Raw genomic sequence first — 142,445 nt, 5'->3', positions numbered from 1 at the left:
TTGGATGCAGCAGAAAGTGCCAGTGAGAAAAACACCTGGTGACCCCGCGGACTTGGTGCTGAACATCTTATTCATAAACAGTGTCTAGCAGGAAACTCAGGGAACATTCCAACTGAGTAAGTTGGAGAGAGTTTAATGAAGGTGTGGGCAAGGTGCAAAGGTGTGGGGAGGGTGCAGGGAAACCAACAGTGGGTCGTGAGGCTCCAGGGCTGGTGACTGGAAGCCGGGCCCAGAAGGCCTGGAGGGGGAGCCACATGGAGGGGCCACTGGACGGGAGCTGCAGCTGAGGTGGCTGGACACAGCCAGCCCCCTGCAGCTCCACAGGGAGCAAGTCAGGAGGTTAAATACCTCCTGCCCCACTCTCTCCCTCCCTACATCTCCTGTGAGTCTCCCTATTGCTGAGGCCCAACCTGAAGCCAGAGGGTAGGAAGCCTGGGCCATGCAACCCACAGAGGTCAGCCCCGGGGCACACACTAGCCATCAGGCTTCATGAGCTTGGTAAGCAAGCCGTCCCTGACCCACGTGACTCATGAGATGGGTGGCACTGAATCTGGGACCCTCTTGTTTCTTGCTTCCAGCTCTGCTTCTTCTGCCTTACCCCCTCCCATCCCCTCCCATCATTCTTCCACGGCAAGGGTAGCCCCACATCTAACCTCACCCCAAAGTGAAATGACACTCTTCCCTGCTAGTTCCAGCAGCAAAATCCCAGATGAGGTGTCTGAGTGCTTTGGCCCAGGTCATGTGCCCATCCCAGAACCTGCCACTTTATGCAGGTGGGGAAGAGGAAATTGAGCTGGGCAGTAGCCACCCCAGGAGCACTCAGACAGGGAAGAGGGGCAGCTGCTGGGAGGAGGAGACTTGTGGATAAAGGCGGGAATGTGACCAGGAAGCAAGCTGGGACCAAGATATGGCCCTTCGTGTACCTAAACGAAACAGGAGGTGAGAAGGCAGCAAAGAGAAGCTTCCTTCTTTGCTGGGTGCATACCAAAAATGCAGAGATTTGTCCTAATGCACACCCATAAACACACATGATTGCATGCATAACACTGTAAATGTATAGGCACATACACAAGCCTATACAAACATGCCTGCTCACTCAGTCAGGTATAGACTTATACACAGTCACCGACACATGCACTGCATCGGTCAGTCAGGGCAGGCTAAGTTATGCCTCATTAACAAACAGCTCCAAAATCTCAGTGGTTCAAAAATGCAAAGGCTTCTTGTTCGCACTGCATGTCCATCACAGCCTCTGCTCGTCCCAGTCTCTCCAGGACCCTGGCTGATGGAGAAGCCTTTGGCTCAGAACTTGCTGGTCACTGTGCCAGATGGAAAGATGACCTCTGAAAGGTCTCACACTGCCGATTAAATCCTCCTGCCCAGAAGTGACATTTTCTCTTCTGTTCATAGGCCAGCACTGGTCATACAGCCGCACCCAAGGAGGCCAGAGAGACCCTGAACTTTTCAGCAAGTGGTGATTATCGCAACTAATGCAAGTGTGTGCTCACACACTCACCACTCTTCCCATGGCTTTCTCATTTTATTCTTTTATATCTCAGACAGCTAACAGCTCCCTGCTTCTAGCAATTAGGGTCAAAATTTCCCTGCCAGGAGAGAGAGGTCATTATAACTTCCTTCCCCATTTATTCCAGGCTCCTTCTGCTGCCCCAGCTCTCCCACCTGGGCCCAGCCATCCCCCTTCCCTCCACCCTCACTCTCCCTCGCCCCCCCTGCCCCGTGTTTCTTCCCTCCTGCCAAGGGGAGAAAAGGGACAGCTGCAAGCTTATTCAGTGCTACTTCATGCTGACACCCGCCACTTGCTTCCAGTTCCCTGCTCCCTCCCTTTCTTCTTTCTGCAATTGCCTTGAAAGCTGACTAAGAGTGAGCTAGTGGCACATGGAGAGGCTAGGCGGCTGCTACTACGGAGCTGGAGAGACAGGGAGGTGAGGCCCCGGGGGTTTCTAGAGATGAAGGAGAGCAGGCAGGCACAGACAACGGCCCGACAGGACCCGCGATGTGGAGAAACAGGCAACAGACAGAGGCAGAAGAGAGGCGTGCAGTGTGGCAGAAAGAGAAGCAGAGGCACAGCCCATGACAGGGGCAGATGGAAAGAGATACAGACTGACAGAGACAAAAACAGAGACAGAAGTAGGTGGGAACAGAGACACAGAGACGGGGCCAGAAAGATGAACGCAGAAAGGAGCAAAGAGACAAAAAAGACTGTTGAGCTCTGGGGGTAGAGGCAGGGGTGTGCCAAGGTTGTGTGTGTGTGTGTGTGTGTGTGTGTGAGAGAGAGAGAGAGAGTTACCATATAGCTCTGGTTCCTGAGCCTCATTATCTTTCACTGAAAGCAGGCGCTGAGCTATCTTTAAAGACAGAGAGAAGACATGGCCTTTTCAAGCCAGTGGCTGGGGTTTGAGGCCAGGCCAGGCGTAAGCTCAGGGGACTGGCAGGGGTCTCCCTGGAGATTTCTAGTGCTTGAGCTTTGGGCTAAATGGCAGCGGCACTGTCACCTGGAGGAGCCTGCAGGGACTGAACTGTGAATATATTCACAAGTGCCACCACCCCACCTCTCCCTCCTGCTCCCACTGTGGCAACATGAGACCACCCCAGAGGGAGGACAGAGCTGGGTGGGGGAGGGGCGTGGTGGAGGGGGCTCAGGCTGAAAAGAGAGGCAGACCCCTGCCTTCGGGGAGCCCTGGGTCTGAGCAGAGGTTCACGCTGCACTCGCCCACCAAATGAGTCTGGGACCTGTGCCCGGCTGCGGGCCAGGCCTCGGAGACCCAGCGGAACACAAAAACCACTCCAGGTCGTCTAGTAGAGCAGACAGACTCCAAATAAATGGCAAATACAATATGATAAACTGGGTCAAATGATACAGAGGAAAAGAGCTTCTTCATAAATGGGGGAATGACGGCGATGGGGTGTCTTTAAACTGGGTGCTCAGGGGAAGCCTCCCCAAGGGGGTGATATTGTGACCAAGACCTTCCTGATGAGGAAGAGCCAACTGAGAGAAAATGGGTAAGGCACGGGTGGGAGGGGAGGGCACGGGTGGATGGCGGAGCAGGGACACCACGCTGGGTCACTAACACCAAGCCCCAAGGAGAGCCAGCACGGCAGGAGCTGTGAGCAGGGCACATGGGGACTGAGAGGGGCTGGGTGGGCAGGAGCCTGCAGGGCAAGCCCTCCGTGGAGGGTGGGCTCTCCTCTAAGGACGATGGGGGAGACATGAGTGGTACCCATCTGTTCACGTGCTGGCACCTGCCACGCGCCGGGGCTGCAGTGGGGCTGGAACCCACTAAGGTGTGGGGATAGACGTACGGGGCTTGTGGAGCAGAGGAAACCAGCACACCTGATCGTGTCACTCCTGTGCTTAAGTCCCTTTGGTGGCTCCCACACCCCAGATAAAAGTCTAGACTCTGTAGCAGAGCTGGCAAGGCCCTCCCATCCGTCCCTACTTCCTCCCCATCCCCTGGGCCCCTGCCAGTCCTCTGCCTCAGACTCACTGCGCCCCGCCTGCCCATTGCTCGTGCTGTGCCTTCTGCCTGGAACGCCCTCCCGCTGCTCTCTCCCTCTACCTGCTGAGTCCTGGCCCTCCTCCAAGGCTCAGCTCCAGGCGCCTTCTTCTCGGTGAAGCTTTGGTGAGCCCAGCCCCTGCCCCAGTGCAACTGACCCTTCCTCCTCTGGGCCTCACAGCACCAGGTACCCAGGAACATTCCATTGCCCTAGTGTGTCTCCCAGATGGAGTTCAGGGAGAGCAGCGTTCTGCCCGTCAGGATCCCTAGGTGAGTTACCCACCTGTGGTCAGGTAGACGATTAGAGGCCGGGCCCTTGGTCCAAAGGGATTGTTCCAATTTCCACTCCCCAGCACCCCCTCAGAATAATCAGAGGCAAACCCCCGTTTGTAGGGAGAAGGGACTGGGGACCAGCGACCAGGAGATTGGTCTGAGAAGTCTTCTAGACTGCGGCCTCACTGTGTCCTTGAAAACAAGCTTGGGGGCTCTACTGCGGCCACCCAGGGGAACCTGGCCCGGGATCTGGCTCTTGGCTCTCGCCCTGCTCAGACAGGAGGTCTGATCTGGACATACGGCCCCCACACGAGCCGCCGAGGTTGCCCTCGGTACTCGAAGGTTACAGGCTTCATTAGGTTGGAGCACGTGATCTCCCTTCGGTGGGTCATGAAAGACATCTACCTGACTGCAGAAACAGTGCTAACTTCTTGTATACAAAAAATTTTTAACTTTGCCCTGGCTGGCATAGCTCAGTGGATTGAGCTCAGGCTGCGAACCAAAGTGTTGCAGGTTTGATTCCCAGCCAGGGCACATGCTTGGGTTGCAGGCCATAACCCCCAGCAACCGCACATTGATGTTTCTCTCTCCCTCTCTCCCTCTCTCCCTCTCTCTCTCTCTCTCAAGTGAATAAATTTTAAAAAAATCTTTAAAAAAATTTTTTTAACTTTTTTTAAAAAGGACTTTTTTGAGGAAATGAATGCAGGTCAGAGATCAGAAGAAAGGGCAGGGTCCTGATTCGGCAGTAGGAGGTGAGGGGCTCCGGCTGCGGAGGCCGGGGTAAGGGGCAGGGGTGTGCTGAGGGCTCTGGGCGATGCAGGCGGGGACGTGGGAGAAGGGTGGGCAGGGGAGACGCCTCCACTCGCTGTCAGGTACGAGTGATTTGGGGCAGTCAGGGACAGCAGCATCAAAGTCTGCCTACTCCCGGGAAAGTGACTCTGCCACAGAGAGATTTTATCCAATATGCCACTGCTCCTCTGGGGACTGCCTGTGCTGCCAGGACAGACACAAAGAGAAAGCCTGTCCCTCAGGAGGTGACTCCCCGAGACTCCTGCTGTGCTTCAGTTTCAAGGAGGACGCAGACGTCTGAGCAGGACTGTGGGCTTAGGAGGACGGGGGACAAGCCGTGGGGGGGCAGGCTGGGTGGGGGTGGGGGACGGAGCCGAGAAGTCCGGGAGAGGTGGGGAGAGGTTGGAAGAAGTGAGGCAGGGGCGAGGGGAGCCTGGGAGGAGGAAATGTCACAGAAAATGGTGGCAATTCTCAAGGTCACCAGCCTGTGGGGGCAGCAGGGGGAGGGCAGGGGGAGGGCAGGAGGAGAGGAAAGCTAGGAGACAGAGGATTCGGAGGCCAAGGCGGACTGACCCCAGGACTGTTGGCTCCGCTCTCCCTGAGCACTCCAGGGGGCAGAGGGGGCATTCTGAAGTCCAGTGTGGTTTGGGGTCCCCACAGACCAGGCTCCAGAGGACTGTGCAACTAAGTCAGATCCCTGGACAGCTGGACCGTGCTGCCAGCGTCTCCCGGGACTGGGATAGTACTTGGCCTCACCGCGCCCTCAGCCTGGCAGCCAAGACAGGTTGGTTCACCCCCACTGGCCAGCAGGACCAGCAGGCCCGAAGTGGGGGAAGCCCTGGGTCGGAGGGCAGCACAAATGCCCCAGACCACGAGGCCAGGACTAAAGGATGGGCAGGGGCAGACACAGGGGCCGGGGTGGGGTGGGGGATTTAAGGAAAAGAAAGGGACCTTACTAGCTGCCCTGACAGGCAACTCCCCTCGTGTCGCTGGCCTGGCCTGTGAAAGTGCACTTCTTCCTCAGTCCGGTCAGATGCGGGAGGCACCGTTGGGGAGCCTGCTGCGTGGCACTGGGGGCCCAGGCTCCCTCCTCCTTGTGGCTCTGCTGCCTTTAAGATCTCTGACTCCTCCTTGCTCAGCCAGCAGACAGGGACGGTCACCCAGGAAGGTGCTCCCAGCTCTTGGTCTTCCCGCCTGGGGGTGGCATGCCACACCCCACACACGTTCCACTGGCGAGAACTGGAAGTGAGGCCCCACCTGGGTGCAAAGGGGTCTGAAAAACGAGGCTCCTGGCTGGGCAGCTGCTTCCCAGCCCAAAACTCTGCAGTGTGGCAACGGGGCCCTGAGTGTGTGGGGAGGGCCGGCCAGACGTTGCCTCCGCGGCCAGCGCTGACTGGACATCTGCTCTGGGCCACGCCTTCTGCAAAGTGTGATTTGTTCTGTTCTTCACAATAACCCTTTAAACATAAAAACTGTGAGACCCATTTTATACCGGGAAGTGGAGGCTCAGAGAGGCTAAGGGGCTGAGTCCGAGACGGTGAAGCCGCGTGTGAGCGCAGGAGAGGATGGACACGAGGCGTCTGGAGGCTGCCGTGTTCCCAGCTGCCCTGTCAGAGGCGGTGTCCCTGACAGGGAGGGTGGCTGGGGAAATGAAAAGTGAATGCGTTGCTAAACTGTTTTACTTTCCCAGCTGTCTGCCTGGGGGCTTTAATGAGGAACCATGTGTCCCTTGACCTGCTCACCCTAAAGGATATTAGAGGGCGATGCTCCCCCCTTGCAGGCCCTCAAACAATCCACTGCTGCAGGGCTTGTAAATTTTATGGCTCAATGAAGAGTTCGCCCGTAAATGTTACTTACTTACCCAGGAACCAAGGTGAAGACGGGCAGAGGGAGCTGCCCCTGGCACAGCCCGAGGGAGGGGCTGACAGAGCGGAGGTTAGCCTCCTTGGGAAGGGGAAGGGGGAGGGGAGGTACTAGGTCTGGGGTTCATGAAAAGTGCCCCTTGTCCCCCGAGGTGATCACTATTTTTAATAACGATCTCTGTTTCCATCAGGGCGTAGGGGGCAGAGACAGACTTGAAAAGCTGTCATTAAACTGGACTGGCTAGGAATAGAGAGAGAACAGGCACCCTGGGGTCCCCATCCATACCCGCCTCCTCTCTCTGTCTCTCCCCCATTTCCTCTCCCCGCTCTCTTCCCTTCCAGTGTCTCCTTCACCACGTCCCTTCTCCCTCACTCCTTCCTTTCCATCTTGCTCTCTCACCCCAGCGGTCTTGCACGGTTCATGGATTTGTCTTTGCCTCAGTGGACCCTGAGGGCAGAATTGAGGAGGAATCTTAATGAATCTGACCCAGGACAGGGCCAGGGACACCTCGCCAGAGGGACGGGCCAGCTTTGCTTTCTAGCTTCCCTTTCTACCTTTTGGAGGCAAGGAGAGGTCAGTTTCCAACTGTTCCCTGCAGGCCCTTCTTTGCAAGAAGGTAGACCCTCTCTGGCTCGCCTTTTTTTTTTCATTGAAAAATGAATCTCATGTTCAGAAAAGGGCATGAAACGAATGTTCCATTTAGCAAATTATTTTAAAGCAAACGCCAGGGTAACCACCGCCTCCGCCAACAGCCGGAACATCACCAGCACCCAGCAACCCCAGGACGGCCTCCCAAGCCACCTGCCCCTCCCCCGGAGTGCCCAGGCAGTCACCTCCTGCTTCTCCGTACAGCTGTGAGCTCCCTCAACCCAAGGAGCTGCTGCTCCCTCAACCCAAGGAGCTGCCGTTGGGCCTGTTTTTGAACTTTGCATGAATAGAACCATAGGCCACGTAGTCTTTTGTGTCTGGCTCCTTTTGGCCAACCGAGTGGTGTCGTGTGACTCCTCCACGTGGTCAGCGTAGTCGCAGTTCATTCATTCTCACTGTTGCGGACAGGGGTGTCCAACCTGTGGCCCTCGGACCCTGCATGCAGTTCAGGATGGCTTTGGGTGAGGCCCAACTCAAAATCATAAACTTACTTAAAACTTTATGAGACTTTTTTGTGATTATGTGTCATAATGTGTTTATTGTGTGGCCCAGACAATGCTTCTTCCAGTAGGCTGGACGCCCTATGAGAGGTGTGGTTGTCTATGTGCCCGGCCCCACCACCCGTCATCGCAGCCCGGGTCTTGCCAGCCCGGCACCTCAGGGCTCCGAGCCACCTGTGTGCTGGGGATGTGGCAGGTCCTCACCGCAGCCTGGCCTGGCTGAGCAGGATTCTCTGCGGACAGTGGCATGATGAGGAGTGCTGGGGGCGAACAGACCCCAAGCTCTCTACACTCCTGGGTGCCTAAGTGTTGCCTGGTAGATATTTGCTGAGAGAATGAATGACCACCCTCCCAAGATCCCTTAAACCAGGTGTCTAGGTGGCCTTCTTCCCTTCCTCCCAGCTGCCAAGCGCACCAGCTGCTGGCACATGTGTCTCTTTCTGAGACTGCAGACCACCTCCCAGACTCCTGACCTCCCTCCTGCCTTCCCTCTGGATGGATGAATTGCTCTCCCCTTACTAACCACCTGCCCTGGGGTCCAGGAAGGAAGCTTCAACACTGCTGCTACCTGTCACCTGTTGCAGGTGTTCCACCACCTCCTTCCTGGACACTCCCCTGTCTAACCTCCACCCTCCCACCGGACTTTGCTGCTTTGCTGGCTCTGATAAGGTTGGGGGAGAGGGGAAAGATGGCAAAAATACACATCAACGCCTTTGCAAGGCATTTTTCAATGCAAGAAGCACTTCCTAATATACTTATTGAATGTGGATGGTTATTATCATCTTGTTCTAAATATTTTACACTTTTAACCCATTTAACCCTCAAAACCACCTCTACAGTAGGTACTATTATTATCCCCACTTTATAAAGAAGGAAGCTGGGAAGTTAAGGGGCTTGTCCAAAGTAGACTTGCCAGATAAAATACAGAATGAGCAGTTAAATTTGAATTTCAGATAAACAACGAATTTTTTAAAGTATGTCCCAAATGTTGCATCTGAAATTCAAATGGGCATCCTGTATTTTTGATTTGCTAAATCTGGCAACCCTAGTTCAGGTCACCAAGCAAGTAATGGTGGAGTCAGGATTCAAACCCCCATTTGCCACTGTCCTACACTGCATCCGATCTGCACCAAGGCCCTGGCAGCCAGCCGACAGGAGAAGCAGATGGATTTGAGACTATTTAGTAAATCAAACCAGCAGGGCTAGGAAACAGATTTGATATGGAGGCTAAAAGAAGCCTAGTTTCTGGCTCTGGTAGATAAGATTTAGAGAGGAGGCCTCAGCTGGAAGGAGGCAGAGACTCCAGAGGCCGAGGTCAGGTCCCAGGGCATGTGCAGGGCCCCTGGGGGCCAGTGTCCACGTCCTCTAATCCCTATTCTCCACCAAGCCACCCAGGGGCACGGCTCAGCCCTGCCTCAACTCCAGTCACCTCAGTCCTTCCAGCTGCCCAGCAGCCCCCACCTCCAGCCTTAAAACCCACAAACCACCTCCCGACTGCGGGGAGCCTGGCAGGGCCTGCCCTCCGCCCCCACCCTGTAGCCCCACCCCCCGCCCCACCCGGAGGGCTAATCGTCTTATTTAGATTCGATGTAGCTCAAGACTTCCCAACTGTAAAAATTTCAAAAAGAATATGATGGTGTCTGAGGCAGCAACTGCAGATAGATGCTTTTATTTTGCACCAAATAACACATTTAATTACTTCTTCTTGGAGGGGAAGCCTGTTTGGCAGATAGCAGTGCTAATAATAGCACTTCGCACCCAGGGCCCCACTCAGAGGAGGGGCCATGAAAGGGTCCCGTTTCTGTCCCCCACAACTTGAAAGCTCCCCAAACACGTGGGCCTCCTTCCTCGAGAGCACAGGGAGTTGGGAAGAAAATGCTGTGGCTTTTTGCTTTTAACTCACTGTTTTGATCTTTTCCAGCCATCAGAGTGGAGGACCCTGGGAGACACTGGGGTGGGGGTGGCTGTCACCCCGTCTCCCCCTCTCCCCCTCTCCCCCCTCTCCCAAGGGCAGGGCCAGAAGGAGCCCCCCTAGATCATGCCTGCACGGGCTGAGATGCTGGTTTGTTGTGTTTTTTTAATCTTAGTTTTCAATCACAGATTACACCCCACACTGTTTTGTATTAGTTTCAGATGTGCAAAGAGCACAGAACAGCAAATCAAGAGAATCTGTTTTGCCAGTTTGGGCAAATTATACTCCGCGACTGGGCCTCAGTCTGGCTCTGGGGGTCCGGCCTCGTGTTCCTGGTCCGTAAAACAGGCCCAGGGTACTCACAGCGCTGGGGTGTGGTGAAGGTTCAGTGAGTCCGCTCGCACGAAGGGGCTCGGCACAGACACCCCCAGTAAATTCAGCCACAACCACAATAACAACAGTTAATGCTATTTTCTGAACCGTGAGGGGTTTCGGCTGGCTCACGGGCTGGAGAGGACCGTGTGAGGGGAGACTCAGGGCGAGACCACAGCCTGTTTTGAGACAGCATACCGGGCAAACAAGCTCAAGTGTAAATTTATAAAACACTCCGCAAGCTGAGCAAAATGGGCCTGTGGGCCACACACAGCTCTGCGGCCACCTGTTTCAACGTGGCTGAGCTTTAGGGTCCCTCTGCCATCACAATCCCTGGGATTTAACCCAGCCTCAACCACTCCGGTGTGGAACAGGAAGGTGCCGGCCGCACAGTCTATCGCGTGCGGCCCACTCCCTCACCCATTTTACAGATGAAGAAACCGAGGCCCCAAGAGGGGAAGTGCCTTGCAAGTTGTATCTGCTCTGGGACTCTAAATCCAGCTGCCACCTGTGCAGGGCACCTGCCCACACATCTCCTGGCCTGCTGCTGTGTGTGCTTGGGGAAGTCAAGGCACCTCTCCAGGCTCCATATGGCTTGGATTGCCTGGCAGAACAGTGTGGGGGAACAAGCCAGAGAGGCCTGGATCTAAATTCTGGTTATATGACCTGGGCCAGTCCTGTCGGGCCCCTGAGCCCCAATCATCGGCACCCTGCCCACCGCCATCATCACAGCTGATGTTCTCCAGGGCTTGCTTATGGAGACCCTGTTTGTTTTAAGTAGCCTTCTTGGACCAACTCATTTGGTCCTAACAACAACCCTGGAAGGTGAGTCTCCAATTTCAGATGAGGCAACAGAGGCCCAGGGAGGCCAAGTAGCTTGCCCAAGGCCATTTACCCCTTAGGGCTGTCACTGGGAAGGATTTGAGGCCCATTGTGTACCCCAGGGCCCGCCGTGTAGTGGGCTGGGCGCTCAGTGAGCATCTGTGCTCACCCTCCCCCCACAATTTAGTACCTTCCAGGAGTCTCCACCACAGCCAAGACTCCTAGGAAGCAGGAGACCTTTTACACACCATATGGCTCTAGAATTAATAAAGTGCTGTAACCAAAGATTGGAAAAGAGATTAGGGGACTCAGTTCCTGAAGTAGAACTATTAAAAAGAGAAGGAAGCCACTCAGCTCTGCAGAGGAGGAGTGGGAATGAGGCCCAGGCCTCCTCTTAGCTGCTGGGCAAACACCAGGCGAGGGAGCGTCCCTAACCAGCTCAATGTGTCTGCTGTCGGCCATAAAGACACAGCTTATTGGCGCTATGGCGACGGGAGAACGGAGGAGTAACAAAACAACCTCTCTGGAGGGGGATAAGAAGGCAGGTTTATTTCCTCAGCAAAGAGGGATGCTCACGCAGGAATGCCAATCCCGACGACAGGAGACAAAGCCCACCCCACTGGGCCTCGGGGCTGCGACCCTCTGCCAATTTCCGGTCAAGTTGGGGTGATGAATCAGACTCAGCACGGCTTTTGCTCTTCACTCTTGGCCTTCTGGAGACATGTCTAGCCCCTGCCCCAACAGCACAGGCCTGAACAGGCTTCCTGACCTTTGCTGTCCTCCGTCCCCACTGATCCAGGTGGAACTGTCCCTGCCTTCCTTTGTCTCTCCTGATGTTGGGGTTGACTACCTGGGTTCAAATTTCAGCTCAGCCAGTGCTGGCTGTGTGACCTTGGGCAAGTCACTTCACCTCTCTGGGCTTCAGTGTCATCACCTGTGAAATGGGTATAATAACAGAAGCCCCCTCATGGGATAGGTGTGGGGATTCAACGAGACTTATTAAGTGCTTAGCCCAGTGTGTGACACTGAACTAGCCTTCAATAAATGTTGGTTGTTATTATTATCAAGAACAGTTCATCCCTTACCACATTGTATTATGATCTCATGATCTTGTCTTTCCAACTAGACCATGGTCTCTAGACTCCTTGTGTCCTCATAACAGCCTCATGATGTAGTTATTATTGTCCGATTTTAAAGATGACGACACTGAAGCTCAGAGCAATTAATCAACTGCTTGCCCCAAAGCCACACAGTTGGGACCAGATGGGGCAGAGGTCAAAGTGGACATTGCAGCCCTTTCACTTTGCTCCCAGGACCCCAGCCCGAACGACCTCCAGGGCCCCCCGATATGCTGGCCTATTAGGCAGTAAATAAAGATGCCACTCCAGAGCCCAGGCAGGAAAGCATTAGGGAAAAGGAGTCTCAGCAACAGGGGCACAGGTGCCAGAAGTGGGTCTGCAGGCCCCTGAATGTGGGTGTCTGAGGCTCAGGTGATCTGAGCTGCAGAGGTGAGAGGTCAGAGAACCCTAAGGTTAGCAGGTCTGGTTCATCCAAGCAGGTCGATGACCCTCCCCGAACCCCCCTGCCCAGATGCTTCAGATTCCAGTGGACATCCGATACAACTGGGAAGCTAATTTTAAAATTCAGATCCCTGGGCCATCACATCAGAGTTCATCATTCTGTTTGTAGGTGTGAAAACTAAGGCCCAGAGGCCAGGTGGTTCACCCAGGGCCACCTAGTGGAGCCAGAATGTGACTCCAGGGCCCAAGCTCTGAACCTCTGGGCTAGGCCCTGCCTCAGGCATCTGCAGGTGCAGGGGCAGGCATCTGGAGAGGCCACAACCAAGCCCTTGGTGGGGCAAGAATGGGAGCAGGTGGCTGAGCTGGGCCAGAAGGGGGAGGACAGCAGGCGCAGAGCCAGGGGGTCCAGGCAGGGCCCTGTTTCCGCTGGGACCTGGAGACTCAGAAGCCAGGGAGGCAGACCCAACTGTGTGGGCTGGCCGGACCAAGCTGCAAGACAAGTGCCCAGCAGCCAAGGACACTGGCTCTGGGGTTAGGAAGACTGTGACGCCGCCTCTCTGATCCTACATTAAAGCCAGATGCGAACCCTCCCTATCACACAGTTTTGTTGCAAGGGTTGAGCCAGCAAATGCACATGTCCTAGCATCAGGGAAGGCCTGGCTGCGTGGTGGCCTAGCCTTCCGTAGACCAGCGTGGGGAGGCCAGGGCCCTTCTGGTGGGGGCTGGATGCACAGCCCAGACACCTGGCAGTCCACTCCTCCTGCCCCACCCTGGGCCACCTGGAAGCCAGCGTGACTCACCTTCCTCTCCAGGAACAGAGCAGAAAGGAGGCCGATCCTGCCTCCAGTTTTCAGTCCCAGCCCTGGACAGCCATCTGCTCAGGGCTGGATGGACCTGCCAGCCTCAGGGGGCAGGTAATTTATAACCAGCCCTGCTGTGGGTCTATACAAAGCCAGAGGGGCCTCATCCCCCAAAGCCTCAGCCTCTCAGCAGCAGCAGGACTGGGGATCACAAATGGAAATGAGTTCCAGCTGAATTCTTTCCTTCCCAATGGACAGTTAACCAAAGGGATGCGTGGGTGAGGCCTGCTTCTTTCACCTCCATCTGTCAAAGACGGAGTCTTACATCCACACCCTGTTAATCTGCACACTGTACTGACCAGCAGAAGGGCTCTGCAGCCTGGGCCCAAACTCTGGTGCTCAGCAGCTCTGTAAGCTTGGACAATTTGCTTACCCTCTCTGTGTCTGTCTCCTCATCTATGAACTGGAGATAGTAGTAGAAGCCACCTCCTGGTGCTGTTGTAAGGATTACAGAATAATACACATAAAGATTCCAGACAATCCCAGGCACACGTTAAATGCTCAACTGTCATTGTCAGCTTCTCCTAACGGGCCCATCTGGCATCACTGTGGGCACTGGGGGGCCTGGATACAAAATCTGAGGCAGACGGGCCTCAAGGCCTCCCTGGGGGTTGGGGAGGCATTTGCTGAGTAACAGGCCAGGACAATGGGAGAAGGCCTCAAGTGGCAAGGGGGAGGAGCAGAGGGTGTCCCCAAGGAGCAGCAGCAGAAGTCAGGAGGTCCTCTGGGCGAGGGGTGGAGTCTGGGCTGAGGCTGCTTGGACTGACTCCCGCCTTTCCCCCTTCATTCTTCACCTTCTTCCCTCCCTGCTCCACTCCTGAAGGAGAGACAAAGCGGGGAGACCTCAGCTGTTGCTGGGCGTCCCCTATTATGGGGCTGGCCTCAGGATACCAGCCATTCATTTAGGGTCTCTGCCCCTGGATGGGTTGGTCCGGGGGCTCCGCCAGGAGAGCATGGTCACTGCTGCAGGGGAAGGCGACTGCTGAGCAGGACAGGAAGCTCTATTGACCAGGTGTAACCCAGCTGGGGCCACAGCAGGAAGACGTCTTGTCCTAATGGAACGTAAAGCTGAGGTTCCCACACACACGTGGCATCTCCCGGCACAGACGTCCAGCTCTCAGAAGAAATGGTCACCGTTCTGCCCCCTCAGTCTGGAGCTCCCTGAGGACAGGGTGTGTCTCCCTACGACTGGGGCTCCTGGAGGGCAGGGCCGTGTCTTCGTTCTGGGTATCACTTCCTTAATCTTTTGTAACAAGACTTTGGCCTCACGGGTGCTCTAGGGATGGAATGATGAAGGTTACATTTACAGTAGTCCCCCCTTATCTGTGGGGGTATGTTCCAGGCCCCCTAGTGGATGTTTTAAACTAAGGATAGTACCCAACTTTATACAGATGCTCCTCGACTTATAATGGGGTTACGTCCCGACAAATCTGTCATTGAGTTGAAAATGCATTTAATACACCTACCCTACCAACCATCACAGATTAGCCTAGCCTACCTCAAACATGCGCAGGGCAGAACTGCCTCAGAACGCTGCCGACACAGTGCACCACGGGGTGCCACAGGGCTGTCCCGGGGCTGGCGCTGCCCAGCACCGAGAGACAGTGTCCCACAGCAGGCTGCTGGCCTGGAACAAGGTCAAAGTTTAGAATTTGAAGTGTGCTTTCTGCTGAATGCATGTTGCTTTTGCACAGTCATAAAGCTGTAAAATTGTTGAGGTAAACCATCATAATTTGGGGACAGTCTCTCTTTCTCCATAGTAATTTTTTCCCTATATATTTATGTATCTATGATGAAGTTTCATTTATAAATTAGGCACAGTAAGAGATTAACAATAAATCTTAATGCAACAGAACAATAAAATAATTAAACGAAGTTGTGTGAACATGATCTCTCTCTCTGTCTCTGTGATAACCCAGAAGGCTGCTAAGTGACCAGAGAGGCAGTGTCGGGTACACAGTGGATACATGGGACAAAAGGATGGTCCATGTCCCCAGCATGAAATTTCACCCTGCTACTCTGAATGTCACCCAATTTAAAACTTACGGATTGTTTACTTCTGGAATTTCACGTTGACTATTTTCAGACCGTAATGACCGAGGGTAACTGAAACCGCAGAAGACAAAACTGCCGATGAGCGGGAACTGCTGCACTCAGAAATGCCTTTCACGCCCCTGGGTACACGGGCATCGGGCTTGAGAACTGAAGGTCCTGGCAGGAAGCGGGAAGACCCGGTGAGAGACACAGAGTCCATGTACTAATGGTGGGGGCTGACGCAGGTCGGGTTCTGCCCCCAGCACCAGATGGCGGCTTTTACAGACCTGTCCCTGGCCTCAGGGGTGGGGAGGTATGTGGAAGGCTCCTGGCGCCCAGCCCTCTTCGGAGCCCCAGAGGGAAGCTTCTGTGCTGTGGGAGCCAGAAGGACCATCTCTGCTTGAGTCTGAGTTGCTGCCCAACTGGTGTTTGTTGGAACAATCACAGACATGCCAGCCAGTTATCCGCCCAACCTAGACGGCTCACCCCCACCAGCCCCCATCCTTCCAAATCCTCCCAAATCCTCCAAGGTCAGCCCATGTTTCCAACCAGCTCAGCTGCAGATTCTCTCAACCTTCTCTGACCCTCTGTTGCACTCAAATGTGGCCCTGACTCCAGTCCTCAACCTTGGCATTGACTGGACTCACCAGGGGAGTTTCCAAAAACACAAAAGCCCAGGCTCCACTAGCTGGGGTTCTGATTTGATTGGTAGGGCGGCAGCACATTGATTCCGTGTAATTCCCCAGGCCATGCTAACACGCCGCCAAGGTTAGGAATGGAGGGACCAAGGGACCAGGCCGTGGTCTCCTCCAGGAGGAGGAGCTATTGTTTTTATTGCTACATCCCAGTGCCTACCACCACATCTGCCTCATAGTAGGTGCTCCATAAATGTTTGCTAACACTTGCACATTCAGTGATTACATGACAGGTGGGCCAATCCTGAAGGTGCTTAAAGGTGAACAGGACCAGAGTCACTCTTTCTCTCCAGCAGGTGAGGCAATGATTAAGAGCTTATCTTTTGCTCAGTTGGGTGTGGTCCTGCAAAAAGAAAGGTTACTGGTTCGATTCCCAGTCAGGGCATGTGCCTGGGCTATGAGTCCAGACCTGGTCAGGGCATGTGCAAGAGGCAACTGGTTGATGATCCTTTCTCACATCGATGTTTCCCTCTCTATCTTTCATCCTCTCTCTCCCCCTTCCTCTCTCTCTAAAATAAATTAAAAACAAAAACAAAAACAAGAGATGGTGTAGGACCCTGGGGCTGGCAACGCTGGGGCACTGTTAGCACCCCAGGCCTGGAGGGGGATGGGGGGAGACGCAGTCACGGGAGCCCAGAGGCAGAGCTGTGCTGTAGGAGAGAGGCCGAGACAGGCCCCGTGAGCACTGGGCAAGTGGCCGCTGCATCCCGAAAGACCTGCCTCACCTCCCTCTCCCCTGTCTGTCACCTAGCGGTGCCTTTCCCTGGGCAATGCCAGCCAGGGGAGGTCACGGGAGCCTCCCCGGGGCAGAAGAGGATGGCAGTGGATTTGGAGGAGCAGATGGAAGATATGCAGCACCCTAACACATGGTCAACACTGATGAGCTACTATTACAGTCAGCCCTCCGTATCCTCCGGTTCGACATCTTCAGATTCTACTAACCATGGATTAGTTAATCCCTGAACAGTACAGTATAACTATTTACATAACATTTACATTGTATTAGGCATTATAAGTAATCTAGAGATGATTCAAGTGTAGGGGAGGATGTGTGTAGGTTATATGCAGTACTGTGCCATTGCATATGAGGGACTTGAGCTTCCGTGGGGGGCCTGGGTGACTGTGCTATTATCGCTGTTCACGAGTCTCCGGTAAACTACCTGGTGACATCTGACCCTGATACTTCAGTACTATGAGCACACGTCGTCGGGTCTCCCTAGTATAGCAGACGGCCAGGGGACAGGACAGGTCCCCGGCTGCCCCATCCGCACACGGCGTGTGCCCCGCAAATGACAGCACATTACCATGTTTAGCCACGGGCTGCAGCATGTTAGACAAGCCATCAAAACGGCCTTGTGATAGCAAGCTTCATTAAAATGGAAGTGCAGTGCTCTAGCACGCAGATGGGGCCACTTTATTACTTTTTAATTTGTTTACAGAAAGCCCATGTTTGGCACACACCATCTTCGCAAATAGTAACGAACGGGTCTGCTTGCTGCCTCGGAGGCTGTGGTGTCCCTGGACGAACAGGCCAGAGTGGTGTTTGAACACTGCGCTTCGCTACTCTTCATAGACTCCAACGCACTCCTCAAAATGTGCAAGGGGCTGGAGGGAGGGGGACCCGAAGTGTGGTGTGTGCATGTGTGATGTGTGTGCACGCGCGCACCTTTGGGCGACTCACACCCTCTCTGGACTGGCTGTCTATGTCTGCACAGCAAGTGACCTGAGCCCAGTGGTCCTCACCGCCTTCGTAACTTTCCTACCCCTTGGCTTCGTGATTCCCCTGCCGCCCTGGAAGCCCAAACCTCCCTGAACCACCAGCTCCCCAACTCCCAAGGGAAGCCCTGTTTGCTAAAATGAAACAAAACTTAAAATTACCAAATGCCTTTGGAAAATGGGTCAAATTGAATGAAGTCTGCTTGATAGACTGTAACTATTCAAGTGGCTGTTCAAATACTTACCTGGTAGTCCCCAAAGTAACAGTGTTCACAAGTCTGTCAGGACCCTCAAATGCTACTTCCACTCATTATTAGTTGTGTGATGTTGAGGAAACTTCTGTAACCTCTCTGTGCTCAGTTTTCTCACCTGTAAAGTGGGGGTAATAATACAATCGCCATGGGGATGTTGGGGAGATGAGAGGAATCAATTCCTGCAAACATACCAGCAAGTGCTCAGCAATTGTTAGCTGCTGCCATTATTATGTGTGATGGTGGTGTTTCCATTAAAGAGAAAGGACTTAGGACAACCTGTTACACAAAGTGCTCATTTAGCAGAATCTATCCTGTCCTGACCACGCCCGAGGCGGTGCCCTGGCCCCCGAGCCACCCCACGCCGGGCGGCGCAGCATGTCCTCGCAGCGCTCATCCAGACCCGGACCCCTGTGTTTGTCTCTCCGCTCATCGCCGGTCTCTCCCCGCTCTGTGCGGGCTCCACGGGCACACAGTCGTTCTCTTCACAGCTCTCTCCCCGGCCCCTAGAATGGCATCGGGCTGTTTTCCATAACTTCCTGTCCAGTGAATGCACATCTGCATCCAAAGAGCATGCGGTGTTGACTGTCCGTGAGGATGAACTCTGGGAACCCTAGGTCAAGGCCGGGCCTGCATGGACGCCACGTGCACGCACTGCACGTTTTATGTGCACATCTAGCCTCTGAAGTCTCAGCTCGCATTGACTGTCTGTTACAGTGTTTTGACTTCAGGATAAAGCAAGATCAGACAAGAACATAAAAAAGGAATAAAACGACATCCCATTCCTGGAGGTGACGTCCCAGACTCAGCACCCTTAGGCCAGCTGTCTCCTGGGCCTCCCCTCCAGTGGCCTGGAATGAGCGACTCCTTGTCCTGGAAACGCACTTCCTGGGGCTCCCTGAGGGCGGTGCATGCTTTTGGGTGCCCAGGGCTTTCCAGTTTACAAGGTTCACTTGGAGCCCTCATCTCGCCTTGTGAGGGAGAAAACCCCCGGTCCCTTCCGGTATCATGACCCTATTTATAGATGCAGCAGCCAGGGGCAGAGGCAGTTGCAGGCGGCTCACAGCCTAGCCTGCCTCTTTCCAATAATACCTTGAGGCCTTCGCAGAAAGGAATATTAATTACCCTGCTGACTAAAGCAAGGAAAGGGGTTTGTGCATTTCAAATACACTTTCAACTACAAAGGGAATGAAACTAAAAGCAATGGATTAACCAGAATATTCTATCAACCAGGAACACACATACACACACATCCCACCCCCAACACTAGCTGGAAGCATACCTTAAACACCATCTTTTGTTAAGTATAATTTATTGTTATGCTATTACAGATGTCCCATTTTCCCCCTTGGTCCCCCTATGACCAGTACCCCAGTTCCCTCCAGCAATCCACCCCCCTTAGTCCATGTCTATGGGTCATGCATATAAGTTCTTTGGCTTCTCCATTTCCCATACTATTCTTAACCTCCCCCTGACTATTTTGTACCTGCCATTTATGCTTCTTATTCCCTGTATCTCTTCTCCCATTCTCCCCACCTCTACTCCCCACTAATAACCCTCCATGTGATCTCCATTTCTGTGATACTGCTAGTGTTCTAGTTATTTGCTTAGTTTGTTTTTGTTTCTTTAGGTTCAGTTATTGATAGCTGTGTGTTTGTTGTCATTTTACTGTTCATATTTTTATCACCTTTTTTAAAAAGATCTTATTTATTTATGTTTAGAAAGAGGGGAAAGGAGGAAGAAGAGGAAAGAAACATCAATGTGTGGTTGCCTCTTGTGTGCCCCTTTATGGGGACCTAGCCCAAAACCTAGGCATGTGCCCTGACTAGGAATCAAACGGGTGACCCTTTGGTTCCCAGGCTGGTACTCAATTCACTGAGCCACACCAGTCAGGGCTGATTATCTTCTTTTTCTTAGATAAATCCCATATAATAAGGGCTTGGTGATGATGAACTCCTTTAACTTTATCTTATCCAGGAAGCACTTTATCTACCCTTCCATTCTAAATGATAGCTTTACTAGATAGAGTAATCTTAGATGTTAAGTCCTTGCCTTTCAAGACTTGGAATACTTCTTTCCAGTCCCTTCTTGCCTGTAAGGTCTCTTTTGAGAAATCAGCTGATGGTTTAATGGGAACCATTGTAGATAACTGTCTCCTTTTCTCTTGCTGCGTTTTTTTTTAAGATTTTATTTATTTATTTTTAGAGAGGGAAGAGGGGGAAAGAGAGAGAGAGAGAGAAACATCAATGTGCAGGTGCTGGGGGCCGTGGCCTGCAACGCAGGCATGTGCCCTGACTAGGAATCGAACCTGCAATGCTTTGGTTCACAGCCCGAGCTCAATCCACTGAGCTACGCCAGCCAGGACCCTCTTGCTGCTTTTAAGATTCTCTCCTTCTCTTTAATCTTGGGTAATGTGATTATGATGTGTCTTGGTGTGTGCTTCCTTGGGTCCAAATTCTTTGGGATTGTCTGAGCTTCCTGGACTTCCTGGAAGTCTATTTCCTTTGCCAGATTGGGGAAATTTTCCTTCATTATTTTTTCAAATAAGTTTTTAGTTTATTGTTCTTCCTCTTCTCCTTGTAGCACCCCTATGATTTGGATGTTGGAACATTTAAAGTTGTCCTGGAGGTTCCTAAATATCTCCTCTTTTTTTTTTTTTTTTGATTCTTGTTTCTTCATTCTCTTCTGGTTGACTGTTTATTTCTTCCTTCTGCTCCAAACCATTGATTTGAGTCTTGATTTCCTTCCCTTCACTGTCAGTTTCCTGTATATTTTTCTTTATTTTACTTTGCATAGCCTTTACTTCTTCTTCTATTTTGCATCCATACTCAACCATCTCTGTGAGCATCCTCATTATCAGTGTTTTGAACTGTGCACCTGAAAGGTTGGCTATCTCTTCATCGTTTAGTTCTATTTTTGGAGTTTTGATCTGTTTTTTTCACTTGGGCCATATTTCTTTGTCTTGTTGCATCTGTTACACTGTAAGGGGCAGAGTCTTAGGAATTTGCCAGGGCAGGGCAACCCACTTCTCTGCATTGTGGCGCTGTCTATGGGGAAGGGGTCAGAAAGGAAACAATGCTACTTGCTCACCTCTCTGCTGGCTTTCAGTCACTTCCCCTGCTACCCACAAGCAAATTGAGCCCTTCTGGTGCTGATTCCCGGGGTAGTGGGTTTGTGTGCATTCTAGGACCCTGTGGGACTTTACATCACACTCTTCTATGAGCCTGGAAGTTTCTTCCACTGCCTCAACCCCCACAGATTTTTACAGCCAGAGGTTTTGAGGTTTTCTTTTCCCTGAGCTGGAGTCCTGGGTTGAGAGGTCTGTTTTGCTCCCCGGTTGTTCCTCCCGGTTTATCTGCTTACAAATGTGGGACCACCCGCTCCACCAGCCACCGCCTTGCTGCATGTCCTCTCAGCCCCAGCTTCCTGTCTCTGTCTCTCCTCCCAGTCTGGATGAATATTTCTTCTTTAACTCCTTGGTTGTCGAACTTCCATACAGTTCGATTCTTTGGCGGTTCTGGTTATTTTTTGGTTTTAAATTTGTTGTTGTCCTTCTTTTGGTTGTGTGAAGAGGCAAAGTGTATCTACCTATGCCTCCATCATGGCCCGAAGTTGAAAAAAGTGTTCTCAAACATCATCTTGTGGGTGCTCCTCCAGGTTTCAGGTGGTGTATGTTTCTAACTGTTCACTAGCAAGGATTCAGGACCCAGCATGATAGAAAGAAAGAGCTCACCTTCCCTGAGAAGGTGATACAGGCATTCTGTGGTTACAGTAATAACACCCAACACTTACCGGGTATGCATTTACTATATCCCAGCCCTTCAGGTCACAACCTTGTGACATATCACTTTCCCCACTTTAGATGAGGAAACTGAAGCACAGAGAGGTTAAGGTACATGCTCAAGGTCACACAGGCGGTAAGTGGCTGAGCCAGGACTCACTTCCGAGGAGTCAGGTTCCTGCGTTCAAGTTCTCCACCACCACATCCCACTGTCTCTCCAAGGGGCAGAGAAACTTAGTGAATTTTAAAGAAGTAAAAAGATGTATTGGTAGGAATCCATTTCACTGGGAAGGTTTTAAATCACAAAGATAACAGTTGTGAAAAATTATGATTATTCCTTTGGATGTAAAACTTTCCTTGTAATAACATTATTAGTGAATGAGGCTTCAGCAGACAGTACATCCCTTTGGCTGGTGGACATGGTGGAGAGTGTGTTTGGGTCACTGTTGTAAAACACTCCTGCCTCCCAGGAGTGCCACACTCATCTCAATGTTCAACTTTTTTAAAAAAGATTTTATTTATTTATTTTTAGAGAGGGAAGGGAGGGAGAAAGAGAGAGAGAGAGAGAGAGAGAAACATCAATGTGTGGTTGCTGGTTGCTGTGGCCTGCAACGCAGGCATGTGCCCTGACTGGGAATGGAACCAGCAATGCTTTGGTTCGCAGCCCGTGCTCAATCCACTGAGCTACGCCAGCCAGGGCCCAATGTTCAACTTTTATATACAGAAAACCTGAAGCCCAGAGAGGTTAGGTGACTTGTCAGAGATCACACAGCAAGTTAGCAGGAGAATCTAACCCACTCAGTTCAATGAACATCATATCACATCTGCCACATGACTCGAGTTATAGTCTTTCCACTAGAAGCCAGAGAGGTAGCTGGAGGCCAGATGGTGGTAGACCAGCTTGTTAGCTAGTCGGGGGCAGGTAGAGGAGGATTAAAACCAGCTTCTTCTATCACCCCAGCCACAGCCCGGGTCTATTTTCTGCCTAAGTGCAGCTGCTGCTGTGGGGTAGTCACTTAAGGGTTTTAGCCCTTGGTTCTCCTCAGGAGAGGAAAAGGAAAGGACGGACACCTACTGATCCTTTTATTTGAAGGCCAATGATTCACTTTCACCTCTCTGAAACTTCCAAATAAGCCTCTCTCTTCCAGTAATTCTAGGAGAATGAAAATTGACTCCCACCTACCTGCTTCTCCTACCACTGCTTCTCCTACCATTCAAGCTAAATTGATTAGGGAGAGGCCAGAAACAGCTTCTTTGTGTGCCTGTGGCCTCCTCCTCCTCCTTCTCTTTTCCCAGGTCTGGGGGATATTGATAATCCCCATCAGTGATGTCACAGGACCAGGTGGGAAGGAGGCCACTGTCCTGCAGGGGGACATGAAGACAGGTCTGCCATGAGGTGGCCAGGAAGGGGGAGAGCAGAGGAAGGGGTCCAGGAGCCCCTCTGAGGGTCTGCATTGGAGGCTTTCAGGTGAGGCGACAGCAGCTTATTACGGCTAATTTCCTTCCCTTCCCAGAACTGCAAATCCACAGGGCTTTCACACAGTGTATTTGTGTATCTGGCGCTCTCAACTCACCTCCCCTTGGGGACTATAAGAGACGCTGAGGGAAGCAACAACATGGTCCTCCATAATTTCAAAGACAGTTCCAGAGTTAATAATAAATTAAGAGCTGGGGGCAGGCGGAGGAGGACTCTGCCAGTCAAGACAGACCCCTCCAGGAACATCTGGGTGTCAGGAGAAATCGTGGGAGTGCTGGGGTCTGACATGCTGAGGTAGCTTCACCAATGTCACATGCCCATTGGACCCCGTATACACTTGTGCTACGGAAGCCAGTGGGTCCCTGTCCCCCAGGATGGCTGTGTGGTGGAGGGGAGGCTTGAACAGTATTCTGTCCCACTTGTCCCTCTCTCCCTCCTGGTGGAGGGTGGGGGCAAGCCCCCCTTGGAGGCTCCAGCCCCCTTTGGAGCACCTGATGACCCCACACCCTCAGAGAAAGGACAGGACAGCTGTTGCTGAGGGAACTGGGAAATCCCTCTTCCTGGTTGACTTGACTAAACCCACTCACCTCTGGAAATGTGTCTAGACCCACAGCCTAGAAACTGACCATTGCCAGCTGGAAACCCAATAGCCCCAAATGCCTGTGTAAGGTATTCAGTGCTCTCGGTCCTAGGAAGACTGTGTCCCAGACTGGGAGCTCCCTGAAGGTTGGGGGCTCTGCCACGAGACTAGCAGCTCAAGCAGTTCTCGTCCGAGCTAAGATCACGAGGCAATTTGGAAGCAGCCGTGTGAGGACACTGGACGGGGCTCACCCCAGGATGACAGTGTGGGGTATGCAAAATGGCTGCCCCAAATACCAGAAGGGCTGTCCTGTGACTCCTATAGAACTCACTCCTTCTGTGTGATGCCCCAAGAAGAAGAGCTAGAATGAAGAGGAGATAATACGGGGGGCGAGACCTTTGTTCTAGAAAATGTTCTAAAAGAGTGAACTTTCTAAAAGAGTGAATTAGGTGGGGAGCCTCCCACTATGAGGTTGAGCTACTGAGGAAGAGCCAGAAGCACCAGGTGACAGCTGGGCCCGGTGGCCCTTATGATCCTGTCCAAACCCAAGAGCCAGGAATGATGGTGGATGTTCTTGTCTCATCTGTCCCCACTCCTAGGGCGGTTAACCGGAGGGAGAGGCAGAGGCAAAGGGCAGGAGGACGAAGGGGCGCAGCCAGAGCCAGGGAGGCCACTAAATAAATGAGTCAGGCGAACAGCTACAGCAGAGAAGGATGAGCGCAGCGGAGGCTGCTGCAGGCCTGGAAGGTGTCCCCACCGTCTGCAGCTGAACAAACAAGTAAATAGGGAAATAAATCTTCCTTGCTGACCGGGTAGTGTTCCATCCCAGCGCCTCGGGGGAGCGAGGCTGCAGCCCACTCAGTGAGCTGCAGGGGACCCACTCGTTCCTCGCCAGAGAGCCTGAGCCGAGCGGGGAGTGACTTGCCCACAGTCACACAGGTGGTGAGGGCAGGGGTGGGGCAAGGCCACGGGGCTCCCCACTTGCAAGCTGGTGCCCTTTCCCTGCCCTTGGCTGCCCCCGCAGCACCATCTGCTCCTGCAGCAGCTGGGGTTCCTTTAAAAAAATGTGTGCATCTCAGACAAGTCCCAAAGTGGACACAAATGATATATATGTTCTTTGCTGACCCAGGAGGAGCAGGCAGAATGAGCTCCTGACCTTTCTGGAATAGCAGAAATGTGTTACCCTCTGGTCTCCATGTTTCTGCCCCTTACAACATCCTCTCCCGTGCCCTCTGAGCAGCTGGGAAGTGAGGGCATCTGCCATTCTTTGCTTCCTCCCAGGAGCCCCTCACACCTAGTCTCGCCAGCTGCCTGATGGGCTGATAGAAGGTAGTGGAGATTCACCCCACCCCCACCCCCAGGTGAATTTGCAATTTAAGTCAGGTTCCCCCAGAGGGGAAGGCTCAGTCTAGACTCCAGAGCCTTGACAATAAGGACTTTCAGGATGATACGGAGAGATTTGGGGTGGGAGGAGGGGAAAGGAGGGCGGGGCTGGAGAACCGGGCACTATCCTGGAGGGCGGGCAGATAACCAGGAACCTGGGCACACTCCGGAATGTTGGGGACAGGCCCTTGCCAAGCACCAACAGCAGGACCGTCCTCGGCCAGGCATGTTCTTCGGGAACCAATGACCTTTCCCAGTTCGTTGGTAAACCCCGGAGAACAGGAAGAGAAATGTCCCCCATAAGCCACTGCAGGCCATCTTCCTTCACCCCCATCTCACAGACTTGGGTTTCCTCCTGGGGTCCATTAACCACACCCTGTCTGGTTGCCAGAGACTGGAAGCAGACCTCTGGAGGTCCCTGCAGAAGGTTTTGGGCTCCATGGGTCCCCAGGGGCTGGAAGGGCACAGCAGAGTTTCTGCCAAGAATCCGAGCATACCAGCCAATACCAACCCAGCAGAGCAGGGTCTGGGACTCTTATCCCCGCCGCCCCGCACCCCTTCTCCCCAACCCAGGGCAATTTCCCCAGAAGTGTGCTCGTGCTGCGCCCTTCCAGCCTCGATACCAATTAACTGGATTTCAGTCAGAAATCCATCTCCCTTAAGGACGGCTTTGGATAAAAGCAGAAGAAACCTGCAATCTAGATGCTGACGCCAAGCCATAATGGAGGAGCCTGGGGGAGGTCGGCTGCCCAGCTCCGCCCCGGTCCTCAGCTGTGGCGGACTCGGCTTCCAGGGGCCCAGGGAAGGGGGAGCCTGATCTCCCTGCATCTTTGCCCCTGGCCGGGACAGGCTGAATCGACGAGCCAGGCCGAGGAGTTAATGGGCTGCCTGCAGTCGGCCGGGGTCCGGGAGCCAGCTGGGCGACCTGGGCGCGCTCTCCCGCTGGTTCCCAGGACGCACGCGACAGGAGCTCCTATAGACCAGCTAAAGGGGACCCGGGGTGTTCTTAAGAGCAGAAGGAGCCGCGGGCTCCGCACTTCTCCCCCACACCACCCCCCCAACCTCATCGCCAGCTGCCACTTCTGTCCCGCCTTCCTCTCCTGGCCTCTGTTGCAGTCAAGGAAGAATCACTCAGAGAGGGCGGCTGCGGGCGGGGGCGGGGCTGCGGGGACCGGAGGGACCCCCGGCGGAGCGCTGGCGGCCGTGGTGCGAAGCGCAGGCAGCCTCCCTGGTAAATAATGTACGCCTCCCAGTCTCGGCTGCAGCAGGTAGTGTATCAAAGTAATATCGCGCCGCGAATTGCAGTGTAATCGCAGTAATTTAGGGCCCCATGGGTGAGCCGGTTTCCGAAAGTCTGCGCGCCCGGACGCGCAAGGTGACTGGAGCGTCTGCGCCGACTTTGACCGCTGGATTTCCTCCAAGCTAAGTGAGGCCATAAAAAATTCAGAAACCCAGGCTGTCTGCTAGCAAAGGGGGTGTGGGCAGAGAGACTGTATTATCTATCTAGATCCTGCGAGACGGATGCCCCGCCGAGAGTAAAGCGCTGTCGCTGGGCGCGCACCGCCAGACAGCTGGGCGTCCGCGCTCTGCGCCCCTCCTCTCCCAGGTACCCGCGAGAGGCCCTGGCAGGGTGTCGGGGAGCCCTTCCAACAGCGAGGTGATGTTTTCATTAGGACTTGGGCCGACCCTGCAGCGAGCGGATGATCTACCCTCCCGGGGACTGCTCCGCAACCCTCTTCCAGACAGACCCTCCCAGGACCGAGATGGACTGAGGCCACTCTCCGCCCTGCGCTAGAAAGTCGTCGGGACATTTAATATTCCTGCCCGGGTTCTCCTGAGGGGCAGGCTGCCCGCCTCCGCTCCTCCGGCCCCGCGGACAGATGATAACAGGAAATGTATTTGCAGGCTCCCTTCTAACTTCTTGATGGGAGCCAGCTGGAAGCGCAAGAGCTGTGTGCTGTCCCTCTGGGGCTCCGCTCCTCGTGACCTAGAAGGTGATAATCATGAGCTTCTCTCAGGAAAGAAAGAAATGGAAAAACTTATCGGGCCCTGCAGCCCCGTCACATTGTATTAGCAGAAGGCTTTGTGTCTGTGGCCCCGCCTCGGGGGCCACAGGGCTGTTTTGTGTATGTTCGGAAGCCCCCAACCCCATGTCTGATTGTAGGACCAGGAGCTCCCATTCCTCTGCACCCCGCTCCAAGTCCTTTTCATCACTCAGTGAAGAGGTGCCCCGTACACCAGCCTTTTCTGGACAATCTGCTGATATTCCCCAGCCCCATGCCACCCTCTGGGTGTTCATCTTTAGCTGGCCAGCACAGGAGCTTGAGAACCAGAAGGGCCCTCAGAAACCAGCGGTTCTGGCTAAACAAGCCATAGTGCATTCTATTTTAAAAAATTATATTTTATTGACTATGCTATTATACTTGTTGTGATTTCCCCCCTTTGTGCCCTCTCCACCCCATACCCCCCACTCCCTCAGGAAATCCCCCCACACTGCTCATGTCCACGGGTCATGCATATAAGTTCTTTGGCTACTCCATCTCCTATGCTGTACTTTATATCCCCCTGGCTATTCTGTGACTACCTATTTGTACTGCTTAGTCCCCTCACCTCTTGACCCATTCTCCCCACCCTCTTCCCATCTGGCAACCATCAAAACATTCTGTATCCATGATTCTGTCTCTGTTCTTGTTTGCTTAGTATGTTTTTTTAGATTGTTGATAGATATGCATTTTTTGCCATTTTATTGTTCATAGTTTTGATCTTTTCCTTAAAGAAGTCCCTTTAACATTTCATATAGTAATGATTTGGTGCTGATGAACTTCTTTAGTTTTTTCTTGTCTGGGAAGCTCTTTATCTGCTCTTTGATTCTAAATGATACCTTTGCTGGGTAGCACAATCTTGGCGGTAGGTCCCTGGTTTTCATAACTTTGAATATTTCTTGCCAATCCCTTCTAGCTTGCAAAGTTTCTTTTGAGAAATCAGATGACAGTATTATGGGAACTCCCCCATAGGTAACTAACTGCTTTTCTCTTGCTGCTTTTAGGATTCTCTCTTTATCTTTAGCCTTTGGCATTTTAGTTATGTGCCTTGGGGTGGGCCTCTTTGTATCCATCTTGTTTGGGACTCTCTGTGCTTCCTGGACTTGCATGTCTGTTTCCTTCACTGAATTAGGGAAGTTTTCTTTCACTATTTTTTCAAATAAATGTCCAACTTCTTGCTCTTTCTCTTCTTTTTCTGGCACCCCTATGGATGCAAATGTTAGGTCTCTGAAAGTTGTCTCAGAGGCTGCTTATAGTATCTGGATTTTTTTGGATTCTTGTTTCTTCTTGTTGTTTGTTTCCTTATGTTCCATATCATTGATTTGATTCTCAGCTTTATCCACTCTACTGTTGTTTCCATGTAAATTGTTCTTTATTTCAGTTAGTGTATCCTTCATTTCTGACTGAATCTTTTTTATGCCACTGAGGTCCTCACTAAGTTCCTTGAGCATCCTTATAACCAGTGTTTTGAATGCTGCATCTGATAGATTGCTTATCTCTATTTTGTTTAACTCTTTTTCTGGAGCTTTGATTGCTCTTTCATTTGGGCCTTGTTTCTTTGCCTCCTCATTTTGGCAGCCTCCTTGTGTTTGTTTCTGTGTATTAGGTAGAGTTGCTATGTCTCCCTGTCTTGGTAGCATGGCCTAATGTAGTAGGTGTCGTGTAGGGCCCAGTGACACAGCCTCCCCCATCACCCAAGGTAGGTACTCGAGGTATGCCCTCTGTGTGGGCTGAGTACACCCTCCTCTTGTACTTAACCCTTGGTTGCTGTTGGCTGATCAATGGGAGGGATTTACCCAGGCTAGTCAGCTGCCAGGACTGGCCGTGACCACTGACCATTAACCTCAACCCTTCATGGAGGATCAGCTGTGCAGGGGTAGGGTGATGGTGCTCCAAAGTGGTCTGTAGCTGTCCACTGGGTGGCCCTAGGGTTTCCTTGGTGGTACAGGCCAAGGTCAGCCCCCACCTGTGTTTTGTCTTGGAGGAGGGGGAGCTAACCTGCCTGAGCTATAAAGCAATCTGAGATGGCTGCTGCTTGTGCTGGGTTTGAAGATTTGCAGGTGAAGCCAAATTGTGAATCTAGGCTAGCTGCTGCTAGTGCTGGGCCTAGGGCTCACTGAGACCAGCTGTTGCTTGTTTGAGAGGATTTAGGAAATTGTGAAACATCAGCCAAGACCAGCTATTCATATGGAAAAGCAGCTTGGGTGGGCCTGTAAGTTGGGTGGGGTGGAGTCTCTGGGGATCTGCAAGGTGGGTCACACAGTGTTAGCCGGGTTGATGGAGCTTCAATATGGCACCAGCTTGCCTGCTCAGTCTGGATGGATGTGGTTTCTTTAATTCTGTAGTTGTCAAACTTCCATTCTGACAGTTCTGAGTGATGGTTGTGCTATATTTTAGTTGTAACTTTGATGTGGCTGTGTGACGAGGTGGACCATGTCTGCCCATGCTGCCATCTTGACCGGAGGTTTCAGTGCGTTCTTGCAGCAGAATACTCTGCAGCCGGCAAGGATGAGGAAGATTCACACATGTTTGGAAAGGTGTCCGGGATATATTGTTCAACAGAAAAAGCAAGATACAAAATAACATATAGATAATAATCTTATTGTGTTACCTTTTAAATAAAGGCTACATATACTCACGTGCATATGCATAGAAAATGTCTGGGAAGATAAAAAACTGTTAACAGTGGTTGTCCCATGGGATCAGGGGGAGAAAGGGACATTAACCTCTCATGCTTACAGTTTTTAATATATTTTATTGATTATGCTGTTACAGTTATCCCATTTTCCCCCTTCACTGCCCTCCACCCTGCACACCCTCTCCCACTCACATTCCCCCTCCTTTAGTTCATGTCTATGTGTCATAATTTCTTTAGCTTCTACATTTCCCATACTAGTCTTACCCTCCCCCTGTCTATTTTCTACCTACCATCTATGCTACTTATTCTCTGTACCTTTTCCCCCTCTCTCCTCCTCCCACTCCCCTGTTGCTAACCCTCCATGTGATCTCCATTTCTGTGGTTCTGTTCCTGTTCTAGTTGATTCCTTAGTTTGTTTTTGTTTTTGTTTTAGGTGTGGTTGTTCCTAATTGTGAGTTTGCTGTCATTTTACTATATATGTTTTTCATCTTCTTTTTCTTAGATAAGTCCCTTTAACATTTCATAAAATAAGGGCTTGGTGATGATGAACTCCTTTAATTTGACTTTATCTGAGAAGCACTTTATCTGCCCTTCCATTCTAAATGAAAGCTTTGCTGGATAGAGCAATCTGGGATGTAGGTCCTTGCCTTTCATGACTTGGAATACTTCTTTCCAGCCCCTTCTTGCCTGTAAGGTCTCTTTGGAGAAATCAGCTGACAGTCTGATGGGAACTGCTTTGTAGGTAACTTTCTCCTTATCTCTTGCTGCTTTTAGGATTCTCTCCTTCATTGTAATCTTGGGTATTGTAATTCTGATGTGCCTTGGTGCGTTCCTCCTTGGGTCCAACTTCTTTGGGACTCTCTGAGCTTCCTGGAGTTCCTGGAAGTCTATTTCCTTTGCCAGATTGGGGAAGTTCTTTATTACTTTTTCAAATAAGTTTTCCACTTGTTGCTTTTCCTCTTCCCCTTCTGGTACCCCTATAATTCGGATGTTGGAACATTTAAAGATGTCCTGGAGGTTCCTAAGCCTCTCCTCACTTTTTTTGAATTCTTATTTCTTCATTCTTTTCTGTTTGATTGTTTCTTTCTTCCTTCTGGTCCACTCTATTGTTTTGAGTCCCAGTGTTCTTCCCATCACTATTGGTTCCCTATGCATTTTCCTTCATTTCTCTTATCATAGCCTTCATTTTTTTATCTAATTTGCAACCAAATTCAACCAATTCTGTGAGCATCCTGATCACCAGTGCTTTGAACTGTGCATCTGATAGGTTGGCAATCTCTTGGTCGCTTAAAATTATTGGCTCCGGGGCTTTGATTTGTACTTCTGTTTGAGCCTTTTTTTTGGGGGGGGGGGGGGGTCCTGGTCGCACCTGTTACGTATGAGGGGTAGAGCCTTAGGTGTTCACCAGGGCAAGGCAACCCAGTTGCTGGGTTGTGACGTTGTATGTGGGGGTGGGGTCCAAGAGGAAACAATGGCATTTGCTCCTCTCTCCATCGGATTTTAGTCCCTTCCACCACTTCCCCCAAGCTAACTGGACCTTTCTGGTGCTAAGTCCCATGTGAGTGGGTGTGTGTACATTCTAGAACCCCATGGATCTCTCCAGTGAATTCTCCTGTGAGGCTGGGAGTCTCTCCCTGCGCCTCAACCCCCCCACAGGTGTTTTCAATCAGTGTCCCAAGGTTCTATTTCCCGGAGCTGGGGCCCTGGGTTGTGTGGTCTGTCTCACTGCCCTATTTCACCTGCTTTATCTGCACACAAATGTGGCCCAGACAGCCAGGTGCCTTATGCACAGTGCCTCGCTTCACAGTCACTGCCTCACTGGGTCTGCCAGCCTCCTGTGTGCTCGGGATGGCTTATACACCCAGGGTGCCTTACACGCCTGGTCCCACCACTCTTTGTGCCAACTCCTCACCCCCTGGCTGCCCAACTCCACCCCTCCTACCGGAGGGTCTGAATGAATGTGTCTATTTTAACTCCTTGGTTGTCCGACTTCCATACAGTTCAATTTCTGTCAGATCTGGTTGTTATCTTGTTTCTAAATAGTCACTGACCTTATTTTGGTTGTGTGAGGAGGTACAGTGTATCTACCTATGCCTCCATCTTGGCCAGAAGTCCCTCATGCTTACATTTTTATACTGTTAAATTTTTTCAACAAATCATTGCATTACTTTCATAATTTAAAAATAAATCTTCCCTCTTCTCCCAAAAAAGAAAAGAAAAAAAGAAATCTTCCAGTCCAACCTCTCATCTGAAACTGGGCCCAGAGATGGAAAGGGACTGCCCCAGGTTGCACATGCTCACAGCCTGTGTCCAGTCCCTGTCCTACGCTGTCCGCACATGGGCCCCTTCCCTGCTGGCCAGGCTCCACAGGCCCACAAGGGAATCACAGAACCCCTTCTATTAGTGAAAAGGGCTCCTGACAGAGGGTGACCTGACTTGAGGGAACAATCGGATAAAGGCGGGGGAACCAAAGACAAGAATTGGAGATGAATTTGGACAGCCAGCTGGGTGGCCTGCACTTGCCCATGACCCTGCCCTCATCCATCCCAGACAGACCTAGTCTTCTGATACAGCGGGCTTCTCTTGGTCCAGCTTTAAGCAGGGGTGAGGACTGTAGGGTCATGCTTACGGTGTCCAACCATTTTGATTTGTCCAGAACTGAGAAGGTTCCAAGGATGCAGGACTTTCAGCACTAAAGTTGGGGCAATCTTAGGCAAAGTGGGACATGGTCACTCTTGCCATGCCACCCATGTCTGCGGTACCCCACTGACAGTCTGGCAGGGACACCCCTTGGCAACTCAAGGGTAAAAATTCCAGAGGCTTATCTCTGGACAAGGACAGCCAGCCCCTGCTCTGGTTTTTCTGAGAAGTAAAAAGCTGCAAGAGTTAATTTATGTCTTGTCAGTTGTGATTTCCCCTGGATCCAAGCAAGCACGCATGTGCACACACACCACCGCCCCCACCTCCCTTGGTCTATCTAGAGGCACGTCAGCCAGGGCTCAGCTACACCACGCAGAGCTCCCTGTGTCTCTTTGAGCAACATAATCCTCAAAAAATTCTAGAGCCTTTAATTACACATGGGGTACATCACAATTTCTCATCTCTCCCTCCCCACCTCAGGAGACAAAAGGGAAATTTCACACCCTAGTGAGCCCAGCTCCTCTTCTCCTCTTTGTTGCCAGCCCGGGGTTAAAAAGCAGGGACAGCCAACACGCGTCTCCTCCGGGTCCTGATGCCTTTGCTGATTTTGAGATTCAGAGCATGCATCTTAAAGATCATAATCTGACTTTGCCGTGCCCGCCTTCCCGGCCGATTAATGGCCCCCTGGCTTCCGCACTGCAGCACCCAGTGCGCTGCAGAATGCCGCCTCCCATACACCCCCACCCAAGGCCGGTAACTCAGAGAAGAAAGGAAGAAAGGCTCGGGTGGGGGGAGGGTGTCAGTGAAGGAGTGGGAGATCCAAGTTCAAGTTCTGGTTCTGTCACTAGCTAACTATGTGATTTTGGACAAATTGCTTCCCCTCTCTGAACTTCGGTTTTCTCACCACAAAATGGAGGGATTGGCCTAGGTTGTCTCTAAGGTTCCTTTAAACCTAACAAACCAGACTTCCTTGGCTTAAATCCTGGGTTCCCCTTCTAGCTGGGTGAACTTGGCCTAGTTACTTAACCTTTCTGTGCCTCAGCATCTTCATCTACCTTATTGGGTTGTAGTAAGGATTAAGTGAGTTAATATTTGTAAAGTGCTTAAACAATGCCAAGCATATGCTAAAGCCGTTAGGACAGAGACATTGGTGGCCCTGACATATGCCCTCGGCACTCAACAGTCCCACTCGTGGCTCTTGGACTTCCTCCAGTTTCGAGCACCTGTGTTTCTCTGCCTGACAGTGCATTTGATGCCCCACGCCCCACCCCCACCCCAGCCTGCTTGCCCTGAGCCCCAGGCAGGCTGCAAGCGCAAGGAGTTTAACTGCCCAGAACCGCCCTCAACCAGTGAAGTTTAGGCATTGACAACAAACACCCAACACCCTCGCTGAGATACATCTGAGGCTTGTCCCGTGGTCTCCCAGAGGTCCAGCAGGAGAGAGCCCAGGACTCAGGGCGGTAACTGCTCTTCAACATACCCTTTATTGGCTTCCCTCCCTCCCTGTCTCCCTCGCCCAGGGCTTCCCAAGTTCACCCTCCAAGTAAACTCCTCGCACTCACATCCTCGCCTCACTACCCTCTGCCAATGCACTTCACAGACACTCCCTTCACTTGTGAAGTGAGTGTAATTGCTCCATGTTACAGGCACGGAAACTGAGGCCCACAGAGGTTAAGTGCCCTGCCCAAGATCACATAGTAGGAAAGTGGCCCGGCTGTAAACTGAACCCAAATGTGTCTGCCTCCCTCTGCTCCCTCTGAGAGGCCGAATCCTGCTTCAGGCACAGGCACCTCGTTCCTTCAGAGCCTCAGCGGCAGCTCCTTCACTCCAAGCAAGGAAAAGGGGCGCACGGCCAGGGCCATCTGTGAAACTTCCTCTGTGGCAGCTGCCCCAAGGATTGAGAGGCCCCCCACCCCAGGGACTCCTTTTCCAATCACACAGACACCCACAGAGCCCTTAGGTGGTGTAGTCTCGGCAGAACAATCAGGCTCCTGATATTATAGCACCATGTAAGTGCTAACACGTGGGGACCCTTAGGGGAAGTGGTCTCCCAAGGTGCCAGGGATGGACCCGGCTGCTGCCTGCTCTGAGGGGGCACCGTGTTTCCTGGCCCCCAGCTGAGCCCCCCTCTCTGCCTCTGGAAGTGTGCACTGACATCAGAGCAACGAATGGGCTATTGCCTGAGACCAGAGGAGCCTCACCATCTTCCCCCCAGAGGGGACCTCACTTCAGACCTAGGCTCATTATAGTTCCTGGAGTTTTAAGTCAGGCATTAAATTTATCCATAGCTTTTATATGCACATGGTTACAAATTCACAAAAGCTTTCCTACCGCTCCTGCACCCCACTTTCCCCCACTGAACACAACAGCCGCCATTGCTGATTTCCTGGGAGTCCTTCCGGAGAGGTTCTCCAGTGGATGAGCACACAAAGGAGGCGTTACAGCACGCTGCCTTTTCTTTCCTCTCCAGAACAACAGGTCTTGGAGATCTTTCTGTATGAGTTCTTTCTTTCATAAAGAACTTCCTTGTTCCTTTTTATAGCTGTCTAGTATTCCAGTGCATTTTTGTCCCATAACTGATGTAACCAGTCCCCCATGGATGGATATTTGAGTTATTGCCAAACTTTCACCAATACCAAGCTTGTACATGTGTTTTTCTGCACACTTGGAAGTATATCTATAGGAAAAATAGCCAGAGATGGAATTGCTGGCACAAGAGTCATGTGCCTTTGAAATCTGAAAGATGCTGCCAAACCGACCTCCAAAAACGGCAAATCATTTACACTTTCACCAGTCGCGTGCCCTGCTGAGAACCAACTGTGTATGTATGTGCTTTGCTGACTTGGGACTCACAACAGCCCCAGGAGGGCGGCATATTATTATCCTTGTTTGACGAGAAAATTGAGAGAGATTCCAATTTGCCCAAGATGAGCCCATAAAACTTTCATTGGGCATGTGAACAACATGCCAGTCTCTGTGCCAAGTGCTTCACATTCATTACCTTACTTAACCCTTCCAAGTAATACTCTGGGGTGGCCACTCTTACCATCACCCTTCCTTTTACAAATGAACCAAGTGTTAGAGCTCAGAGAGGTTAAGCAGCTTTCCCAGATCACACAGCCGGTAACTGGCAGAACCAGACTTGAAATTTCTCAGTGTGGCTCCTGGGCTGTGGCTTCTCCCAGGAGGCTCTCACTGACTGCGTGTTTGCTGCTTTGCTGTGTGCCCCTCAGTCCTCTAGTCACCGTGGGGGCTGCACAGGCAGACTCCCCTCAGAGCTTTAGACATGTAATCAAGGAGCCAGAGGCTGAGAGAAGGTAGGAGCTGGAAAGAACCTCACAAATGCTTTTCAGAGGGGGGTCTGTGACTGGAGCAGGGAGGGAGGAGTTGGAAAAGTGAGGAGATGGTTCTGGTTGCTTCAATGCCTTGCAGCTCACTGGGGTGCTAAACTGTCCCACGCTGCATGGGAGGGCCTCACAAAGAATCATTTCCCTGAAAATGTCCATAGCTCCCCTACCGAGAAATCTGGGACCTCCTATTCTGCAGAAGAGGAAGTAAAGGGAGGGTCCACGTGGGGCAGGGGCAGGAATACAGCCAGGCTCACTGAGAGGCAAAGCCAAGACTAGAAATTGCTCTGCTGACCCCCAGGCCATGGCTCAGGGCTCCGAAAGCAGACGGTGCTGCCTCCTGCACACACGTCAACCAAGAGAACATGGCCAAGCTGCTTAGTGTATCAGTGTATGGGGGTGGGGGGGGGGGGAGACTCCATTATTAAGCACCTACTGCTTACACACAATCACTTACGTTCCGTGCTATACCAGCTGAAGAAGGGGATTTCTGAGAGGTGGACAGCACAATCGTATGTAAGTGGGGAAGGTCTGGGGAGAAGCCTGCAGTGCAAGCAGGGGGCTGTCTGTTGACTATGACAGGGACCCCAGCGAGCTAACCAGGTGGTTGTAGATTCCTGAGCCAGGACAGGACTTAATCAAATGTGTGTTTGAAGACAGCCCCCTCCGGGGGGGGCAGTAACTCTGGTGGCAGTGCTTTTCCCATGCTCCTCCCCTGCCTGGAATGCCTCGCCTTTCCTGGATTTGTATTCTGGGAAAACTATAGCTGAAAGCTCTCTGTGAAGCATTCCCTGACCCCTGGGAGTTTGAGCTGGTGCATCCACACCCCTTTGTTAGATGAGAAACCTCCAAAGGCAGTGGGTGGGTCTTATCTTTGCATCCCAGTGTCAGGCAAAGAATGGAAGCTCCATAAATGCTCATGGAATGGATGAATGAATGAATGAATGAATGAAGTGTGAAGACCTGACAGACAGTGGCAGTAGGAAGGAAAAAGGAAAGGCGAAACCAAGGTGAAGGAAGATGGACATGGCCTCTTGACTGGAGAGATACAAAATAACAGCTTGCACTTATACAACCCTCACTGTATACCAGACCCCATAAGCGAGATACTATTATCATCCCCACTTAACAGATGAGAAAACTAAAGCTCCGAGAGATTACACATGCTACACAGCAATCTCACACAGCTAGTAAGTGGTACAGCGACCTTTGAACCAAGACATTCTGTCCTAAGGTCTGTGCTCTTAACCTGTTGTCTATTTCATACAACTTACAAGGGCTGAAAATGGGATAATGACACTTAGAGACTCAGGTCTTCTGACCCCTGATCTGGTGCATTATTCTTGCCCCTCTCCCTTTCTCCCGTTCCTCACCTCCTTGAACATTCTTACCAGACCCAAGCTTCAGTCCCCACAAGATGTAAAGCCTGGACAGAAGGGACGGAGGCCTCCCTTTTCAAGGCCCAGGAGAGGGCCCAGGAGAGGGGCCTTGAAAAGGGAGGCTGGGGGCTGGGGGCTGGGGAGCAGGCGAGGGTGCTGACTGGAGTCAGAGCCCCGCCCCGCGGCGCTGGGCCTGCCCCAGCAGGCTCTGGGCGAACAGCCAGTGCAGCCGGTGCTGCCCTGCCTCTGCCAAGCCTCCTCCCTCCCCCAAGTCACACGCCACGCGCTCAGGTTCCTTTGTGGTGGGTGTTTTGATTAATTTTATTCTAATTAATTCAGTAATCTCAAGCTGTTTGCAAAATCTGCACCGAGCACTGCTCCGTGATGGATCTGCAGAAAGGGGCTGCAGACAAACACACGATTCATTTCTCCGTTGATGCTATATATATCTTACGGCTGGGAGAGGGTGGGCTGGGGAGAGGAGCGGAACGCTGCCTGCCTGCTGGCTCTCAATGTCATTTCTCAAATGCCCTCTGCTTGCCCAGACCAGGGCTTTCTGACTGGATGGAGGACAGGCGTCCCGGAAGCTTTCTTGCAGACAGGTGGCCAGGTCTGGTGGCAAGGATGTGAGTCCCGCTCCTGCCTCTCCTTTTTTGTGGAGCCTCAGGTGGTTTGCTTAACCTCACCGACTTCAGCACCCTCACCCAGGAAATGGAGATGAGACACCTGCCCTGGCTGCTTCCTGGGCACTCAGAACCCGCCGGGGCGCGAGGCAGGCTTGGGAAACGGCACAGAAGCTCAAGAGAACTGCTGGTGTCGTTGTTGGAGAGGCAGTGCAGTGTGACGGTTGAGATTCAGACCGGGTTTCCTCCCCTAACGTCTTACTCTCTGGGTACCTTGGAGAGGTCACTTCATGTCTCTGAAGCTCAGTTTCCACATCTGTCAAATGGGGGTGAAAACAGCAACCACCTCATAGGGTTCTTGTAAGAATTCAATGAACATAATTTTTAGAACAGTGCTTGGCATGGGTCAAATACTAAATAGAATAACTATTTTTACAGTTACCTTAGTCATCTTTGTCTCTTTAAGATCCCCCCAATGCAGCACAAACCCCCAGTTACGCAGGAGGCCTTCTCTGACCGTCCGTCATGAAACCGGTGCCCCTGGCCCACAGCACCCATGCTTCCCTCGTTGCTCTGGGTGTGCTGAGGTCTTCATCCACCGTCTCTACATCCTCCTGCATGGCCCATATTTCTTCCTGCAAAACAAAACACCCCAGATTACAGGGCCCATCCTGCCCTAAGCCTGTAGCTGCCAGCAGGTGGGGTTACAGGGGCTCAGTCCGTGGCTGTTCCAGAAGGTCCATCCAAAGGGACTTGAAGGCAGTGGGCAGACCAGAAGGGAGCTCATGCTGCAGCTGGGTTCACTGAGCACACTCAGTGATTGAACCGAAAATCAAAATAAATATAAGAAAAGTCTTTTAATTGATGAAATGTCTATTGTCCATATGAATGATGATTTTCTTTTATATGGGAGACATTTGGAGGAACACAGGTATGGAAATGGTGGAGGATAATCCCTCCCAACACACCCTGGGAATCTGAATAGTGCCGTGAAGAGGAAAACCGACCAACCAATCAACCAAGAAGGTAATGGGATGGGAGGGAGGTGATGCTTTCTTTCTTTTTTTAAAAAGATTTTATTTACTTTTAGAGAGAGGAGAAATGAGGGAGAAAGAGAAGGAGAAAAGCATCGGTCAGAGCCTGGACCTCAATGTGGGAGTGGACCTGACCAGGAGTCGAACTGGCAACCCTACAGTTTGCTGGACAGTGCTGAGACCACCGAACTGCACCAGCCAGGGAGGGAGGCAGTGCTGTAGATGCGTACTCAGGGGAGGCCTCTGTGAGAAGGTGCCATGAGAGCCACGCCCTGATAGGTGAGAGGAAGCCCGTCTGTGACGGCCTGGGCGATGCACACTCCAGAAAGAGGGCACAGCCCTGCGAAGGCCATGAGATGGGAGTGAACGTGGGGTGTTTGGAAGGCTGGCTGAGGGGGACAGCAGGATAAATCAGGGTGGTGAGGGCACAGGTCTGGGTTGCTTTAGCTGCCTCTCTAGAATTCACCCATGTGCCCTTCAATCCATTCATAACAAGATGTACTGCACACCTACTTTCTCCAGCTGTGCCAAGGACTGGTGGCTCAGGTTGGAGTAGAACACCAGCCTCCCCTCATGGAGCTCAGTACTGATGAGAAAAGAACATTATGAGCCTTTAAAGGCAGGGTGGCGACTGCCATAGTAGACTGTGCACAGGGTTTGAGTGTGGCGGAAAAGAGCAGGGCTGGGGTTGGGGACAGGAACAGCTATTGGTTAGAGCGGTGGTCTTCCAAGTTGAAGGGCATCAGAAACAATTCACTGCTGTGCATACCCAACGCCCTGCCCCAATTCTGATTCATTAAATTGGGTGGCCTGGGAATTTGCATTTCTACTTAGCTTCCCGGTGGTGCTAACACTGCCAGTCTAGGACTGCACTTTGAGAAGCCCTGGGTAGGAAGTTCTCAGCGTCTATGGGCCAAACCCCTCGCAGCCCTTTGGGCCCTGCACAGCTCCCATGTCTCCCGCTGCTGTGACTCTTCCAACCAGGCCCGAGGCAGGGACATCCTGAGGGTGGCCATTTCCCTACCCTCTCCCTCCAGCGGCTGCCCCTTGGGCTCCACTCACAGCCCTCTTCCCCACTCCCTCTGCGGGAGGCACATCTCCAAACTCTGTCCTGCAACTGAAGGAGCAGTTTCACTCTCAGCCACCTTCACTGATTCCTTTCAAGATGTAGAAGACCCCAGGTGCCCCTGGACCCAGCTCCCAGCCGGCAGGCCGAGAGCCCTCCTCCCCCTCCTTCCCAAAACCGTGCCCTGGGCTGAGGGATCCCAAGTCCCCTAGTCTTCATCTGCATGTTGCACGTTTTATTTTATTTTTATTGAATTTATTGGGGTGACATTGGTTAATAAAATTATATAGGTTTCAGGTATACGAGTATAATTCTATAATACATTATCTGTATATTGTATTGTGTGTTCACTACCCAAGTCAAGCATGTGTTAGTGATTTCATGCCCTAATGCTCAGCCATCTCTGCATCCCTTCCTCTCCCCCCCTTCCTTCCTCTGTGCCCTGAATGTCCCCCTTTCCCCTCCCCTATTCTTCCCTTTGCCCATCCCCTTTGTGCTAGATTGGGCAAGCTATCCCATAAAGACCTCAGTTACCAAGGTTCCTGGTCACCTTGGCCCTTAGTTGCTGAAAGAGACAGGACTGAGATTTCCAACATCAATCAGAGCCCAAATTTCAAAATTTATAAAAATTCTCCCACTTGGGGTTTTCCCAACTACCCTTCCAGAGCAGAACTCTCCAAGGATTTTCAGCGGGCAGCTCATCTGCTCCCCTATCTTCCACCAGATGTAAACTGGCCAAAAACGAGGAGCTGCACTACTCACCTTTGAGATAATATGCTCAGCACAGCACCCAGCACCTAGTCAAGGCTCAGGGCTGGTACTGTTACCGTGATTGCATTGCTGTTGTTACTGTTCGTTACCCCCTCTCCTTGCGCCTTGCCCAGTGCGAGGCACAGAAACTCTCCACAAAGTTTCCCAGGTGAGCACACACCGGAGTGCGGCGGCGTCACTTGCACCCTCATGGTCTCCCCTCCCACTGCCTCATTCGCCTGTGACAGCTGCTCTCTCATTTGCCTTTTCTCTTTCTTTCTTAACTACTGCTGTGTTCCAAGCCAAAGCATTTGAACGATTTTTGTGCAATAACTCCCCGCCCCCAATGCCCAGATTTTGGAGGCCGGGGAGATTTGTGTCGGGAGATTTGGTGGGTAATGGGTTCTGGGCGATGGCAAACGGCCCCTTTCCAGGATACAATTATGCGGGTTACACTTGCCTGGCTTCAGACACAGCCACAGACCTCGGGGAACCCGCCACGTCACAGAGAGCGTTCTCCACTTGCTGTAAAGCTGTGGACAAACATAAGAAAAAAAGATGGTTTTCTTTTCCTTTTTTAAATCATTTATTTATTTATTTTTAGCCAAACACTGCGGGCCCTAGTGAGCCACAAAAGTTTGAGGTATTACTCGGCTATATAGAAGGAAAACCCCATATTTCACCCTGTCAGTGGTTTGGTTTTCTTATTTATTTGCTGGCGGGCCACTGGGTAAATAGAACCCTGAACAACACTAAAGGGAAATAAACACGCCCCTCAGCCGCTCCTGGACCCAGGCGCTCATGCCCAGCGCTGGGCAGAGAGCTGGGTTATCAACCGGCCTCTGCTGCTGGGGGTAAACTTGCAGCCTGCGAGTGGGGTGGGGCCCAGGGGCCCATGCGGGGAACCTGCAGCCCCCACACCAGCTCTGCCGGAGTTCCTCCCCACCGCCAGCCTCCAAGGCCCACGACAGGCGGACGCCACGCTCAGCATCCATAGCAGCTCTGGGCAGATGGGATAATTTCATTTTTATTTCCACCTTTCTGGTCCCTGTGCTTCTCACAGCCCACCACACACACACACACACACACACACACACACACACACACACTCCAGCAATGACAAGCGGGCCAGAACCACAGGAGGAATGTCATCTCAGAGTCACATCTGCATGGTTGAAATCAGAGGCTGGGACGCCCGAGAGCATCCTTATGGCCTGTTTATCGTCACAGGGAATCGATACTCACGTTTGGGAAAGAAAACACACACACACACACACACCTGGGGTGGATGGATGGATTTCTCCCACCCTGAAAACCATGACAGATGAGTTTTGCTCAGACCTGTATGCATTTTAAAGGTGCATTTCAACTCACTAAATTAGAATCTGGGTCGGAGTTGGCGCCCACCCAGCCCTGACCTGGCCTCCTCTCCCCCTCCGCAGGTAGGCAGTCAACCAGGGCCTCGTTCAGAATTCAATCTCACTTAAATGGTGTGACTGCCTCTCTCTCGGCTCAGTTCCCGTGATGAGATAAGATGGGCCCTTCCGCAGAGGGCAGGCCTGGACGAGGTGGGTTTACAGGGATGAAGATAGACACTCTATTGCCCTGTGGTCTCCAGAGGCCTTGACCCCACCACAGTTGTGACTCAAAGCTCATTGGGATGATGGCAAGCAGTCCACACGGGCTCCAGGGATACAATAGCCATCCTAAAACTCTTCTGCTTGGGAACCTGCAGTGGCTCCCAGTTATTACCCACAGCAACTAAGTTTCCTCTTAATTGCAAGTGGTAGGCAGGAGCAGCCTGGAGCTGTGGGTTAACAAGGACCCTAAGGCCCCACATGGCTCAGCAGGGAGAGTGTGGTGTTGATTAGTGGTGTCTCCCCAGAACATGAGAGGTGATGGGGGCACCATTGCTGAACAGCTGTCTTCTCTGGATCTCAGAAATAAGTACAAATACCTTGGCTGTTCCTTCCAACCCCTCGGGGGCCTGGCCCCTCCCCAGCATTATTGCCCACTGCTCTCCCACAAGACCACCCCGCTCACGTCATAACTGGCACGTGCCACCTCAGGGCAGCCTCTGTGCCTTTACTCAAAGTGGCACCACTTGCCCTCCTGCCAGTCCTCCATCCTTTGTGTGTGAGTTTAGTTCCTACTACTTCTTAAGGTCCAGCTCAAATCCTCCTCGCCCATCAAGCTTTCTTCATTGCTTCGGTCCACACTGGCCCTCAAAGTGGGCACGCAGGGGCATTGCCATGCCCTGAAATGATGGGGTCGGATGCGTGTCCTATCTCTAAGAGCCCATCTCCCCAACCCACTGGCACCCCCTCCCCGTTACCTCCAAATAAGAATCACAACTTCATTCCTTTTGCATCCCCACAGTATTTCGCCCAGTTCTTGCCAGGATCAGCTCGGCCACAGACACTTGCTGGTTACCAGGCCTTCCACAGGTCTAACCAGGGGTGTGGAGATCTCTGGGGTCTTAGAAACCAAACTTATGGGGCCAAAGGTGGCATTTGATGGGCCTGCCCCGGACCAGGAGTTCCCAAGTCCCAAGTTCCACCCCCGACTCACTGTGTAGCCCGAGGCCTCGGTACAGCTTAACCAAATTTCTGGGCCTTGATGCCCACCTGCAGAACAGATGACCACTTTCTGCCACCTCCCTCCCCCAGTGTAAGCGGCAGAGCTTCAGTCTCCATCCTGCCACTGACCGGCCAGCTACCCAGGGCCACGGAACAGGCCTCCTTAATCCCATTGTCCTTGCAGTAAAATAAAATGCAGCGTTCTCTCGCGGACTAAGTGTCGGGGACATTCGCTCCCTCCTCTTTGGTCCCACGCCCTGTAGCACAGTGAGGACGGCTGGGGCGAGGTGAAGTGGGGAGGTGGAGAGATGTGAGTGCCAGCACCTTACCGTGGGCACTGCTTGCCTTCCTCCAGAGCCCTCTTACTTTCTCACCCCACCCCCGGGCTAGGGAAGGGTTTGGGAAGACAGATGTGCTCAGAGGAATAAAAAGCAAAGGGGCCCGAGCCAGCAGGCCCCTCCCTGTCAGATGCACACAGATCCTTCCTGCCCCCACACAGGGACCACAGCCCCTGCTGTCCCCTCATCCGTGGAGATCAGCCGCTCCGCCCCGTCCACCAGCATGTGGCCACCACAAATGGTGATTACAAAATCAGAAGGAAGTGTCTGGGGCACAGTTAAACGCAGAGAACAGGACAAAGCACAGTGTGCAGCAGAAGTAACATGGTGTCAGAAGGCTGAGCGGTGGGGTCTGGAGGAGGCTAGGAGGGCAGGCGCTGGAGCCAGCCACCTGGGTTTAGAACGCAGCTCGCTCTCTCCTACCCTGTGTGGCCCTGGTACGTCACCTGATCTTCCTGTTCTCAGCTTCCTCATCTGTAAAGCAGAGATGCCGACCATGGGTGTCCATCCCGAGCGAGTTAATCTTCAGAAAGAACTCAGGACAGTGCTTGCTATCACTGTAGAAGCTATGGGGAATACAAGCTCAGAAAGGTGCAGACTTTGGCTCTTTTATTTATTTTTTTAATTAATTTTTTCAGAGGGAGAGAAACATTGATGGTTTGCCTCCCACATGTCCCCGACTGGGGACCGACTCTGCAATGTAGGCACGTGCCCTGACTGGGAGTCAAACCAGCGATATTTTGTTTGCGGACGACACCCACCCCACTGAGCCACACTGGTCATTGTGACCTGTCTTTCTTAGTCACTGCTTTATCCCTGTATCTAGAGTAACACCGGCAGGAGGCATCAACAAATATTTCTGAACAAGTGGAAGAGGTGAACACACAGATCCATCACAAGCTGCCACACACCTGTCCCGCCGGCAAGGTGGGACTGACACTCCTTGTGACTGTCTGTAGGAGCCGGTCTCTGTGCCCGAAATGTGCTTTAGTGTGGTCGGGGCACAGCACAGGGACGCCAGACGGTTCACTGCCAATGGTCTCCAGTCTACTCTCCTTTTCTTCCCTAGTCCCGGAAATTTTGGTGGGTCACATGGCCAAACAAAGTAAAGACGACATTTCCCAGCCTCCCTTGCAGCTGGACATAGCCATGTGACTAAATTCTAATCAATAAAATGTAATGGGAAGTGTCAAATGATAGCTTGTGGAACTCTCCTTAAGAGAGAGCTGGCACTCTCCCCTCAGTTGACAGGAAAGTGGGTGCAATGGCTGGACTCAGGGCAGCTATGTAGGACAGTGAGGGGACCTTGGTCAGGGACGTCCCCCATCACAGAGCAACAAGATAGTAGTAGCCTTGGTAGACTCCAGACTTTCGAGAGAGAAATAAATAAAACTTGTAAATGGAATAAACCAATATTTGGGTGTTTGCTATGACCTGTAGCTTGTTTCAGTCCCAACTGGTGCAGACCCTGCTCCTGACAGCCTCAAGTCAGCTGAGGGAGGGGCACGCAGGAAAGCAGGCCGACTCTCCGAGCCTGGCAGTAACGGGTATGCATGGGGCACTGTGGGCAAAGGCACAGAGCGGGAAGAATCACAGCCCAACGGCAGTTGGGGGTGGGAGTGGGGAGAGGGATCCAAGAAGGCTTCCTGGAGGGAGTGCCACCCATTCCTCACGAATCCCAAAGGATGGGAAGGAGTTTTCAAGGTGATGGATGTGAGGCGAGGGCGGGTGAACGTGCTGTGACTGAGACACACGAGGATGCTGGGAGTTTGAGAGGGAGACAGGAATAGGAGGAGGGACAGAGAGGAACTTGGTCCTGAGAGATCAAGGACAGTTTTCCACAATGATGGAGCCAGACTCCGCTGAGGACTTCCACAGGCCAAGGCTGAGGGGAAGGGCATTTCTGGCTAAGGAACAAGTGCAAAGGCGAAGAAGCCAAGGCCAACCGAGGGGCAGGGTTTGAGCGCAGTGTGCACAGGAGTGCCGTAGGAATGCCGGGAGATGAGTTATGAGTGTTTAGAGCCCCTTGTGGAGTAAGACTGGGAAGCCGGGTACCAGGTGCCTCGTGTTTTAAGGGTATAAACTGTGTCAGGTTCACAACAACCCTCGGAGGCAAGCACTTTGCTGATCTCATTTTGCCGATGCGGAACCCGGTCAGCGGGGTGAAACCCCTTGCTCCAGGCAGCGCAGCATCGAGTGGCTGGGCTGGGCTGGGCTGGGAGGTTGGGCAGTGGGACTACTCAGCCTGCGTGCTCCCGGAGACCCTGTACACCCTCACAGTGCCATGGGCTTCTCAGAGGGGGCTTCTCAGCACCCTTCTCAGCCAGAGTAAGGGATGCCTGAAAAGGGGGCTCCCATTTTAGGGGTGAGATTTCCACTAGGAAACACCACCTCTCTAACCTCGTGGATATGATGGGGAGATAACAGCGATCTATGTGTTAGAGCATTTCTTACATGACCCCATTTATGCCCTGACATCAGTTCTATGAGGCTGACGCACTCACCCTCACTTCAGAAATGAGATAAGGCACAGACGTGGTGAGTGACTTGGCCAAGGTTGCCCAGTTCATAAACGGTGGAGCCAGGGCCTGCCTCAGGTCTGAGCGACCCCAGGCCCAGACTCACAGTCATCTTGCTCTTACCAGTTCTCTGTCAGAGATCTTTATATCCATGACAGAATTTTATTCAGATGCTACTGCCTCCTCCCTCACGGCCCTCCCTGCCCTTCCCTCCCTCTCCCATCCTGCTACCACAATCTGTAGCCAACATCCTCCCAGAAGCCACAGACATCCTCAGAAGTTTTCTGAAATGTAGTATTATTATGCAAGAGCTGAGAAAACCATTGCCAGAAACACCCTCTGCCCTACTCAGTCCTGGCACGTTCGGAAGAGCCATCCTGAGACTTGACTGTGAGCACCTTCAGCCACCAAGACCTCGGACAGTTCTCCATCTCCTGCCTCTGGGAGGGAGGCCCCCATAGTACCTCGGAGCAGAAGAACTGCTCCTGAGATGGACTTGTGCGCTTCTCTTGCTCCAGCTGTGGGTCTGTAATAAGCTCTCCACAGGGAGAGGCTCGCAATAGGAGTGCCACATGGCACAACTCCAGGGGGTGCCATTTCCACAGCCCAGGGTGCCTTGGTCCCTGGAGCTGCCACCGCCAGCTCACTTCCTCACTGACTGGCCACAGGCCCTCAGTGCTCCACTGCCCTGCCCAGCAGCCCCTCTGGGGCTTGCTCTGACTGGAGGCCTGCCCACTCCAGGCCTTGTGGCATCTGAAGTCCAAACTTGAGTCTGACTGATGGCTGGATCCCGGGCAGCCTGCATGTCTGGAATTCTTCCCAGGAAAAGCCCCACGTACAGCCCAGTAAATCAATAAGCAAATTAATAAGCAAATACTGTTGTCTGCCGATCCGAACTGGGACTCCCGGGCAAACAGCTTTCAAATCCAAACCAACAGCAGACGGCCACAGGGCGTGCCGGGAACCGGTGCGTCTCTCTGGGTGGAATTTTCAAAGCCTGTTTCTCCCACGACTAGAAACAAGATCAGGGGTCGGGCCAGCAGGGAGCAGTGGGGGGACCAGGCTGCCGCAGAGGAACAGGCCTTTCCACCAAGTGTCGTCTGTCGTCCTCATCAGCTCCAGCCATCTGTTCCCTGCCGAGAGCAGGGCTCGGTGCACCGCCAGAGGAGCTTTGTTCTGGGTACCACGGGTGACGATGGGGGTGACAAAGCAGCCCCGAATCACCAGAAGCACCAATTAAGGGAGTTGGCCCTTTATTGCTGACTTGCAGTTCCATGCAGCTGCTTCTGCGCACTTCTCCGTGGGGCCTGCAAAGAGTGAGGCCAGGTGGATGCAGGTGACCGTGGCAGGGGGCTGACCCCTGTGGATGTCACTGCCATCACCCCATTTGTGAGAAAATAGGCAAGGAGGGTGTCTGGGCCTGGGGAAGACCGTAACTCCAGCTCTGGGCAGCCGACGCCCAGTCCTCCAGTCCAGGAGGCTCTGGCAGGAATCTCGAGCCAGCTCCCCCCACCCCACCCCACCCCCCACCACCCACCGGCAAGCAAAGCCCACCCTTCAGTGCCCAGCTGCCAGGGTCAGGATGCAAACAGAAATGCCTGGATGGCTGAAAATAAACCTGAGCTAGACCTCGGGAGACTTCAGCCAGGGGGTCTGCGGAGCCCTTTTCTGAAAGGGCCTCCTGAATGCCTGCATCTTCTTTTGTGCTCACAAATGCCACCCAATCGCAGAAGCCGCCACCACCGAGGCTGAATTACAAGGCAGAGAGTGTCTGCCTGGGGCGCTGGCCTCTGGGCTGTCTGCCAGGGCTGTCAGGCTGCCCAGACTTCAATACCAACAGAGTTAAGGAGCAGGAAAACAGCTCCAGTAAAGGCTCGGAAGCTGGGGAGGGAAATGACCTGTCTTGTGAGGCGACAGAGGTCAGCCTTCCCAGGGCACTCTGACACGAGGCCGCCTGCAGGCCCGTTCTCTCCCTCCCGGGTGGGCACTGACGGGGCCAGCAGTCGGAGAAGCCGCCTTGTAAGCGCTGCCCTGTCTGGTTGCCCATGGCTCGTGCTGCTAATGAGCCTGGACCCACTCTTTCTTTTGCAGCCTCTGGGAAGGGTCTTGTCAAGCTGCCGTACCTCTCGGCAAACACTCCTCAGAAGGGGGGGAAGACGTCAGCCCCAAACACCCTGGGTACTTAGAGCATTCTGATCATGAAATGCACATGCTGGAAAACCGCCGACGACTCTCTGGGAGCCCACAGAACAATGTCAACGCTTTTGAAAGTACCAACATTTGAGAATAGGCCCAAGTCTGCTTCCTGAGGCCAAGGGAGGCCGCACGCTGTGGGTCAGAGCCAGACCCCCAGTCAGATTCTAGTTCCGCCCCTAGTTCTAGCTGTGCGGGCCTGGGTGAGTCTCTTCCTTCTCCGTCCTCAGTTTCCTCCTGTGCAACATGAAAGTAAAAATAGCGCCAGAGTTGTTGTGGGGATCAGATGAGTTAACCATAGCAAGTGCCCAGAGTGGCTCCCAGCGTGCACGGAGTGTCACTCATTATTCTGAGAGAACTAGGTGGCTGGGCCTCCCCTGGCAGCAGGGTGCCCTGGGCCTCAGGGACAGCAGAGCAGAGTGAGAAGGGGGGAAGGGAGTGAAGCAGCCCTGACACCACAGGCGGCTCCAGCCTCCTGGGTTGATGACGGAAGAAAAGTGGGAACCCTCTGGGCCCAGGCACGCAGTGATTTACCTACACACAGGTGTTCTAATCCTAAGGGTACAGCTTGATCAGATTTTAAATATGTGTAAACTTTATAATCACCGTGCAGTTCAAGATAACATTTCTATCCCCCAAAATGTTCCTTCAGGGACAGTGGCCTTTGATACAGTCTTCATCAGAGCAGAGAGCCCACACCCCAAGAGGGGATGAAATAATCTATTGGGGTACCACTTATATCCATTTTATCTCTTTCAGTTTTTCTTTTTGTGCGTACTTTATAATATACATATTAGGGCCTCGCTGCTGTGGCTTAGTGCATTGAGTGCCAGGCTACAAATCAAAGGGTCACCAGTTCTATTCCCAGTCAGGGCACATGCCTGGGTTGCAGGCCAGGTCCCCAGTAGGGGGTGCTCAAGAGGCAACCACACCTTCATGTTTCTCTCGCTCTCTCCCTCCCTTCTCCCCTCTAAAAATAAATAAATAAAATCTTAAATAATAATAATAAGCACCAACATTAGCACATTTGTGCCTGCTTGATAACCAGTGCCTGCCCAGGCCCCTGAGTGAGGAAGGGGTCACAGGAAACACCTGAGGCAACGAGCCCAGAAGGAGGCCGTGCAGGAAGCATGCACCGCAAGGCAGGTGAGGATCCCTCCTCCTCCCTTCCATAACGCAGTGGCAAGGGGAGGTGCTGACCTGCCAAATCTAGCCTGGGAAAAGGACAGGATTGGCTGGGGAGCTGAACTTTTCCAGAGAGTGAGGAATTTTGGATTGGTAGATTTAAATGGAGGGAAGGGAGAAACACATGCCCTTTTCTTTCCCTTGCCTGCCCTGTTGGGGTGGGGACACTCACAGACCAGTGAGTCCTACAGGCTGCACAGCCAGGGGGCAGGCCCTGGACCCCCTGCTCTGGAAGGGGCGGCGATGGCCAGCTGCACAGGTTGCACTCGTACAGACTCCAGGAAGGAAACTGAACCAGACTGCTACCAGAAGCAAGCTGAGCCGCCTGGGTGATTGTGGAGTGGCTGCCTGCGGTTCACAGTGGATGGCAGTTTTGTGTGGGAGAAGGAACTCTGGACGCAGCCCTGGACTGGTCTGGCAGAGGGTGGCGGGGTTTTTCTCTGGCTGTTCTAGAGGGATGGGCTCCGGGGCCGAAGCCTGCCATTCTTCCAAAATTGTGTAGCTTCTGAATAAAAGACCCTTTTCCTTTTTCACCAAATCTCTGCCTCCAGAATTGCCTATGGGCTGTGGGCAGCAGAACCCCATTCCCGTTCAGTAACATGTTTAGGATTTATTAAAAACTAAACATACTTTTGCTGGAGACAGAAGCTGAATACCTTCTGTTTATCCCCTGGGCCCTTTGCCCGCCTCCCTCACCTGCCCTGGGGGTTCAGGCAGGAACAGGCTAATGGAAGGGCTGCATGGAGGAGGAAGGTGCAACCAGGGACTTTACTCCAGTGGCTCCCTCAGGTGGCTGGGGCCCTCACTGGGAAGCTCCCCACAGTTTGGCTCTCTCCCTCCAGATTCTGATGACCACTCCATTCCCACCCTGTGGACTGCGGGCTGGTCACAGCTCTGCTTGCTGCACGGTTCCTTGTGGCTCCTCTATACCCATCCCTTTATAAGGAGTCCTTTGTAAATAAGCCTCCTTGGCTTCATTTAAATGTGGCATCTGTTTCCTGCTGGGACCCTGACTGATACAAAGGTGCATCCTCAAAAATGTTTTATCCACTGGGGTGTGTGATCAAAATATTTGGGGATCATAGTTCACTGCACAGTATGTCCATTTGCGCTGTCCATTTGCGGTTCGGTTGGTGCCCTGGAACCTGGGCCCATCAGGGCGGTCTTTCTCTTCCCGGGAGAAGCGAAGGCAGCAATTGTCAGTGTTTGCTCTCCCCTCCCAGCCTGGAAGCAGCAGGCGTTTAGAATGTCTGCTTTATGAGGAGGCGAAGTTGACTACATTCCCATCGGTGGCCCACCAGGGGTCCCGCCGGTCCAGGGACCCTTGGCCAGGGAGTGGTGTCAGGTCATCCTGCTCACAAAGGCAGCCCCCTCTATCCCTGTTTCCTGTTGGTGATTCAGCTGTTTCTCAAGCGGCCAGTACTCCATTTGTTCAGGGACCTGGGAGCAATGAGATGACAGCCTCACCCTGGATAATGCAAGGAGAGTTTAGCAGTTTGTTTACTGAGGTGTAGGCAGGGTTAGGGCAGCCGACAGGGCCCTTGCAGCACTCTGGGGCTAGCGAGAGCGGGGAGCCTGCAGAGAGAGCAGCAGTGTGGACAGGGCTGCCTGCCCGAGGGTAACTGTGGGTGGAGGGAACAGCCAAGCCCTGGTGACCTGGCAAGGAGGGAGCTAAGGTAATAAATTCCCTGTCCTCACTCCTCTCCTTTCCCCCCAAACCAGAGCCCTCAGAGATAGCAGCCGTCTGGGCCAGGGCTCAGGGTGTTGACAGGCTGGGTCTGGGTCTGGACAGAGGCACACACGGGGAATGACCTGACCGACTGTTTTGGAAAGGCCTTCCTGTCCCTGGGCCCTCAGAGACAACCTCAGCTCAGCTTCACAAAATCCGAGGTGAGTGGTGAGAAGTTAGCAAGGCTGGAGGAGGGAGCTGGGGAGGGGAGGGATCCAGGCACTCGTGAAATGTCAGAGAAAGAAGTCTGAGCTTTCCCCCAGGCAGACCTGGGTAGGCAGCTCTAGCAGTGATCCAGCTAACTGTAGGCCCGAGCCACCGCCACAGAGGGGAATCCGGGAAGGAGCTGGGAAGGGGGCGTGCTGGCTCTCTGATCCCTCGCAAACTCAAAGAGACGTGAGGGAGACTGAGGCCATAGATGAAAACGCTGGTGCCTCCAGCAAGCCTGTGAGGAAGAGCTCCAGTGTCTTTGCTCACTGCAAAGTACACACGTCAGGTTCTGGCTTTCTCTCCAGAGCTGGGGGTTCTGGCGTTTATGACTCTGAATAAGAGAAGGGAAGCCAGCCAGCAGAGCAGGGGGGAGGGAGGTTTCTCTCTCTCCTCCCTGGGAAAGCTCAGACGCCCCAGGCCCGTCTCTGCATCTGTCTGTGTAGCTCCAGGCAGCTCCCCACATTTCTCTGGGCCCCAGTGTCCTCATCTGGAAGGTGGTAATAACAGCACCCGCCCAGTGAGGTTCAGGGCCGAGTGACTGTGACAGCGCCTGTGACAGCATATGTTCCTCCCCAGAAGAAATGGGGGATGGTGGGCAAGTGCCATGTTATGGCATACCCAAAAGGAATACTTGTCTCCAAAAGTGTCTCCTTGATAAAACAGGACCTTCTCCTAAGGGTTTACTGTGTGTCTCCTCAGGCCCAGCCTTGGGGACTGCCCTGGAGCAGGGATGGGATGGAGACCAAACACACAGGAAACGGCTGAGAACTCTGGGAGGGAAACACTATCAGTGTACAGGAATTCCGAGGAGGGGGAATTGGGCTGGAGGAGACAGGGTGTGTGGCCAAGCAGCGCTGTTCAATCAGAATTCCAGGAGAGATGAGTCACGGAGGCAGAAGGCAGAGCCTGGAACAGAGCATCGCCCAGGAGGAAGGCGGGGCGGGGGATCTCTGCGTGCCGGGTGAGCCGGCAGGAAGGGCCAGACACAGGGCCTGGAGTCCGCCCTCTCACACCCCACACCCTGGGTCTCGACAACAACAGACACGGAAGACCCTACCCTGGAGAAGCACTTCCAAGCCCCACCTCTCTTGCTGTCTTTCCAAAACCTGCCCTGAGCAAAGCCCCACCCCTGAATCAGTCCAGAAGTTTGCTTTGATTCTTTAAAAAATTTTTATTTTGTCCTCATCCAAGGCCATTTTTTTATTGTTTTGGGGGGCAGGGAGAGAAACACTCGTGTGAGAGAGAAATATCAATCAGTTGCCTCTCGTACACACCCCAACCAGGAGCTGAACCCGCAACTTAGGCATGTGCTCTGGCTGGGAATCGAACCTGTGACCATTTGGTGTACAGGATGATACTCCAACCCATGCCAGCCAGGGCTACTTTTATTCTTTAGGCTGCCAAAGTCAGCAGGAGAAAACGACACCTCCTGTCAGTCCTGGAGTCCCTACAAATTCATTCATTCAACAAATATTTATTGAACGTCTATATTCATTATTGTAGGCCCTGAGGGATACATCAGTGAATAAAATGGAGCCACATTCTAGTGGAGAGAGACCATAAACAAAATAAATTTAAAAATATATATGGTAAATGCTATGCAGAAAAAAAGGAGAATAAGGAAGACTTAGGAGGGACTTCAATCTTAGGAGAAGACTTCAATCTGAAGACAGTAACCAGAGAAGATCTCATTTAGAAGGCGACTTCTGAGTAAAGGCCTGAAGGAGGTGAGAGAGGACACCATTTGGGCACCTGGAGGGAGAGCACTCCAGGCAAGGCAACAGCAGGCACAAAAACCCTGAGGTGGGAAGGTGCCTGGCACGTCTGACCAACAGCAAAAGGCCAGTGTAGTGGGGGTAGGGTGAGGAAGTCAGAGTAAAAGAAGGTGACAGCAGAGAATGAGTGGGGGATCCAGTGTGGAGGACCTTTTAGGCCATTATAAGAGCTTCATTCTCTACTGGACCCTCCACACTGTGCTTAGTTTCCCTCTTTCTAAACACACTAATTATTTCAAAATTTCAAATCCCGTGTGCCAGTTGGGATGCATTTGGATGCAAGTAACAGAAAAACCAAATGGCAGTGGCTCAAATCATAAGTATATACATTGGTTCCAGACAAGTGTCTGAAGGCAGTGGACTCCGAAGCTAGTTTAGCAGTTCACAGATGTCATGAAGAGCCAAGACTCTCCCTGTTCTTTCATTCTCCACCCTCAGTGTGTCTCCTCATGGTGACAAGATTGCTTCTGGAGCTCCGAGCCTCACACTCCCTCCCAACAGCTTCCCAAGTAGAAACAAAGGTGTCAGGCAGACAAAAATATATGTGTAGAGTGAGAGGACAGGGAGAATTTCTCCTCACACATCTCTTATCATGGAGGAAAACAGTTTTCTAGAAGAACTAACAGACTCTCCCTTGTGTCTCATTGGCCATTGGAGTCACATGTTTACTCTTATGCTAATCAGTGGCAGAGGGGTACAGACAGTCATAACTGATTTGTACTGATTATGACGTCTTGGGGCTGAGCACATTGACTCCTGGAGGAAACTGGGGCTCTTCTAGCAAGGGAGGGGAAGGGCTGTGGGTTACGTGATAGGCCATGCCCACCCCAATCCCCACTGCACCCCTTTTGTAACACAAAGAAAACAAAGACCTTCAGGCTCCCTCAAGCAGCCGCCTGCCCTCCCACCTCATCTGTAGTCCCCCCAGGGCTACTGCTCCACTGAACTCACCATTGTTCTTCCCAAATCAGCAAATCTGCCTGGCGTTCCTGTCCCAGCAGAGGGCAAACCATCCATTGGTCCAAAGCAGAAAGGTGGGTGGCTTCTTGGATTCTCCCCCTCACTTACTCTCCACATTCCTTTATAAATCACCTTCTTCATAGCTCTTCAGAATGTGACCTCCTTTTCACCTCTCTGTGACTGCTTTGGCTCAGCCCTGGGCCACTACCACAGCCTCTCACCCTGGTTCCTGCGTGCAGTTTCAACTCTATTCCAGACCAGGCCTGGGAGTAGAGTGAGGTGAGTGAGGCTCCGGGCAGGCAAAATGTAAGGAGGTGCTGGGGCACAGGGCCGTGTTGCGGCTCTGCTCCTCGCCATCTGCAACCAGGCCGATGCTCCTAAAACACAAGTGTGATCACGATGCCACTCAAGCTCAGAACTGCCCAAGAGTTCCTCCTCTCTGTCTTGGTAAGAAATCAAACTTTTTAGAATAATCTGGAGACTCCATCTGTCCCGCCAGCCTCTTCTCCCTGCTTCCCCTTTCCCCGTGCATTTCATGCCTCATTCATTCTAGTCTCCCTGTGCTGCCAGCTTTGCATCCTGGGGCCTGGGCCTGGAACACTCTCCACCCATTCCCTGTGTTGCCTTAACTCATTTTTTTTTCTATTATGAAATATTTAGGACCTAATAAAAGCTACAAATAGTAATGCAATTAATATCCTTGTACTGCCACCATCATTCAACTTGAGAAATAAAATATTACCAAACAGTAGAAGGCCCCTGGCACCCATCCCCATGCACACGCATCTCCCCATTTACTGGGACGATCACCATCCTTCTTATGACGTGTACAATTTACACAGCATTGGTTTCAAGAGTTAAACAATGTATTGTATTGTTCTGAATATTATGAATGTTTTTTAAGCTTTAAGGAGTCCTGTCTGAGTAGCACAGTTGGTTAGAGTATCATCCCAATAGGCCACAGTGCAAGCTCGATCTCTGGTCAGGGCATATACTAGCAACCAATGAAAGCATACATAAGTGGAACAATAAATCGATGTCTCTCTCTATCTTTCTCCTCTCTTCTCTCCCTCTCTCCCCCTTGCTCTCTCTCAAAAATCAATAAATAGAGATTTTTAAAATTAAATAAAATTAGGTAAATAGTGTCATATGAGTTGCATTCTTCTGCAACTTGCTTTTTCATACATTATATTTGTGAGATTTATTCATGTTGATGTATGTAGCTCTAGATCACAGGTCAGCAAACTGTCCTGGAATGGACAAATAATAAATATTTTAAACTTTATGGGCACAACAGTCTGTTGTAACTACTCAACCTTGCCATTACAGTGTGAAAGCAGCCACAGATGATACGTAAATGAGTAAACGTGACCGTGTTCCAATACCATTTTAATTACAGAAACAGGCAGCAAGCTGGAGAACATATCCCTGCCCCATTAACTTTGGGTCTGGCCTAACAGAATTTGACCAGCAGAATGCTAGAGAATGTGATGCATGCAGAGAGAGGTTTGAAATGTACCTGAATGGTTTAGTTTAGCCTGTCGCAGTCCTGCCATTTGCCATAAGAAGAGCATGCACCCAGCAAGTTGTTGTCTCTTTGGCCTGAGTCCCCAAATGAGAGTCACATGGAGCAGAGTGGATCTAAGCAGAATCACCCCAAATAACCTAAAATCCTGTGAGCAAAAGTAAATGTTGTTTCATGTCACTGAGATTTTTTTATGATTATTTGTTACACAGAGTTATTATAGCAGTAGCTAACTAATACAATGAACATTTCAGTTGTTTCTAATTCTTTGGTATTGTAACAACGTGTATGCTTGCAGTATTTCAACTGGTGCATCAGTGCATCTACAAATTTTCTAGTTAATGCTGATATGTTTTCTGAAGTTTTGTACCAGTCTACACTCCACCAGCAGTGTCTCAGTTTCCATGGTTGCACATCCTTGTCAACACTTGGTTTTGTCAGATGTCTGCTGATCTGATGGGTGTGAAATTGCATTGCCTGTCTAACTCGTGCACATCTTTCCCTTTCTCTGAACCTCCTTCCCTCACTCCCCAGTCTGAACTAGCTCTACATTTTCAGTGTAAGCAGAGCTCCTTATGCTTGCTTCTCTCACAGTGCTGGTAACCTGGTTTTGTATCTGCCTTTCAGTCCATCACCAAACAGAGAGTCCCTGTCCTCCAGCCCTAGTATAGAGCTCAGCACATAGCGGGGACTTAGTAAATAATTGTTGAACAAAGGTTGGATGAGAAACCTTAATCACACTGGTCGCCTCCTGCCATAGGGGAATGTACAAGCTAAGACAACTAACTCATCACAGGGATGATACACACACACCAAGGTGGGTGAAAGGTCAGAGACTCATTGCTTTTCACACAGGCATCTGACTTGGGCTTTGAAATGGTACTTGTTTTTATGCTAAAATGAGATCAGACCCAGGTGGGTCTCAGGAGACTAGCAGGAGCTAGAGAAGTGAATGAAAACTAAACCCTAAGGATCTGGGGATGTTTGGTGGGCAAATGCAATCTAAAAAAAGCAGGCAGTAGCAAATAGCCAGCATTTGTTGCACACTGTTCTAAGCACTTTACACATATTTAGAGCCTGCCAACAACCCTATGGGGGTAAATATCAGAGGAGGAAAATGAGAAAAGCAACTTGCCTAAGATACACAGCCCGTGAGTGTAGGGCGGGGACTGGTTTGAACTCAGGCAGTCTGGCTGCAGGGCCCGAACTTTTTAATCACCATTCTCTGCTGCTGCTCTGAAAATCATCACACACCTCAAGGCAATTACTTCAGAGATCAAGGAGCTTGGCACCTCCCAGAGATGTCTTCCCTGAGGCGCCGAGAACCTCTCTGGATGCTGTGGTTTTGTTTGGTATATCCAAGGTCAGATCCAAAGGTCAGAGTTCTGAGAGATCCTTGAGAAGGGCATCTCTGCTGCCAGCAGCGCGATTGAAAGAAAACAGGTCTGGAGCCAGGAGACTTTGGTTTTAACCCAAGCTCAGCCACAGTCTTAGTTTAGGTTATTTTTGTTGAGAGAAAAAAAATTGTTTTATAACTTCAAAACCCCTCAAATGAAGAGAAAAGCTGCACTATAGGGGATGGGCGGTATCGGTGGGACACCAAAGGACTGAACCAAGATTCGAACCACCTTCAAAATTTGATAGGACCTTGCATTCATTCTGTGCCTTTCTCTCTAAGACCAGCATCTCACTCCAGGGTCAAATTCTTAGAAGATGAAATCTGATTGGCCTAGCTGCAGTTAGGTGTTTTTCCTCCAGCCCAATCAGCTGTGATGAGGGAGGTGCGATCAAACACCTCAGGAAAGTGGGGGCCATGGTGAGCCAGGCGGATATCCCCAGAAGGTATCTAACAACATTACTAATTCACTGTTGACCTTAGCAAAGCCATCTTCCTTCCTGGGATTCAGTTTTCTCCTTCATAAAATGAGAGATTGATCTTTGTCTTGTTCCCCTTTACATCCACTATGCCTAGCATATTAGATGTTTAACTTATGTTTGTTGAATTAATGAATGGACTAGAACAATCACTATATCACATTCTGATAGTCTATCTTTGAGAATTCTCATACGTGAGCAGTGTGGGTGCTGGGAGCTGACAGTGAGGAAGAGGAGGGAGAGAAGGGCAGACAGACACTGGTGCCCCAGGAAGCCAATTTAAGCAGTCATTTCTCTGGGCATCTTTCTAGTGCCGATCCTCTGTCCTCACCAAGCAGCCTTCTGTATGGAATTTGGCTTCTCTAATCTAATGGACTCTGTCCTTAGAGAGACAGTGACCTTTATCAGCTGTTAAGTTGGCTTCCTGAAAATAGCCAGCACAGTGTTAACGTGGTCCAAAGGAGAGGATTTGAATCCAATGTCTAGAATCCAGACTCTTTCACATATTATGTGACCTGGGTGGGTCACTTACCCCTCCGGACATCAGAGTCTTCACTGACCAAACAGATGTGAGCATATTTGTTCGGCCTCATTCGTGGTGGTGCTTGAGGGATATTGATTGCTAAATAAATTGAACTACATTTATGGTGTGCTAAGATTTTTATTTTGTATAATCCATGCAAGAATTTCATCCCCATTTTACAGATGACAAAAAAATGAGGCTCAGATGTTAAGTACTTGCCTAAGGGCACATAGTTGATGAGCAACAGAGTCAGGTGGCACACTCTAAACCCCAAGCCCTACTGCCTTTGGTGACAGCCCAGCCATGAAAAGACGCTTGACGATGAGGCAGTAGTTGTTATTGTTGCTCCCAGCACGTAGGCCCCCTTGGATAAGCTAAACATTAAGGTTCCAGACCCATGGACCTATGAGACCCAAATAGATTCCAGAGAAGCAGAATTTGGGGGTTTATTTCCTCTAGGGAAAAAAATCAGTCTAAAAACTACATGAATTAAGAAATCTTTGGGCTATCAGTGAAAAAAAAACAGCTCAAACTAGCTTACTCAAAAAAAGGGGATTTACTGGCCTTCATCCTGGGAAGGGCAAATGTTAGGCACCTGCCAACTGAGCTCCAAACACCCGCAGGCACTCTCTCTCTCAGGGGCTCTCAGAACTGCTGCCCACGCATGCCGCCTGCCTTCTCACACATCTCACAGGGGCTTCTCATGCGAGGAAGTACCGCTGCCAGCTGTTCCAGGATAGCATCCCAACAGCTTTGCAACCAGAGCTGAGATGGGATTTCATTTCCAGCAAGAAAGTTAAAATCTCAGTGAACTCCTATTGGCCGAGCTCAAGTCATGTGTCCTGGCCTTTGAACCAATTAGAGTGTGGTTCTGTGATTGGCCGTCCGGATTGGATCACGTGCCACCTGCCCATGTGAGCAGTGAGAGCAGTTATCAGAACAGAGGGATGGGGGCAGAGAGGGCAACACAGATATGAATTCTGGGGGCATCTCTGATGCCAGTGGTCACCCCCAATTTGGGTCCTAACTGATGACCCCAACCTCGGTTTCCTACTTGTCAACACACACACACACACACACACACACACATATATATATATATATATATATATATATATATACTAATAAAAAGTTCCCTAGTGAGCTGTTGGTTTCATATTTTTGTCCCCTCCAGAGGGGTTCAGGTGGTTGTGTCTATAGATGGAGGGGTGGGCCGGTCCTCTTTGGCAAGCCACTTTATTCTTCAATGTACCTCAGCTGCCTTGTCTGCAAAATGGGGAGTAACTGAGCCTGCCTGACTTTCTCTACAGAACTGCATGAGGACCCACAAGGTAACAGATGCAAAAATTGCTCTAGAAAGAACGAAGTGCCATATTTACAAACACGGTATGTACTTACCGATTTAGTATGCTCCTGTGTGTCCCAGAAAAGGATTTGAGGTAGTTCACCGAAATGCACGCCATACACTAGGATAAAAATAAAGTGACAGAGCAAAGGGAAAACAAGAGTAGAAAAGTAAAACGAAGCCAGGGGAAATGCTAGCACAGGGAAACCTACACCCAAAATTCCCGAACAAGTTCAGATGGGAGTTTCCTCATGAACAAAAGGGTAGGAAGCATCATCAGTTACAAAAGGCACCGAAGCCATAAGGTAAAAGCATATCAGCAGGCTTTGAAAGACCTCAGAGCTTGCCTTGGCACTAATGCTTAATAAAAATGTCTTCTCATCAAGAAGATATTATGTATATCAAGATGTTATGAATATGCTTATTCAACAATGTTTCAGTTCCTGTCCTTTTGTTTTCACAATGTCATCTGACATCTACTTCAGGATCTCCTGTCAATTCATCATCTATTTATGATTTGATTTAATTTAGCTAAAAACTGGATACCGATTAAATATCAAACAAAGCCATCCCTTTCTTCTCTTCTGCTTTCTTTTCTTTTTATGGTAAAATGAGGTTGAGTTCGAGGAGCAGTACAGAAGTTCCCCAGTGAGGGATGGGACAAAAAGTTTGAGCATCCTGGCTAAGCTGAAACATAAAAATCAGCAAGACATAAAACTGATCCAAGCAGGCCATAAAGACACTGCCTTTGCCTCAGAACCTGGACTATAATCTGCTGCCCTGGAACAAAATTCAAACATAAATCAGCTTCCACTGCATTTTTAACCACCTACAGAATTCTTCATTTCCTGCCCCAAATGTTTCTGACAGTGAATGATTCCATTCTTCCCCACTCTTGCTCTGAGAAGGTGCCCCTGGGGCAGCGGTGGGGGTCCGGGCCTGGCCCCACAGGTCAGTCAAGCCCAGGATGGGACAAGGAGTGGAAGAATTGACCCAAGGGTCTTCAGGACAGAGGCAGGGCTGTGGCCAGCCTATGCAGTGCTTTTGTTGAAAAGGGAGCCTCATAAAGCACAGGGAGCCCCTTGGGTTCCCACCTGGGGCGCTCTCTTCCCCATCTTTACCTAATCCAGTTTCAATCATTCTCCAGGACCCATCGCCTTGACAACACCCACAGCATTCTCTTCTCTTCTAAGCTCCTAATTCATCAACAGTAAGTACCAGACAGTTGGCATTTAATTTTATGATGTCTGGTATTTACTTTTTCAGGTTGTCAGTCCATCTCTCTAACTAGATTGAAGGTAATGATTGGTTCTTATTTTATATGCCTATCTTATAGCCAACAAAAGTGCCTATGTCTTTACAAATAACAAGGTCATTAAAGACAGCATTCAGGGGTGTCTAAGGTGTCTCGTCCTCCCTGCTGTGCCCATTTCACAGACAAGGAAATGGAGAGCCAAAAAGGAGGCTTGACCTGCCCAAGGTCACACAGTGAGAACCTGGCCCACCCAGGTATAAACGCAGCTCTCCAGTCTGTCAATGTATGCTTGATTTGCCTTCAATACTTCGCTCTAAAACTCCCAAATGGAAAGTTCAGAACTACAGCTAACTAAAGAACAAAGACAGATAGACAGACAGCTGGTCCACAGTAATCCGTCTGCATGTGGGCAGAATTTCCAGCACAAAGCCAGGCAAAGCTGCAGCGGGATCAGCAAACAGACCTTCAGGCAATCAAAGCTGGTCTTTGTATATATCAGGGGGATGAAGGACCTCAGCAGGTTACCTGGGGCTCTTGCAGCTTCGCCGACACCACGGGGGTCAGCACTATCCATATGTCTGGGCACATGAAACCCGTGATTGATGGTCTCAGCAGGAAGGACAAGTAAAGGTGGAGATGGCATCTACTCTCTAGGAAGAGACACTTGTGTATTTTGGGGGCTGCCTTTTGCACTGATCTACTTACCCTTGATAGCAGGAAACAACCCAGGTACTAACTCCTAACAACAGAAGCTTTACAATTGTGTCAAAGCTGATAGAAACCAATATCAAAACAATAATCAAAATACAAATGGCAACAGTTGTTAAGTGAAACCCGATAATGAAACACTGGCAGCAGGAGAATCCATCCTGCTGACCCTCTCCTGGTTGCTCACAAGCCACAGCACTGACCACTTAATAATTCTCACAATGGCCCTACAAGCCTGGCACCACCAGCTTCTTCTACAGATATGGAAACCTAGGCTCAGCTAACTTAAGTACCTTGACCCAAAACTACAGCTAAGTGCCCAAGCTGAGGTTGGAATCCAGATCAGTCTCATTCCCAAAGCCTCCCTCTCACATAACCCGTTTAGGCTCTCATTCCAGTCCCATTTCAAGTGTTGGTCCCATTATGAGAACCAGGAGACAGGTCTGGTTTGGAAAACCTGACCTTGGGGGAAGAAGGATGACAGCTTGCCCATTACTTCATGGGGAAATAAGGGAGAAAGTCAAGGCACCGACATGAAGCTCACCCAGTCTCCGTGGCTTTTTCATGGTGCCAAACGAATGCAAAAGGAGCCACTTCTAAAAGCACAGAGTGTTTTTCCTCCTCTTCTCACCTCGTCTGGGCCTGTGCCTGTGATAATTGGGAGGCACAAAGTCTGGTTTTTCTGGGATTGGAACCAATACTGTGAAGTGTTCCGACAATAAATGTTGCTGATTGACAGTTGCTGGACAACGTTCTTGAGTAAGTTTCTTCTGTGCTGGGTGTTAGGCTGAGACCTGCACTAAGGAACTGCTCAACAGCCTGCTGACTGTTCAGACAGAATTTACTACACTTTTCCCCTGCTGGCCTCAGTCAGGTGGCCAGGGAGCTGATGTCTGAGGTCTCCTCCAGCTCCACCATTCAATGACTCTATCAAGACAAGAACAGGGATCTGAAAACATCTTTTCCCCAAACACTGAGTCGAGTCATTATTCACACAAAGAAACAACAGGCTCCAATGGAGAGATTACTGGTCAGAAAATAAGGAGCTTCAATTTTGTTCTCATATTCTTTGACCCAATAATTCCGCTTACACAAATTTATCACAAGGAATTTAGAAAGACAGAGCTATATGTATGCAAAGATGTTTGCTTTACCATTATTTGGAGGTAATGTTCAATCCAAGACGGATGTTTCACATGGTGGCATATACCACCATCACAAATGATGATTGCAAAAATAGGGGAGTGTCTATGACAGTGTTTTACAAATTGCAGTTCAATATCCATTAATGGGTCATGAAATAAACTTAACGCGTCTCCTGACACCAACTTTAAAAAAAATAAAATAGGCTAGAACAGGAAATATCACAGTGCATCACAGGTGGTAAAGGTGTTTATCAGGAAATTTCAGTTTCAGTTATATGGGTAACCGGGCCATGATACAGAACAACGTTTTTTATCATGGGGTCACAGTGAAAACATTCCAAGTACCTGGGTCTACAGTGTATTGTACAATAGGATGACAACAGTATAAAATACTACGTATGAAGGGAACCCTGGAGGGTAGTATGCAGAAACACAGACGAGGAACTGGTGTTAAAACTGGTAGAATATAAAGGATGCTGTTTTAGATTCCCTGTGATGTCGGTGGACTGTTCTTACAATAAAACAAGTAAAATGAGTAAGAACACAAGGCAGAAAGAAGGAATAACATAAGCTCATTATCAGATCCCCAAAGGCTAGGGACTCAGAGCAGGGCTTCCCGGAGCAGGAGCAGCGGCACTTCAGGATGGGCTTTGAAGGCTGGGCAGGGTTTGAATGGGGGTCGGGTGGGGGGTGCATGTTGGCCTCCGAGTGTGCAGGGTGGTCACTAAAGAGATGAAGGGCAATGAAGAAGAACACGGGGTGGGGGGAAAAGGTTCTCAGTGCTGTAAAGTGCCTTTGAGTAAATAAGGAAAGGGGCCGCTCTCCTCCCGGGTGGGGCGTTATTCCTCCCGGGGCCTCTAGTGACCTATCCCGTCCCCGGCCACAGGCTGAGGCTGCCCCTCAGAAATATGGCCGCGCCACGCTGGCGCCGCCCCCAATGAGACGGCGACCACCAGTAACCACGCCTCTCGCGCCTTGTGGCCAATAAAGGAGAAGCACGACTGTTTGCGCATGCGTGATGCCACCAATGGGAGCGTCCAATAACGACTGGGGGATCCGGCAAGTAACATGGCTAAAAAGAAGCGGGAGAATCTGGGCGTCGCTCTAGAGGTGAGAGGAGAAGTTGGAGTGGGCCGCGTCGTTAGTGGCCTACTTCCCGCGGCGGGGTCGTGGGTCAGCCCGGCTGCAGGCTGGGGGAGGGGCCTGAGGGAGGCAGTAAGAGGACGCGGGTTTGGAAGAGGGACGCCAGGGACGTCAGGGTCCCCGTGTACGTACCTGCAGGGGTACGAAGGTTGGAGAGCGCAAGGGGGCACCAGAGATGGGAACCGGAGGTTGGGGGACCTCCAGAAGGGAAGAGACTTGGAGGTGAACGGGAGCCCCGAAAGAGGGCGGGATAAAGAAATAAGGAGGCCTGAAGGGAGACGTTAAATGAAGACTCTAAAAGGACGGGTAGTCGGAGGTTGAGGGGTTCCCCAGAGGTGTACAGACCTGTAGATGAGGGACCCCCAAAGGTTAGGAAGCCCATATTGTTTAGTGTATTAACAGTGGCTTAACTTTCCTCTGAGATGGGAAATTTTTCCTCTAGGGTGCTGAAGCTTGTAGCTTGAAAATTACTTTGGGAACCTGTGGGAATTTGTAAAGAATTGTGGAATGGTGATGTTCCCAAATTGCTTAAAAATAATTTGCTGCCTATGGAAGGGAAAGAAAATTGATGCATATTGAGCAGCAACTATGCTACTTTGTTTGCATTCTCAGTTAATCCTCAGTATAAACCCGTGAGATTTGTACAGGTGAGGAAACTGAGGTTGCAAGTAGAGCGCAGATTGAAGCAGTGAAAGAGCTGAGAATCAAGCCAGGTGATTTGTCTTCTAGTGCAGCTTTTTGGTCAGGGACCCATTTCCTGGGAGAAGGGGTGGGGTGGGGGGGTGAGGGTGACAGGAGGCAGAGCTCTGGTGAGCTTCACTCCCCCCGCTGTGGATGGATGGGGTGGGGGTGTTAGGGGGGCGAGATGACCGGAGGCTCTCACCGTGGTTCCTAAGAGCCCTGTTCTAGTGCATCTTGTTTCTGATGTGTTACAACCTCCTTAGATCACTTCCCAGAGGTTGCAAGAAACAGGGTAATAGTCCTGAGTTTACTGCCAGTTTAGTGCTTCTCAAATGTAAGGCTGCACTAAGAATCATTTTGAGAGCTTGTTACAATGGAGAGTTGTTGAATTCTCTCCCACCTGGAGTAATTTCATTAAGACTTGGGTGCGTATTTGGGGGTGGGGAGGGTGTATTTTTAACAAAGAATTTGTTGGGGGGGATTCATTGATTTGAGAGAGAGAGAGAGGTAGGTACATCGATTTGTTGTTCCACTTATTTATGTTTTCATTCGTTGATCCTTCTTTGAGCTCTGACCATGTATCAAACCTGCAACCTTGGTGTATTAGAACAATGCTCTAACCAAGCTACCCAGCTTGGATAGAGCCAAAGGATATTTTTCAAAAATTGTATTGATTGATTTTAGAGAAAAAAACATCAATTTGTTCCACTTATCTACACATTCACTGGTTGATTCTTGTATGTGCCCTGACTGGGGATGGAATCCATGACCTTGGCACACTGGGGCTATGCCCTAACTCACTGAGCTACCCGGCCATGGCGAGAGTTTGTGTTTTTAACAAGCTACACACATCATGCTGAAGCAGGAGGTTTTAGTAACAGCCTTGAGAAATATCAGCCTACTTGGTAGGAAAAAAAGTTGATGGAAATAATAAATTTTCTGAAAGAATATAGATGGTAAAATGAGAAGGCACTATGTAGTGGGAAGAGCATAGACTTTATAGTCTGTATTAGGACACAATAAGCTGCTATAACAAACCTCAGAAGTCGGTGGCGCCAAGAACAAGAAAGTTGTGGGGGAGTTTCTAACATGCTAGAGCAGGGATGGGCAGATGTTGTCTGTAAAGGGTCAGATAGTAAATATTTAGTCTTTGTGGACCATATAGTCTCTTGTAACTACAGTGATCCTCATTATTCATGTAGTCTGTATTTGTGAACTTGTCCACTTGTCAAAATGTATTTGTAAAATCAATACCTGTGATGCTTTTGCAGTAATTCACAGACAAACCCAAAGCAGTAAAAAATTTGAGTCATCTGAGGCCCATGTATCCCGCTAAGGTTGAACAAGGCAGTCCTCTGCCTCCTAGTTTCAGTTCTTATATGGGAAACAAGTGTTCTTTTTGTGGTCTCTTTAGTGCCACACTTTTTTGTAATTTTGAGCTTTTTGCTGGGGATTTTGCTGTTTAAAATGGCTCTCAAATGCAGTGCTGAAGTGCCGTCTAGTTTTCCAAGTGCAGGGAAGCTTCCTGTGCCTCGCAGAGCAACTGCGTGTGTGCCTTTGTTCCGGGCTGAGTTATGGGGCTGTTTGGCTGTGAATTCAGTGTTAATGAATCGAGAATATGTATTATATTAGGTCTTGTTAAACGCACAAAACAAGGTTTTGTATTGATCAGTTGATAATAATATTGTGACCAGAGACTCATGGGAGCTTAACCTGGTTCAGTATTTGCTAATTCATTTTTGGTGGCAACTTTACAGAACATAACTACCACAAATAACACGAATCAACTATATTCAAGATAGGCTGTCTTAGCACAAAAGCAGCCATAGACAGTATGTAAATTAATGTGTGTGGCTGTGTTCCAGTAACACTTTATTTACAAAACAGATGGGCTGTATTTGGCCCACAGGCTAGAGTTTGCCAACCCCTGGTCTAGAGTCCTGGGACAGTAGTGGTTCTGCTATATTTCTTCCATCATGTGGTTCTGCCTTCCCTTAGGATCTTATTGTCACCTCATGAATGAAACCAGGCTGAACCCCACCGATGTACCCACTGGCAGGGAAACAGAGTGGAGGGAGCACACCTAGTGTCTTAAGAGTCCTGGACCTAAAGTACCCACTTTTCATTGGCAAAGATGTGAGGTAAGAAGCGAGGCCTCACCTGTCTGCAGGGGGAGGCTGGAAAATGCATTCAGCTAGGAGGGCACATGCCCAAATGCAGCTTGATTGCAGGGAAGAAGGGGCTAGTGTGTCTTAGTAGACAGCCCACAGTCTGCACAGATTGCAGCTTACCTCGCAGTGTGGTTTTGAGGATTAAATGAGAATATTTAAAAAGCTTAACAGTGGCCTGGCAGTGTTATGATCAACAAACAGTGCTCTTATCAGCAGCCTTTGTGGTTCTTTTGCATCATTTTATCATGGCTAAGTCAGCCCCCTTGTTTGGACTTCAGTTTCCTCATCTGGAACACAAAGGACTTTAACTTCACCATGGGCTATAGGCTCACATGGTCCCAATACAGATCACAGTTGTCTTTTGTTTGGCTGACACAGGCTTGAAAAGTGTTTTGAACTTGCTGGGACATATGTTCTTTTTTTTTTTTAGCATAATCAATAAAGTATATATATATATATTTTTTAATCATTGTTCAAATACAGTTTTCTCCTTTTTACTCCCAATCTAGTCCCCCCTCACACCCCTCCCCACTTCCCTCCCATTACCACCCTCCCCTTAGTTTATGACCATGTGTCCTTTAAGTTTGTTCCTGTGAACCCTTCCCACTGTCCCCTTAAATTCCCTCTACTCTCTTCAGTGGGCACTGTCAGCCTGGCCTCTATTTCAGTGTCTTTGGTTATATTTTGCTTGTTTCTTTGTTTTGTTATTTAGGTTCCTGTTAAAGGTGAGATCATATGGTATTTGTCTTTCACTCCCTGGCTTGTTTCGCTTAGCATAATGTTTTCCAGCTCCATCCACGCTGTTGCAAAGGATAGGAGCTCCTTCTTTCTTTCTGCTGCATAGAATTCCATTGTGTAAATGTACCATAGTTTTTTGATCCATTCATTTACTGGTGGGCATCTTGGTTGCTTCCAGCATCTAGCTATTGTAAATTGTGCTGCTATGAACATTGGGATGCATAGGTTCTTTTGGATTGGTGTTTTAGTATTCTTAGGATAGAGTCCCAGCAGTGGAATTGCAGGGTCAAAAGGCAGTTCCATTTTTAGTTTTCTGAGGAAGTTCCATACTGCTTTCCATAGTGGTTGTACCAGTGGACATATGTTCTAACACCACTTTACACCAGTCACATTTGCCAATATACTTTTTACATATCAATACCAATATAGATATTTACATTTTCCATCTTGATCTCTAAGGTTACTTTTTGCTTGGGTATTCTAAAATTTGAGATCTGTAACTGTGCACTTTAGAAAAAGTTTGGCATCTGGCTGTCTCCTCACCTTGGTCCTCCGTTGCCCCAGAGGGTCTGAGTGTTGAACATGTACTGATGCTCAGTAGCAGTAGATACTGTCCTCATTGACAGTCGTGTGCTTAGAGCCAATGAAGTGATGATTTAATCAACAATGTTTGTTAATCTGAGAGACCAATAAAATCCCCACAGGTGAGTGAGCTCAGCACCTGCAAACAGTCTCCACATGTTGTAATGCAGCAATGGCCAAGCAGGCGGCACTCACCCCTAGGACCAGTGCGGGCCAGCTGTACTGGGCAGTTCCCTCCCAGGATGGCCACGACATCTCCTAGCCTCCCTGACTCATGGCTTCTCTTAACACCTTTTTATCCAACTCATTTGCCACCTCGTGAGATCTCAGAGTTGGAAAAAACTGGCTATGAGTTTTAGCTTCCGATAGTTAATTCTGAATAGCAAGAAAGAATTTCAATTTGGATGAGAAATCACCAGCTCTGGTACTGATTTTAATTTTGTGTGGGAAGAGGGAGAAGGTGTATTTCAGTCTAAACTGATAGGTGGGTTCTGGCTGAGGGAAAGGTTGCATTTCAGTCTAAAGTGATAGGATTTTGGCTGGTGTAAAACCTGTTTATGTTTTTAAATCTCTGATAGTAACGAGCTGTTACTTGGTCATTGCGCTTTTCTTTCAAAGTGAGACTGTTCGACTTGGTGTCTTTAGATGTTTCAATAGCCAGTTGTCTTAAGAGATGTGCAGTGTCTTAGCTGCCATTTTAAAGGAGATATTTGGTTTGATCTATTTCCCAGTACAAAAATCTATCAGTTTGGAAAGCTTTTGGCTACAAGTTACAGAAAACTGACCTTAGTTATCTAAACAAATAGGAGTATATTTTTTCCCATAACAGGAAATTTGGAGGTTGGTGGCTTTGGTTCAAAAGCTCAGCAATGTCAGGGCTGGTATTTCTGCGTTCTCTGAATTGTTTCCTCATAGTCACAATATAGCTGCCTAAGTTCCAGTCATCATATCTGATTTTAAAGATTTTATTTATTTATTTATTTATTTATTTATTTTTAGAGAGGGGAAGGGAGGGAGAAAGCGAGGGAAAGAAACATCTATGTGTGGTTGCCTCTCACACACCCTCTTCTGGGGTCCTGGCCTGCAACCCAGGCATGTGCCCTGACTGGGAATCGAACTGGCAAGCCTTTGGTTCTCAGGCTGGCACTCAGTCCACTGAGCCACACCAGCCAGGGCTTATATCCAACTTTAAATGAGGAAGAAGGAGAAAGGAACTATAACACTCTATGTTCCTTTTATAAGCAAAGCATAAGCCCTCCCAGGAATCTCTCAGCTGACTTCTGCACATCTCGTTGGCCAGAACTGGTTCATGACCATGCCCAGCTGCAGTGAGGCTGGCAAAGCATTGGTTGAGCTGTTCTAACTTCTGTAAGGGAGTTAGGCAAAGGAGGGGCTTGGGAATTAGTGCTGTGCTGGCCAACTAATAGTGTCTGCTACAGGGAATACAATTTAATGGGAGTCATTTAAAATTTACTGGAATCCTCAGAAAAAGAGGACACAATCAGTGACGACGAGGTTGAGGTGGTAGGTTGAGAGGAGAAATGGCCTAGACATGATGAGCGCCAGAGGGAAGGAGTCTGGACACTGGTAGTTATTTGTCTAATGTCAGCCACTGCTGTAAGCTGCCTGAGGGCAGGGAGGGACAGGACCACCAAGCCTGGACAGAGACAGTCTCCCTTCTGGAGCCGCCTGTGCACAGAGCTGACAGGAGCCTACCAATTTGCTGAGACAAGGACTTGAAGCAGCTTAGTGGACTGTCAATAAACATTACCAAATTGGCTTGAGTAGCTGGAGGAGGCACTTGAACCCTTGCCTCTGACTTCTGAGCCCAGTAGGGTGATTTGCTGGTCAGAGGTTAGGAGGCCTCAGTGGAGCAGGCAGTTGGATGCTGCTTTGCTGGGGTGCTGCCCAGCCAGGGGCTAGGAGAAAGGCTTGCAACATGCGGAGATCATTCAAGGAACGCTGACCATTAAATGAGCCTCACCTGCTGCCAGACACAAGGGACAGGTCGCCACTGGGCAGGTGATTTCTCTTGGCAGCCTGTGTCTGGCTCCACTCCACTTGATGGGGGTCAGGAGACTAAAACCTCATTACCTAACACGGCTGGATGTCAGCATGTGTGGAGTGGCTGTTTGCCAGCATCTTAATTAATGAATTCATAAGGTGCGGAGTGGATGCCAGTTCTTGAAAAATGCTTTGAGCCTTTCAGCGATGAAGAAGCTTTTGCTAATTTACCAAAAAATGTATTTGGGGAAAGAAGAGAAAACAAACTCCAAACAACATTCTGGCCAGGGACAGATGAAGGCTGCAGGCAGAGGGTGACGTGTCTCTGCTTGCAGCTGCTCTGCAGGCGGGAAGGCCTCAGAACGTCTCAGCTGGCTGACTTCGGAGAGCCCCTCTCCCTGACGCAGGGTGAGGGTCTCTCCAGAGAGCGGACAAGCCCTGGGTCCTCTGCTTTTCCTGACAGTTGTCCACTGATTAAAACGGGAAAGGTTGCCCGTCTCCATCTGCGCTCCCAGGAGGGGAACGTCTCACGAGGCCTGATGATTTGGGGAGCCTGATGAAGTTGTGGAGGTTTTTCTGCCCCCACAGAGTCCTGTGACCCTGCTCCACAGAAAAACACCCCTTAATTAGTGTCAGAGTAATCAGCCCTCTGGGGTTTGAAGCCAGTCACCTGAGAAATTGAAGCCGGTGACCCCCATGTGACTTGACTGTGTGGCCTAAGGGGCCCAGATGGAAAGCCCAGCACTCTTGCCAAAGACCATCTGGGCAGGCGGTCTGGCTTCTTTATCCATTATTATAAACATCCCGGGGCCGCCCTGACATGTGCAAATGAGTGGGTTTCCAGAAATCCAGTTTCCAGGCTGCTGAGGCTGGACGTGAAACAGCTGACACCACTCAGGCTGTGAATTAACAAGTGAAAAGAAAGGCTTCCGTCCCCACGGGGAAAGAAGGGCTTGTCAGGCCCACTAAACCCACCCTTTTTCTTCTCCAAACTGAGTCCATTTTTCAAAAATTTAATTTATTGGGGCAACATTGGTTAATAAAACCATACAGGTTTCAAGCGTACAACTCAAGACATCACCTGCGTACTGGAAAGTGGGACGGGGGAGGTGGCCGTGGGCAAACTGGGTCTGTTTCGTGTGCATCTGGGAAGGTGCCTCGGCAGTTCAGGCGATTCTGGGGAGGCTGCCTGGGCCATTCGTGAAGCCAGGGTTGGAGGGTGGTTGCCTCGAGTATGAGGACGGATGCTCGGCTCCGTGTCTCACCGTCCCCAGGCAAACAGATTTCAGGCAGGCCCTTCCTTCACAGAGAGTGTCTGTTATGTGGACAGAGACCGAGAAACGCTCTCGTACAAGATTGCTCCGAGTAGAGAGTCTCTCGAAGCCAGATCAGCAAGCTTAGACAGACTTGGACCGGGATGTGGAATAGCTGTTCCACACAATCCTTCTTTGTCGTGAATGTTTTCAATGAGGGATTTTAAAGGAAGACCATGAGCTCTGGCGGAGAAAAACCCAGATTCAGAACCCACTTCTGCCACTTCCCAGTTCCATGACTTCGGGCAGTTGCTTAAAATCTCTGTGCCCGGCGTCTGCTCCTCTGTAAAATGGGGGCAGCCCCTTCCTTGTAGAGTTGATGTTGTAGACCTCCCCACAGACGGCCTCGCCCAGGGTGTAAGGAGTGGAGGTGGGACCCAGGAGCCAAGAGTGGCTCAGGGCCGGTGGCTCTCTGCTTTGTCAATGTGGGGTGGCAGACTCACTGTGTCACCGAGGACAACTGCTTCTCCTCTGTGGCATTAGTTTCCTCATCTGTGAAGTGTGGACGCTAATAGTGCTACTTACCCAGAAGGTGACTGTGAGCGCTGCGTGAGGGAGCTCGAGACAAGCCCAGAGCAGTGCCTGGCACACGGCATGCGCTGCATAAGAGGTGGCTGCTCCTGGGGTGGTTTCGTTTTGCGTGGACTCTTGGCTTCCATGAGGCTGCCTTGACCCATCGTGTGCCGTCCACACATGCGAACCCCACGGTTTGAGTTGGGCTCAGATACCCTACACCATGCTCTTTATCAGTTCTCGGCGCCCAGCAAGGACCTGGCCAGGCAGGTGCAGGATATGCCCTGTGACCATGGCCTGACTCCTGAGGTTAACTCATCGCCAGTCACTCGCTGGGCCAAAGCTCCCAAGAGCAAGGCCAGCAAGACCAAAACAACTTCCCAACCTAGAAAGCAGTGGCCGAGTGCCAAGCCCTGAGGGCGCTTTCTGCCCTTTCCCAGAAGAAAGCCTGGCCCTAGACAGTGGCCCCTTAGGCAGTGTGGGCAGGGAGCCATCTCCCAGGCTGTCAGGATGCTCATGGGAGCACAACTTAGCCACCCTCAGTAGGGAAACCTTTGATAGGGGAGCGACCGCCTGTGGCTTGTTGTCAGCAGAACAAAAGCTGCAGGTGAGGCCCTGGCAGCAGCCAGACCCAGGGAGCCCGGCCTGACCTGACTGGTGTGCTGGTCAGTCTGCACGTAAGCTAGTTCTCATGTTTCTTGCCCCCAAAGAGGTCTCACTGAGGACTTTACCAGGAGGCTCCATACTCCTGAAAAGATGCCTCATGGGGATTTGAGATGAATTTTACAGTTTCTCTTAACACAGTGGTTTTATGGCATATAGGACCTCAGGGAGAGTTCCCTAAAGCTCCAAGGTGTTATTCCCCAAGCCAGGTGGCAGAGGGGATTTTGCTTAGCTGGCTCGGGGTGACTGAGCTGCCAGCAGAGCGCCATGGAACACACAGCACTCAGAGCTGCCTCTGAGCGGGGAGGCCTGGAACACCACCAGGAGAAGCTCTGCCCTTGATGACTGAAAATGAAGAAGTCCTTTCTTCCCTCAGTACCTGCCAGCAGAAGCGACGGCCCTGCTTGGCTGGGGTTGCAACCCATGCTGACCTTGACTGTCAGGCTGACTTCAGACCTTGACATTCTTCTGCAGGGAACATCCCTGCCTCTGGAGAATCCTTGGTCTTATGCTTCTCACTGCACCGGCTCCTCTGCTCACTCCCGAAGCCACCCTCCAGGCACCGATCCCCCAGTCCGTGCTTGGATAAGAGAGGCAGTGTTCGGTGGCGGCACCACTCGTGAGCCTTTCCTGTTACAGTACCTGTTATGTCCTGGCTCCTGCCCCAGGCCTCTCTGGGACCTTCGGCTCCCTCCCACTTGAGGGAAGCTCCTTCCCACTCCGTACCTCATGGTACAGAGGTACCTCTTTCCCCCGCCTTTCTCTTCCTGTCATGGCTCTGTGTCTTCCCCATCTTAGGCTCAGGCCAGGCTTTAGCCACTGCTGGGCTTGGGGTCAAATCAGACTGACCCACCAGGACCCCCTGCACACTCACCACCTACTTCCTGGTTCTTTGAACTGCTTGCGCACAAGTTACATGACACCTACCAGGTCCTCAGCTCTGTGAGGTAGAAGAAGGCACAGGGTGCTAACTTGTAGGGAGCTCACACCACACATCACTGCCTTCTTGACCCCTTGGGTTCCTTTGCAGCCATGCTGCACCTGCTGTCATCTCAGTGCCTTAAGTGTTCATTTTCCCTGTATAAAAATGGGCTCTTGGTCTTCTGAATGTAAACACATTGTATGGACACTTCTTAATGCTACTGTACACTTACTCTCTGCCCCTGTACTGTCTGAATGAGTTCCCTGTCTCAGTCCTCACCTTGGCTGTAACCACTTGGCCTGTGACAGTCACAGCTAGCATTGCTACCCACGTACAGCTCCAGGCAAATCTCGGCACTGGAGCCAGTCTTGGGCCTGGCATGCTCTTCCTGCTAATTGACCTGCTCTCCAGCTGGTTGAGCAGGGGTCCTGGGACCCTCCGTGGCCTCCAGAGTGTAACTCTCCCCACCAGTGTTGTCTGGATCTCTCTGCCAGGGCCTCTTTCTACTTTAACCCTCGGGCTTTGCATTCCTGCTCCTAGCTTAGCTGCATGCCAGGTCCCATAGAGCCACGGTGTGGCTGAACCTGGGCTCCACCTGCCGTTCCATGTCTCCCCAGAGTGCCCAGATCACACCTGAGTCTGTTCTGCCCTTCGACACTGCTCTAGGCTTGCATCCTTGGGTTGCACCAGGCCCAGCCTCAGGAATTCAGTGCTGTCTCCTGAGCCCCAGGCCAGCTTCATCCACAGCCATTCACAAGGCTCCTGGCATGCATGTCCTGAGCCAGCCGGATGCTGCTCTGACGGTCTACCCTGCAGGCCACACCCCTGCCAAACCCATCCCGTGACTCAGAGGATGGCTACCAGTGACCAGGGGAATTTCTGTCCACCACACACTCCTACTTCTAGCTCCCTCTTTACTCTTGCCACAAATTAACTTTTTTTCTTCTTATTCCCCAAAGGTCCAGTGAAAGCTATTTTCTGATGATAATGGTCACAAACACTCACTGAACTACGCTGTGTGCTAGGTACTCTTCGAGCACGTTGTGTATATTGGCCACATCCTCCTCACAAGTCTTTGAAATACCAAACATTATCTTTGCTTTACACACGAATAAACTGAGACACAGGATTAAGGGGCATGGCGAGTGAGCGGCAAGCTGAGGATGTGGTTGCCGCCCCTCCCCATGTGACCACGCTCTTCGGGAGCCACAATTCCAGGCGTCTAGGCACTTAGGCTTCCAGCTATTTCCCCAGCTCTGACCTTTAGGTTTCTAGAATTTTCTTGACATTTGTCTTTATTCTGGTCCAAATCCCCTTGTCTTCTCTCCTGGTCCTGACTATTGTGTTCTCTGTTGCCATCAGCCTGCTGGCAGAGAGTAAACTAAGGACTCCAGGTTTACACTGGGGAGTCAGCAAAGTAAATAATCCATGTGCATGTCGTTGAGAGTTGACTGAAAACCCAACTAGAGGCTCCCTTTAAGGCCCACTTTCTGGGTCTTCTCCCTCATTTCTGGGCCTATCTTGTCAGCTCTGCTCTCCTGACCACTCCTGATCCCAGTCACAACTAAAAGATGAATCCTGACCCTCCACCCTGCCTTTCCTGCAGCCAGGAGGTCACCTAGAATCTTTGCACCATTATAGTTGCTCGGGAGTCCGCTTCTGCTTCAGCATATGCTTCAGGATGTTTGCTGGCATGGTCTCCTTCTGAGGACAGGTTTCTGGCCCTCTGAAGGGCCAGCCAGCCACCTGACAGTCTCAGCTCCCCTCACTCAGCCCACTTCAAGCAGCTGGGTTATTAGGAAGGGGAACTTGGTGTTTAGAAGGGTCTCAGAGCTGTCAGCAGGACATAAATGTTCACATAGGAATTCTAGAACTTGAGTCCCTAAAACCTTGGTTTGTGTATGTCTGTTGAAGCCTCATTAACAAGTGGTAAATGAGAGTGGGGGTATTCAGTGGAACTGCAGATAAATCGGGCTTGTTCAGAGAGAGGCCTCTGGCTGCCAGCTCCACAGGCCCTGCCCGGAGCACCGCCTCTGGTTGGCTCGGCTACTCGGGGTCTGCCAACCTCGATTTAAAGATTTTGCTTAGCATGAATTCCTGGTCTTGCTCCGGGTGAGTTAGTACTTGTTGGGTAACTGGTAGCCTTCTAGAGGTGTTTAGGGATGGAAATCCCCAAACTTATTCCTTCCCAGAATGATGTGCAAACCAGGGCGGGGCCCAAGGGCAGCAGGGAGAAACCTAACCTAGGACTAATACGTGCACTGGGCGACCCACAAAGTCCATGTCTGTGGGCTCGTATAGTTGCTTCCCTTCCTCCTCCCAGCTTCTGTGGGCACAAGTGGAGGGTTTCAGAGGCCACTGTCACACGAGGCCTAAACCCATCTCCATCTCCTCCACCCCAGCTGTGCCCAACCCACCCCAGGGCTACAAAGACTGCAGGGGGCCAGGCCTTGCGGCCACAAAGACGAGACAAATGGCCAACATCCTTTCTCAGACGGGAGCTATAAGGTCAGGCATCCCTAGGGGCCAGGAAGGCACATTCCTAACTGGAGTGGCCCTATCTGGGCTAGAGTTGAACCCCAGGCTGCAAGTTTACTCCATCTGCCCTTAGGGCTCCCAGAGTTTGGCAAGATGAGTGTGGACACACAAGCTGGAATGACATAATGACATCGGGCTCATGAGACAAGGACTGACTGATTTGCTGTGGGCAAGAGGCAGTACCCCTCTGGCAGAGAGGTCTCACAGAGGAGGTAGAGCAGCTTCAAGAATTAAGCTTTGCTTGGGATGCAGCATGGAATTTGGTGCCCTGATTGGAGTTACTACACCATGAAATAGAAACAGTCTTGGGGTTCTGAAGGGCTGGGCTCTGTGTTGGGGTGCTGCTGTGAAGGGTGGGCCGCATGGCAGCCTGAAGCACCTGCTGCTCTCAGCTCTGGCTCCCTAGCTCCACCAGCCATGGCCACAGGCTGCAGTTGTTCTCAGAATCTGGCTCCCCAGAGCTCATTTCCCTACGGCTCCTATTCTAGGATGGCCTTTGACCTCAGGCACAGGCCCCATCTCCTGGCTGGGGCTGTTTCCTTTGGTGCCCATTTGCACAGAAATGACAAATAACCAGGCAATTAACTCAACCCCATGCAGTTACTGCCTCCCACAGGGCCCTGCTTCTGGAGGTAGAGCTGGCAGCGTGCTGGGCTGCAGGGAAGAGGATACATGGTGCACCGTCTGTGCCGGGCACTGGGATGAGGGAAAGTGGCCGCCCCGGGGTGGGTGCTGACCGGGGAGAGGGGCAGATGGCCCAGACGCTGACACTGGCCCCAGAACACCTGCCTGGGACTCTGGGATGTGTGCTTGCGATCATTGATTACTGTCTCTTCAGGGGTCAGTCTGGAAGGGACTGGAGCAGGGAACTGGCTGAGAGGGATACGGAGAAAGGGGTGTTCCACTTTGACTCCTCAGAGAAGTGATTCTGTTTGGGGGACCTTTTCTTCCGTTTATCAAATAGAGGTCATATTTGCTATCCCTCCTGGGGACGTGGTGAGAATGAGTTAAGTCAGATGGAAAATTGAGCATTTCGGGGCCCTGTGGGCCTCCTGCCCACCAAGATTGAGGCTCCTGCCAGCAGGGCGGTGGTCTGAGAAAAGCGGGCCCCAGCCCAGCATGGTGGTCAGTTAGACGCCTGGGGACAGATGGACACAAATGAACTTTCAAGGCCAAATGCATGATACCAGGACCCAGGCTTGGATGATCCAGTCCAGTGTTTTATGTACATTTTCCCACAACTCATTATTTTATCAAGTGCACATCTCTGAAATTATAATCAAAACAAATAGGAAAACTGATACCTTTGGCAACCACCCTTTCAGACATTATTTTGCTCACAAGTTACAGCCACCTTGATGATAGGCTATGTTTTTGCTCAAGAATCTGGTCAGAAAGAAATGGAAGTGTTTTGCATGTTTTTCCACAGCAATTTCTGGTGACTCTCATGGAAAGACGTATTGTCTTACAACTGAGATTCCTCAGAGATGAAGTTCGATCAGTGGGATAAACACCTGCGTTTTTGCCCCTGGGTGTGCGATTGCCCATCCCTCCCATGTTGGGTACATTGGAAGGGCAGAGCCTTCCCGAAGTATCTCACTTCACTCCAGGACGAGCCTGTGTGGCAGGCATCTGCCATGTTCAAAGCTCTGGTTAGTCCTGCTGTGGGGCCCTACTGGGGCCTATGCCGGGGAGACAGTGACTAAGGGGCTCTCCCTATCTGTCCCCAGCCCATGACTTGGCCCACGGGGTCAGCACAGCTGTGAGACCCCGAGCAACACCCCCACCTATTTCCAGTGGGGCTCGGGCTGTACCACGTGGAGGTAGAGGACAGCAAACCAGAAATGTTAGGGATGTTGGGTGGTGGGTGGGGTGGGGAGCTGTGCTGGAAGACTCCTAGAGGCTTCCTCCTCCCCATCATAAAGTCCTGACTATTTTGAAAGTTGAAAGGCTCTGCTGCCCATCTCTAGCTGCTGGTGTGCTGTATGTTTCAGATTGATGGGCTGGAGGAGAAGCTGTCACAATGTCAGAGGGACCTGGAGGCTGTGAACTCCAGGCTCTGTGGGGCAGAGCTGAGCCCAGACACCAGGTAATGTTCCTGGCCACGCCCTCTGCCCGCCCTCCTTCAGCTCTCCCTGTCTAACCTAGGCCCCGAGCTTTTAGTCCCCCCTTCCACTGCCACCAGAGACCTGGGCCCTTGTCCAGCCTGCCTGGTATGCCAGCTGCCCCTCTGGTGGGAAGAAGGAAAAGGGCTGGAGCCATAAAACTCCTTCTCCCTCACAGGAAGTCTCTGGAGAAGGAGAAAAACAGCCTGATGAACAAAGCCTCCAACTATGGTAAGAAAGTTCCCTTCTGTTAGCAGCCCCACGCTCCAGTCCCAGGCTCCAGTCCCAGGGTCCGGAGGGGCAGGCAGCCCAGAGAGCCAGCCCACAAGGCAGCAGGGGTCCAGGAGGCTGCAGGAACCCACCACAGGCCCAACAGCCTGGAAGAGCAGTTTGTTCCTTTGTTCCTAGGGAGACAGAATGGCCTGTGGGTCCGTCTTCCTGAAATGAAGGGGTGCGATGGTAGCCAGGTCCAAAAAAGGGCCTCACAGCCACTCAGACTTGGGAGGTGTGCTTTCCTTGCCCACTCCTCCCAGACCTCCACTCCACCCTGAGGAAAACCTCTTGGTGGGAGTGAGGGCCTTGGTGAAGGAGGGTGAACCTGCCCCTTAGCCTGCGAAGGGCTGCTGAGGTGGAGCAATGCTGCCACCTTCTGGGTGCTGGGGGCAGAGCCAGGTAGAGCCCAGGCTTGGCACCCAGGGCTGTGGCTAGGCCTACTACCACCCGCTTCGCCCCTGCTGGCCTGGGGGAAAGATGGTCCACAGAGGCTCCTTGATTTGTTTGTCCTATTCTCAGGGGCCAGATGTGGCCAAGAACCAGCCCAGAACAGTTCACATGGCAGGAAACCTCCCAGAGGGGCCATTTTGAAAAAACACTAAGCACAGCCCATGTGCACACCCACAGCCCTACCTGGGCCCTGGGCTCCAGGCTCCGTCTGCTCTGCAGGTATCTCCCTGCTCCCTCACACGGGTAGAGGTCAGACACCAGTTACCCCTCCAGCCTGGCAGTTGTCACATACCTGCATGTCACACGAGAAGATGAATGACGACTGCATGGCTGTCGAGTTGCACTGGCTTCCTCTAGAGCAGAGCCCGACTACTCAACAGCACAAACTGCCTCCTCTTAGCTCCCCCCATTCGTTGGCTGGGCACGCAGCAGACTGGGAGCATGGTGGTGCAGTTACCCCGTTACCTACCCCAGCATCAGCACGCAGGAGGTCCCAGGTGCCCTCAGCGTTTCTAGTTGAGGCACCCTGAAGGGATGAGCACCACAGAGCCACCCAGCGACAGGCCGAGGACTCACCTGGTGATGCCATGCCACCATGTAGCTTGGCTTTCACATGTGGCCTTTTTGGCGACCCCATCACACATCCCATTCTCAGCTTCAGCTGCATTTGAAGAGAGATGGTTGAGCAGCATTGAGTGCTGGGACTTTTATGGTCAAAGGGGAGTCATTTTTACAGATAAGGAAGCAGCTGGTAGGGAACACCTCTGCCCTTAGCAGTGTGTGCGCCCATCTGTGGGAGAGGCAGAGGCAGATGACAGTAGCAGATGGACCCAAACTACCTGTTCAACACCCTGTATCCTCCCAGAAAAGGAGCTGAAGTTGCTTCGGCAGGAAAACCGGAAGAACATGCTGCTATCTGTGGCCATCTTCATCCTCCTGAGCCTCATCTATGCCTGCTGGACCATGTGAGCTTGAGATTTCTCCAGTCTGCAACCTGGTCACAACCAAGCAGGCCCTTCAGGCCTCAAGAGGACCAACGTACAGGGACATATCTGCTCCACCCAGACACTGGAGCAGGGCTTCCTATTGGTTCAGCCCCTCCTGCTGCCCTGCCCTGCCCTGCCCGGGGCCTGGGTCTCCAGGACTGTGTGCCAGCTCCTCCCTGAGCCCACGGGAGAGGCAATAAAGAACACCCGGGCTGCGCCTGTCTGCTGAGTCAGTGTCATGGTCCTACTGCAGCTAGGGGCAGGCAGTGGGGGGCGGTGTGCACAGTGCACACTCAGGAATCAAGGAAGAGATGTTCAGGGAAAGTTCTTGACTTAGAACTCAGAAAGAAGGGAGGCTGCAAAGGTGAGCCCCTGGCTTAAGTGGAGGATAAGGAGACAGCAGGAAGTGCTCTCCAAGCCAGAACTACACTGGGAGCCACTTCCAGGGCTTGGGAAATGTGCCGTGTCCACACCCCTCCCCCCAAAAACACATTGCCTTGCTCTCTAATCAGTGCCACTGCCTGTAGTTGTGGCAGAAAAAATGTAGCCTATGCTGCGAAAGGCAACTTGGGGACTTGAAGTGGTCTCGTGGCAGTCCCACAGAGGCAAGGAGTTAATCCGTCTTCAAGAGGTAGGCAAGCCGGTGAGGTCTGGTGGAGTGAGTGGGCAACAAGAGCCACGGTAATGACCAGACAGACTTATGGTGACAGTGGCCAGTAAATCAGGCAGGGTTTGCAGGAAGCAGCAGTAGAGGCGGGGCCGACTGGAGGGGGAGGCAGGAGCTGCAAACAGACATCTCATACAGCCCCTGAGCACATCCCCAACCCTACTCCCAGCACAGGGCCAGGAGTCTGGAGTGGGAGGCTAGAGCAAGGCAGAGTGGTGCAGGGCAACCAAAAAGGTGAAAGGCTTGGAAGCTGAGATCTCCCCAGTGAAGTAAGTGAAAAAGGAAAGTTGTCCCGGGAGCTTGGGCAAAGACCCTTGAGGCCAGCGTGAACAAGCCAAGCAAAATGCAGGCAGCCTCTAGGAGGAAACCAGCACCAGGCGGGGAGGTGCTGCCAGCACCTGCACGTCCCCCACCCCAAGCACAGCACCCAGTGCAGAAAAACGGAGGGATGCTGGCTGCAGGTCAGCGAAACCATCTCTCCCTCCCTCCGGACTAGTGGCACTAATTGGTCTGACACCTGTGATATTTTAGTCACACAGACTGATCCAGGATTGTCCCAGTGCCACCAGAGCTGCGTGATTCATGTAAGGGAGAAAGTGCCTCCCTCCCCCACTAGGCTGTAGGTCTATTCATCCTCCAGTCTCCACTAACAGGAGCTGCATCGTTTCCTGACTTCTTTGGGCCCCTTTCTGGCAGCAAGCAGCAGTTCTGGGAGCCCTGAATTTGGACAAGGCCCTGATTAAACAAATCCTCTCTTCTAGCACAGCTTTCTCCCCCTTCACCTTTAGCCCCAGCTGTTTTATCCAAGCCAGTCCCAGACCACAAAATACCAAGGACAATCAGCAGCAGCCCCAGCACAGAGCCACGCAGGCATTAAAAATATGTTTATCTTTAATGATCCAAGATTTTGCAAGACACACTGATATACTTAGAACTGGGTGGAAAGACAGCATTTTAGCAGTGCTGCTGCCAACCCGGGTGGGGAGGGGGACTGGATGCTGGCTGGAGACCCGCCCCACCCAGGTGGAGCCAATCGCAACCTCACAGGGAGCCTCAGTACCCTATCTCCATGGAAACCAGTCTAGCACTGGGGTGGGGCCTTAGGGAGCCTATACAAACATCTGACAGGCATCCTCCCCACCCAAAGCTACTGCCCAGCTTTCCCTCTTCCCCCTCCACCACCACAGAGGAAATAGTGACCATAAAATGACAGAGTGACTACCCCCTACTGGGGAATGAAGAGGGGGAAGGGTAGCAAGGTAGCTGTGGCAAATGAAGTTGTCACAACTGCCAAAGGGTGGGATGCAAACACTCCCCCTCCACCACCAAAAGGTACCATCTGTTCCGGTGGGACCACAGAGAAAGGCAGGGCTTCAAGGATGCTCCCTCCCCTTCCACAGCTGCCCACAGTTCAGGTCCAAAGGGGATGGGGCCCAGGAAGCCTCTATCATCAAGGAAGCAGTCACACACAACCAAAGGCGGTGCTACCTGCCTCCTGATGTGGTATCAGGGACCCAGGGCCCTCACACCTCCCTTCCCGGCCTGCGGGACTGTCAGAGGTCTAGGCTGCGAAGAATTCCAGGAAAGACCAAGACGGTGTGGGACGAGACAAGAAAATCTCCAACTTGGCATCAAAACAGAGCAAGTTCAAAGAAACAAAATCTTGATTTGTACAGCAGCTGCTCCCGGCCAGCTCACGACAGTGGGCCTTCACCCACTCAGTGGTGACCCAATAAAAAGTTGGGCAAAGCTGGGCAATGGCTGCCCTCAGGGCAGTGCATGGAACTCAGAAAAGTGAGTCTACAGGATACAGGAGAAAACAGCAGAGCTATGGCCCTGGGCTCTCCAACGTGGCCCTCACCAGCCCCGCGTGCCCTGGGCCCTGACCGCAAACCCGCCACAGGAGCAGCATCTCTCAGGCCGAGTCCTGGCAGGGGAGACGGTTCCCGGGCAGGTCTCTGGGGAGGGAAGTCTAAAAGGGGTCCAAGAAGGAACCTGTGAGTGTCCTCAGAAGGCCCCCAACTGAACTCTTCAGGGGAGATGGAGAGGAGACCACCCACTCCTCGTGGCCAGGCTGCAGTGACTGTGTTCCCTCCCTTTCCGAGGATGAAGGAACCGGCACTGTGTGCCCCAGGCAGAGCATGCGGACTCCGGACAACAGGGCATGCCGCAGGAGTGGGCGTCCCTGGGTCCTCAGGCGCTGTGCATCTGGATGAAGGAAAGGACGTCTTCCTTGGACAGCTTGTCTGGGTCCTGGGGCTTCTGGGAGTCATGTACACGGATGCCATCTCCCCACTCCCAAAAGAGCCGGCCATAGTAGCAGATGCTGGGAAGGAGAAAGGAGGTCAGAGGGCTGCACTCAGGACAAAGAGATCACCACCCCACCCCTAGCAACCGAGGCTTAGGGCAAGGGTCCCCAACCTTTTTGGCACCAGGGACTGGTTTCATGAGAGAATTTTTACACAGAGCCAGGGTGGGGGCCAGACAGGAGGTGGAGCTCAGGCTGTAATGCCAGCAAAACTTTGCTTGCTCGCCCCCACCCCCTCACCTCCTGCTGTGTGGCCAGGAAGGGGCAGGAGTTGGGGGGTTGGGGAGATTTTTCCTCTGGCAGCCAAAACCCCAGAAAGCTCCAGCTCCTCCTCACCTCCTCAAACCAGCTTTTCCCAACAAACAGGTGCCGCTTGCTGATCTTGCTTATCGCACCCCACTGGGTTTTCACAATTACTGATACTCCTGGTTCACCTATCTGTGCTGGTCTAATAAATAGTATTCGTGTGCTGACAGGAACTAGTGTCAATGGCTCATTTTGGGCACATTAGGGCTACTGGTAACTGTTGAAACCTGTGATCAACAATCTGGCAAATGGACTCAGTGCCCTGAGAAAGGCACTGGGACACTGGGTTTTTGAGAGGTAGTGCAGTGGTATTCAGCCCCGTTCCCACCACTGGGCCAGCCTTACGTAAGCTGATCCATGGGTCCGATGCCCTGCCTAAGTGGGGCCCTTCCCACCCAGGACTCCCAACCGTCACAGCAGGTCCTGGCGTCACTCCTCTTAAGTGAGCTTGCTTACTACCCAGATCCAGCCACGCCCTGGAGGGGGCCCTCTGCACCCTTGTGGGGAGGACCCTGGCCTTGCTCAGGGGAGCCCCTGCACAGACAGGCTTGGAGGAGGGCTACTTACTGAAATGGGGCAATGGAGTCTGGAGGGAGCTCATAGGTAGAGGTTCCAGTTTTCTTGTTGTAGAAGAATTTCCTCTTAAAGCTTTTGCTGATTCTCATAGTCCATGGCTCTGACAGCAGGAAGAGGAGAAGCAGCCCAGAGAAGACACAAACCCATAAAGGAGTAGGTCAGGCCAAAGCAGGGGCGTGCCTTCCTCCACTCCTGTTCTTCCACCCCCCTCCCCCAAAGCACAGGCAGAGACCGGCCTGTGAGGACGCAGATTTCACTACCAGCCCAAAGGGGCTCCGGAAGAATGACTACGTTAATTAACAACCCCACCTGATCCTGCCAACCTGCGTCAGGGCAACAACTCGGACCCTGGCAGAGGGAGCACAACTCTGTTAACCAGAAGGGGGCTCTGAAGGGGATTCTACAGGGGGTGCAACTGTCCGAGACTGACTTTCTGAATCTGCAGCTGCTTGCTGAGAAATCCTCTTCCTGCCATGAGGACACCGAGTGCATGGATGAGTGGGGCTCCTCCCCCCACCCCCAACCTAATTGCCAAAGAATAGAACAGGCTCAGGGCACACAACTGCCCCCCCACCCCGACCCCCGAGCATCTCAAAGAAATGCCAGCCTGGCTGCTACCCATATTCGTAGAGAACCCTTAGCTCTGGCTTAGGCAGGGTCTGGGCCAATCACTCTGACTGAGGGACAAGGACAGAGAACAGTCACTTATCACCCACCATTCACGGTCCTGACGATGTAGAGGCCAGTGGGCACAAAGTGCCGGTCGTCCCGCCCTGTGTAGCTGAGCTTCGGTGTGCCACTGGAGCCCTTGATGATCTTCATCTCTAACCTGATTTCCCCAAGTAGGTGTGCAACAGGAAGTGTGAGTGCATGCATGACAGAGAGAGAGAAAGCCCTAACATTATAGCCTCTTGCTATTATCAAAATCACAGCAACCGAAGTACTAGCAGTTCGACGTAAGAAACTGAGGCAGAGACATGAGCGAACTGCTCCACGCCACACTGCAAGTGAGTGAGTGCTGTGCTGAGGCTCAGCACTCTGAACTCCCAACACAGTAATGGAGGCAGGGGAGTAACAGACGTCTGTGATACACTGCTATTGTTGTGTTTCAGGGTGACACCAGTAAGGGCAAGGGTAAGACCTGAGTGCCTCTGGGTACCACTGGGTCTTTAGCCCACCACCCATGGCATCACCATGACCAACAAAGAGTTAATATGAGAGCACTGAGAATAGAGGCCGCAGCAGTGCAGGCCTAGAAGGGACCCACAGATCCCAGCCACCCCCCACACACGGCTAAGAATCCGAAGAGGCAGTTATGCCCCCTAACCCTCCAGGCTCAATCTCTCTGTCAGCACCAGGAGCTGGGATTTATAGTGTTTCAAGCAGCTTGCTGCTTGGCCCCTCGCAGGGACAATCGTAACTATTACAGCATCAATGAGCCCGTATTTCTGCCTGACGCACACCAGCCTGCTCCCCTCTGACAGGGTGCTGAATCAGCTCTCGGCCGGGGGGCCCTTGGCTGCAGTGGAACCTCGCTGCATAAGGCAAGGGAGGTTGGGGGTAAAGGCAGCTTACCGCCCACCCCAACAAACCTCTACAGAAAAAAAACAGCGAATCCTGGACACTGATGGCCCCCATCTTAATTCCTCTCAAACCCTGAGCTGCCCTGGTTGAGTCACTCACCTGACAAAAATCTTCTCCATTTCCTCCAGCCTGTACACCTCCTTCACCCTGCAGGGAGAGGGACGGAAAGAGGACAAGGACTTCCTGGGGGGACATTCTTGTCCAGGCAGCAACTGATAGGTGGGAGGCTATGCCGGTCCTTGCCCTCTGCCCCCCAGCCTGCCATACTACACAGACAAACCCTAGGTGTCAGAGCTGCCAAGAGTCCCCTGGGGCCACCAAGGGCAATTGGGGAGAGCAACTGCGGTTAGGGAAGACCGGAGTGAGTCCGGAAGGGCTGGCGGGCACAGGTGGCTCTGCCAGCACCCCACCCCAGTGGTCATCACTGTTGCCAGAGGCCAGAACACCAAGGTCCAGCATCTTGGCCACATCTGACTACGTGGGTTTTAGGCATTTTTTGCAGTAGAGTTACTTCCAAATAGTCCTAATAGGTCTGTTACCATAGAGGGTAGGGGGACTCCTAACCAGGATGCAGGGCTCCTGTTTAATGCCCTGCCCTCCACCTCTGGGGCCCTTGAACATGCCCTGGGAACTGCCACTGGGAGGGTCCCCAGAGACCCAGCAACCAGACCACAGGCGGAGTTTCCGGGAGCTGTCTCTCAGGGCCAGGCAGACAGGACATTTGCAAGCACAAGAAGAAATTGCTTTTAGACTTTCAGAAGGCATCTATAAAGTACATTTTCAGTACTGGATTTAATTTTAACTAAATTTACATTAAAAAGAATACAAATGATTTTGATAAAATATAGACATCTCAGTCTCAGACATATGAAACCTGAGGTAATAACTTCAGACCTCGCCCAGCCCTGGAAAGTCTACTGTCTGTCTGTCTGCTCCCTGACTGTCCTCCCCTCCCCTCCCCTCCTCCCTCAGGCCCCCGAACCTTCACACAGCCCAACGTGGCAGCAAACCCTGGCCTTCTTCCGAGCATCAGAGATCCACTCCCTCAAACCATCCTTCTCTTTTCCATGTTCAAAAACTCCCATCCCCTCAGGACCCTTTCTCATTGGGAAAAAAAAATGGAAATGCCAGGTGACAAGCTGATGATACTCAAGTGTGAGCGTGTGACCTGCAGAGGTGTGTGAGCTCTCAGAAGCATGTCTTAGCCACTAGGAATGACTCTCCTGTGGAAGTTAGCCCATCGTGACAGTCAGGATGGGGAGTTACTCTGGGGTGAAGAAGCCATCTGCCTAGCACCCCAAATAAGTCACTCATCAAGGGCAGTCATCTCTAACACCAAATTCACCTGGTCTCCCCCACAGGATGAGGAAGGAGACACTGGCCAGAAAGAAGCAAAGGGGATGGGGATTTGGGAAGGAGATGATATGTTTACCTGATGGGATTCATGTCGGGCCGACTAGGCTTGGAAACAGCTTTCACAAATTTCTCAGCGAGCTGAATTCTACAATCCAAAGGGAATCACTCAGACACAAGCAAGGGTGCCTCCACCAGCACCCCTGCCCACCCCAGGGCACTCTCACAGCACCAATTCGAGAACACTCCTGACTGCGGCAAGCAGCAGTCAACTGCTCCAAGAGGCAGCGCTCCTGTGCCCCAGGAGACTTACCCTACCCTTTCCCACTAATGTCTTTCTCTACACGCACTCCCTCTCTGGATTCCGATCTCTGACTTTGCTATAGCTTGGCTGGTTCTCCCAAAGTGTGCCTGCAGCTGCATTCAGGCCCCTCCTCCAGAACTCCAGTGTCATCCCTACTGTAAATGTCTGCTCCATCACCCCAAACCACAGACACCACAGCACACTCACTCCGACGACCCAACTTAGGAGCGATGTCAGCATCATGGCACTACAAGATGTCCCTCCTTTTTGCCCTTCCTCCTTTTTCACAACTGATCAGGTGTGCACCCTCCAACAGAAGTGGCTCTATGGGAATTGTGGGGCCCAGATGAACCAACTTAAATGGGACCACCCAAGCATGAGACATGTTCTTCCAAGAAGACCCTCCTCCCTATACAGTGATCCTCTTTCTCAACCTTAACACAAATATCACCTGTCATCTGAACAGCTGTAGCAAAACAGGACTGTGCTGGTAATCTATGACCAGCAAGGCTTAAGCAAAGTCTGAAGTGCCAACACCAATTTCTCACCCTTGAAACCAGCCCATGGGTGGAGAAGGAAAATTCTAAGGATGTCCTTAAGCACAGGCCTGGGTAAGTGGCAAAGCCTCGGGGCCTGCTGCCACAGAGGTACCCTGGCCCACCCCAGGTCCCTCCCCCAGGGCCCAGGTCAGACCTCTGGTTAAAGTGCTGCTCCCGCACGTCGCTGCCATTCAGCACGAGGACATCAAGGATGTGGATCGCACTAATTTTTCGCTGGGCCTTCCCCTAGAAGGACAAGTACACTGCCCACCCCGCCAGGCACTGGCCTGGGACCACTCTGCCCACCTTTCTGCCTACAGCTGGGACAGGGACTGGCTCTAAACACAGGGTATTTCTCTTGTCCCCCTCCTTGCTGAATTCTCAGCACCAGCCTGGCCCAGGCTTCTGAGCAGGCAGAGATCTGAGGCTCTGGGTATTGAGCCTCCTTGAATCTCAGACCCAGTGAAGCTGCTGCCATGGTGCTCCAGCCAAGGGCCTGACCTCCCACGATTGCCAGATTTTCCCACTGACTGTTCTAAGGGTCCTCTGTATGGCTGTTAACATCCAAAGCTAGTGAGAAGGTTGCTTCTTTCCCAAGGGATCTCTGGTCAAAAACTAAATCAGCAGCTAAAAAATACCTAGTAAGTCCACCAGGGCCCTTGATGCATAGAGATGGCAGAGGTCCCCTCCTTCACATAGGAAGACTGTGGTCCTTCCTACCTGAATATGCCATGGCAGCTGCTCAACGACTAATTACCAAGCCGTACCCTGGCCCTGGGCCTATCAAGCACCACATACAATGTAACCCAGTTAACTCAGGGAGAAAAGGGCCAGACTCAGCTGTGCCCCAGGTTCCTGGCTGGCAGGGGCAGGACACATGAGCAGAACCACCTCTGACCTCCCCTTTCAGCTCATGGACAATCTCCACAGAGAGCAGAGTGTCCCGGGGTAGCTCTGTCTTCAGGTCCAGCTTGACCCAGCGGTCTGACTGGCGGCCATCCCACGTGTAGATCTGTGACTTCTAAGGGCAGAGAGAAAGGCTGGGTCAGGCAGGCATGGAGACTGAGGGATCAGAGGTTCAGTTCTTAAAAGGGCTTTTAGTTGGTGGCTACAAGCTTATAGGCCTGTGAAATGTCGGAAGAAAACGTCTAGGCGAGACCAGTCGGTTATATCCTTCGGCGATAAGACAGTGTTGTCTTCCACAGCTTCAGCAGGAGACAAGCAGCGACTGACTCAGTCCTGATGTAGGCAACAGACCCAGGGCAGCATTCAAAAAGCCAAGGTTCATAAATAGTGGCCCTCAAGAAAAGATCCAGCTTAGCGTATACCCCCCTTAGACTGAGGTGGGTTTGGGAAAGGATCCAGAAAGCAGAGGAGGAGAGAGAGAAAGTGTGAGAGGACACAGGGAAAGTGAAGAAGCAGAGACAAAATTATGTAGAAAGACAAGTCAGAGCGGAAAGAAAGGGCAATTATCCCTCATCAAAAACTAAATCAGCAGCTAAAAAATACCCAGCAGGCCCACCAGGGCCCTTGATGCACAGAGATGACCCAATCGAGCAACATACAGAACTGCCAAGGCTTTCCTTCCTTCAGCTCGTTTTAGATTCCTAGGGCCCCAGAGTTGGGGACAGGTAGTGGCTTTGCCAGAAGTGATGAAATGGGGTGCCGCTGGCATTGCAAAGAAATGGGTACATGGGCCCAAGCCAGATTAGCCCGCTGACCATCCTACTAGCCTTGGAAGTTCCTTATTACAAGAAAAGAGGCAGTATTCCCTTTAGCAATGCACAGAGATGAATAAGCAAATACATAAATAAAAAAAAGAAGGAAAACATCTGGCTAACTCAGAGGGAGAAAGGAGTTTCAAGAAATACCTTCCTTGGGGTCAAAGCCCCAACTCCTCGGTGCCAAGAGAACATACACTGAGTCTGGCAGGCAGCTGTCTAGATTCTCAGACCAAAGGCAAGGCTCCGCCACCCCTCACTGGGTAGGAAGCCAGCTGCAGACTTACCCCCAGGCCAAGGAGGAACTTCTGCTCACTGCCAGACACCATGCAGCGGTAGTCGAGCACTGGGCGGATCTTCTCCAAGGTTTTGGAGGTGAGCAGCGTGGGCTTATAGCTGAAGATGTCAATCTCAGTGCCCTGCAGCCCCGGGTCAGAGAAAACACGGCTGGGTTGGGGGAAGGGACAAGCACTCAGTATGGGTGCCTATACAAGGGAGAGGGCAGGCTAGGAGAGGTAAGGACAGGAAGCACTTGCTCTCTGAACCATCCCCTGCACCCCTGCTCTCCCTAACCAAGCACTCACTGGGAGCTAATTCCATCTGCCTGGAGTGTTCCTTTAGGACCTGTTAGGGGAGGCTGGGAAAGGAAACAACACCAAGTCTCCCAGTACAGTCCGATTTACCTGAGGTTATATAAGCAAATGTCACCAGAATATAAAAGCCAACCCTTCAATAAGACTGAAGGCAAGGACTCACCAGCAGCTGATGTGAGAGCAGTTAAGTGATAGCTCCACCCCATTCAGAAAAATGGACACATGCTATTCTTCTGAGGCTTCAAACTCATTCTCAAAACCAGCACAATGGCCCATGATTGGGCCAGATTTAAATGAAACCCAGGGAAGAGCTGGAAGTCGGGTGGTAGGAAAGAAGCAAGGCAGAAGAAATCCAAGGACCAACTTACCAGAAACAGGTCTGGGAGCCTAGGGTTAGGCCAGACCCATTGCAAAGTTCTCCTGGCAGCCCTCTTGGCCCTCTGCCCAGCTCCCCAGACAAAGATCACCCCACATTTAATGTCTCCCCTGCAGGCAAATCTCACAGAATCCTACATCTGCCGGAGAGTGACAGTCTGCACCATCCTTTGGGCGGCGGGAATGCTGAGCACAGCCCATCTCAGGACAAAAGTCTTTAGACAGCCTGATGGGCTCCTGGGGAACTCAACACCCTACGCTGCAGGTTACCCCTCCGCCTGGCCCCTTGGCGCCCAGGGGGTGCCTGCACAAACCCTTTGGAGGCCAGGCATCTGGGGTCTCACTGATACTTTCCACATCTAGATGTAGGCCTCTCTAACTTTTTATTCTCACTAGATACCACACTTACCTGAATTAGCTCAAAGAACTTAGATTTCGGGTCTGAGGAAGAAGGAGCAACTCGAGCCTGGTCTGGGATCTGAAAACAGATAGCAAAGAGCTTTGATTTTCAAATGTACTTTTTTAAAAGTATTTTTAAAAGATTTTATTTATATATATTTAGACAGAGGGGAGGGGAAAGAAAAAGAGAGGGAAAGAAACATCAATGTGTGGTGGCCTCTGTTGCACCCCTCTACCAGGGACCTGGCCTGCAACCCAGGCATGTGTCCTGACTAGGAATTGAACCGGCAACACTTTGATTCATAGGCCAGACTCAATCCACTGAGCCTCACCAGCTAAGGCTCAAATGTACTTTTGACCAAGGCTGAGTTAGTCTATGTAGGCAAGGGGATGGGTCGGAGGAGTGGGGAAGAGGAAGCAGCATGGAGCACAGGAGGCCACAAAGAGGGGCATAGAGGAGGACAGTGCAGTCACTGCTCCCTTTCAGGCCCTGTGGTAGCACACCCCATGTGCCACTTCCCTTTCTCTGCTGGCTGTCCACTTAGGACGACCAGTAGTGAAATGATACCTATTCCTCCACCACTCTTGGCCTTTATGACCCAGCTGCGGGGCCAAACTGGCAGTGAAAGGGCCAAGGAGGTAAAAGCCACAATGCTGAGGCTTCCAGCTCTGGAATGCTGTGAGAGAAGGCAGATGTGTTCTGTTCTGTAGGAGACATTAAGGTGAAATGCTTGGGAGTCAAACCTATTCTTCTCTACAGCCTCCCTGCCATGGAGCAACAATGGACTAGGGGCGAGATGCTCACCTCCCAAAGACGAAGGCACTGTTTCCGGATCTCTGCCTGCCGAGGCTCACTCAAGGTCCTGGGAAAATGAAGCCAGCAAGTAATTAAAACCTCCATGAGGTACAAGGAGTGTGCGTCTGCGCACCCCTCAGAACCCCAGAGAGAAGAAGCCCACGTGCATAAACGTGTGTGCACACACGGAGGCCGTGCTACCATCAGCCCAGGGAGCTTATCACACTCACATGGCTCTGCCTCCTGCAGACGGGAGTTCGGATGCACACAAAAAGGGGTGACCTTCCCTCACCGCCACAAAGGGAAAGGAGACTCCCCACCTGACCACCTGGATGCCTACCTGGGCTTCCCACACACCCTTCCTCCAATAACCCATGGGTACATCCTGGCTCCTCTGCTGACACAGGCCCCAGTAAATCCATCCTGGTGGATATCACTGTGCCGTAGAAAGCTGAATTAGCTTATGCTTGCCGCTACTAGAGGTTTTCCCTAACCAGTCCTGCTTTTCCTCTCTGACCACTCTTTATTCTGTGTCTCCTGAGTGATGTATTCTACACTCTCCAATACACCCTTAATAACTATTCCTATATCCTCTTCCTAGAATCTTATCTTCCCAAAGACATCATAAAGCCTTTGAGGGCAAGGTTCATGCCATACGTTTCTCTGGCATCCTTCACAAACCACAGCAGAGCAGGAGATAAAAGAGTACAAATTTTTAAATGTTTGTTGAAATGAAATAAAGAGCTCAGGGGGAGGAGCAAAATGAAGAGATCCTCCCTTGAAGTAGGGGAATTCTAGAATATGGGCAAGACTCACGTGTCTTGAACAAAGGCATGGATTTTGGCCAGAGCTTTGATCTGCAGACTACAGTGTCTAGAAGAAAAAAAAAAATCTCAGAAGGATTACCAAAAAATACAGCCAAAAGACATCAGGACAGAGAAGTTTAGCAGGAGCAATGACCATCTATATTTAGGGGAGAGGCTGAAGAGTTGAAAAAGAACCCCCTCAACCACACCTCAAAGTACAGCTCCGTGGGCCTGCTGAAGGCTGGCGGTAAAATAGAGAAATGAATCAGACTCTTCACACACTCGGGTGCTGCTACAAGTCCTGCGGAAAGGATGGTTCTGGTCCCATCCTTACCAGCGTGAGAGCAGTGGTGAGTTGATTCTAAATAAAGCAACAACAGAGCACAGACCTAATTCACAGACTAAAGTGACTTAACCCGCCTACACTAACAGCTGCCCTTTTTATTCTGGTCTCCATTTTTCTTGTATATACACTGTCTGGAGTTTAATAAAAACATGAAACTCGTGATAGAGCAAGAAAAGGTGACCCACTGACAAGAGAGAAAAAAGTGCGATGGAGCAAGACCCAGAGATGGTCCAAATGTTGAAATTATCAGACAGGGCCTTTACAACAACTGAAAAACACGTCAAAGGATCTACTGGAAAAGGTGTACAACATGCATAAACAGACAGAGAATATCAACAGAAATATATAAACTATATTTTTTAAAGCAACTAAAATTATAGACTTGAGAAATAGGATGTTAGAGATAAAGAATGATTTTGATGGGCTCACCAGCAGACTGAACACAGTAGAGGAAAGAATCAGTGAACTTGAGGATAGACAAAAACTCAAACCGAAACAGAGAAAAAAGTGAAAACTGTAACAAAGCATGTGAGCTCTGTGGACAATAACAAGCAGTGTAATGCAAATATAACTAGAATCTCAGAAGCAGAGGAAAGAAAGGACATATATAATGACAACATAATAACTAAGAATTTCCCCAAACTGATGAATGATGTCAATCTACAGACCCAAGGTGAAAAAACCAACCCCAAGCAGAATCCATAATTAAAAAAAGAAACCATATACAAACACAAAACACATCAGGGTCAACATGCTGGACACAAAAGATAAGGAGAAAAGCATAAATGCAACAGATGCACAGGGAAACAATGGCAAGACTATTGGCTGACTTCTCATCAAAAACCAAGGAAAGCAGAGAACAGTATCTTTAAAGTGCTGAAAGAAAAGTAATACCAACTTCGAAATCTCTATCCAATGAAAATATCCTTCAAAAGTGAAAGGTAAAAAAAAAAAACATTTTTCAAAAGACAAAAGCTGAGGGAGTTAGTCTCCAGCAGACTGCACTACAAACACAGGCTAAAAGAAATCCTTTAGGGTGAAGAGAAATGACTCCTGGTTCTGCAGGAAGTAATGCAGAACACCAAAAAGGGTATGTCAGTAAATATCAAGAAACCTTTAAAAATAAATAAATACTCACACACATATGTATCTTTAAATCTCTTTGAAAGACTGTTAGACTGGCCGGGTGGCTCAGTTGGTTAGAGCGTTATCCTGATACAGCAAGGTTGTGGGTTCGACCCTTGGTGAGAGCACGTACAGGAATCAACCAACGAGTGCATGAGTAAGTGGAACAATAAAATTGATGTTTCTCCTTCTCAAATCAATAAAAATTTTTTTAAATAAAAAATAAAAGACTATAGATTGTTAAAAAAGGCAATGTAAAGTAAGATTTTTCTATGAAACAAGAGCACAAAAAAAGGAGGATTACAAAAGCATGTTTACATCTGGTGAGGTTCTTACATTGTTCATGAAGCAGAACACTTTTTGAAGAAGCTATGATAAATTAAAGACACATACTGTAATCTCTAGAGTTAACAACTGAAACATAACATACAAAGAGCATTAAAAGAAAAAACCCCAAGAAGATAAAAAGAAATACTGCTAAAAATACTTAGTTTGCTTCCCCAAAAAGTAACAGAGAAACAGAAGGCAGGATAAACAGAAATCAACAACCAAGACAAAGGATTTAAACCCAAACATATCAACAACTGCAGTCCATGTAAAAGTACCGAACACCCCAATTAAAAGGTGGAGACTGGTCCTGGCCAGGTGGCTCGGCTGGTTGGAGTGTCCAACCAAAAGATTTCAGGTTCGATCCCCAGTCAGGGCACATAAGGGAAGCAAACGATTGATATCTTCCCCCCAGCCTCCATAAAATCAATACACATATCCTCAGGTGAGGATTAAAAAAAGAAAGCAAGACTGTCACACTAGATAAAAAAGGTAAGACCTACCATATGTTACTTATTTAAATGATTTTATTTATTTATTTTCAGAGAAGGGAGAGGAAGGAAGGGAGAAAGAGAGGGAGAAAAACATCAAACAGTTGCCCCTAACATGCACCCAACCAGGGACCTGGCCCACAACCTAGGCATGTGCCCTGACAGGGAATAGAACCAGTGACCTTTTGGTTCATGGGATAATGCCCAACCCACCAAGCCACACCAGTCAAGGCCCAACCATATGTTATTTACAAACACAAACGCAAGATGAAAATAAAAGGACATGAAAAGGACATAAAAGGACATAAACCACGTAAATACTGAACAAAAGAAAGATGATGTGGCCACACTGCTATCAGACAAGTAGACTAAGGGTATACTAGAGATATGGAAGGACACGCTACACTGACAGGAGGTCATTTCTTTAAGATGACAAAATAGCCTTAAATGTATGTGTGCCTGCTAATAACAAGGACCCCAAATATATAAGGAAAACTAATAAAACTAAAAAAATAGACAAATCATTTTAACAGCCTTCTTTTAGCTACCAACAGAAGTAGTCAATATCAGTTAAGATATGTAAAATTTAAAAATCACTATGAACCAACTTGACAACATTAACCTTCATAAAACACTATACTCAACAATAGCAGTTGGAATATTCACCAAGATAGATCATATGATAGGCCAGAAAAAAAGTTTCAATACATTTCAAAGGATGAAAATCATACAGAGTATATCTTAGAAATCCCAAAATATCTGGATATTAAATATCACACATGTACATAATCCATTAAATCAAAGAACAAATTATAAGGAAAATTTTAAAAATATTTTGAATACTGTAATGATGAGAAAAGATATCAAAATGTGGGACACTCAGATTAGCAGTCCTTAAAGGAAAATTCAATATAGATATATGTAAATGCTATAAATGATTGATTAAATAAAAGAAAATTATTAATTCCTTTTTAAAAAACATAGTTATTTATTTTTAGAGAGAGGGGAAGGGAGGGAGAAAGAGAGGGAGAGAAACATCAATGTAGGAGAGAAAAACAGCGATCAGTTGCCTCTCGCACGCACCCCAACCAGGCACCTGGTCCACAACCCAGGCATGTGCCCCCCCTGGGAACTGAACCAAAAACCTTTAGCTTTGCAAGATGGCACCCAACCCAGTCACAGTGGTCAAGGCTAATTCCTTTATGCTTCTTAATTTGGGCTCAATTTGCTTTTCTTTTTCTAGCTTCTTGATTTTAGACTCTTTTTCTTTTCATATATTTATGTATGAATTACAGGATTATAAAGAGAAATATATAGCACTTAAATATACATATATATTTAAACCAGACAAGAACTTCAAAAGAATACAGATTTAGAGACTAATATCCCTTATGAACATAGACACAAAAATCATTAATAATATATAATAAATCAACTCTAGCAACATATGAGAGTGTAACTTATGATCAACTTGACTTAATCTAAAAATGCAAGATCTGTTTGCCATTTGGAAATCATCAAAGTAATTCACTATAAATGAAATAAAAGTAATTTCTATAGATACATAAAAAGTATTTGACAAAATTAAACATCTAGGCATGGTAAAAACTCTCAGCAAACAAGGAATAGAAGAAAACTTTGTCAACCTGATAAAAGATATCTATGAAAACCTCCAGCTAACACCATATTTAATGGGTAAACATTTCACACTTAAAACCAGGAACAAGGCTGGGGCGTGTGCTCTCATCACTTCAATTTAACATCACACTGGAGGAACCAGAAGTGCAACAAAGCAGAAAAAAAAAAAGACAAACACCATTAGGATCCAGCAATTCCTTTTCTGAGTATTTATCCAAAATAACTGAAACTGGGATCTTGAAAAGATATTAGCATCCCCATGTTCATTGTAGCATTATTCAAAATAGAGAAGATCCAGAAACAATTTAAATGTCCATGGACAGGTGAATGGATAAAATGACCTTATTCAGTCCCCCAAAAAAGCACTTCCACGGGCTCACTGCTACTATACAGCTCTCCAACCTACCATAAAAAACTTGTTTCTAACGCTTGCCCCTAAAAAACTGAGCCAACTGTCACAACTTCACATTACCACTACCTGGGAGGAGGAAAAACAATTAAACAAGGTTTAAAAACAAAACAAAACAAAACACACAACAGCATTCGAATCACCCATCTAGGGAACTCATGAACTGGCAAAGGCTTTGGTATCAGAAACTTCCAAAACCTGTCATGTACTTGCTTTCCAGCCACCTCCCGCCTCCAAACAGGACTCCACAAGCCAACAACCAAGATGGCCTTTTACAAGCAAGCAATTAAAGGGAAATTACTCCTGCCACCAGGGACACATGATGAGGCTGCTCTTCAGGCCCCCATGGGCAGGACTATGGCACCCAGGCTCCCACTGGCCACCCTTGTGAGAGGGCATGGGAGCAGGATGAGGGTCCCCAAGGTACTCTAAGTCCCAGGGGGCCAAGAACAAGCAGACCAAATCCAGTTACCAGTTTTTAGGGTTGACAAATTGATACCAAGAGCCAATCATTTAGTCCTTCATTCTTTGGCCTTCCCTAATATCCTAGTGGTGCCAGCAAAGAATACCTGGTTTGCTTACCTCTCATTGGACCGTATCATGTAGTCAGTAAATTCATGGTCTCCCTTGATCACTTCCAGAGGGACCACAAGGTTGACATCGGAACCAGTGTTTCGCAGCTGGTTGAGTTTAATATTGACTGAGAAGAGGTACTCCCGCACATCATCTATGCCCACCTTCAGGCCCTTGCACACCACATACCTGGCAGGAGAAAAATTTCACTCCATGATCAAGGACTTTCTGCCAACATTCCTCCTCCCCAAACCCCTGGAGTCATGAAGTTTAACAGCCTTAAGTCTATACACAAGGAACAGCACAGACTCTGTGCTGCAAAAGTTCACCTCAAATCCTTCCTTTTTATGTTGGACTGTATTTCTACTCTTTATGGCCGTGGTTCCCAAGAGCCCTGTGCCAGGGTGGCTGCATCACCATCACCTGGGGATTCTGATAAATTAAAGACTCATCAATCAGACATTCCAGGGATGGGGCTCAGAAAACTTGTGTTTTTAACAAACCACCTAGCAATTCAGTTTGGCTGCATCTTCTCTCACACTGTGCATGGGCACTGCGTCCTACCTAGGATACTTCTGACTGGTGGTCCCCTTGCCCTGTCCCAAGCCCTGTCTCTCCAGGTGTCCCTTTTATTGATCACCTCCTTCTTCTTGGGCCAACCCAAGGATCCCCCACATAAGTGTGGTGAATAAGGCTTGTAAAGAAGGAGGCAGAGGCTGAAATGGCATATCACAGACCCACTAAGATCCAAATCCTGACTCCTCTGGGCTTAATCACTTCTTTCAAGTCAAGATTTTTAATGTAGCCTGAGGGAACATGCCAGAGAGAGGCACCAGGATTTGTGTTCTGACATTTAGCCAACTACTCGGATTAAAATGGAGAGGAAAACCTCACCTCTCTGAGTTGGCCGGACGGCTGGTAATCGGCTTAAATAGACACACTCGTTCAAAGCAGCAGTACAGCAGGTAGATGAGCCCCACGCTGAATGGTGTGAACAGATCAAAGGTTTTACAGATGAAGTGGCCTCCTGGATTAGAGAGAAAATACCAACAACAATCAGTAGGTTCTAGTCCAGGAGGCGGGTAAGGTGATCTCAGGGAGTAAATATGACCAAGGCAGGGACTCAGAACCTGGGTCCATCAAAAGTCAGATGCAGTTTAAGGGTCCATTTAGCTTTAGAGGGGACTTAGAGGATTCTGCAGCACTTTCTTCCCTAAACTCCTCATTCAGCCACCTGTCACCTAACATGAGCAGGTTTCTTGTTTTTAACTTCTGAGCCAGCCCTTATGCATGCTCTTTTCTAACAGGGCCTCCAGCGGGTCCTGGGGTGGGGAGAGGGCTGCGGGAGCGTCACCTGTCCGGACCACAGAGAGCGCCATGAGGAACTGACAGAGCAGCAGCTGCTTGCTCAGGATCTCTTGCAGGTTCTCCTGTCCCTCCACGGAGAAACCCTGAAACGATAGCACAAGACTCGGGGTGGGAAACATAAGCAAAGGAGACTGAAAAACACCCCTATCTCATCTTCATTAAGATTTCTTCAAGTGTTTTCATGGATCTCCACCACCTGACTGATAAAGATACAACTCGGCATTTGAATTATTTTGGCAGGTCATATGATTCCTTATAAACAGGACCCAGGCCTGACAACTGGAGATGGTCCAGAAAATTTTAACACGCACTTAAGAATCCAAGGGAAGAATAAGGCAGAACAGAAGCAAAGCCCTGGCTAGTCACAAGCCAAATACAGGAACGATGCTCTGGTGAGTCTGAGGAGACCCAGGAAGTACGTGTGGCGTGAGTGCTCTGCTTGGGCTCCCTCAGCCTCTGTGCTGACTGCTGAACAGGCCCCAGTTTTGTGACAGGAGAAAAGTCAGCAAACTTCTGACTCTCGGTGATCTCACTTTCTCTGCTGAACAAAGATTTACTCATAAAACCCACTTTCCTCTTCTAAGACCATGAAGTTTCTCCCTCTAGCTGACAGGGTCTCTGGCCAGGATGTTTGTTCAGAGAATGTATGTTGCTGTTCTTGGAGTGGTCTCCTCCTGGGAGAGCCCCGCAGGGAGCAGAGCCAAGCTCACAGAGAAGAAAAGGAGGCTGAGGGCTGGGGGAGGGGAGAGGGCAGCTGTTTAATGGGCATGGTCTCAATTTTGTAAAATCAAAACACCCTGAAGATCGGTTTCAGAATAATGTTAATGTATTTAACACTACTGAACTGCATACTTACAAATGGTTGAGATGGGAAATCTGTTACATGTTTTTTACCACAATAATTTTTTAAAAAGTAAATGAAGCTGTCACTCGTTAAGCTGGCCCCAGCCAGGCCAAGTTCCCTGACTCAGTCTTATGAAGGTAATAGCTAAGTGATCCAAAAATCAAAAAATGTTTAGCAGGCTCTGGCTGGTACAGACTGAATGCCAGCCTGTGAATTGAAAGATCGCTGGTTCGATTCCCAGTTGGGCCACATGCCTGGGGTGCAGGCTGGAGACCCAGGTTGGGGGGTGTTCAAGAGGCAACCAACTGATATATTGTATTTCTCACACATTGATGATTCTCTCGCTCTCTTTTTCCCTTTCTTCCTATCTCTCTAAAAATAAATAATAAAATAAAATCTTTTAAAGTGTTTAGCAATGTGTTCTAAATTTATCGATGCTCCTCAAAATGCATGCCTGTTTATAGGGTCAATCAAAAAAGAAGGAAAAAAGCGGCCCAGGTCACTGGTCTACAATGCTGAAGAAGGAAGACAACCCGAGTTTGCCACTCCAGCTGCCCGACTGCAACGGGGCCTCCCAAGCACTGCCAGAAACACACACACTGCCAGAAACACGCCGGCTCAGCCGGAGCACCGCCGCCCCCAGCCCATCTGTGTTGTTGCCTGCTGTGCACAATGCTCTGAGAGCCTATGCTGGCATCCTGCACATCCCTTCATCTTTCCACAAGCTGATACTTGAAAGGCAACCCAAGCTGTTCCAGAGGTTTTCCTCAACTCTAGTCACGTGACTCTGGAGTAACTGCCTTATTCTCTGTCCCTCCTCTAGACTAAGTGGTGTCCCACTCCAGAAAAGACTACCTGCCACATCAGACTAGTGGGTGAGAAAGCAGCAGTGGGCTCCTCTCCGTACTTCAAGCAGCTGCCCAAAGAATGAGGCTCCAAGAATATTTGCTTTAGCCCAGCCACTGACTGAAAGCTGCTGTGGGTTCCCTGGAGCTGCTGCCTTTGGTTACGTGCTCATCTACCAGCCCATCCAGAGGCCTAGAAGCGGCCGTTGTATACACAGCCTCTGCCAAGAGCGGCACCCAGGTGACAAACGATGGACATGCTCTTCCCAATTTTGCCTAGTTCACCTTAGTCATGGTCCTTACCTCACTGGGCCTCACAGCTGACCGGGGCCCTTTGAAGAAGTGAGCTGAGAGGGGCCACCTGCTCCAAGCAAAGGTGTCCACAACATCACTGCCTTGACAAAGTTATCATTGAAACATATGCACAAAGAATAGAAACATAAATCATGCATCCCCTACTATCTGAATAGTAAGCTAGCACCTTCCAGGGCAGCTAAAGGGCTATCATAACAAAACAAAAACAACTCTCAAGCCTCTTATGTGATAAATGCCTAAAGCATCAGCCTATGGAGAGCAGAACACCTACCCCATCAGCCATCAGAAAGTGGACTCCCTTTCGATCCGTGTTATCCAGGACAAAATTCCGGAAAGCAGTGATGTTCTCAGGGCGGGTGATGTCTCCATCTCCATCGACCCCACCCTCGCCTGCCGGACACAAGGCTCACATTAATCTCGTTGGTCTTGTGCATCCCAAGAGCTGGGGCAAGAGCTCTCTGGGGCTGTGAAAAAGCTACCAGATGGGTCACGAGGTCCAGGAGAAAAGCCCCTGTGAGGAGCAACTCTCTGCAGGACCCCTCTTGCAAGGCTGCCTTGCAGTGATGCACCAAGAGGCAGAAACAGGGCCCTGCTGTATGTAATAAATGAAAAAGATGTTAAAGAGATGAAAAGGAGTTAACCAGCCAAGAATCAGCAAATGGAACAGAGGGCCTTCCTCCCCAAGGCCAACACTGTGTTTAAAGCACCTACACTTCAGAAACAGTGCTGACTTTTTAATAAGGACTGTTAAGAAAGGACTTAGAATCTGCTGTCAAATCACAACAATCAAGACCGAGTAGAGGGAACTGCTATGAGGTTGCTGAGCTGTCTGTTACCAATACTTTCCACAGCCCCGCACCAGGCTGGAGATGGGCATGGGGTGTGTATGTTAATAACCCTGCCAGTTCTCAGCCAGAGATCAGGCAGTTTCATTATCTCCTGTTACCAGAGAAGAAAGAAGGAATGAGTATGGTCTGGATGAGAGTTTGCCTAGCAGAGTGTTTAACCTGTATCCCGCAGGCCTGGGGTAAAAAGGGACAGCCCAGGGGAAACTGAGACCTTCATGGCATGGGACTAGGATCCCCAAGCTGAGAGACTGAGGAAAGAAAACATGGCAAGTGGATAGTAGCTGCTACTGACCTAAAGTCCCCACAAAAGACTGTCCCATGTCCCCTTGTACCCTCTGTGTCCCTACCGTAGTAAGGTTCAAAGAGTTCGCTGGAGGCTGAGTAGAAGTCCTCCAGCTTGAAGTCATTCGGGCCCTTCAGAGTCATTCCAAAGCCCTTCGCGTGCCACTTCTTCCTCCACAGCACGTACTCCGAGAAGCCACCTGGGCCTGCACAGACGTCAGCGAAGTACAGAAGCTCAGCTTCCCGGTCCTTCACTAGGGGTTTCTGCAAAGGCAAGTGGAAGACGGGGGAGAAAGAGAAAAAAGATGGCTCAGTGGGGAGTGTGGGGGGGGGGGGAATCAGCCTTTCCCCAAGCACAAGGCAGAGTTCCCGCCAGGACCACGACACCCAGGAAATGCAACTCTGTGACCGCCACCCTCCGGAGTTGCCCATCCCCACCTCGAAACACCCCGACACCTTCCACACCAACAGGCCTACCTCAGACTCCTCATAAACTCATCTTAATGGGCACCCGAGTGTGCATTTTTTGTTTCTCAGCATCCTTTTTTCACCATATCCTGCCTTACAAGAGTCCTACCAAGCAGAACTGATGTATTACACGCAAAGAAAAAGACACCAAGACACAAAGCGTCCTGTTTCCAACCAGTGTGCAGCAAAGGTAAACCAGGAGCCAGTAGGCCTGACTGCCACACTAGGGTCTTGCTGTCCAACCCACGTCTGGGGGCTCTGACATCATATGCTGCAGTCACAGCACCTACCTGCCTTCCCAGACCACAGCCGCTACCTCCCTGCCCCCCTTCCTTCCTAGGCTCTCCCGTTTTCTTCAATTACCTTTTTATTTTGTCATCATTTTAGATTTATAGAAAAGTTGCAAAGACAGAGCCCTCATATTCCCTTCACCCAGTTTCCAGTTTTACTGACATGTTACACTGCCACTTGTCAAAGCTAAGAAACTAACATTGGTACTCTACTACTGATTAAACTCAGACTTGATTCGGATTCCACTAGAGTCCTTGTTCTGTTCCAGGATCCAACCCAAGACACCACAATGCATCTGGTCTCCTCCTTTTTAACAGCCCTCTCTTCCCTTGCTTTTGCCTCTCTGGGGGCCTGGGACAGTGCACAGCTGGCAGCAGATGAGACAGAGGGAAAAGGAAACATAGGTGTGCTGCTTCCAGAACACCCTCAGAACACCCACCCAGCTCAGAAGTAACTACATTATAATAACCATTTGAATTTTTGTTGGATTATAGTTTGGGCCACTTGAGTAGCTTTAACTTTTAATCTAAAATTCATGCTGAAAGCAGCACTGACCTGTGTTGTGTGCTTACACTTCTCTTCTACACACCTGGTCCCCAGACAGGGACCTCTACTTGTCCCGACCCTCCACAGTGGGGAGGAGGCACCATCTACAACAAGAGGTTGGGCTCTAGATAGCGGGAGAAGAGGACCCTGATGAAGGGGCTCAGGCAGCTTGGCCTGAGCTCTCTATAGACGGACATGGCTGAGTGCTGTCCAGAGTTCCGTAACTGTCAGATAAAGATCAGAAAGCTTTAGGGAAAACAGTTTTAAGAAAGAAATGGAAAAGCTGACATCCTTAATTCAGTCCATTTCTAGGTGACAAGGGTCTTCCCTCTGACGACAGCTATCTAGCTTTATCAAAACAATGAATATGTTTCTGGAAAAAGTGACTTTAGCTAAAAATACACTTCACCATCCTGCGACAAGCCCACCCAGGCATGCTATGCTGTATCAGTTCTTTCCCCCCTTCCTTGTTCCTGAGCCATCAACTGCTCATATATTTGGATTATATTCATTTGCACGTGCACACACACACGCACATGCGCACATACACAAGACCTAATGGCACTTGCCAGGAACATCACATAGCACTTTCCTGACAGCACGGTAGTAATGAGGCGGGGATCACAAGCCTAAGGCCTGCACAGGCTGGACACTGGTCCTCACCACAGGGTGTGCCCTGTCCTCTAGCCCCAGGCTCCAGCCTCTCCGGGTGAGCAGCTGGCCCAAAGGAAGACTAGGGGAAGAAAGGGGAGTGCACCAACAGAAGCATCTCACCTCTAAAAAGAGATGATAAATATGATCTCATTTTGTGATTTCAAGACTTGGGGCTCTCACAGGCCACCGCCAGAAGGCCCTGTCATAAAAGGACAGCTGGGGTGCTCACCTCTGCCACCTACTGGCTGTGCAGTCATGGGCAAGCACACAATTTATGTCTTGAAGCTCAAGCTTCCTCAACTATAAACTGGGACTAATGTAGGTTATTTAAGACTGCTATAGGATTAAATAAATTACCATATGTCAAAAACCTTAATAAACTGTAAAATACTAAACAAATGTAAGATACCGTATTCAACTAGATTAACTATCTCAGAGTCAAAACTCTTGTCCTTTTCCATCTTTTTCTCTTTCCAGCGCCTCACTGGGCACTTTCTAAGTGCTCTCATTTCCTCTAAAACAGCACTGAAACTCAAACACCTATCCTCAGTTTCTGTTGCCTGGTACACTTCAAAACATGTTTTCTTACCTCAACATCCCTAGGCACACAAATTCCTCACGTAATGTTATGGTTTATAATACACTTCCATGTACCCAAAGAACCTAAATTCCCTTCTTTCCTCCATTTCTTCCAACTCCTGTTTACAATTTCTTTATTTCCTAACCTAGTCTCTTTCCAACTTTTACCACCACCTGCAGAACTCAGGGAAAACCCAGAGTCGTGTTCCCTCTCCCATTCTCCACTTCTAACCTCTCCACACCACCCCAAGTTTCATGTTCTGTATCCACGCTCACTAGTCTTCTATAATTTGCCTGATCCGAGAGCCAGAGACTTTAGCAAACCTGGTGAGTGGCTGGGGCTTCGGCCATTCCCATCTTTTCTGGAAACTGCTCCAGAGCATCTCTGCTCACGTGAAAAACATACCAAGCCTACTGACCTTGGCTGTCACGCTGGTGCTCAGGGAAAAACAGAGAGTAAAAAAAAGAAGAAAATACTAGGGGCTAGAGAGAAATCACTTTTTATAGTAAAGTGTAGAGAAACACCCATGAAAGAGCAATTCTGCGTGGCACTAATAATCAATTCAGGTCAAGACTCTGCCTGAAGCATTACAAACATGGCTGCCTTTTCCTATGTAACTAACATCTTCAGCCTTGACCTGAATGGTACGGCCTGGTGCCTGCTTCACTTTCCTGACAGCAAAAGACAATAACCAGATACCAGCTGCTGGAGGCGCTTTCATTCAAAAGCCCAAAAGGATGCTGTGACTTCCCATCAGCTTGACAGAGCTCCTCTGCCAGGCAGGAGTTTAAAATCATTTGGAGCTCAGAAAATTTAATCAACATTATATCAACCTAATTTTCTCAAGATGCTAATTCCAAGAGCGCTTTTGTGCTGCCTGCTGGGACTAGAAAATGGGGTGGGAGACCTGGGAGAGAAATGACTAAAGGCTGGAGGGCTTCCATGCCAGCTTTGCCAGCACGGAGAAAGCAGTGAGGCAGGTGGAACTGAAACATTAAAGAGCTTGGAAAAGTAGTTTCTTCAGTGAGTGGATAATCAGGGGGCCTAATGGAAGAAGGGTGAATAAAGCAGAAACAGAGAACTTACTTTCTAGAACTGGGTAAAAATGCCTTGAAACCCAGCCAAGATAATGCCAGAATGAAATTTCCTTTATTCTTTCTCTATCGTCACAGAGGGTGTGTGTTCAGAAAAATCAGGTGCAGCAGAATAGAAGATCATTTTGCTCTACCATTTCTTGAGAATGGGCCAAAGCCTGATAACTATGACCCCACACTAAGCTTGTTCTAAGAGGCAGGAAGGGAAAGTGGCCACATCAGCAAACACAGATCTGAGAGCTGCAACAACTCTTAAGAACCTTTTGGTCCTACACTGGTCCTATAGCAGGTTAGCAGAGCTACTTTCAGAGAACAGGCAGCTGAGGCACAAAGAAGGTGTGATCTTAAGTGACACACCACCTGTGACTGTAAATGCTGCACTCCCCTCTGCGACACAGCCCTGACACTGATGGTAAATGGATCAGCGGAAGGCTGCAGAGACCCACATTTCATTCACCTCTCAACATTTCCCAGAGCACTCCCCTCTCATGCCAGAAACAGCACCCACGTCAGATGATGTCCGTTTCAAATCAGAAAATAAACTCACTCCAAGAACTGCACAGTCCCCCTTCTACTCCATCTCGTCCATGGTACAAACAAGGCAGGCTAAAGGGCCCTGGTGACAACTGGCCTCACATATCAGTAAGCACAACAGGCTTTACAAATATCCCAACCCTGCATACTTATCAGCTCTCAGGTCCACCAGAACGTCCAGAACCTTAGCACTATGGGGAAAGGAATCACATCTATCTCATTCCAAATTATATTCCTGGTGCCTTAGCACTGTGCCTGGCACAAAATAGGGGCTGGATAAATACATGTTTAATGAGTGCAGGAGGCAGGCCCATGCTCTAACTCATGGCTTCATCTACCTATTCCCTAGGCCATTAGATGCCACAGCTGCTGATCGTGCCCAGGAATGTTCCCTCTCCACTGCTGCAAGCCCTAACCACCTCCACCTGGAGTGAGCAAGAGGATCTGCAGACCTGGGGGCTGGGACATGAAGCCCTAGAGACAATGCTTATTGGGGCACTCCTGGGACCACAAAAAAACACTGTGGGGCCCCATCTGAGGAGCTCAAACCAAAATATACCTCTAACATAAAGTGTATATCTCTAACATTTGTATCTCTAACACATAGCAGGTGTAACTGCATTGCACAAATGGCAATTTATGAGCCACTGAAGCTTAAGCCCATTTAACACTATGCTTTCAGAAGCAGAAACTTGTTCTTACCCCATAGGAGTCCCGTGGATTTGTAAAAATGCGATCAAACACAAAATCCATGTTAGCCATCTTCATTGCCGCCCTACAATAAAGTCAGACAGAGAAGCTCAATTCAGTACCAGACATATAGAAAGCCGAAGCTCAAAGAAAAGGCGGAAGGGTGCATGCGTCAGGGGAGGGGCGGGGAACGTCAGCAAACCTGTTTAGGAAGAAGACTCCTCGGATCATCTCATAGGGATTGGCCCGGGTCCGCGCTCGCCGCATCTCCTCCCCGTCCAGGACGTCAAACACACTCTGCCCACAGAGAATCAGAAACTCAGGGTGAGCATCACCCACCGGGATGGGATGGGCTCCTAACAACTGGAGAAACCCAACAAGCAGCCCTCCACAGAGCAAGGCTCCTACTGTATCCCAGCTTGAAAACAACCAGTTGTGTGACCCTGGACAAGTTACTCAATCACTCTGACCCTCACTGCATCACTGGTAAAATGTGAAAAAATAAAATGTAAGCATGTCCCTAGCACATGGTAACTGGTTAATAAATGGCATCCGTGGTTATGCACAGGGCCACCTCTTGGCATTGCTATTCCTCACAGAAAATGTTTCTCCACTCCAGCAGCAACTCTCCAAGGACCAGAGTTCTGATACCAAGGCTCTCTTGACTGGGGCTCACTGAGAGAGAGTAAACAAACCAAGACCTCCCACACAGGAGGGATCCCTTCTCCACTCTCCTATTTCCTCTATGGAAGAAAGCCTCACTTCACATGAGCACCGGTCACTGGAAGGATATTCCCAACCCTCTGACTGTCAGAAAATAAGCTCTGTGAGGCTGGTCTGGCCTTACTGCTTCTCCAACCCACTTCCTCCTTAGTTTCCTTGGCTCATTCTGTGCTGGGCAATGCACTTGCTGGCTCAAAACTCAGGCCACAAGATATCAAGAGAAGGCTAATATTCACCCCGCATGTTAGGAGCCTCACACCCAGTATTTTATTTGATTCTCACAGCAACCCTGGGAAATATTTCCTATCTTATAGATGAGGGAACTAAAACTCAGAGAAGCGAAAGCACTGGTCCAAGGTCACACAGCAAAAAATGTTGCAAAACTAGGATTTGAATTCAGGTCTATCTGATGCTAAAGAATAATTCCAAACTTTTGATTACACCAGCTCTCCCCACCCCCCGACCAAGACTACAATGAACTGACCCACCGAGGTTAAGTGGATCCTGTCCTGGCTACTGACCACAGGGACAGCACAACAAACACTACAAGGCAGGACAGTCACCAGGAAAAGGGCACCTTGGAGAAATGTACAAGCTACACATCTTGGTCTCCAGGAAAATATCAGCTAAACTTCAGCCACCCACAACTGACTTAAAAGAACTAGAAAAGCCCAACACAGCCCCCCACACGAAGTTCCCAACTCCAGCTCTAACCACAAGGCTTTACCTTACACTGCAGCACACTGTGAAGCAGGTCTTCCCCACAAAACTCAGTTTCGTCTTCAATAATCATCTTTTGCTACAGGAGAAGAAAACAGTCAATAATGACCATGTATGACTGCATTTGGGGGGATGAGTGGAGAAACTAGGGTTCTGAGTAGAGAAGAGGCTTGAGTCCCTGCCAAAGAACATCAATCCCCGAGGGGCGGGCACGAGAAATCCCTCTGGCTGAACTCCAGAGGGCTGCAAGATGGAGCAGTCCCTCGGGTGCTCTGACTAGAGCACCATATGGATACAAGACCCACGAATGCTGAGGTGGAGAAAATTGAACAGGAAGGAGACATTCAAGCTGTCTGTCCCTAAGTCATTAGGGAGACTACCCCAAATGATAGCAGCCTGTCCTTCAAGCAGTGAGCCTCTTGCTCTGTGGTAAGTATGACTGCAGGACACTAAACACTGACCTGAAAGCCTCCCAGTCAACATGGGCTCAGAGAGCCTCTCAGGGATACAGTCTGACCTCACGTCTGAGTGCAGCTACTTCTAAACCAATGGTGCTCAAACTTGGTGTTCTCAGGTTTTACACTCTTCAAAATCACTGAGGACCTCAAAGAGCTTGTTTTTATTTGTTCATTTATTTTTTATTTAATGTACGTATATACTCGAGATTTATTATTAGAAATTAAAACAGAAAATGTTAAAATACTTATTCAGTTTAAAAGAACAATATTAAGCCCTAACTAGTGTAGCTCAGTGGATTGAGCTTGGGCTGCTAACCAAAGTGTCGCAGGTTCGATTCCCAGTCAGGCTACATGCCTGGGTTGCAGGCCATAACCCCCAGCAACCACACATTGATGTTTCTCTCTCTTTCTCCCTCCCTTCCCTCTCTAAAAATAAATAAATAAAATCTTTAAAAAAAAAAGAATATTATGTTAACATATTTTTATGAAAAATAACTGTTTCCAAAATTAACTTGGTGAGAAGAACGGCACTGTTTTCCAGTTTTGTAAATCTCTTAGTATCTGGCTGAACAGAAAACACCCAGATTCCTCTATTCACGTCTGCATTCAATTGGCTGTGATATCATGTCATAACCTCTGGAAAACTCTACTGGACACTTTGGGAGAGAACGAGAGTGAAAAAACATTTCAGTGTCATTATGAAAATAACTTTGACCTTGCAGATCCCCCCTGTAAGTGTCTTGGAGATCCCTGGGGGCCCCTACACTTTAAGAACTGCTCTCTAGACCATACTCATTTAGTAGTTATCTACTTCACTCTCAACATTTTCCAGGAGAATATTAAACAAATTCCTTCTCTAACACCCTCATTACTTTCTAAGGACAGGTACAGTGTCTTTTCATCCACCTGGAACAGAGCCCAGTAGTGACCAGAATATGCACAGATGTATAATCAGCTTCTCTACAAAACATCTGTGAGGAAAATAAAAGTTAAGCATTTTGTGTTGTCTTGCAAGTTAAATGAGTAGGAGGAATAAACCCTGTCTGACGCATCTCCCAGGGGCATGTCTGTCAAGTCCTTGAGGTGCCCCTTGACAGTTTTATTCCTGCCAGAATGGTCAGACTCAAGTTTTTCACATGTGAGCATAAAAACACACACACTGACCTAGAGAGGAGAAAGGTCAGGAGATAAGCGCCAACAATTTCAGGTACATCTTCCTGAAAACCTACCTTTCCCACAACCATCCAATCACTCATTTCCTGAGTGTCAGGAATCTCAGTGGTGCATTCTGGGAACCATGACACCTGCTCACAGGCGCTGGGCTACAAACAAAAGACAGGCAAGCTAAGTCAGTAAGACAGACCCTCAGGGCTGTGCCCTAATGCATCAGGGCTGCCCCAAAACAATCAAGAGGGACTTATAGAGTGGGAAGGATCTGGGGAGCTGAGGCCAAAGGCAGTGGACAGACATGAGAATTGCGAGCTAGAATTCTAAAGTTTAACTTCTGAAGGCCAGGTCCAATTCTAGCTGGATCCCTAGAAACTTCCAAACCTTCAATGTGTATTTCATCGAAGGTTTGTTCTAATATTTTTGATGAATCCTGCTCTGGACTATGTGCTCAGAAAGCATAGTTAAGAAGATGCAAGAGGCAGTGGGGATACAGAGAGGCACACACGGAATGTGTGTCTGTGACAAGGCAATCACGTCAGAAAGACACAAAGCAGTGAGTCTCACCCCCCAATGCCTTTCGAAGTGTTAACACGCAAGAGGACTGCATGCACGTGTTACACAAAGAGGGTACCTCACCTCTTCATTCCGAGATAGGGTAGAAACTGACCTCTAACATACTGTTTCCTTTTAATTTTTCAATTACTTTCCTTATCATGCTAAATCAGTGATTTTCAACCTGGCTATACATTAGGATCATCTGCAATCCTTCTAAAAGTACTGATGCCTGGGCCCTACCCTCAGAGTATAGGTCTGTTGGTCTGAGCGGGGGATTGGGTATAAGTATGCTTTCAGAAGTCCCCAGATGAGTCTCGTGTGCAGCCAGGGCTGAGTTCACTGGGCCAGAGAGACATGGATCATGAAACCTAAGTAGGTGGCTAACCTGCATGGCGGCTTTACACATTCCCTCCTGAGCGAGTGTGGAGAGAAGACCCACCATTGCAAATTGAAGCAATGCGGTTAAAGGCAATATTACATGCTCTGAAAGGCATAAAATGGTATCACAATGCAAGGTCTCTAGGGCAGGCACCATCAACAGAGCAAAAGTTTGAAAGAAAAATTACTGAAGCCTTTTGTCAATGAACCTGGCAGTGAATCATGGCTTCTCTCCTTGGGTCAAATCCATCACCTTTAAGCACAAATGTTTCTGATTTATAAACTCTTTTTTAAAAAGTCCATATACAGTTTGGATACATATCCCTTTGGAGGAAAAAAAGCAGATTCAATCTCCCCACAGAAGCCTAACTATAGCTACCTGCAAAGTGGACCAAAGCATCCAGCCTTACACTCTCCATTCCTGAGCTACAGAAGCCACTGAGTGCTTCCCCTGTGGTGACTCCAGGAATGGGACAGTCAGCCTCAGGCTCCTCAGACCCTTCTACCTTCAAGAAGTAGCCACCACCTAATAGTTAAGCCAAACTCCTAACCAAAAGATAGGGTATCTTTTGTAAGAGAAAAACTGAATTATATGGCAGGTGGAAATTAGGAGAGCCTTGTCTCAAAAGGAATTTCAATAGCCTGCCTCCATTAAAAGCAGAGATTTTATGAGCAAATTTTACATTTCAAGTTTAGCAAAGTTACTTCTAATTCTGCCCCACTGAGAGGATCGGGGCTCTTTACTTGTTTTCACACAAATGAGGACACAGATAGCACCAAATATTTCTGAAGTAAAAACTTACACCTCGTACCCCATTACAAATATTTACCTTACTCTGCACGGTCTCATCGGCTACTCTGCTGGTCTCCTCACCTCACAACTACAAGGCAAACCAGTAGGACCACCCCCACCACCCCGGACCCATTAGCTCTGGGCTTGTGGGCTTCTTCCTCTGAAGCCGTAATGGGCTTTTACCGTGCACAGGTTCATGGGAGTTCTTCCTGAACTGGAAATATCAACTCAATTTTCCAGAGTTCAGAGCCGCATCTAAAGCTAAATTACAGCAACTATATAGAAGACTAGACATTTGTTTTCTATTTTCTTTCATTTCAACTCCATAATAATAATATTTCATCATTATTTTTAGGGGCTTTCATTATACCTGTAACTTCAAATCCTTTGTGGAATAAGATTCAGGCATAAATAAATGAATAAAAACAAAATCTCAATATCTGTACCATGAAATGGAGTAAGAGTCTTTTTTGGTTTTCAGGGTTAAAACAAACTGGTATCCAAGTAGGTGAGCAGACTAAACCTACAATAAAAAACCTATAAGGCATAAACAAACACCTGTTTAGAACCAGGATGTCATAAGCCCAAGAAGGTGCGAGGACCTTAGAGGGCCCCTAATCCACTCACACAACAGAAGAGTGGGTCCTTGTTCAGCCACTTAAATCCTTTCAGCAGAGGGGAACTCACTACCCTGTGAGGGTTCTCAGTCAATAGGAGAAAGCTGTGTGTGGAGGCAAACTCGGCCTTCCAGCATCTCCTACCCACTGGTCTTAGTCCTCTGTGAAGCAACAGGAAACAAATCCACATCCTAACATCCCCCTCCCCCAGTCTTGTTTTCTATTCTGGACATCCCCAGAACCTTCCCCATAAGAAACTAGTTCAACCCCACTAACCATCCTGACCATACCGCCTCTGGAGATTTCTAGTCTGTTAATATGACTACTTAAAGACATGCACCCCAAAGCGCAAGTGGCTGTCCTGCCCCCTCCTCCCCACACCAGTTACCTCCGGCTCATCTCGCCAGTCCACATTCAACTCCTGGTCAAAGCCTTGCAAGGTCAGACCCAAGCCTCTCCGACCTTTCTGATTAGAGGCTTCAACAATGTCCTTCCGACCCTGGTTGTGTTTACCTAATCCTTCACCTTCCTTGAAGCCCATCTTGGCCTGAAAGAGAGAAGTAATGGAGCATTTATATAAACAGACATTTATTTAGCCCCTATCATGTACCAGACATTGTGCTAAACCCTAAGAAATACAGAAAAGACCTACAAGTTTTCTTCTAGCCTAATAAAGAAAGATGCATAACTAAGTAACTGCAGTTTAACTGTGGGCCCAGGGGCTGTCTGTCCTGGGCTGAAAGTCTAGGGCAGACAGAAGTTAGATAAATGAGAAGGGACCTCACAGCTGCAATTAACAGCACAAGGGCACCTAATGAAGATCATTGGACATTTGCACAACTACCCTTCCAGCTAATGTGTCTGAGTGAGTGACAAGTAGATCTCCAAGTAGAGTTGATAAAGAGAACTTAATTTAAAATGGAACCACTTCAAGTGACTACTTCTGCCTTACCTCAGCTAGGTATGGACAGTGGGGGCCTATAGGAGTCCAAATTGAGTCCAAATTTTAACTGAAAAATCACTTCATGTAAAACTGAGGTATGAGAGGTACTATAAGATCCTAGACAGAGTCATTTTTTAAAAATATATTTTACTGATTATGTTATTACAGTTGTCCCATTCCCCCCTTGACTCCCCTCTACCTTGCACACCCTCTCCCACCCACATTCCCCCTCCTTTAGTTCACCTCCATGTGTCAAAATTTCTTTAGCTTCTACATTTCCCATACTATTCTTACCCTCCCCCTGTCTATTTTCTACCTACATTCTATGCTACTTATTCTCTGTACCTTTTCCCCTTCTCTCCTCCTCCCACTCCCCTGTTGCTAACCCTCCTTGTGATCTCCATTTCTGTAGTTCTGTTCCTGTTCTAGTTGTTTGCTTAGTTTCTTTTGGTTTTGCTTTAGGTGTGGTTGTTCCTAATTGGGGAACTATATATGTTTTACTATACATGTTTTTTTATCTTCTTTTTCTTAGATAAGTCCCTTTAACATTTCATAGAATAAGGGCTTGGTGATGATGAACTCCTTTAACTTGACCTTATCTGGGAAGCACTTTATCTGCCCTTCCATTCTAAATGAAAGCTTTGCTGGATACAGTAATCTGGGATGTAGGTCCTTGTCTTTCATGACTTGGAATACTTCTTTCCAGGCCCTTCTTGCCTGTAGGGTCTCTTTGGAGAAATCAGCTGACAGTCTGATGGGAACTCCTTTGTAGGTTACTGTCCCCTTATCTCTTGCTGCTTCTAGGATTCTCTCCTTCATTTTCACCTTGGCTAGTGTAATTATGAAGTGCCTTGGGTATGTTCCTTCTTGGGTCCAACTTGTTTGGGACTCTCTGAGCTTCCCGGACTTCCTGGAAGTCTATTTCCTTTGCCAGAACGGGGAAGTTCTCCTTTATTATTTGTTCAGATAACTTTTCCACTTGTTGCTCTTCCTCTTCTCCTTCTGGTACCCCTATAATTTGGATGTTGGAACATTTAAAGATGTCCTGGAGGTTCCTAAGCCTCTCCTCATTTTTTTTTGAATTCTTATTTCTTCATTCTTTTCTGGTTGTATGTTTCTTTCTTCCTCTGGTCTACCCCACTGATGTGAGACCCAGCTTTCATTCCATCACTATTAGTTCCCTGTGCATTTTTCTTCATTTCACTTATTATAGCCTTCATTTTTTCATCTAATTTGCAACCAAAATCAACCAACTCTGTGAGCATCCTGATGACCAGTGCTTTGAACTGTGCATTTCATAGGCTGGCTATCTCTCAGTCACTTAAAAGCACTGGTTGCTGGGCTTTCAATTCTGTTTGAGCCATCTTCCCCCCCCCCTTTGGTGTGGTTGCACCTGTTATATATGAGGGGTGGAGCCGTGTTCACCAGGGTGGGGCACTCCAGTTGCTGGGTTGTGACGCTATATGTAGGGGTGGGGTTCAAGAGGGAACAATGGCGCTAGCTCCCCTCTCCATTGGACCTCAGTCCCTTCCGCCACTTCCCCCAAGCAAACTGGGCCCCTCTGGTACCAATTCCCGTGTAGGTGGGTCGTGCACCCCATGGGACTTTCCAAGGACCTCTCCTGTTGAGGCTGGGAGTTTCTTCCTGCGCCTCAACCCCCACAGGGGTTTTCAATCAGTGCCCCAAGGCTCTATTTCCCAGCGCTGTGATCCTGGGTTACGCGCACTGCCGTGCTTCACAATCGCCGCCTCGCTGGGTCTGCCGGTTGCCACCCCTCAGCCAGGGTCTGCCAGCTGCCACTTGCGAGCTCAGGGTACACCCGCTGTAGTCTTGCGCTCCCCGGATGCCTTACGCGCCCAGTCCCAACACTCTATGCTCTCTGTGCCTCGACCGGCACCTACCTACCCCAACTCCGCCCCTCCTACCGGTCTGGATGAAGAGGTCTATTTTAACTTCTTGGTTGTCCGACTTCCATTCAGTTCAGTTTTCTGTCAGTTCTGGTTGTTATTCTGTTTCTAAATTGTTGTCCCTATCTTGGTTGTGGGAGGAGGCACAGTGTGTCCACCTATGCCTCCATCTTGGCCGCAAGTCCCCCAAAATCATTTTTTAAAATGTCACAACTGTCTATAAGCTCACACTGAACTCTAGAGTCACTAGGCCTACTTTTATACCCTCGAAATCAGAGACCTGAGTCCCAAACCCTATAGGTCTTTGTCTAATAAAGGAACTTCAATCCTAAGATCTGATTTCCCCTAGAGGGTCTCTGTATCGCCTCTGGAAGGGGCACTACCAGCTTAAGAGCCAGATGGAGTTCCTATAGTAGCAACAAATCTTTCCCCAGGTCAGAGGCTGTCATGACTCTCCCCATCTTCCACTTCCCCAAAGTTTACAGCACCCAAACTACAATCCCTACTATGACTTCAGAATTGGCAGTTCTCACTCTTAAAGGGATCCAATAGAAAATGGAAGAGTGTAATATTCCTGAAGCCAGACAGAAAGCAAACCTGGATTTCTCCAACCTTTGTACATATACCCAAGTTTGATAAGGAAACTGGGCAGCTCTCCCTTGTCGTCTTCCTTCGGTGGTACGTGGTGTACAGATGCTGGGAAGGAGAACTGGGCCTTCTTTTGGAAGCAGTACAGAAGACTATACTACTCCCATCTACTTTAGGCACCTGGGAGTGAGCAGGATTTTATTCATTTCTTTTGAGATCATTCACTAGAACAAAAATTCACCACATGAAGCCTCTTTACCCATCAACACACATCCGTGTGTAGAGAAGTATGCTCAAACAAGAATTCATTAATCAGAAGACCAAAGGGTGATACAGCTCTGAATGGGGCAGGAAAAGCAGGCCTAAGCAGCCACTGCCCACAGATGACTTCAATGTGACTGATACCTCTATGAAGAGGCGGGCCACACTCTGCTAAATTTCAGTAGCTGAAAAGCAAAAGAAAAACTCACATGGTAGCATTTCTGCTTTCCTCCCTGTGCTGGTGGAGCTTAAGAAACCCAACCCAAGCATGGACATACCATAAGCTTCCGGGAGACGCTGTTGTACATGGAATAGCGAGAAGAAGTTCCCTCCACGAGAGAGTCTGCTTTGAATGCATCATTAAAAGAGTCAGAGCTGTGCTGCTTCCCCTCAGTGTCACTGTCAGACCCACTGAGGCTTGTGGTAGATACTAGAAAAGAAAATATTTAGGTGTTTACAGCACAAGATAGCCTCTAGAAGCCCAATTTCATTTATTCAACTAGTGTTTAGCATATGCATTGCTCACATAAAGTTCATTAAATGACAGGGGCAAACGTATTCTCTCCCTCTTACTAACTGTGCAATCTTAGTCAAGTCACTAAAAGTTTCTAATGATATCTGACATACAATTGGGACTTATAAATATCAATTTTTCATTCTTATCCTTCAATTTCTTCCCCTACAAACTACGATGGTAATATGTTCCTCACAGGATTGTTTGAAAATGAAATGAAATAACATATTTAAAGGAAACTGCTAAATATAAAATGTCTTTATTGAGGATATAATTGTCAGACTAACAGTTTCTGACTGTTTAATCTCCTGGGTTCCTTTGTTCTCATGAATCTTCAAATGCTGAGGTGAGAGGGCAGGTCTGCAGCACAGTCCTGGAGAAGAGCTGGTTCACAAGGAAGGACAGGGGAAAGAGCGGGGAGAAGGGAAGGGGGAGGGGAACAAAGAAGGAAGGAAAAAGAGAAGGAAGAGGAAGAAAGAGATGAAAGACAGGGAAGAAGGAGATGCTCAGACAGCAGCACCAACTGAGGCTGAGAACAGAGGAGCTGCTGGTGGCCTGAGTGAGCTCTGCCATTAACTTCACTGCCAACAACCTTGTTGCCAAAGGACCCCAAACAAGACCTACCTTAGCAGCTGCCAGAAGGGGTGGGTTACGTGTCTCCTGGCCAAAAGCGGGATGATCTAGTCTAGACATTTATTATGACTGACTGTTTCCCCCTCTTTTATAGATATATGCACCTATTAACTTGAAAGCTATTTCAACCCAAAGTAATTTTACTCAGATAATTTCTCAGACAAACCCACCCCGATTTGTAAATAGACTACATCTCAAAAAATTTGCTTAAATTTACACACATTCCCATTGAAAATAGTATAAATTGCAAGCAAGGAAGAATGCAGAACAGGAAATGAGGGTGGTGATGTCCAACCTGATCCCAATGAGATATGTGTACTATCTCATTAATAAGTTATTGTGCTTAAAATAAATTTTTTCAATTTATGTGTATTGTTCTTTAAACATCTATTAGTTTTAAGGATATAAGTGCTTCATATTTAGACTTAAGTACTTAATAAACTGAACTGTGAGGTTATTTCTTTGGGCCTAGGGGCATGGTGAAAAAAGTTAGGGTGGCACTAAGGGCCCAAGACCCAAGCAAATTTAGAGCCTCTTTCTGGGTACTGGAACAGATCACCCAGACACACTGTCAAATGACTAGAAGAGTAAGACTATACCCATGAGCATGTCACCCTAACTCCTGTGTGCTGATCCATCCGTTTCCCTATGAGAACCCAAACTTGCAAAGGGTTGATGTTCAAGAGGAGCAAAGCCTTCCCCAGCACCCCAGACCTGATTCTCCCTTCCACTGGGCTCCAGCACAACATCAGTATTCACACCATCAGCATAGCACTGAGAGCCAGTCCTGAAGACCAGGCGACCTTCCGTCTCTCACAGCTGGACTGAGGCTTGCTACTTAAGAGAAATTACACGCTCACTGTAGTGAATGTAAGGGACTCTTATCCAGTTGCCACCTTTGCTAATGAGCACCTACTAAATGTGTAGCTCCTTATTTCCTCATACAACACCTCATACAAGTAGTGCAAGACATTCTGCCCTCATAAGTATAAGGACACGTGTGATTACATTTGTTCAAACCCAGAGTACACAACACCAAGAGGGAAGGAACCCTAATATAAACTATGTGCTCTAGATGAGAGTGACGTGTCAATGCAGGTTCATCAACTGTAACAAACGCTCCACTCTGGTGAAGTATGTTGATAATGGAGGAGGGACATGCATGGGTAGGGGCAAGGGGTATAGGAGATACCTTTGTACTTTCCTCTCAATTTTGCTGTGAACCTTAAACTGCTCTAAAAAGAGATGAAGTGTTTAAAAATACTTTTAAAGGTAAAACACCAACCAAAAATTTAAGCATGAGGATGGAATACCTATATCCTGAAAGAGAACTGGGTCCTAATTAGACTGTATTATTTATTATTGATATTAAATAGATCTGACAACTTTGGTTCAAGACCTGTTCTATAAAAGGTCTATGCTATATATAATGAGGTACTATCCAAAAGTAACAATCCTACTCTAAAAGAGCTTAAAAATCTAATTGCTAAGATAAATAGACATTGTTAAAAGATACAATATTTTGCAAAAGAAAAGGCCGTGTGAGGTATTTCTTTGGGCCTAGGGGCATGGTGAAAAAAGTTAGGGTGGCACTAAGGGCCCAAGACCCAAGCAAATTTAGAGCCTCTTTTTCACACACGTATGAATATGTATGAAAAAATCAAAATAAACGTAAAAACCAAAATCTTGGCTCCTAAGCAGTTAACAAGGAGGAATTCTGGTTGGGAATATCTGTGCACAAGAGGCCCCAAATTCACCCCTCCCCCTTAAGGTGGCTACCCAGTTCCCCCAATAAGAAGCCGACTTGTTTACCGGACCAGTGCAGCACATATCACAGAGTGCCAGAGTGCCACTCAGAAGGGAAGACCCAGAAAATTAACAATGAGTAACCATGGAAACTGAGAAGTGAAGTGATATTTATTTTGTTTCACACTTTTCTGCTTTTCTATGGGAGAAATAAGAATATATTCGTTTGAAAATTAGGGTAAAAATTACAAAGCTATTGAAAAAGTACCATTCCAAGCCTTGGGAAGAGTGTGGTTCCTTTCCAGAGAAATGTTCAGAGGACAGCCGATCTGAGGGAAAACACCTCCTGAATGGCTGAAGAGGAAGCATGGACTTAGTCTTATCTCCCACCAGGAGGGGCGAGATACGCTCTGAAAGAGTGCCCACGTGCCAGAGAACCACGCCTTCCAAAGGTGCAGGTTCTCTTCACTCAGTTGTTTCCATGCCTTCAACTGGTACTGCTTAGTGCAGAAAGAGGTGGTGCCAGGAATGTGGGCAGTTTCCTTCAGGGCAGCCAAGGGATCCAGGGTCCTGACTAACCAGAAGCTACAATGTTAAATCAATCATTATTCCTCTCATCAGCTATCTGGGGACTCATAGGTCTATCTATGAAAAGGTTAGGAAAACCCTGTGTCCTCAAAGAAGAACGTGCACTTGGCCCAGCTCTAGCAACTTGCCAGGATATTAGGTTTGCTTGCAGACCCATTAATGGGCATCTATCAAAGTTATGAATATCATTCCTGAGCATGGAGGGTTTCTGCCACCCACAAATCTCAGAGAGAGAGATCGTTTGTTTTCTTTGTCCTCATAACATTTTTGGACCAAAGTAACAGAAAGAACCACATTTGGGTGGAATATTCATCAGGCAAATCAATAACAACACTGATGCAAAATTCCAACACCAGACTCTGGTACAAAGATCTTTCACCTCAGCCCTGGCTGGTGTAGCTCAGTGGATTGAGCTCGGGCTGCTAACCAAAGTGTCGCAGGTTCGATTCCCAGCCAGGGCACATGTCTGGGTTGCAGGCCATAACCCCCAGCAACCGCACACTGATGTTTCTCTCTCTCTCTCTATCTCCCTCCCTTCCCTCTCTATAAATAAATAAATAGATAAATAAATAAATAAATAAAATCCCTGCATTTATTTAAAAAAAAAAAAAAAAGATCTTTTACCTCCATTCCTCTTGCCCAGGTGTCACCTAATGTACAGCTGACCTGTCCAGGTCCTGAGAGTGAGGCTGATGGGAACTAAAATACCACCCTACTAGACATTTCTTTGTAAGATCAAGAAGTGTAATGGATAAACAGATAATCCTTATTTCTCTTTTATTTTATGTGGTATTCTGAAGCCAATTCTTAGCCTGACATGATTTAAGATAAAGTTTTCCAGACTATCACAACCTCTCCTCATTTTTATCCCTGGACCTATGGGGCCACTCTTTTCAGATAAAAAGGAGACAACTGTTGTGGCTGCAGCAGAAACTGAAGAGGAGGTTTAGCCTCCCAAGGCTGATAAAAATGTAGCAAACATTGAACAGACACTCTTGTAATGAGGATATAAATTAAGGGGAGTAATAAGGTCAGTCTATTAAAATCATTAGTTTCATTAAGAACTTGCCAAGGCTGGGTGGCATTCCCATTTACCTCCTTAGGAACTCCCCTTCTAAAACCTACTAAAGAACCCAAAACATTATTTAGAGTTTTCACTGAAGCTTTCCTCTCTACCTGAAAGAGGCCCTTACTCTTGAGTCATTTTAAAGAAGAAAGGTTAGCTTTATAGAAGAATCAGAGGTTTCCCAGCTGCTGGCAATTTTTTCCACATTGCAGGAGAACAGCAGGGCAAACACGCCAAGATTAGAAACGACAGTGACAACACACAGGGAGGGGCAGACTCAACCACTAGTGGCCAAGGTGAGCAGCACAAAGATGCAGAAGAATAAACTATGGACTTTAATAAACATCCTATCATGCCTAACAATTGCTGTGGAATGCACTCACTCCTGTTTAAAGACTCAATTTCTCTGTCATGGCAGACAAATGGTGACTCGTTAGAGCGATTTAAACAGATACCGATAAAGGAAGTTTTTGATTAAGGTCATGAATCTGGACTGACAGGAAAGCAATGGTGTTTCAGGGAAAATAACCTACTTAGGGAAGAATTAAACCTGGTAGGGGGAAGGCACCTTTAGTGTGGTGCCAGTAAAGGACCCTGGCAACTTCCAAAGCAACACGCTTCGGAGGCCTGAATGAAGCCTGGACTGGACGCACAGCTTAGGAGAAAAGGAAATTGTCTCGGTCTGTATCATAGTTTCCCTATGAGAAAGAACCAAAAAGAACAAGATGAAAATGACCTCTATCTGTCTCTCCTTACTCTAAAATGTTGTTATTTAATAGCAAATTTCCAAGGGTTTATTTGGGCTTGAAAATGCTTTCAAACTCCTCTTAAAATAATTTTTTTAAAAAAATCACATGACGCTACAGTGGCTATAAAAATAAAGTCCCTTTTTCTTCTTTACTTCAGTCAGATGTCAATTTCTAACCTGGCAATACAGCTACCTTGTCAATAATGTAAAATAAACAAATTGATTAAACTAAATAGATCTATTAATGAGTCATCACATTGATCTGGCAGAAGAAGTACAAACAAGGCCCAGACAGACGGAAATAGTAACCACTGCTTTTTTTGTTTTGCTAATTGTACTCCCCAAAGAGCATTTTCCAATCATCCTTCTGAACAGTACGTCCAGGCAGAAGTGGCTGGAACAAAGGGAACACATGTACTTGAGAGTTGTGACTAGAATGGGTATGCACAATGGTGTCTACGACACAGCACACTGCCAGGGCACACTGTCCAGGGAATGCCTTAGAGGAGCCAATACAGAACAGCAATAACAAAAATAGCTACAAGTACTTAATGAAATGACCTTCTGTAGACTCAAAGAGGGATAGGCAAAATGAAAGTGGAGAAGCATTGTAAGCTTCTTGGAAAAGATACTACTGTTGCCTTCAATTTTATTCGGCAAATATTTACTTAACATTGACTCCTCCATGCTGGGCATAGTGTGGAGGGGCAGGGCAGGTATAGGGCGTAATCTTGCTGATGAAGACATTAGGCTCTAGGCCTCAGAGTTTCTGTGTCAATGTGGCACTGCCCCTTACTAAAGTAAGTTGACCCACGAAGTCGAGCAATGTTTGCCAACCTCTGCCTCCTGCCTCATTTTCTGCAAATGAAAGGGACCAGGGGTCTATTGCCAGAAGCATACAAGGTACTGGCCACCTCCAGATTACCATTCTGTACACACTACAACAAGAGTCAATCCTGAGTCATATGGTACTACTTACAGAGAAGGTTAAAGCTATTTGGTACAATCAAAGGGAGTTTATGGGGGGAGGGAGATAATCTCAATTCAAAGTCACAGTTTTGAAAGCTTGAAATTTAAATCAGACTGGTTCCCTTGAAAGATCCTTAACCATATACACTTACCTTCCTCTACCTGGAAGTGGTCCTCTCCTTACTTCAAAGAGCTGTTACTTGAGAGCAAATGTTCCCCAAGATCCGCTTGGAACTAGATACTGCCACCAGCTAAGTGTCACTGATTTCCCCACACACGCTCTCCCTTTTTCCCTTCTGGGTCTCTCTCTCCTAAAACCCCAGAGCCCTACCCAAGGAAACCCTCTACCTTCACCAAGCTGCTCAAATCCTGGGTGAGAACCAAAACTCCCTTCCTCAATAGTCCCTAGAACGAGTGCACCCAGTATGTTTTTTACTTTCCCATTTAGTAACCTCAGTTACATATAGCTCTCCTCTCCTACCCTGAAATTCACCCGTGACAACTTTTGAGGCACACATATACCCAAAAGCAAGTTGATAAAGAGTCTCTTATCCAGCCAGGACCACAGCCACATCAAATGCTTCACTAGCTGTAACACCTGTCAAGCTTCTCCTCTCTGGACCAGCTTCTCAGTACAGCTAAAGAGTAACTGCCCTTCAATCAGCCCACCACTCAGGAATAAACTGTATTTTCTGACACCCTCAAAGGATGCTTCACACCCTTACAGTTACCAATCTGTTACAAAATTTCATTCCAATTTACCAGTGATCCAGCAGATGATCCAAAATGCATGACAGCTGGTTAAATAGTATCTCCCAAAAGGTCATGTCACCTCACACCTGGGAATGTGAAATAGGATCTTTGCAGATGTAATCAAATTAAATGAGGCAATGCTGTATTAGGGTAGGCCCTAATCCAATGACTGATGTCCTTATAGGAAGAGGGAAATTTGAACACAGACACACACAGAGGCAGAGACTGGAGTTATGCTGCTATATGCCAAGGAATAGCAAGCACGGCTGCCAAGCACCAGAAGCTAGAGGAGGGAAAAAAGCATCCTTCCCAAGAGCCTTAGGAGGAAGTCTGGCCCTGCTGACACCTTGATTTCAGATTTCTGGCCTCCAGGATTGTGAAGAATAAACTGCTGTTGTTTTAAGCCACCCAGTCTGTAATTTGTTACAGCAGTCATAGGAAATTAATACAACTAATAAGTCAAGGTAAATGCAAATGGGACTACTATTAATTGTTTGGTACTTGGGGCAAGCTCCTAGACACTCTACAATTTCTCACTGAGAGCATCTGTGGAAGCTGTGAATGTCCATAACCCTAAAAAAGAGGCAAAGCAAAATGCTACTTTCAATCAGATCAGCAAAATCCTTTGAGTTTAATGTAAACAGCGAATACAGGGATATTCTAATTCCTGCTGAGGGAATTGAGAAAACAATGCAAAAATCTAAGGGGAATTAGGCCAGATCACTGCAGTAGAGAGCCTCAGGATCATTAACAACTACTAAGAGCACAGGACACTCGATGCTCACCACTACAGACATACCCCATTTTACTGCACTTTACAGATGTTATGGTTTGTACAAATTGAAGGCAAGACCCTCCACCAGCAAAATGATTCCAATTCACGTTATTGCGGTAGTCTGGAACCAAGCCTGCAGTATCTCCAAGGTATGCCTGAACTTCCACCTGGTTTATGGCAGCAAAAGAGTGCCACCTACTGAAGGACCAGCAATAAAACTAACGCATTTCTGTAAAAATTCCAATTTTTATTTAAGACATGTCCCCCATCCTATTAGGAAAACTGGCAAGAAAGGGAAGAGAGTCTACAGCCAACATATCTCTGCAGAATTTGACTAATTTTCCTCAAGGAGCAGGGGACTGTATGCTGCCCAATTCAAGCTCCAGGGATTCAAATAACCAGGTGACCAGTGGCCTCAGATCACAGACAAGCATACCTTTTGCTGCATGATTGACAGAGGAGGGCGGTTCATCATCAGACGTAGAGCTGAGGTTCAGGGCAAGCTCTGCAACTCTTTTCTTCTGTTTCTTGATAGGGGCAGTGCATTCTGGGTCATTTCTCCTCTTCATTGTTACTGCAACCATAAATCCAGACAGTGGGCTGCTCATGTCAGAGTCACTAGGATCAGAGCAGGAATTCTAAAGTATAAACCACAAATGGGATGGGACTTGGCAACTCCAAAAATTTTCAGTGCCAGCATTTGAATAGCCTCTTCCTCAAAAAAATTCAGTAAGGACTGCTAGCCAAGCTCTAGTTTTCAAAAATAGCTATTAGTTTCACTGGCAAATGTGGTACTCACAGACTCAAAGGCCTCTGGGCCACTGGGGTCAGATACCAAAAAGTCATGAATCAACTCCACACACCACAGGGGGGAAAGCCTTGGAAACTTGTCATTCTATACCTTTAGTGCAACACGGCCCACATGTAATAACCATGTACACTGGAAATTTCTTATGAAACCTAATGAATGTTAACCAATGTTTCCAAGGTGAAGGGGACCACTCCAGAATGATTGTTCCATCACTGTTATCATTTTACCAAGATAATTAACTTATTATATAATATGATACAAATACTGGCTTTTGGGTTACTTCAGGATGTTTGAAAACGTGAAAATAATGGGAAAGTTTTTCACCAGAGTAAGGAATGGAAGCAGTGGTTGACTTAAGACTGAGGAAATAAGGGTGGGAATGTTTTCAGAACTGGAGGTGGCCATAGTATAGGACTCAAGTACAAAAGCAGTGATTATAACAGGAAACCACCTCCACCATGGCAGGCACCATGGCAGGCACCATGCCACCACCATCCATTCCCATGGGTAACTACATGAGAGGTGTGCATGAGAAAAAAAAATGGAATGGAACAAAGAGATTATGAAGACCCGGAAATTTTAAGAGATTATCAAGTTAAAGAGCAAGCAAGAGTAGTAGTGAATAAGTGTGGTTTATACACAACTGATTGGCTGTAAGACTCAAAACAGCAAACAGATGGGTGACTGGCAGGGCTGCAATCCTTGGGGAAGGGGTTGGTGCAGGGGCAAAAGAACATGCTTATTTTATGTAGTAGAGTAATAGCATTAAAAGAGCAACAAAATCCAAATATACCACTGACCCCCTAAACCTCACAAAACCCTGAATCACATGTTTCACTTCCCTCCAGCTCAAAGATAAGACCGTCAACCCAATGCTCAATCTCATCCCTTCCTAAGGACGTAGCCTCGAATGAGACACAGGCAGGGGCTATCCTGAGGCCGCAGGAAGAACGGAAGACACTTAACAAACAGAAAGCAAGACCAAGCTGAGCCTCATTTAACTTTAAACTCATCTTAAATGCCCCCCCCCCAAGAAAGGTCCCTAACAAAAGCAAAAAGGCCCCTGTGGTTCTTAGCTAGATTCTGGGGGAGGCTGGAAGCAGGGGAAACTCAATGTGGACAATGTTGGGGTGGGTGCAAGGAAAGGCGAGGAGATAGTTGGGTGAAAGGCAGGAGATGCTGGCACTCCTCTCCAAACCACCTTAGATTAGAACATTCCAAATCATCTAATCCAACCCTCTCATTTTTCCACTGGAAAAAAACTGAGGCCCGAGAGGATAAGGCCTTACAGGTAACTAGTGCCCAGCTCAAGTGACCTACACAGGCCCAAATGTGCTCTGGCAGGGAACTTCTAAGCAGAAGGCATGGTTCTAACTGCTGCTTCCTCAGGGAAGGGCTTCATAATGCCCTCTCCAGTCTTCTCTCCCTGGGCCTCCGTTTCGCACTGTCACCCCTATCCATAGAGGGGAGAAATGAGCTCCCATCTATCTCCCCAGGCCAGTCTTCTCATTTGAAGATAACGTGAGTGTGTGAATGTGTGCGCAGAGACGAAGTCAGTGGCAGCTCTGGCTCCCGGGAGCTGGAGGAGCGGGGTAGGGGTGGGGGGAAGGGAGGAGGAAGATAGAGCGAGGAGGCGGTGAGGGTCAAGACCGCGCGCGGATTGGGGGGGCGAGGCGGCGGTGGAGAGGAGGATGCTGAGCCCGCGAGCCCGCCCGCTCGCTCCCCCCGGGGCCGCGCGTCGGCACTCACACTGAGGGGAGAGGGCAAGCTGCCAGGGAGCGGAGAGGGGGGGGTGGTCAGGCCACCAAAGCCGCCGCCGCCACCGGGCCTAGCCCTGCTGCTGCCAGAGCCGCCGGCTCCTCCCTCACTTTCGTTTCCCAAGCCTGTCCAGGGGCGCCGGCCGCGCTGTCGCATTCTGGTCCCGCCCTACGGGAAGCGCAGCTTGATGACGTCACGAGACAGCCGCTCCCTTCGCCCGTCAGGGTCCTGGCCCCCAGGGAAGACCTCTAGGGTTTGGGCCCGCCCCGCCCCCAACCCGGGCGATCCAGGGCGCTTGCGCAGAAGAGCCAGCCGGGAAAGGATTCAAAAGCAAAAGTAACTTAGTATCTTCTCTTCCGTCTGTGAGGACGAAAGATAAAAATTTAAGAGCCAAGTGCCGTTACCTCACCTCATCTCACTCAGTCTCATTGTATTCATTTTGCAGATTAATAACAAGTTTAAAGAGGTAGCCGGTAAACTGCTTGAGGGCAGAAACCCAGCCTTCATGTTGACTGATGTACCCCAGCATCCACCACGTACTACATCCTCAAAAGAGGTTGAACGGAATGTCAGAAGAATAGAAGGAATACTATCTTTGGCAACTTACCATATGGACATAGATGGCTTCCATCCCAAACCTCTCTTCCAATTTTCAGGCCAATATGGCCATGAGTCCAAGACATCCTCAGTCCTCACACCCAAAATGCAAATCTGACCCTGTGTTCTCCCATAGGCCTACTCTTTTTCCAGTCAATGGCACCATCATTCATTCTGTTGGTCCAAGCAGAAATCTGAGGAGGTTCCATCTCCCTCATTTTCCAGAGTCTCCAACATCCACTTAATTGAGTTTATCTCCTAACTTCAAATCTCTCCGTTCTTCTCCCACCCCATTGCAACTACCCTCTCTCACTTGGATTTGTCCAATAATTTTCAAGTCATTGTAACTGTCTCTAGTCACGATCCCTCTAGCGCAGTGATTCTCAACCAATGTGCTGCAAGAATTTTTAAAACATGGCAAAACCTGACTATTTAGTCAGGGGCATTGACTTCTTTTCTCTTGGAGTGTCAAGTAAAAGCATGATAACACCCTGGCTGGTGTGGCTCAGTGGGTTGAGTGCCGGCCTCCGAACAAAGGTTTGCCAGTTCAATTCCCAGTCAGGGCACATGCCTGGGATGCAGGCCGGGTCCCCAGCTGGGAGAATGTGAGAGGCAACTACACACTGATGTTTCTCTCCCTCTCTTTCTCTCACCCTTTCTCTGAAAATAAATAAATAAAATCTTAAAAAAAAAAAAAAGGCATGACAACAGCCAACACAGCAATAGCCATGTTGGTGTGAATGAATCAAAATTACCTATTTTTTTGTCAGATCAGCAAAAAATATATTTTTGGTGTGCCAAAGAATTTTAGTAATTAGTTTATGTGTGCCATGAAATAAAAATGGTTGAAAATCTGTGCTCTAGTGCATTCTCCATAAAACCAACATGATTTCAAAATTTTTTATTCAGATCCTGCCACAATCTGTGAATGATTAAAACCCATCAATGGCTTCCCATTTCTCTTAGGATGAAGCTAATGTCCTTAAGATGGCTACAAAAACCTCTAGTCTGACCCCTTCTGCTACCTTGTCCCTTCCTTCTCCCTATCCTGGTTTTCTCTGTTTCTCAACCATGCCATATCTATTAAGGGTTCATTCCACTGTCTGGGTCACTCCAACCCCTCTTTGCTTGGCCAATGTCTACTTAGCAGTTTAGGTCAGTATATCTGGAAATCTTTCCTGACCCCTCCACTGAGCACGCCATCACTTCTCAATCAAAGCATTTACCACCCATTGACTCATCTGCCTCCCCAACTCAGCTGTAAACTGGGTAGAGGAAAGGTTATGTCTGTGTGTCTGTGTTAGATGTTTAGTACAGTGGCTGGTAGTGGGTGCTCGATAGACATTTACTGAATCTGTGGAAGTGTGGAATACGAATGAAGACTGAATGATGTGCCCGAGGTCAGAGCTGGAAAGCAGCAAATGAGCATTTAAAACCAGGTCTCTTTGGTTCTGAAGCTGAGTGTTTTTCCACATGTGGAAACATCAGCAGGGGTTTTCACATGTGTTGTGCCTTGGACACCTTTGGTAATTTTATAAAGTTCATGGACTCATTCTCAAAATAACAATTTGAAAGACATAAAATGTTCAGAATGACAAAGGAAATAAATTAGGTTGAAATACAATTAATATATCTAACAATTGTGTGATTTGTTATTAATTTTAATGTAAAGCATTAAGTAATTAGGGAATACATTTAAAATATAGAAAAGTTCAAGTTTATTTTCTAATGTGTATGAGTGAATCCAATGCATACTACAGTAACAACCAGATAAATACATGGGGGAAAGATGAACCTTAATTCCTACCTTACACCATAAGTAAAATTAAGTCAAAATGGATCAGAGCTAAAATAATAAACCTTGTAAAAGCAAACAAGGATGTCTATAGTTAACAACATAGACATTATGTATTGTGTGTTTGGAAGTTTCTAAGAGAGTAGATCTTAACATTTCTCATTACAAGAAAAAAATCTGTGACTATGTGAGGTGATGAATAACTAAACTAATTGTTAATGATTTCCCAATATGTACATATGTCAAATCATTATGTTGTACACCTTCAACTACTACAATGTTATAGGTCAATTATATCTTAATAAAACAGGAAAAAGTGAACATTGGAGAATATCTTTGCAGACTTGGAATGGACAAAGATTTTATACATAAAACCCAGAGAGCATTAGTTGGAAGAAAAAATTTAATGTAGACCTCATTAAAATAAAAGGTGTGTCTCCTCATCCAAAGACACCATTAAGAAATTAAATAGGCAAACTACAGACTGAGAGAAAAACATTCACAATACATATATCTGACAATTTACTTAAACCCAAAAATATATATAATATCCAGTAATAAAAAGAAAAACAGAAGATTCTAATACCTGTCAAAATGGAGAAAACACATTCCATCCCATTTCTCTCAGTAAATACAATGTAAAGCCTAGGCAGAACGTATGAAACACGCACGTGAGGGATTCTGGAAAGTAAAAGGCGGCAGGATTATTGAGGAAGGAAAGTGGAAGTCAATCACCAAATCAGGAGTGAGTTTCCCAAATTCCACCCCCACACTATCTCCCAGCCCAGACTGAAAGGCAGCAAGAAACCTGAAACGTCCTAAATATCCTCTGTGCTCTGCCCATTTATCGTTCCCCCTCTGAATCCCTAAAACCACTGATCTCTTTTCTGTCTCCACAGTTCTTTTCCTGAATGTCATACAACTGGGAATCTGCAGTAGGTAGCCTGTTCAGGTGGCCATTTTCCATTAGAAATGTGTATTTAAGGTCCCTGCATGTCTTTTCATGGCTTGATAGCTCATTTCCTTCTGAAGTATATTTCAGCCTTAAAAAGTAAGAACTCTTGTCACATGGAATAACAAGGATGAACATGCAGGACGTTATACTAAGTGAAATACCCAGTCATAAAAAAAAATACTTTCTCATTGTACTTATATGAGGTATCTATAGTAGTAAAAATCATAGAAAGAGAAAGTAGAATTGTATTTGCCAAGGACTGAAGGGAGGAAGAAATGGGACGTTATTGTTCAATAGTTATAGCGTTTCGGTTTCATAAGATAAAGAGTTTCTGCCCTGGCCAGGTAGCTCAGCTGGTTAGATGGTCATGCCATATGCCGAGGTTGTGGGTTCATAAGGGGATAAACAAATAGATGTTCCTCCTTCTCTCTCTCTCTTTCTCTCCCCCTCTTTCTCTCACCTCCTTCCTCTCTCTCTAAAATCAATTTAAAAAGAGATGAAAAATCTCTGAAGATATATTACACAACAATATAAACATAGTTAACACTGTTAACACTTTAAAATGGTTAAGATGGTAAATTTTATGTAATCTGGGTTTTTTTTTATCACAATTGAAAGAAAAACATCTGTTATAATTATAATCCAAGGAGAATTGAAGACTCTTAAAATGAATAGAAAGAAAAAATATAAAAAGGACCAATGGGAATTTTAGAATTGAAAAATACAGTTACAAAACAATTTTTTTCACAAAGGGCTCAAGAGCAGAATGGAGATGCAAATGGAGAGTCACTGAATTTGAAGAGAGATCGATGGAAAGTATCAAATATGAACGACAAAGAGAAGGAAAATTGAACAGAATTCCAAGAACCTGTGGGAAAAAACCCTAAAGGTCTAGCACTCATGTCATCAGAGTTTCAAAAGGAAAGAAGAAAGAAAATATATGTGATGCAGATAAAATATTGAAAGAAATAATTCTTAAAAACTTCCAAAAGTTGGCAAAAGACATAAACTTACAGGCTTAAGAAGTTCAGCCATCTCCAAACAGGGAAAACTCAAAGAAACCTATTCCCAAACTTATTATGATTAAAACTGCTGAAAACTAAAGGCAAAGAAAATATCTTGAAAACAGATGGATAAAAACTATATACCTTATATAGGGACAGAACAAACAGAATGACTGTGGATTTCACATCAAAAATGTCTAGAATTAAGAAAGAGCAATAAAAACAGTTAATACCTAGGTAAATATTTTTCTCCTCTAATGTTTTAAAAAACATATATGATAGCAAAAAGCAAAAAAATATAGCACTGGCCCTGACTGGCTCAGCTGGCTGGGTGCTGTCCTTTGAAGCAAAAGACCCCTCACTGATTGTGTTCAGAGCATCATGCCTGGTTTGCAGGTTCGGTCAGGGGTCAGGGTGTGTATACGAGGCAAGCCATCTATGTTTCTCTCCATCTCTTTCTTCCTCCCTTCCCCAGTTTCTAAAAATAAATAAATAAATAAATAAATAAAATCATCTATACACACATGTATGTAATGCTGTCTGATGGAATTTTCAATAGGTGTAGATGTACTACATATAACAACTACAACAGATAGGGTAGGGCCAAAGAACCTATAAGGTGTTAAGATTTTAAAATTACACTTAAAGTAGTAAAATAGGAATTCTAAACAGACTGAAAAGCTATTTATATATGTGTATATATATATACCTATATAGAGGCATACCTCATTTTATTGCACTTTGCTTTATTGCACTTCACAGATGTTGTGTTTTTTACAAAGTAAAGGCAAGACCCTCCACCAGCAAAAAGATTGTGACTTGCTCTATTGAGATGGTCTGGAAACAAAGCCACGAAATCTCTGAGGTATGCCTGTATTGTAATCCCTGGAGCAACCTCTTAAAAAAAAAAAAAAGATTTAGGAATTCTGACATTTGGACATGAACTAAGGGGTGGGGGGTAAATGCTGGTGGGAGAGGGATGCAGGGTGGAGGGGAATAAAGGGAGGAAAAATGGAACAACTGTAATAGCATAATCAATAAAATATATTTTTTAAAAAAGAACCATGAGCTTTGTGGCATTTAACTTGTGCCCGTCCTGTCTCGTTATCACCAGCTCCGTGGCAGACTTGAAAACCAACAACGTGGCAACTGCGGTAGCTGAAAAAAGCACAAGCCAAGGGCCACTAAAGAGCACAAAACAGGCTCGGAACTCCCCCAGTCCCTTCCCCAAGTCATGTCACTATCTGACCTGTCCGGAAGCTCATCTCAAAAGCCTCGTTCTCGAGCTTGTCTTTATTTTACCTGACTCAGAGGTTACTTTGTGCACACAGTACTATTTGAAAAATAGTTGTCAAACTATTATTTTTGACTAATTGTCAAAAAATAATTGTCAAAAATAATAATAAAATAGTTGTCAAACTATTTTAGTAGTAGTTGTTTAATATTTCATCTGCCTGAAGCAGCATCACCAATGGAGCTAACAAAAACCTTAAAAGAAATATCTGGGAATTAGTTGCCCATTGGGGTTTCTGCAAAGCCCCAGAATATTCCTAGGTATTTAGAAGGCCACGTGAATGTGCAGGGCTATGCACATGCTGAGGAAAGATCTGAGAAGGCCCCAATCTCTCAGCTCTGACTGACTTTGAGTCTCTCTACAAGACAAAGGCAGAGCTGTAAAGAGCCTGTCAGAGCACTGAAGCCACACAGACTCTTGATGAAGGCGAGGAAATTTATTGGTTTGAGGTATCTAAGGGAATCCATCTAGTCATTAGCTGATCATTAAGCTAACCAAGCAGAAACTTCAGTGGCCATGCATGACAAAGAATACAGGCTTTACAGAACTAGTTCAGGGAAATCATTCAAAAACAGCAACAAAAACAAACCATACTTGCAAAGAACATGTATTCTGCTGTTGTTGGGTGACGAGTTCCACAACTGTCGATTAGATCTAGCTGATAGATGATGTCGTTCAGTTTTTGTACATCCATGCTGATTTCTGTCTACTGTTCGACTGATCACTGGGGTATCTTATATCCATGGTTTCCACATTAGTTTAGATACTCAGTTTTCTACACACTAGGAAATGAATGATAAAGTGTGCTCCAGACACCGGAAGGGGTGAGGGGAACAGTCTATAGAAACTGTGCCTGAGGAAGCCCAGAGGCTGAGCCTAGTAGACAACAGTTTTAAATCAGCAATTATAATATATTTAAATAATTAAAGAAAATTATATCTAAAATTTTAAAAGAGCCCTGACTAGTGTGGCTCAGTTGGTTGGGTGTTGTTCTGCCAAGCAAAAGGTTGCTGGTTCAATTTCTGGTCAGGACACATGCCTAGGTTGCAGGTTCGGTCCCTGGTCATGGCACACACAAGGGCATGTTTCTCACATTGATGTTTCTCTCCCTCCCCTGCCCTCTCTCTAAAAATAAATAAATAAAATATTTTTTAAAAGAATTAAAAGAAAATATGATGACAACATTGCACCAAATAGAGAACATCAATAAAGAAATAGCAATTACTTTTCAAGGAATCAAATAGAAATTCTAAACTTGAAAAATGTAATAACTGACATAAAATTTCACTATTGGGGTTTGCTATGGACTGAATTGTGTACCCCACAAAATGAATATGTTGAAACTCAAACTCCCAATGTGACTGTATTTGGAGATAATATAAATAATATAAATAATGTAAGGAAGTAATTATGGTTAAATGGAGTCATAATGGATCCTAAATAAGATTAACAGCTCATTTCTCATCATAGAAGCCAGATGTCAGATGACATTCAAAGAGTAGAAAGAAAAAAACACCATCAATCAAAAATTCTATATCCAGAAAAACTACCCTAGGGAAAAAAGCAATGAAAAGAAACAAACTGGGGGAGGAGGTGCATAAAGAAAAAAGTTAAGACATTTCCAATAAACAAAAACATACAATTTGTCACTAATACACCTGCCTTACAAGAAATACTGGAAGGACTACAAGTGCTGCCCTCAGGCACTGTTGGTGGGGACACAGATTGGCACAGCCACTGTGGAAAACAGTGTCAAATTTCCTCAAAAAGTTAAAAATGGAACTGCCTTATGACTTAGAGATTCCACTTTTGGGTATATATCCAAAGAAAACCAAAACACTAATTTAAAAGAATGTGATCATATGTTCATTACAATGTTGTTTACAATAGCAAAGATATGTGATTAACCTAAGTATCCATCAATAGACAAATGGATAAAGAAGTTGTGGTACATACATACAATGGAATATTACTCGACCATAAAAAAGAATGACACCTCATCATTTGTGACAGCATGGATGGACCTAAAGAATGTTATGCTAAGTAAAATAAGTCAGATAGAGAAAGACAAATACTATATGATTTTATTTGCATATGAAATCAAAGAGCAAAACAAACAAACAAATAAAATCAAAAGAGGTTGATTTTGATTTTATCAAAATCTGTACCTGGTACAGAGATAGGTACAGAGATAGACTGATGGTTGTCAGAGGGAAGGGGGTTTGAGGAGCTGGGTGGAAAAGGTGAAGGGATTAAGAAGTACCAATTTGTAGTCTCAAAATAGTCATGGGCATGTAAACTGCAGCATAAGGAATATAGTAAATAATATTGAAATAATTATGTACAGTGGCAGGTGGGTACTTGAAATATTGGGAGGAACACTTCGTAACCACTCTGCTGTATACCTGAAACTATTATACAAAGAAATATTGAATGTAAAATGGAATAAAGTAAAACTTGTGGCCCAAGAAGAACAATAAAAGGAAATACTAAAAGGAGTTCTTCAAGCTGAAAAAAGGACACTAGACAATAAATGGAATCTACACAAAGAAATATATAGCATCAGTAAATATTCCCTCAAATTCATTTTGGGAGTAGGCAAATGAAATGGAGTAAAAAGTTGCATGCAGAGCACTCTATCTTATATTGCCTCCCATACTAAACCTTCCTTCCTAATCAGAAAACCAGTTAGAAGCAGTTTGAGAAGATAAGTATTTATTTCTTATTTAAAAAACAAACATATGAATATTTAAAGCTATTCAAAGACATAGAGTCAAAAACACATTAGATAAATTAAAATGGAATATTTTAAAGTTTTTCATAATCCAAAAGAAGTCAAGAAAGAGAAAACATTGGTATTAAAAACAGCATGAACAAAGAGAAAACAAGAAATAAAATGACAGACCTAAATCCAAACACATCAATAACTATATTAAATATCGGTGGTCTAAACATATCAATTAAAAGACAAAGATTGTCAGAAAGGATTCTTAAAAATCAGGAACCAACTCTGGCTGGTGTGTCTCAGTGGATTGAGGATGGGCCCATGAACCAAAAGGTCACCTGTCCAATTCCCGGTTGGGGGCACATGCCTGGGTAGTGGGCCAAGTTCCCAGTTGGGGGCATTTGAGAGGCAACCAGTCGACTCTCTCACACATTAATGTTTCTTTCCCTTCTCCTCTCTCTAAACATAAATTTAATTTTAAAAAAATCAGGAACCAACTATATGCTGACTGTAAAAACCCACTAAATATAGTAAGCAAATGTAGATTAATAATAAATAATACAATAATTAATAAATAAATAATATAAGAGTAAACTTTGTTTTGTATACTCACAACTGTAAACCTATTTTTGCCCACCACTGTGTAAAGGTATACATCAGTTAAAATGAAAAAAATTAAGAAATTATATACCAAGCAAACACTCATCAAAATAAAGCAGAAATTTTGACAATAATATCAGTCAAAGTAGATGTTAGTGAAGAAAATTATCAGGGATAAAGAGAGATACTGCATAATAATAAAAGGATTCATCAAGAAGATGTAAAAATCCTACCTTTGTGTGTACCTAATACCAGAGCTTGGAAATAAATGTGAAGACTGATAGAAATGAAAGGGAAAATGAACGACTCCACCATTATGATTGAAGAGTTCAAAACTCATCTCTCAGTAGCCATTGTAACAGTAGACAAAAAATCAGCAAGGATATAGACAAACTGAACAATATCATCAACCATCTATATCTAATTGACAACAAAGAACACTTACCCGACAAGAGCAAAATATCCATTCTTTTAAAGTACACATGTGCACCAAGATAGCCCATTGAGAATCATAAAATAAACTTAATAAATTTAAAACAATTAAAGTAACACAAAGTTCCCTGACTATATAGCATTAAAGTAGAAATAAATAACAGAAAGATAACTAAAAAAAATCTCCAACTACTTGGAAACTATTTTAATTTTTAAAATAATCCATGAGTCAACAAAATCTCAATGGAAATTAGAGAATACTTTAAACAAAATTAAAATGAAAATACAACATATCAAATTTGTAGGATGCAGCTATGTCATGCTTAAAGGTAAATTTTATTGTATTAAACGCTTCTATCAGAAAAGAAGAGAAGTCACAATTCAACAATCAAAACTTCTACCTTAAGAAAATAGAAAAGGAAGAGCAAATAAGGAAACATAGGGAGGAAATAATTAAAAATAAAAGCTCTGATGATTACACACTGTATAATTCCATCTACATGACCCCTGGAAAAGAAAAAAACTATTGGGACAAAGAATAGATCAATGACCAGCCAAGATGGAGGCATAGGTCAATATACTTTGCTTCCTCATACAAACAAAAGAAGGACAACAGTCAATTTAGAAACAAAAACCAACCAGAACGTCCAAAAATCGAACTGTATGGAAGTCTGATAACCAAGAGCTTAAAGAAGAAACATTCATCTAGACTTATAAGGAGGGACCAAGATGGGTAGCCAGGGTGGAGAGGGCCTGTGGCAAGGCAGCAGCTGGCGGACTAGGAGGGCAACATGGCAGCTGGCAGACCAGGAGGTCCCACATTCATGTGCAGATAAGCGGGAAGGAGCAACTGGGGAGCAAGACAGATGGAGCACCCCAGGGTTCCAGCATGGGAAAACAAAGCCTCAAAACCTCTGGCTGTAAAACCTGTGGGGGTTGGAACAGTGGGAGAGACTCTCAGCCTCACAGGAGAGACCATAGGAGGGTCCTAAAAAGTACAAAAACCCACCCACCAGGGAACCAGCCCAAGAAGGCCTAATTCACTTCTGGGTAGCAGAGGAATTGACTGAAAGCCGGCTGAGAGCTGAGCAAGAGGCTTTGTTCCCTTTGTGACCCCTCCCCCTCACACCGTGCCACAAGTCAGCGACCTGAGTTGCCCCACCCTGGCAACTACCTAAGGCTCCACCCCTTACAACATAACAGGTGAGCCAAGACAGAGAAATATGGCCCAAATGAAAGAACAGATAAAAACTGCTCCAAAAGAACTAAATGAAATGGGGATAACCAACCTATCAGATGCAAAGTTCAAAACATTTGTGATCAGGATACTCAAAAAACTCATGGAGTGCAGCAACAACATAAAAATACCCAGGAAGGAATAAAGGTTACACTAAGTGAAATAAAGAAAAATCTATAGGGAACCAACAATTGAAGGGATGAAGCCTGGATTCAAATCAACAATTTGGAACATGAAGAAGAAAAAAAGCATTGAACCATAATAGCAAGAAGAAAAAAAGAATTTTAAAAAATGAAGATAGTATAAGGAAGCTCGGGGACATCTCCAAATGCATCAACATCCAAATCATAGGAATGCCAGAAGGAATAGAGGAAGAGCAAGAAATTGAAAACTTATTTGAAAAATAATAAAAGAAAATATCCCTAATTTGGTGAAGGACATAGACATGCAAGTTTGGGAAGCACAGAGTCCCAAATAAGTTGGACCCAAAGAGGACCACACCAAGACACATCATAATTAAAATGCCAAAGGTTAAAGATAAAGAGAGAATCTTAAAAACAGCCAGAGAAAAGCAGAGAGTTACCTATGAAGGAGTTCCCATAAGACTGTCAGCTAATTTCTCAAAAGAAACTTTATTGACAAGAAGAGACTAGCAAGAAGTATTTAAAGTGATGAAAAGCAAGGACCTACAACCAAAATTACTCTACCTGACAAAGTTATCATTTAGAATGGAAGCAGATACAGTGCTTCCCAGATAAGGTAAAGTTAAAGGAGTTCATCATCACCAAGCCCTTATTATATGAAATGTTAAATGGACTTATTTAAGAAAAAGATCAAAACTCTGAACAGTAAAATGGTAATCACTTTGCAACTATCAACAATTGAATATGAAAAAACAAACTAAGCAATCAGAACAGGAACAAAATCATAGATACGGAGATCATTCACAGGATTATCATTTGGGAAAGGGAAGGGGGAGAATAAGAGAAAAGGTGCAGGGATTAAGAAGCATAATTGATAGGTATAAAATAGACCAGGGCGGGGGGCGTTAAGAATAGTATAGGAAATGGAGAAGCCAAAGAACTTATGTGCATGACGCGTGGACATGAACTGTGGCGGGGGGCGGGGTGGGAATGCTGGAGGGAATGGGGGTACATTGTGGAGGGGAGGAAAGGGGGATAACTGAGACAACTGTTAGCATAATCAATAAAAATATATATTTTTAAGATTTTATTTATTTATTTTTAGAGGCAGAGTAAAAGAGGGAGAAAGAGAGAAACATCAATGTGTGGTTGCCTTTTGCATGCCCCTAACTGGAGAGCTGACCTGCAAATCAGGCATGTACCCTGACTGGGCATTGAACCAGCGACCCCTTGGTTCACAGGCCAGTGTTCAATCCACTGAACCACACCAGCCAGGGCAATAAAAATATATATTTTTAAAATGTAACATATCCAAAGAAACCAAGCACATAAGAGTACATATTCTATGACTCTACTTACATAAAGTTCAAGAACAGTCAAAACCAATCTCTAGGGATTTCACAACAGTGTTGGGCCATGGGACAGACTGAAAGGGAACTGTAAGGGAACTTCCTGGGGTGCTGGAAGCATTTTATATCTTGATCAATTTGTTGGTTACCAGGTACACGCATTGTCAAAACTTATGACAGAACTTGAAATTCATGAAACTGTTCACTCAACATCAGTGACTTTGTAACTGCAGAACTAGCTCAAAATAGTGCTATCCTGTTTAACCAGGTATTGGTTGCTTTTCCGAGACAACAGACCAAATGCGTATGTCACGCTCAGAGGAGAGAATTTGACCTTTACCTTCATCTGGAGCCAAAGTCTCTCCCCAAAACACACACACACACACACACACACGCGGAACCAAAGGACCAGGACATATCTGGAACATTCTGAGACTTTACACTGGAAACCTTTCAGAAGCTGAGGGCCCATTGTCCAGAAATATCTGGTACGAAACCTTTTTTCCATAATGACCAAGTTGCAAGGTTCTCCAATTAAAACTTGCTCTACTAGAGCTTCTGCATACGTTTTCCCTTTATACCCTTAAAAAGTCACCTGGACCTCTGGATCAGGGAGTTCAGACTTTTGGGCATTAGATTCCCATTCTCCTGGGTGGCACTATTCATAATAAAATAGCCAATATTTCTTCACTGCTATTCTTGGTGTTTAGTGTTTGGCTCTGCTGGTGCCTGGTGGACGATCAAACACTTTCTGTTCTGTAACAATTTCACTGGACGTAAAACTTACCTCAATAAAGAATTACCCATGTGTATGAATAAAATAAGTGAGAAAGACCAATTCTTACCTAGCTTAAATAAGAAACCAAACTGTGAGATGGTCTTTGATGTTCATGTTTTGTTGGACATTTTTCTTTCAAAAAAGTTTATTTGTATTCACAGTTTAAAATGCATTCTTTTTTAAAAAATAAATTTTATTGATTATGCTATTCCAGTTGTCCCATCCCTCCCTTTATTCCCCTCCACCCTGCGCACCCCCTGCACCAGCATCACCCCCCTTAGCTCATGTCCATGGGTCATACATATAAGTTCTTTGGCTTCTCCATTTCCTATACTATTCTTAACCTCTCCCTGTCTATTTTGTACCTACTGTTTACGCTTCTTATTCCCTGTATCTTTTCCCCCATTCATCTCCCTCCTCATCCCTGCTGATAACCCTCCATGTGATCTCCATTTCTGTGGTTCTGTTCCTGTTCTAGTTGTTCGCTTAGTTCCTTTTTGTTTTTGTTTTAGGTTCGGTTGTTAATAACTGTGAGTTTATTGTCATTTTACTGTTCATATTTTTTATGTTCTTTTTCTTAGATAAGTCCCTTTAACGTTTCATATAATAAGGGTTTGGTGATGATGAACTCCTTTAATTTGACCTTCTCTGGCAAGCACTTTATCTGCCCTTCCTTTCTAAATGAAAGCTTTGCTGGATAGAGTAATCTTGGATGTAGGTCTTTGCCTTTTATGACTTGGAATATTTCTTTCCAGTCCCTTGTTGCCTGTAAGATTTCTTTCGAGACATCTCTTATGGGAACTCCTTTGTAGGTAACTGTCTCCTTTCCTCCTGTTACTTTTAAGATTTTCTCCTTAACTTTAATCTTGGGTAATGTAATTACAGTGTGCCTTAGTGTGTTCTTCCTTGGGTCCAACTTCTTTGTGACTGTCTGAGCTTCCTGGCCTTCCTGGAAGCTTATTTCCTTCACCAGATTGGGGATGTTTTCTTTCATTAATTTTTCAAATAAGTTTTCAATTTCTTACTTTTCCTGTTCTCCTTCTGGCATCCATATGATTCGGATGTTGGAAGGGTTAAAGCTGTCCCAGAGATTCCTAAGGCTCTCCTCATATTTTTGAATTATTGTTTCTTCATTATGTTCTGGTTGACTGTTTATTTGTTCCTTCTGCTCCAAATCATTGATTTGAGTACTATTTTCCCTTCCTTCAGTATTGGTTCCCTATGTATTTTCCTTTATTTCACTCTGCGTAGCCTTCATTTCTTCCTCTATTTTGCACCTGTACTCCATCATTTCTGTGAGCATCCCGATTACCAGTATTTTGAACTCTGCATCTGATAGGTTGGCTATCTCCTCAGCACTTATTTCTTTTTCTGGAGTTTTGATTCTTTCTTTCCTTTTGGCTATATTCCTTTGTCTTGGTGCACTTACTATGTTGTAAGGGGTGGAGCCTGAGGTATTCACCAGGGTGGGGCAACCCACCTTTTTGAATGTGGTGCTGTAGTTGGGGGCAGGTCTGAGAGGAAACAATTCCTCTTGCTCAGCTCTTGTCCTGCTCTCAGTTACTTCTGCCTCTATTCACAAGCAAATTGGGCCCTTCTGGTGCTGATTCCCAGGTGGGTGGGATTGTATACATTGTAGGACCCTGTGGGTTTCTCCAACAAACTCTCCTTTGAAGCTGGGAGTTTCTCCCACTGCCACAATTCCCACAGGTTTTTACAACCAGGCTATTTTAAGGCTTTATTTCCTCACACTGGAATCCTGGGTTGCTCAGTCTGTCTTGCTCCCCAGTTGTTCCTCCCTGCTTACCCACATGTGAACATGGGACTGCCTGGTCTTTCACCTTGCCAGATATCCTCTCTACCCAGGCTGCCTGTCACTGCCCCTCCTACCAGTCTGGATCAATGTTTCTTGTTTAACTCCTTGGTTGTTGGACTTTCATACATTTTGATTTTCTGTCAGTTCTAGTTGTTTTTTGTTTTTAAATTTGTTGCTGTCCTTCTTTTGGTTGTGCAAGGAAGCAAAGTGTATCTACCTACACATCCATCTTAACTGGAAGTCCTTGGACTTTTAATAAATGTTTAATATTTATTTTCACGGTCAGTGTTGAAAATCCCCATTCATAGATTCATAAAGATCTATAGCTGCAAATGGGATTAAGCCTTCTAGATTTCTTTTTAATCAAGGCAAGAATAATCCTTTCTCAAGGAATATGCCAGAATTCTCCAGGTAGGCTGGGTTACTCCCCCATTAATGAAGATTAATGGATTAATTCCTTCAGTTATATCAACATCTTAACATCTTTGACTTAGTTATATGAGAAAAGAAAGGGATTGCACATGTATGCTTCAACCTAGAAGCCATCAAGATATAAGGAACGTTCGAAAGACTTCTGAAATGTTCCAGAAATTTGCAAATTTTTCATTTCAAAAAAACTGATAGAATTTTGTACTACATCTCCATTTTAGAAAAGCCTATACTCCAGTTTCTTTCTTATCTATCACTTAACCAAAAATATTCTTAATTTTTAAGAAGCATCTATAACATTGACTTCATAACACGGAACTGAAATGTTTAATTCATTCACATGGTTTAAAGTATATGCCAGATAAGCCAATGCATGGATAAAGTTCCTTTCCTCATGTCTCAAGAGTGGATTTTCTTTTTAAAATTTCACTTAAAGTAAAACTTCTGTCCTCTATTTGAACAGTCCCTTGAAGGCAAATCTTTGTGAAGGCCAGCAAACTTCTGTGTGGTAGGAAAGGAATTCACATGTGATTCTTGTATCTTTACAAAAATTTTACAAATGCATTTGAGTCAAGATCTGCCTCTGATAAAGTTGGTGACATTTATGGCTATTGACAAAACTTCTTTTTTCAGGGCTATGAGAAGAATCTTTGCTGTCAGTGTGAAGAGTGTCAATGGGAAGAGTTTCCTTTTTCATAAAGCAGCAACACTAGATGAGTCGCCAATCACCTCAGGGGCTCCCTCCATATGAAATACCAATGTTTTCTTTCCAAAGTTTAATTTTGCAAAAATATTTTCATCATTTTCAAATGTTCACAGCCTTTGTAGTTTCCAAAAGGACTTATAAAATAAGAATTCTTCCTTGATGACATCAGCCTGTATACAGGAAACAAAAAGAGGGAGCTGGTGACATTGAGAGATTGCAGAGAGACATATCTTACACAGATGCTCTTTCAGGCTGGGCAGATGTGAGATGCTCCTTCAATTTTGCTGACACCATACTTCAATTCACATCAATTTTACACACACACTCACACACAACTATGGTGTTTTTGTTCCATCACATTCAAAAATAATGGAAGTGAAACAATATAATACATAGTTTTCACCATTTGTCATTTTCTTCGACATTTCATTTTAAATTGGATTTATAAAAAGATACAAAAGAAAGCTAAAAGGAATCATTTGATTCCATTTACTCAATTTATTTTGAAATAATTTTAGACTTATAGAAAACTTGCAAAAATACTACAAAGAATTCCCACATACCCTTGGCTAGTTTCCCCAATCTTCCCCACATTTTACCTCATTCATTTCATCGTTTTCTCTCCATATACACATATTTCTATATATACATAGTTCTCTCTATTATCATTTCATATATGCACATACACATTCATCTCTCTGTATAAATACATATTGTTTTCATGAACCACTTAAAAGTATACTGCAGGCATGATAGCTCTTCAAACCTAAATATTAACTTGTTTCATAAGAACAAAGGATAGAAATCAGAATGTTAACATTGACATAGTTTAATTGGCAGACCTTATTTATATTTCACCAATTGTCTTATAATGCCCATTGTGGCAAATAATTTTTGGATGAATTTTTGTGAGTATGCAAAAACAATTTATATTTCTATTATTATTTTAATAACTTTTTATTTTCCACACAACTTTTGTAAAAAAGTAAACCTACTTTTGCCCTGCCCTGTATATGTGTACACACACACACACATACACACATTTGACTATTATTCAGCC

General features: G+C 48.1%; 2 protein-coding genes and 2 long non-coding RNA genes across 11 annotated transcripts; 2 read left to right on the top strand and 2 right to left on the bottom strand.

Annotated features, from left to right (window-relative positions):
* The first annotated feature begins 28,757 nt into the window (after positions 1–28,757).
* On the top strand, positions 28,758–37,249 carry LOC118499894. The gene is made up of 3 exons (XR_004902437.1): positions 28,758–28,952; positions 30,105–30,109; positions 37,240–37,249. It is a non-coding gene; the product is annotated as an uncharacterized LOC118499894 (long non-coding RNA).
* Positions 37,250–63,377: 26,128 nt separating this feature from the next.
* On the top strand, positions 63,378–81,844 carry CCDC167 (coiled-coil domain containing 167). Of its 4 annotated transcripts, XR_004902734.1 has the most exons (5): positions 77,144–77,294; positions 77,637–77,731; positions 77,926–77,978; positions 79,336–79,508; positions 80,885–81,844. XR_004902734.1 is itself a non-coding variant. In XM_028510416.2 (4 exons), the coding sequence occupies exons 1-4, from the start codon at positions 63,443–63,445 to the stop codon at positions 79,437–79,439; spliced, it is 294 nt and encodes a 97-aa protein (XP_028366217.1). In that variant the 5' UTR covers positions 63,378–63,442; the 3' UTR covers positions 79,440–79,685. The 4 variants fall into 4 exon arrangements, 3 of the variants coding, with proteins under 3 accessions (XP_028366217.1, XP_035879950.1, XP_035879951.1); XM_028510416.2 differs by lacking the exons at positions 77,144–77,294; positions 80,885–81,844 and adding an exon at positions 63,378–63,484 and having other exon boundaries at positions 79,336–79,685; XM_036024058.1 differs by lacking the exon at positions 80,885–81,844 and having other exon boundaries at positions 77,146–77,294; positions 79,336–79,685.
* Positions 80,997–125,704, bottom strand: CMTR1 (cap methyltransferase 1). Of its 5 annotated transcripts, none has more exons than XR_004902733.1 (24): positions 123,393–123,548; positions 115,443–115,594; positions 111,854–112,012; positions 109,182–109,274; positions 107,502–107,573; positions 106,254–106,348; positions 106,064–106,136; positions 101,260–101,458; positions 100,336–100,454; positions 98,047–98,143; positions 97,587–97,719; positions 96,702–96,881; positions 91,794–91,850; positions 90,987–91,044; positions 90,192–90,260; positions 89,102–89,233; positions 87,992–88,114; positions 87,248–87,339; positions 86,330–86,398; positions 84,997–85,044; positions 84,030–84,142; positions 83,305–83,413; positions 82,251–82,449; positions 80,997–82,212 (listed from the first exon to the last, which is right to left on the bottom strand). XR_004902733.1 is itself a non-coding variant. In XM_028508839.2 (24 exons), the coding sequence occupies exons 2-24, from the start codon at positions 123,523–123,525 to the stop codon at positions 82,317–82,319; spliced, it is 2,508 nt and encodes an 835-aa protein (XP_028364640.1). In that variant the 5' UTR covers positions 123,526–123,530; positions 125,517–125,704; the 3' UTR covers positions 81,767–82,316. The 5 variants fall into 5 exon arrangements, 4 of the variants coding, with proteins under 4 accessions (XP_035879947.1, XP_035879949.1, XP_035879948.1 ...); XM_028508839.2 differs by adding an exon at positions 125,517–125,704 and having other exon boundaries at positions 81,767–82,449; positions 123,393–123,530; XM_036024054.1 differs by having other exon boundaries at positions 80,997–82,449.
* Positions 118,211–123,386, bottom strand: LOC118500182. Its single transcript, XR_004902735.1, has 2 exons — positions 119,270–123,386; positions 118,211–119,024 (listed from the first exon to the last, which is right to left on the bottom strand). It is a non-coding gene; the product is annotated as an uncharacterized LOC118500182 (long non-coding RNA).
* Positions 125,705–142,445: the final 16,741 nt, after the last annotated feature.

This window comes from Phyllostomus discolor, chromosome 4 (assembly GCF_004126475.2).
Source record: "Phyllostomus discolor isolate MPI-MPIP mPhyDis1 chromosome 4, mPhyDis1.pri.v3, whole genome shotgun sequence".
Taxonomy (NCBI): Eukaryota; Metazoa; Chordata; class Mammalia; order Chiroptera; family Phyllostomidae; genus Phyllostomus; species Phyllostomus discolor.
The sequence above is the reverse complement of the archived record's forward strand: the minus strand, read 5'-3'. Positions and strand labels throughout refer to the sequence as shown.

Excerpts from the sequence above, each read along its gene's own strand:
- CCDC167 (XM_036024057.1), top strand. The coding sequence starts at position 63,443 with ATGGCTAAAAAGAAGCGGGAGAATCTGGGCGTCGCTCTAGAG. Across the intron at positions 63,485-77,636 it reads ATCTGGGCGTCGCTCTAGAG|ATTGATGGGCTGGAGGAGAA; the intron begins GTGAGAGGAGAA and ends TGTATGTTTCAG. Across the intron at positions 77,732-79,335 it reads GAGCTGAGCCCAGACACCAG|AAAAGGAGCTGAAGTTGCTT; the intron begins GTAATGTTCCTG and ends GTATCCTCCCAG.
- CMTR1 (XM_036024054.1), bottom strand. The coding sequence starts at position 123,540 with ATGGTTGCAGTAACAATGAAGAGGAGAAATGACCCAGAATGCACTGCC. Across the intron at positions 115,595-123,392 it reads TGTCAATCATGCAGCAAAAG|TATCTACCACAAGCCTCAGT; the intron begins GTATGCTTGTCT and ends TTTCTTTTCTAG. Across the intron at positions 106,137-106,253 it reads GGAGTCTTCTTCCTAAACAG|GGCGGCAATGAAGATGGCTA; the intron begins GTTTGCTGACGT and ends ACTTTATTGTAG.